Source organism: Chelmon rostratus, chromosome 1, assembly GCF_017976325.1.
Source record: "Chelmon rostratus isolate fCheRos1 chromosome 1, fCheRos1.pri, whole genome shotgun sequence".
Taxonomy (NCBI): domain Eukaryota; kingdom Metazoa; phylum Chordata; class Actinopteri; order Chaetodontiformes; family Chaetodontidae; genus Chelmon; species Chelmon rostratus.
The window spans coordinates 18,305,731-18,449,909 of record NC_055658.1 but is presented as its reverse complement, the minus strand read 5'-3'; the positions used below and the strand labels follow the sequence as shown (position 1 = coordinate 18,449,909).

Sequence of the window (144,179 nt, the reverse complement as noted above, 5' to 3'; positions counted from 1 at the left end):
ATAAGGACCTTTTGTTTGGAAGCTGCATATTACCCATGTATCCTTATTTTGATACCATAACCATTATTTTTGGGATTTCCATACTGTGATAAACGAAATAAACACACTATAAATTTAAACCTTGAAGATGCAAACTGACATGCTTTGATAGACGGGCTCTGCACTGTCACCAGTTTGTACTGTGGCTAGTGCTAGCACTAGCCACAGTACAAACTGGCCTATTTAATCAAGCAATGCTTTCCCCCCAACCGGGTAGTTTCCTTGTTGTAACCTTGTAGTTTCCACCCTTGCATGGTGTGGACACACTGGCCTCTTCATCCCAGTCCACAGCCACCATCAGGCAGCTGGCAGCTGAAAAAATATGAGGCCTATTTAATGAGTTCTTTAAGAGAGTTGGAAGTGGCTGGTGTTCATGCTTCAATGCCCAGAGTTATGAGATAACCATGAAGCAGCAGGGCCTCCACCACAGACTGCAGCTCTGAGATTGGACCATAGCTGAAACTACAGGCGAAGGCTGGACAATGACTGGTTTGTTTGTTTGTGTGGGTACACAAAATCCTGGTCAAAATCAGTTTAAACCAATGTGATCCTTTATATATGTTTGCTATATGTTTAATATATGAGTATAATGAGTATGAGCCTTAAATATTATTCCTAGCGCTTAGTACATTTGATGTTCTTGCTTTTCTTGCATATTTACAATATCTTTCTCTATCTCCGACAGCTGACGATGAAGTGATGGAAAGACAGAGAAGTCGCTTTGAGGCAAGGTAATGACTGCCCCTGATTTAGCTGCTTTGCGCAACCATCCCATATGGGAAAGGAGGGCAGATAGAGGAAGCTATTGGCCCACATCCAACACAAACACAGCCTTGAATCCTTAGCACAGAGCTCGCTGCCAAAAACTGGTTCTCTGTGAAGGCAGAAAAAAGGGGTATAGGAAGGGAGGAGGAGAGGAGACTTGATTAGGAAACCTTAATGGGACTACCCTGTCACATTGCATTGGTGTCTGGGCCACAGTCCAAAGCACTACTGACACTGCACTAAAGTAACAAGGAGAAGGTGAGGATCACCCAGCTGCTTCACTAAGAGACTTCCCAAAATTCAATTCCTCAGTTACACTAGTGCGACAAGTACAGTTAGATTTAGGCAATTAGTCTTTAAAATAATCTACAGGTGAGAAAGCGCTTTACTGTACTAAAGAACTGTTCCCAGTAAGAAGGGCGATGCAACCAGAGAGGCTGTATGTAATTAAACATATTTCTGGTTTCTCTACTTGAAGGCCTTTGCCACAGAGTAGAGTTTGTTAAATAACAAAACGGTATCTTCTTTAAAATACTTCTTTCATTCATTATGCTGCAGAAAGTGTCTTAGTGTGGACTGAAAAACAAACAGGAAGAGTGCATGTAAACTGGAATTTTAACCACTTGAAATATAATGATGGTGCCACACGCTCGAACAATTATAAAGCTATTTAAAGTGTGGCCATGTAGAGCGCTAATTTGGCCACTTTGATTTTCCCTTTCCTGAGTCTAAATGCAGAATGCCGGGCTCCAGTGAACAGTTGAAATGCATGAGGTGCCTGGACTGCCCAGTGCAGGTTCACTGACAGCTGGGAATGATGAAGGCTAAGGTGTGGCCTCACAGCACTGAGCTCTGACGCACCATGCTTCATAAATCAAATAGTCAAGAAAGACACTGTGTTTTTTTTGTTGTTGTTGTTCAGGCTAGGCAACACACGGAACACATTTTACTATAACTACCAGAAATCCATAAAAAGAGCTATTGTTCAAAGATTCTCCACCTTCATATCATGACTACATTGAGTAACAGATGGTTTTTGGCTGGAAAATGCAGTTCACTCTTAAAGCAAACCGTGATACAAGATAAACAAAGTTAAATGGAAAGGGGTGAAAAGAGCGTTACTCAGACCATGGTAATTGCTCATTTGTAACCCAAAGCCTGGCTCCCCTGGTGGGTGCAGTGGAGAGAGTGATGGGGTGTGCTTGCTGGGCCCCAGTGTGATTGGGTGCTCTGAGCCAGTACACCCTCAGTTGGCTTCCATGTATGGTTTGCTTGATTTGAAGAGTGACCTTGAGTGAGACGGCGCTCCTCTTTCGTTCCTGCTCTCCTCCTTAAACCATCTTTCCCCTCCCTCTGTCTAGGGAATGAAAGGTTTGCCAAGCCGCCGTCAACACAAGAGCTTCAGAGGAATTACAAGCTGCCCAAACCAGGGCTGTTTCAATGAATGAGGCTAGTGTCCTCACTCCTACTGTGTCTTTATGCCTTCAATCCTCTGTCATCCTGCTCCAGCACTGTGTTCAACATCAAGGAGCAGGTAAGCAGAGGGACCAGCACGACAATGCCTCTCTGGGATGCTCAGTTGCTTTTGGCAACATACATATCATTTAACAAATTCTGACAAGGATGATTTTTCCTCACATGAACACGGTAAAGTGAATAGCCACAGATTAGATTTCCTTAATGCATAACTCTGTAAGGGAGTGGTTACATCTGGTCAGAGATTGTCCTCTTACCATTCTCCAGACCACTGGCAAAGTTAAGTCTCTGTCAGAAATTTGGGAGGCACAGAGCTCCATGGGCAACAGAGAATGCAAGGGTGAGGGGGAAAGGGTCACAGCTCCACCCAAGCCCCCTGGGAAAGAAGGACGTCAGGCCATCAGAGAACAAGATGTTTCACATTGATTTTCTGCAAGGATTTAACTCGGCTGGAACTGTCATAATCATATGCCAAATACAAAAATGTGTGTGCTTAATACAAAAATCTTCTAGCTGTGAAGCCTGAACATGTTACTTTTGAGTCCTCCAGCCTCAACTGGATAAATCCTTATTCCAATCGAGCCATTCCCTAATAATAGACAATTACTGAATAAAGGGTGCTAAGAAACCAAAGGAAGGGAGTCTTGGAAGTGAGAAAGTGCTACAGCCCACAGTGATACAGTAACACTGAATCCAGTAATGAAATGTACAGATAACCAATTCATGGAATAACCACATAGACATTGGAAAAAATGGCCTCATGATGACAAAATAATCACAAGATGACAAAATAATAATAGGAAAGAGGAATCATCCTGAACAGGCCTAAAATCCCCGTAGATTTACCCCATCATATCTTTTAACATGTACAAACTGCACTAAGCAGAAGGAGCAATTTCCACTGCTTTGGAGCTCTGTCTGGGTTTACATGAGGATTAAGGTTTGGCTGTCGAGTCCGAATTCAATGTGGAGCCTTCTATAACAAACTGAAGTAATTAACAACTCACTTCTAAGGCTAACCCCTTTCATTTAGTGTCCTACGGAGCTGCCTCTTCCCAGGAGTGAAGACCTTAACAAATGGCTTTAATAGGCAGACCTTCATAATGTCAACCCCATAGTCTTGTGGGACAGCTCAGGGCTTTGACCACAGAGCAAATATGAGTAATTTGTATACACGTCTGCTGGGAGCCATAACAACCGCACTGGGAGGAATTACTTTATGTAATTACTTGAGAAAATATCTTGGTAAGACACATGCAAGGCTATGTCATGCAACGCATGAGAAAAACAGAGCAGGAGACGGACAGAGCAAAAGAAAGCAAGAGAGAGATTATGTGATCTATCCCTACGGTGGTTAGGGCGCTCAGTGGAGAGGCTATGAGGCAATCACAAAGGCTCTTCAAATGCACCCAGCAAATTTACTCACATGGAAAATTAAGCAGAGACGGCATTCTGTCCCCCTAAAGACTTTAAGATATATGGCTGCTTTTGTAATTATCATGGGTCAGGTCCTAAATTGAGATATGTTCATATACCAGTGATTTCAGTGTAAATCTTCCTCTGTGTGTGATGATTCTTTCAACAGCAGACTTGCATGTGTGTCTAGCATTCATTTTACACACTCTGTTATCTATGTGTGTGTGCATGCATGCATGCATGCATCTGTGTGTGCATGCAGTGGGTGATATATGAGTTGCGGTAGGATTGAGAGAGCCCTGTCGACAGCTGCTGCCTGCCATTCACACCTGAGAGGACCCATGTCCTGATGAGAATTAATGTACTCTGACATCCTCTGGGACTCTGGCAGCCCCAAGAGGGCCTAATGAAGAAATACAACCTTGCCAAGAGAGAGGGGGCATATCAAAAGGCTCCCTCAGGCCCCAGGAGAGGGCATATAGAGAGGGCATATAGAGAGGGCATGGATAGACGAAGGAGACATAGAACAAGCATATTTGGGAGTGAGTGCAGAAAGGCCGAGATTATTCTTGGGCTTGTATACATTTAGTTCATCTTTTTGTTTTTTTCAGATAGAATGTGAGCCTCAGATGTTCATCATTATGCTGATCCAACTCATCGTGTTAATTAAACATGCATACAGTGTCACCAACACATGCTGGAAATTTCTCACCTGCTCATTAAAAACGTAATAATCAATCATATTTTTTTAGAACTCTTGAGAATGAACCAATTGCCTGCAGGCTGCATTTGCTGACCTCCCCAGTATAGAGAAGGGTTCTAAAGGTCTGCAAGGTTAGAGGACCAGCCTCTTTGGGTCATATGTGTACTAGAAAAGGTCACGTATGGTCTATCTAGAAGGACCTGCATATGGGATTTAAGTATTGGTCATTATGCAAAATCTATTTGGGTCCTGAGTGATGTATCACCCAAGAACCAATTAAAAATCCTTCCTTTAAATTCAGGGTGACTTGTACATCTCTAAATGGACAGATGGTCAAACATAATGGTATATTTGTCCAGCCCAGCTCTCCATAGACCACAAAGTCAGGGCAGGAGGTAAAAACAAGTATTCCAGTCCTTCAGCATCGGCCCTTTCTCTCCCTTAATCCCTCATATGCTCATCACTTTTCTTCACCCACATCCTTCCCTCAATCCGAAACAAGAGCAACACATTCGATTTCCAGTGCTCCACCACTCTTGGCAAAGAGGGTGACTTTCACGAGTGAGGCAGGCAGAGTTTCTAATCTCAGAGGAGACTGTGAAATTCTGAAATAAAGACTCAATATGAAAGTCTGACCACCAGTAAGAGAAAAGAAAAAAAGGCAAGCAGACAGAGAGATGTAGAAACAAGGGCAAACAAGGAGGTGAAGATGAAGATGTCTGCACAGTCCATTCAGTTGTTGACTATAAATGAGACCCAGGGCCTTGGCTCCAGTATAGGGGTGCCTGGGGGTAGCCTGGGGCCAGTATAGTTGAGATGCTCCCAGAGGTTCAGTAGAGGACCAAGGCAGAGAACAGTACACGAGGCCCTCTGCCAAGAGGACCAACAGCCTCTGGATCCCCTTATGATGTTGACTAGCCATCCACAAACCACCAGGAAATGGTGGTAAGAGCTGACCCAGACAGAATTCCAGGCGTGTGACCATGTGACGTCAGTGCAACCAACATCTATCATTAGTACATCCACAAGCTCTACCCGCATGTCCTTCTGTCCATTCTCCAATGTAGGAGAATGCCCTGAGATGAAGCCGATTGGTGCTGTCAAAGTGACCAGATGGCTGTCTTTTTCCTGTTGCGCAACAGCTAATTTGAAATTCACTTCAACTGCTTTTTTAACAGCTGCTCAGTAGTCGCACAGCAACACTCATTGCCAGGATATCCCTGTCTGAATTCGGCTCTGCCACTAATCCCTGAAAATTACAGTGTAACTGCATCCATGGAAAGTCACGGTGGCCACTCAGACCATCCTGTTCACTTACGATGAAAAAGAAATACACACATTTTCACTGAACCTATTTCAGTTCAGATTTCATTTTCTGTTCCCAAGCTACAGACATCCTTTTAAAAAATAAGGTTTCCCATTAAGCCTAGTCTTCATCTGTGATTTTTTTTCAACCAGATCCATTTTAAAACAAACAATTGTCAATCAAAACCCTAAAAAATACTTGCCACATGTGAACGAATAATAAACAAACTTCTGCCATTGAATTACTATTATCAATTACTTTTACTTCTTTGAAACAGTCTAGCCCTTAAAAAATGTCTATCCTCTTTGCCCATCAATGCATTTGTCAAAAGCTTAAAATCTGTTAACGTGCATGGTAGAGGAGTGACGTAGAAGAGAGAGGAGGTACTTTCTTCTTAGGCTCCAATGTTTGGACAGAAATTACTCTTTCATCCTCCATTAAAATTTCCCACACAGTTCTGCCAAAACAATCCCTTCAAAGTCGCCTGTCAAACATGTATGCAGATGAGAAACACTCTTACCAAGTCATCCTGTGGGCAAACATTACTTCCAGCTGAGCAAACATGCCCAGACAGAACAAGCTATACATGACAGAAGGCTCCAGTTTCTGACTCCATATTGGTCAAACATCACACAGCATTAATACATATGCTGGACTGTGTACCCTTTCCGTGTTACAGCTTCCAGCCTCATACTACTGTAGTTATACTTTATAAACAAGTTTTTACTAAATGGTTCAGTTAATGGTAAAAAAAAGTAATCTTGTAGTGAAGTTGAAAACTAGATTGATGAGCTATAGATTTCAGTATTAGTTTTATATTAAAAAAAATCATTTGCACATAACTAAGCTAGACCTTAGAGTTAGTGCAAACAGTCTGGGTCTCAAGCTCATCTATGACATATAAGTAACCATTCCTCCCACAGTGCTTTATAGCAAGGGTGGCCTTCCAACTCCCTCCCCAACTACTTACATCCCACAAATGGATAGATTTTTACAGCATAAAATATTACAAAAATGAACAGAAGCACTACTTCATATAATAAATAGCAAACATTTAATGAGAGTGGCTATTGTTTAGGCTGAATCAAATTAATCACAAGACAAAACGCATCAAGATCTGTGTGGCTCCCCCTCCTGTAAGCCACACAGGAAATCCTGTATCTTACTGGTAGACAAATGGAAAGCTAGTAGACTGGTGGAGAGCGAGTTGAGGCTACATTCACGTGCAGTTCTGTATACTGTTTCCAGATGGTTCTTTATCACACTCTAGCTATTGTTGAAATTGCTCATCTATTGTTTGTGTTTTTGCCATTTTCTTTGTTTTTACTTTCTATGCATGGATATACGTAGTAGCAGCTAATTGCAGCTTATTATGATTTATGCACTGGTCTCTGCATGGATGTGGAAGGTGGGAAGTTCATAAAAGAGGGGTTTTTTCAGCTCAGTTCTCTCTCTCTCTGTCTCTTGCTCTCATTAAAAGAGAAAGTCAACAAAGCTTAATCAAGGTTTGGTCTTAATTGGCTTAAGTGCGGGCTTATGGAATAGTCAATGATCCTCTAGACACCAGTTTGATGTGATCATTTTGCAGCTGCAGGTCAAGTGAACTCTGACCCCACATCCCTACAAGATAATAGTGAGAGCAGACCCTTGGCCTCTCTCTGTACCAAACCTCTCATATTGGTCACAATGGCCATGTACAATATCCACTGTGACCAATAACTGACGATATATTTCAAGCCTCTCTTATTTATTGAAATGCACCATTTTAATGAGTGAGTGAGTGTGTGTGTGTGTGTGAGAGAGAGAGAGAGAGGGTGAGAGTGAGTGAGAGAGAGAGTAAGAGAGAGAGATGCATTTTTTTCTAGAAAGAAACAACATTAAAAACTATGATTATAACTGCAACATGGTACAAATGACCAAAGCAAAGGTCTGAACCTAGGCTGACAGAGAACTTGCACCCTTTTCCCCTTAAGAAGCAAACCCGCAGTAATAGATTTTTTGGATCAACTCTGTTGTCGAGCTGTATGACTGAAAGGTAAAAACAGACCTAAGGCTGATTCAGTTTTATCTTATCTTATCTTATCATTAGAGGACCTTTTAAACATTAGCCTTAGAAACTTATCAGTCATTAATCAATAACCTGAGCAAAGTCTGCGGGCAGTTTAGCACAGGTTACCTCTGAAATCCCCTACAGAGGGTTCAGCAAAGATTCAGGTTGAATCTTCAGTAATCACTGATAAACAGTGAGAAGTATTACTTTTTGAAAGAGTTGTTTCATTGGACCTCCAACCAAAGCTTAAAAAAAGAGGCCAGATTCTCTGAATTCAACTACATTAAAGTGGCTCTATAAATCTTTGGACCCTCCTTGTTATGTCATATAGGAATACAAAAGCAGCTAATACAGCAATCTACTGTCGCTGTCTAAACAAGTGTGGTACACAACATTCTCATCCTATGGAACTTTACACAGATTGCTGCAATTGGAAGGAGGGCGAGAAACTGAAGCACATCCCAACTCTATAAAATATGCACTCTTTCCTGCAGATAATATGTAAGGAATAAATGCACGATGTGTTTGTAACATTCGAAAATGAAGCGAAGTCTATGTAATTGGCTGTCATATCAATTTATCAATTTGTCTCACTTGGAGGAAAAGAATACAGTTTAATGTCAGTAGTTTTATTACCCCTGGTGAGGACAGCAGTCCAGTTATGGTGTAGATTCTTTTTAATAGGAAGAAGGCTGAATCTAACTATGAAGACGTTTTGGGATTCTGAATAAGAATCTGTGGAGTGGTGCTTGCAATCGTGAGAGTGGGTGTAGGAGAGTTATGGCTTTAGCTAGCCTGTAGTTTATGTGCACTCTGGGTAAAATGCAGAGCACTTTGAGAACATTTATCATAAAACACAGGGAAGGGACCGGGATGTAAAATGGCTGCTCTGCTCAGCCTCAGTATCTGCGATCTGATATAAACTCTCCAGATAAATAATGCATGACTGCACTGTTGAAAAAATGTCAGAGTGCCTCTTATTTCTTGCTCTGACAATTATAATGCTTTGTAAGGTTTTTGTTTTCCTCTTTTTTCATTTGGGAAAACTGTACTTCTCTTTTATTGTACTTAGAGCCAGACAATGTGGTTTTGCTTGTCCCAACGTTAAGTTTACTATACCTAAGAACCTTATCATGAACATAACATAACATTGCACATACTCTTTTCTACACATTGGTATAATGTGTTTACGGAAATGTAACACAAGAGACTGAGGAGATGGACAGAGTAGCAGCACTCAGATAAAGCTCAAATGGGGGATAGATAAACACTTATAACATGGCAAACTTTATTTAATATTTCATGCACTTAGGAAAGTACCATTATGTTCCCTTGTAAAACCCACTGACTACTAATTACTCTTAATATTGCCCTAACTAAATCTATAGAGGTTTTTAGACCAGAGGAACTTCTTCATAGTCCCTTCAACTTTGTTCCTAAAAAGGGAAGAAATGATGATAAATCAATTAGGAAATCCCTACCAACAGATGGAATTACAGATGCAATCAATTGTCATTATCTTTTAATCTGCCAAATGTCTTCAATGAACTGATTATTTGTTTAAATGTTAAATGTTACTCTTCCCTATCCTCCACACCTTTTCTTGTGTATTTTCCAAAAGACATAAATACAACCTACATCTGCACTCTCTATGGGACACAGGCAGTGGGAACTCCATGCGCATTGGCAGCATTTAGCAGGTGACAAATGGAGTTTCCCAGGCTGAACCAGCCCAGAAGGCTCACTCAGATGGGTTGATGAATGTAGACGTGAGCCCTGACAGGCAGGTTTATTTTTATTACGTATGTCATGGTACCTTTGCTTCCCCAGCAAACATACATACATATAATGTGCTATACCAGGAGGAGGAAGTGGTCTTGAATCACACTGAAGACTGTGCAGAGATGCCATTACAACTTTTGTTGGTTACAAACATCAAGCTTTTAGAAAATGTTCCATAATATGCCTTCCATATCAAAATGTTGCCAAGAATAGAGAATAAGTCAAATAAAATAGCCAATTTATATTCTATTTCCTCAAAGACAACATTGAGGGATAAAAAAAAGCTAGAAATAAAATACATAGATTAATATACAAATAGGTGGTAGATATAAAAAATATATTACGGTGGTGGTCTGAAAGCCCCCTGTCAGAGAGAGACAAAATAAAATCTTCTGTGTACCCAACTACTGACAGAATGCCAAGATTACACAGGGCAATGTACAAGCAGTGGCAAAAGAACATCCACCATCATTTCGTTCTCTCTCTCCCAACGAGAGAAACACATGATGGCAGGGAAAAACACTGTTTCTTTATTTGGCTGCACACAAAGTACTTTATCTATTTGACAGAAGATGTGAAATCACAGAAAAGGAGAGTGGAGAAAGGAGGGAAATATTCTTTTCAAGAAAATGATTCATGGGCTCGAGGCTGTGCAACTCATGAGTCAACAATGTACTGTGGGTGTCTTTGGGGGTGTGTTCAGCGAGGGTGTGTATCAATAGGTAATAAATCTCCGAGCATTCCCAGGATGAGGACAGCCTCACAGGTGTCTCACTCTTAACACAGCAGCTTCAGCAGTACACACAGGTCATGGAAATACTGTGACTAAGTGTAGCCCACAAGTCAGTTTGAAACATTCCTGTTCATATGTGGTGTGTAGTGACACCAACCTAAAATCACGAGAAATAAATATTCACTGGAAAGGTAAAACAATAAAGAGAGGAAAGAGAGAAGTAAGTGCACAACTATCAATGGCACTGAATGGAAATCAGGGATACACACTTGCTTTCACTCCGTCTCATGTCAAGCTTCACCACAGACCTCAATCAAATTAAGAGCAGCCAAGCTGAGAGCCACTCTTTTCTACTCATGAGCAAAAAGAGACACCATGACCTGTTTAATGGTAATAAAATGGTCTTTAATGGGACTGGCATGAGACAGATTTAATGTAGTGACTTAATGCTGAGGTCTCGCACCTCTTCCTGAGGCACCAGGGATAGCTACCATTCTATGATCAAAACCCCCTGCCGCCTGATGGGCGAGCTGCAGACCCTGTATAATCAAGGTCAGCATGGGCCTCTGGATACCGTTATGCAGTTGAGGAACACAACCAACAATTATTTATGTTGTTTGGCCTACAAAGTGTCACAAAAAAGCAAAAGTTTTTTTCTCAGAGAAAAGGTCAAGAAAAACAAATACATGCTTTTACAACCTTTAAAAAATGTCTGATGGGGATCTTCAAAAAATGGCTTAAACAGTTCATTGGCTATTAATAAAGCTACTGTTGATCTACTAACCAATTAATAAGATTGTTTAATCTAAGTGGGATTTCTTTGGCACTACCCAGCTATTTAAATTCCCTAGTCCACCATTACAATCTGTTTTTACTCCAAGAATTACCAGTATTAGCTCCAAGCAGAGCACTTACTCTAAAAGCGCAATCATTAAATGCTGTAACCTCAGGTCAGATGTCTGACTATATGGTGAACTAAAGAAAATACACGTGCAAAATATGAGAAGCTTTCTTCCGCCTGACCCACAATAACCTACAGAGTGGGTTCCGTGAGCCATTTCTTCCAGTTCCATTTTGAGGAAACACATTTGCATATCAGCAAACTCAGTACCTTGAGAACAAATGATTACAAATTAGAATTTCTCGGTGTGTGACATCTCTAAAATCATCTTTCTGTTGTGTCATTTCTGTTATGTTCTGCCAGAAGAGGCTTTAGTCTCCAGTTCATCTGGAGTTCAAATGGAGCATCAGGGATTGTTCACCCTGTCGGTGTCCGTGAGGTGTCTTGTAAGGAGCAGCCAGGGAGGAATCCTTTCAATTAGAGTGATTTATGAGAGACCTTATTGAGCTTATTATGCATGGGCCAGGACTGGGTGTGTTCTGCTCTGTACAGAGGGCCATTTACGTGTTGATTACATGAGGAAGAATTGGAAGCTTCATAAATATTCCTTATAGTATCAAATCTCATTCTGACTGTCATCAATCTACAATAACTTGCACTCCATTAGTCATAATGAACTTCATCTATGCAACAATTTCCTCTCCATTTTCCATTGTATGCCACCAACAACAAAACTGACAAAAAAAGATGCTTTTTAAACAGTTGTCCTAGTTTTTGTTGTATAACAAAAGACTGAACATTTGAAACTCTGCTTCTTTAAGATTTGCAAATAATGCATATTTTTGCAGTTTCACACACTGCCTACCTTCTCCAAGGATAGCCTAATGGTGGCACTAATAATGTAATCTTAGAGTGTATCTGTGCTGCAAAGTAAGCTTTTAAATCTCAAACAATTATGTAGGCCTCATTATGCAATTCAGCAAAGACATTTAACTGTAATGCTCCAACTTTGTAAAGATAAAAAAAATCTTTCCAGCATAGTTAAAAAGGTATAAACATGTTATTTTCCCCTTGTCTTGCAAAAAATGGGACTGGGGAAAAGTTTAATGACAATTGTGTAATTTCTAAAGTCAGCAGAAAGGAATTATTAACATAAGGAGTACCAACTTGATGGTTTCACTGAAAATCAGTATAGGCCTCTTTTGGCCTAAAGCTTGAGAAAACAAAGTATTATGTGTTTTGGCAAAAATATTTTTGACTATATGTATGTGCCAGTACTGACTAGTAACAGATAATTATACAAGATAACGTAATCCCGAAAGTGACTTGAAAATTTGCTCTAATTTAATCTAGTTAAATCTAATAGAAGTAATATAGTGAGAACTGATGAAGAAGGACACAGGTCTTAATCTCCATTGTTGAACTCAAGGCCCCCTGCAATACAAGAAATTGCCTCTATAAGGAGGATAACCTCGATATGATTGTTATGGGGTGAACTGTGGGACACAGTTCAAAAATGTTATCAAGGCAAGAGGGTTTATGTGTGTGAGGGCAAGGGCAACAATACTGTGATCCCTGGAGCTGTATGGAAGTCCCTCAGTCAATGCTGATGAGAAACACCAAGGGTTGACTCTTCTCTATATTTAATAGAAATTGTTAAGTAGGCATGCAATATCATTAGAGATCAAATAAATCCTATCTGACAGCTTTCATTGAGGTTGCCGTTCAGAGATATGGAATCTGTGCTCTTGTTCTTTCACAATAGAAACATTGGTTCATTTCCTGTCTACACGGGTGAGCTGCCCAATTTTACGCCAGCCTTTGAAGGTAATTTTACATTGCCGAGGCCTCTCTGGTTTCAACTTTGTATGCATTATTTACAGAGAAAAATGGGGGGCAGGGCAGGTCTATTGAAATACTCCTTGCCCCAGGTAATTATCCAGAAGTCTTAGTCCAGCCCCGTTGATGAAATGTGCTCATGTTTATGCACATGAAAGGGATTACACATTCAAACAGTCGGACCGCTATTTCACTTCCTCACAGTGTAATTATAAACGGATTAGACGACATTCAAAATGCAAAGACACCCCTTATTTTGAACCATATCCTGTTCCAAATAACATTGCCTGTATGAATGCATGTGCTTGTCTTATCTTTGGTTATTTCATTTTGTGAAAAAACACAAGGTGTTTTGGAGTGTAGAAAGAGAAAAAACCTAAAATGGTGAGACAATTGTTTCTATTTCAAATCCATGGAGCTTCATGGTGTTAAAGTCATAATGGGCTGCAGGCAATGAGAGGAAAGACATGGTGAATTAATTAGCCTGGCAAATAGAGAGCCGCCCTGTATTGACCCCTCCGTGGTATTGTCCCTCCGCCTCTCTGCCAACCACACAATCAGTAGTGTCGCTAATTAAGAAATACCAGTTCAGATTCTGTCCTTTGTAACTGGCATCAGACAAACCCTTGAATAAAAAGTGGAAACGGTGTACTCTCACACTGAGTGACTGAATATGAGCACAGGCTAACTTATAAAAACACTTTATATTGACTGTTTGTACATTGGAGTTAACGTTTTACTGTTTTAGTTTTGTATTTTGTAGTCTATTTTGGAGTCAATTGTGACTACACAGGAAGCATTTCTCCATGAAAGTATGCACAAAAGAAATTATTTTATACATACATGCACACACACGCATCTATAATAACATCACCAGTGGAGCAAAGGGTGATAATAAAAGCTGGTAATCCATTTGGTGCTTACACATCCATATATAGTTCAAAGGTGACACTAAAGCTGGAGTTGGAACAGTCTCTGACAGAGAACTGAGTCTGCCTATATGTTGATTGTATTTTTCTACCTATTCTAATAGTTCGGCTTAGATTTGGAGTAGAATATAAAATCTTGTCAGATATCAAAAACTTCAGTCTATAGTTTATTATGTATCCTATACTACATATACTACATTTTTTTTAAATTGTATGTATTTTTTCTACTGATCATATCACATGTTTAAGTCTCTGTCTGATGACAAAAATGAAAGAATACCACAGACCATCTTCACCACACCTTAACACCTGTTTTCCTGTGACACATTAAACACACAAATGGTTGGGTGAATGACACTAAAGACAAAATAAATGCAAGTTCTACTGAACCTTTAGTGCACATACAGTGCCACCAGAAGTTTCATTGCTGTTGGTGTGCATTAGGCCAAAGCATCAGTTCTATGTTTCTTTTTCCTTTAATCAGGAAGAAGTCCCACTGCACAATGCTGTAATGCTGGCAGACGGGCAATATTACAGCTAAGGGAGCACTCTGGCACATTAGAGAGGTGGAGGTTGAGAGAGCAGGCCCTAGTCATTCCTACAATAAGGAAGAGTCACACCAGAGACAGAAACAATAACGGCACTTCCTCTACAATGGTGGCCCTATGCACCCAAATGCAGAAAAATGACAGGAGGTGACGTTCCCTGCTGCATTACTTTTGAGTTACGGAGGTGATTTGCAATTCAAAGAGTCTGAGGAGTGCTGACCACAACACTAACGCCTCCACGGGCCCACTGAGGCAAATAAGACCTGGGGCAATTTGCAGCCCTTTTTGCTGGGAAACACACTTTTAGGCCAAGTCATGTAAAATAAAAATATGATAAATACCAAAACTAATGAGGCCAAATTTTGTTTTCTGAACTAAAAATAGAGGCGGGTGCTAGGAGTTAACTTGTCAAGGCTACCTTTTCTGAAACAACTTTGATAGAGTTGGCCTTGACAATGTTGCAAAGTAGCTTACATGTTCTACTTGTAAATTAATACTTTGCATATCTGCTTAACCGGTGAAATTACCAGTAAAGTCTTACTTACGAAAACTGTATACAATGTTTGAATTTACATTTGTTTGAAGCAAGTGGAATTCAGAAAGTTAACTTGTGATGAAGCATTTCCGTGTAGAAAGAATAAAAACCTGTTATTTGAAAAGTATTTCAATTATGACTGCCACAACCTAAAACATTCTTACCTGAACTATTAATCACAGTGTGTCACTTCTGTGATGCCATATGGAGAAGCAGCATGTGAAGAGCACCAAACTTGCTGATCCTCTGTAACTGGGCCCAATTAATCCTGCCGGCTGCATCTTCCACATCAGGTCTGTAGTGTGCTATGCTCCAGCCAGAGAGAAATACGAGTACTGTATTTCTCCCAGCAACCTGTCCAGTCAGAAACAGGAGAACTCAAAGCACCTGTGATTAATGATGGAGAGTTAAACTACTATAGATGATTTAAGATGACATGGGAAAAGGAGGGGCAAGGGATTTAGCCTGAGGTTTAGGACCATAGGTGGGATAGGTGAAACTGACACATTAAATTCCATCACCTTCATTGAACCACTGATAAGAATGAGTGATAAAAAAAAAATCAGCTGAATAAAATTGTAACCCCATTCTTACTACAACTGCACATTAGGCCATCTACATTTGAGGCAAATGACAGTTCCAACCACCATGCCTGATAGTATGTGAACAAAATAAGTATTTTTTTAATACAATCTTCAACAGGACATGTAACTAAAAAAGATGAATATGGCTACATTTAAGAACCTCTGCGTGATCTGTGTGACATGGCTAACATGCTAATGTTAACCAGGTATAATAGTTGCCATCTTAGTTTGGTATGTTAGCATGCTAATATTTGCTACTTAGAAATAAATACAAGTTACAGGTGAAGCTGATAGGAATTGGTGTTGGGCGACATGGTAAAATTTTCCAACCAGCCACCGCCAGCCCAACAACCAGTGATTGCCATTATATTAGTGCAGATTATACGCATTCGAAAAAGTTTCCATGTTCCATAGACATAGACAGTACAAAGTCAATTTTACTTGTACTGGTATACTATTGTACTTATGTGTACATTCTCTCATGTGACTACTTGCACAACCAACTGATTGATAGATTGATTGACCTCTGCAATGTGAGAAGGCAAAAGCCACTTTCTCATGCAAAACAATCAATCAGTACTGCAAGGAGAATCTATGGCTACTAATCAGTTACTGATAGGCTCAAGGTGAAGAGCCTTATTTTTGGTGGATGTAGATGCTAACATAGGAGCTGCTGTAGGTCGACAATACCAGCGAGTTTGTGTCTCCAACAAAAATTGGGCGTAGTTACACTAGAGATGCAACCACAGGGGTGTTTCAACAAGTTTGGATTAAAAAATAAACTAACACTTAACACAGTGTAAGGCTTATTGCAGACGGTGGTTGTTTTAAGTGACATAGGGTGCACAAGCCTAATGAAATCTGTGTAATTTTCCCCTGCACAGTCCTTTTTTCTTGCATTATTATCTGTAACTAAACTAAAATTTTAATTAAAGCCAAGCCTCATTTTATATCATTTAGTCATTGTAGTCAGAGGCCTGTAATACTAATACAGGGCTATGCTATGGGAGTATTGTGAAAATTCACGATGAGAAAATTGGAAGGCAAAAGCTGGCATCAGCTGGCAAGATGATCAAATCCCTTTCAGCCATTTGCCAGCCAAACCAGTTTGGCCTGTAACAATGTTTCTGAGGAAAATCAACATCAGCTGCATTATAAAGACTTCTTCCAATGCAAAATCTATGTTGTTGTCCAACAGGTGTAGAATCACAAGGCACAAATCTATTCCAACCCAACTATCCTTCAAGGACGTACAATATAATGACGTCCCATTTTCAGTCAAATTCATATTTGTGGAGATATAAAATAATTGTATTTGTCAGCAAAATGTCAAAGGGCCATTTTGCCATTTTATAACAGAGGTCAATTATTCACACAGTACCTCAAGCAGATGCTGTCAACCTGACTTTAAATTGTTTTACTTACTGTCAGTGACTAAAAAGGTTGCACTATGTTATTCCTAGCTTTGTTTACATGTATATAATAATTAATCCACTGTCAATACTGCAAAAGTTGTTGTGAGGTTTCAAGGTGGCAAACAATGTGATGGTGAACCACAAAAGCTTGTACCAAATAATTACAAAGTGTGCTTCCACCCATCAAAATCTCAACGTTAGAGCTTAATTTTAGTGACATTATCACAGACAACCTTTAAAATGTAAATTTTAAAAACAAACATTAATCCATCGTAACATTTTAGTGGAGATGACAAGAAAGCCACCAACTATTTTGCTTGTGCTTGTGCTTGTGCTTGTGTGTGTGTGTGTGTGTGTGTGTGTGTGTGGTGGGAAAAGAGCACATGCATATAGACTTTTCAAGCACATAAGAGATTTAAAGGATTAAACAGAGAAATACACAGAACAGGAAAAGAAACCTGTTTTGAGAGTGAAAAGACAACTTGAAAGTGCCTAGAAGCTTAAAATAAGCAACGAACTGAGCAATGAACCACATGACTGTAGATAATTATCACAACATGTATAGCATTCAGCAACTCAGCATCTCATTATAGTCCAGCACATATTTTGTTTAAAGTCACTTTGATTGTGTTTGACTTGAGCAATAACTGAGCCTGCTGGACCAGAGTCTATCTGTGTTTGCCTATAACTCAAACCAACGCAGTGCACACTCAATGCAGCATCTGGCTTTCACATTAGATTTGAGGCCGATTTTTCAGGAGCCTCTGAAATGTGTTGGAATTAAATTAAAACATGCGTTCTGCCTGGGCAAACTGGACATTTTCCAAGAGCGCATTTCACACACCATAAACACTACAGAAATCTTTAAACATATAACCTAAAAGGGCACTGCTGAGCCTTTAAGATTTGTTGGGCAGCATGCATTTAAAAATCTCCCAAAAATAACAAGCTGTTTTGCATTTGAAAGAAAAAAGGAGGCACTAAATCCTTCTGAATTTATGGTTCTTGAAATCAAAAGTTTTCTTTTTTTCCTCTTGTGTTTCACGTCTTAATATTTCACATTGACTTCAGAATACCTGGTGTTGTGGGGGAGGTAACAGTGTAGATGCATGGGAATATATTACTGTAAATAATGACTGCAAAGATTACAATCAACGGGGATTAAACAAATGTATATACAGTATATTAACATGAAAGTTAGTGAGGTATAACTGTAAAATGACTGTTAAAGGAATCATCTCACTCCTGTCCCTACTATCTAAAATTTATGATGTGAAAATAGTCATAATCTTCCCTTTCAATTAACACCACAGCTTATGTGATGTCACACACACATTATTACACTTTTGCAGCTTGTTTATGCTCTACAATTCAATCAAATTAGTTGAAGTAAGGAGGAGAAAGAAAACAAGATCAGCTTCACAGCTTCCACAATACCACTGTTGATGTTCAAAGTGGATGCAGCTTTAAACTACAAAGGGATGGTATTTCTCAAGCATTGTTCTCAATACAGGACTCAGACCACTTAGAAATCCTTTTAGCCCTCCCCGAGTGCAATATTTTACAAGCTATCAAACTAAGGTTCACATATGGTGTGGCCTCTGCAAAATCCTAAAAACAAACTGTTACTAAGACCTTAAATCTGTCAAATAACTACCATCTGTACGAAAGGTGATTTACAGTAAAACTAATGTCTCGTTAGCAGCTTTAGCAAAACTACTGCACGATATGGAAACAGATATGATTATATAACATAATATAATAACAAATCTGGTTTAAGAAAGCAGGGGGGACAGAGACCCTATTCAGAATCTCGACCTCTTCTTATTATTCCTCTCCAAATCTAATCCTGTCATACAATAAACGACATAAATGCTTCTAAAAGGATTATGGCCAGTGAAAATATGCCGGTGAGAAGAGGGATAGAGATATGAGGGAGAGAGAGGGAGAGGGAAGGAGGGAGAGAGATAAGTGGGGTACCTTTACCACTTTCAAACACTCAAAAGAAAGCATGAATAGAGGGTCAAGACTTGTGAAGACTACAAGTTTCCCAAACTGCGGATCAGGGCTAATTCCTCCTGGCCCATGGTTGAGATCCTGGTTGTGGCTTCAAACAGCAGTACGTTTATTTAATGGGTCTCTGGAACATTCCTCAAGTCTCCGCTGAAGCCGAACAATAAGATGTCTGGTGACCAAATGACCTTTGTCCTCCATTTTCAAATTCAGCGTCCATAAAATGTTCAATAATTAATAAATCTGAGTGTTGCCATTACATAACCTGTTCTCCAAATGGTTTTAAAATTTCTTGATTCCAATAACTGCCAATTTGTATGTAAACTGTTGATTATGTTTCCATTTACCATTAGCACTGGTGCCACACTGGTTTTACCATGTTTGCCTTGGCCTTAAACCTGCTTCTCCCCACAATGTTATAAGCCTCAGTGGAGGGATCTAGATCTGCTGACATCCACGAATACAGGGCAGCAGTCATATTTACACAAACTGGCACAGAGAAGGAAAGGATGACTTACAGCAGAGAGCTATGCAGAAGAGTGAGTGAATAAAAAAGATAGAAAGGACAACCATAATTGTGTCCATCACTTTGCATTAGAAAAAAAAATACTGCAGTAAATGCACATATTAACATCCACACAAGCTTTCCTTCTAATGGACTATTGCTCTGTGATAAACGGTCCCGTGCCTCCTCAGGACCACCTACCCAGCAGGAAAATCAGGTCATGCACCTGGAAATGGTCAGAGCCACAAACACTAACAAACGGTTTGTGATTAAGGTTGGCTATTACTCAGGACCTCAGCCCACACCAGACCCAGACGGAGGTGGAGATAGGGAGCACTGTGAGCTGGGAGAGGAGGGATGGACTACATACATTATCAGGGCGGAGGAATTATTAATCTAAGCAAAGAGCCAAATTCAACAGCACACTAAGACCAGAGAATACACACACACACACACACACCCACGCGCACACACGCACACACACACATAGGGTACTAGCATACACACAGGTGTTGGGACACACACCCAGACTGACACCATGAAATATTTCATTGGTAGAATTGCAGTGAACCTCAGTGGTATACATGTTTGTACCTCTGGCTTCTTGGTGAACACAGGCAACCCCTTTTTTTTTCTTTTTTTTTTTTTAACATGACATAATGTGGATATTTTCATGATACATCCATTACAGGAAATTTGCTTTTTAATGTCACTGTCCCTGGCACTGTCAACTCAGGATTTGCTGCTTTACTCTATTTTATCATTTTCAATTGAATGTTGGTCAGACTAAACAAGGAATTTTGAAGATGTCTCCTTGTTTTGGGCAATTTCTACTATCAGAAATTTTACAGCCAAAACCATTAATCAGTGAAAAAAGGAGATTATTCAACAATGATAATAATCACAGTTGCAGCACTAGATATCTTATAATTGAAAAATAAACCTCAAAGATGACGGATGGTACATACTTCACTGGAAATTAGAATAAAAATTATGATGAAAACTCAAATACAACACTTACATAAAATAAATTTGGTAAACTTGAATTGGAAAAAATAAAGGTCAAATAAACATACAAAATATGAACAAGCATACTGATAAATCTGTGAAAATCCAATATTGGACTTGCCTAAAAGAATCTAGACTTTTCATCTAGACTAGAGACCATAATGCTCACTGAGGTTCCATCTTTCCCACAGACAAAGACAATCAAAACATATAATTCCTTGCCCGGGCACCAGGCCTCTGCCTGGCCTGACTGACATCGTTTGTGAATGACCCCAGAATGTGTCTGCCAAGAGGAGAAAATCTTGGATGTGTGAAACAGCTACTTGACTTGTGGCCATTTACACAGGTTATAGTTAATTCCTTAGACCTCCACCAGTAATGATCACAAAAATGAAAAAATTAGGCAAACATAACACTCTGGTCATTCCTGTCAGTTGCACAAAGATTCATATCATCAACATTCAAGGTCTTGTGTAGTGTTTTCAGTATGGGTTATGTTCTGCAGGACATTATTAATCTAGAGGACTTATCAGGATCTGGAGAAGGAAGCACTGCCTTTAAGTTTCTGGACAGCAGACAAACATCCTCCCAGTTGTTTGTACTGTAGATCACATTATGCTCAACAACGCCCTCCAACAAACCTGCCGTCTACTAACACCTCCTACTGTGACACATTAATTATAACTTCCTGTATACAGCCTATCCCAGGCCATGAATACGTAATGCCCCAGAATGAGTCATATTCACATAGCAGACACCCAGCAGTGAATAAATACAACCTATCCATCACACACTGCCCAATGAAAAATTACTGAAAGCCCACAGAGGCAGGCAGGAGGCTGGGTCTCGCCAACAGGAAGAGTGGAAATTATTATATTTTATCTCTGAAAAAGTGAAATTCAACAGCCATCACAATTTCCCAATTACACAGTCTACACTAAAAAAGATGTTCAAACCTGAGAACTGATATACCCAATGAAGATACATGTCAGAATCAGAGCAGGTGACAAGCAGGTGTTCCTTTAAATTCTAGCATATCATTTCAGTCCAAACAAGGTTCTAACACGGGGTGTAACTTGATTTGTCTAATTCCTGAAAGCCATCGCTGTCCTTCCTTAGGATGGTGAAAAATGCAGCGGAAACTGGCAGGTCATCTGTCTCTGTTGTCCCAGTGGGTGGTGTTGGCTACAGGTTGACTAATGGTCCTGTTGAAATGCTTCAGATGTCTGAGTAATGACAAGCTATAAAACCTAAGATGACTATAAAGTCAACTAATCTGAAATCTACTGGCTGTTTTCCAGTGATGAGAGCTGCTAAAGTTTTGGACTATGGAAATCACAATCATCACAATATGAAAGCTAAGGTTAGAGGCTTGGTTCTTACTTAGTGGCCCATTTATCATGGAAAAAAAAGTCTTAAAAATTAAACTAACTGCAAGTACGCATAACAAGTTCAAGGTATAATTACGTTCCAACAGGCTGTTTCATCTTGGATACCCGATTTGATTAAGGTCCAATGCAACAAATCTCATATCGAACCTTTTATCTCTCCTATTTTATGGAGAAATTATTTCTAGAGAAATTATCCATCTGATTGATCCATGTTTAACACAGTGTCTGTCAAACATTTTAAGCTAGGCATTAGGCTTGTCAAAATTGGCCAAAAACTATGTTTGAATATATATATATATAAAAAACATAGTTTGAATCATTTGAATGTATTTTTGTTTTGGTATTTTCTTTTTCACTGTCACTTTTCTCGTGCGTTTAACACAGCTGCTGCATTTTTCCAGATTCTAATATTCATTTTCACAATCGAATGTATGGATTTATTTGACAATTAATTTGAATTTAGAATATTCATCAACAGCCCTACTAGGCATACAGTGTACAATTTCAGGAATAATGTTTAATTCCAACTCCTACTGTACAAGTGATTAGTCTGCAATGTAAAAGCCAAATCTCACAATTTATAGGCTCTTGCTTGCGTACATGTGAATTAGAAAATAAAATGGTCTGTCAGGCCCTACAGACCATTCTGGCAACTGACCTGATCGTAAATAAAGATTTGTTTGAAAGCTCTTAGGCAGGTAGAACTTTGTTTGCTAGCATAGGTCTGTGAAGCGCACACACTCACTCACTCACACGCACACGCACACACACACACACACGCACACGCACACGCACACGCACACGCACACGCACACGCACACACACACACACACACACACACACACACACACACACACACTTTTCAGCAGCACCAACAAATTAACAAGCTAGCAAGCTAAATCAGAACAAAAAACATTACAGGACAGCTGAAGATCAGCAGCTATTTGCTGCCATCATTTCTTTTGTTCATATCAGTTGCAAAAGGAGGAGAAGGAAACAGTCACACCACATGTTGGTGCCACAGCTCTACCAACCTGGCCTCCATATTATCCCACATGGCACGTTGTGTTGCCATGGCACTTTTGGACACTCTGCTTGCTACTTCACACAGGCACAGTGAGAAAAAAGCACTTACCACCTGATTCAACTGAACAAGAGCCTGACAACAGCCAACCAAAATTTCTTACGACAGAAATTTGTCAGAATGCCTTATAATGTGCTGGAAGCAGTTAGCCGGACTGCAATCGGTTCTCGCTATGCCATGTACACTGCCCGGCTAACAACCCCTGATGAAGCTGAAATTCAGTCCAACTCTAAAGTGAGTCAGCTCAAAAAGAGCGTCACCACAGTGATTCAGTGTTTGCCCACCTTAATTCATATCAAATAAATATTTTGAGCTCATTAACCGTATAGTTCTGAATCATCCAGTATTTAGATAAATATGAGCCAATATTTCATATCCTCTGCTGCTCATCTCAGGTTGGAGCTACAGGTTATAAAAATTAATTAGGCTAATTTAATGAATGTTCTGACATAACAACAGATGATCACAGATCTAAACTGAATCCATGAGTTGTAGTTATTAATAACTTTAGTTATCTGCAAATAAGAAAAAAGCTAAACTTAATTAAATTCAATAAGGGATTCAAAAGGATTCTGATTTGACAAAGGGAGTTGACACTTGATTCAGATTTGACAAAACGTTACCAAATCCCAAACCTTGCTGATGGTGGCAGCTTTTCCCAAGTTCTTTGTATTCCACTGTAGGAAAAACTTACTATTACTGGTCCTTCCATTTGCTTCCTAACATCTTAGCATGGAAAGTAAAAGGAAAGGAATGACTGAAGTGACAAATTACAAAAGAAAAGCAAAACAGCAGAGGAATGACAGAAGGAGGCCAGAAAGATCTATCCTGTGTCCAAACATCCACTGCCCATCCCGCCTTCCCTACCCACTTACGCCACCCTCCCCCCGAAGCCCTGCCCCCCCTTCTGTTATTGCTCCTTCTGCTCCTCGTGTCTGTTAAGTCAGCATGACATTTTATGATGCCTGGATATTAAAAAGCAGTTTCTATTATGTGTGAGAGGGAAGTGGAAACAGCCATGCTCATGCTAGGTAATTAGGGGAAGCAGGCGAGGGGATATTTATGAATGCAGGGGAAGGCTAGGGGGAGACCAGGGGAATTGGTGTGTAATGTCCTGCTGTCAGTAACAGTTTTCTCTTTAACTCTATACAGAACACTGTTAAGGGTGGATATCGTTTTGAATCTCATTTATGATCATGATACCTCTGAATCATTTGTTTTATTTGCCCTTCGCGATGCATCCAACTGAACAATGCCAATTGCAGCCATGATGAAAGAAGCGCTAAGAAAATATCCAAGCAAGAATCCAGCTATCTGACATCTCTGCGCTCAAGCTCCGACTGAACACATAACCTCTCAAATGAAAGATGGATTAGTACTTGCCATCTTTCTACATTGGTACTTTCTAAAGAGAAAGCACACATTCTATATTGTGATTGCTAGACGTTTCTTGACTGGAAATTACATAAAATATAGCCAACAGCAAGTAGGATATTAGTTTGGATGTTTTGTTTTGAATGAATCAAAACCAAACCAAAACTTCAAAACTTTGATGGCACTGACTGAAACTGCATCAATACTAACGTGTATCAAAAAGCCTTGCAATTTGGTACAAAATATTGATACCCAAGGAGTAAATCTCATCAGCGTCAGTGAGACAATAAACATGATTGTAGCGAGATAGAACATTAATAATAATGCTGGTGATTGGCTGTCTAACATTACACGTTGTAGAGGCATGCAGAAAAAAAGTTCAGTCAGAGACAGGGTCCTTCTGCACAGATTGCTAACTAAACTTGTGCTGATTACTAGCTAGCCCTGCAGCTAACCTGTATCTTCTCATCAGTGAGTCTGCATTGTCCATCTGGATGGAAGGCCAAGGGCATCCTCTACACTGCTGGGATGAATAACCTGATCAAAAGGATTTCTTGTAATTTAATTTCAACCATTGTGTTATATGGTTGGTTATACTGGTCACGATTCTGCAAAATGACTTCCTAAGCTTAATTTTTCAATACAATGTTTAGCTTTTAATTGTTGTTGTTGTTGTACACAGATTGTTATATTCATGCTGACTGATTGCTCATTGTATTCATATTTTTATTAATTTTATTTCTATCTCTCAATTTGATTCGAAGTACCTAAGCTTATATTCTTTTTTGTTGTAATCGTTATTCATATTACTCTTAAAACCTATTGTGTTACGTTGCAATGTAAAGAACTTTGCAATGCTGGTTTTAATAAATACTATGTAAGACCTATTACCAAAACACATTGCCATTTTAAAAAGAAAATAAAAACTTCATCTTGTAATATCCTCTCTTTTGAAATTTTCCTTTTTGATTTTTTTAACAGAGATTGCATGGCGCCAGTAGCAACATTTTCACAGATCGCCTCAGCAGATATACTATAAAACCACTCTGCATTCATCTCTTCTAATGTGGTCAACATATCCGTTTCTGATATTCGCTGGAGAACTTTGATCAGCTTACTCACCACAAACCGTGAAAAGCCTTTTTTATAGAAACCAAAATTATAATAATAAGTTCACTTAACCTGACTTGAAAGCAAATATACTCTGTTCAACAGCTACACAGGAAAATGGTTCCTTTGAGTCTGAGGGAAATAATTGTTGATCAATGTTTAGTTTTTCAGTTTTGCTCAGTGGCCCATGTATGGATCAAACACAAACACACACACACACACACACACACACACACACACACACACACACACACACAGTGTGAATTGCATCCATTACACTGTACGATCAGGGTTGTGGCTTTTGGCCCTGTGCAGCTGTACTGTATCGTGCCTTTCTCTGTTGAAAAACATTAAACAATATTTCCAGCTGGCCCCTCCAGGCCCCCAGCTCAATAACAGTTTGTGGCTGTGAGAGAAGTGAGTGGAGGTGGTTCAGACACCTCAGGGCCTTAGGGGCTGTTCTGGGCTCTCCCTGGAACCACAAACCAGCACAGGTCACACACAAGTTTGTTGCTTTTCGTTTTCTCCACAGCTCTGGGACAAAATGAAGCCTTAACCTCGTAATCTACCCAACGTGTCCCCCGGTAGCACTTCTGGATTCAGAGCTGGGAAATTACACTTCAGGCCTGAGAGGTGAGAAGGGAGAGATGTGATTTTGAGCATAGCCGATGAGAGATGGCAGCTTAGATCAAGGAACCACAAGACTGGGGTAAATTTTTCAGTTTTCATGACTATACTTACAAACACGATATTCTTTATAGCTTGAATAATTGAAGTGAGCAGCTACATGGTGAAATATAGAAGATAAGAACTGTTTATTTCTATATGATTGATGGTTTTGGTTTTGAAAGGTAGGGCAGGATATAATGTGACAGCAGTCTCTCTGCCACCTGTCACAGTGTGGCTTTAGAGGAAACATGCTTCTCCCCAGAGCTGGCTCAGGCCATCCAGCCCACTCTGTCTGCTGCACAATCAGCCCTCTGTTCGTGACTCAGGGTGGGTCCTGCTCCCTCCACCCACATTACTGTGAAAACAACCCAATCTCAAACACACTCTCACTCTGGCATACCCATGTGTAAATACACACATACACACTCCTGGACCCACTTCTAAACCCATTGCCCACCACGGTGCAGCAGGACCTATGGGAAACCTAAACCCGTTCCTGCCACTTACCATTATACTCTTGCATGTCCGCTTCATTGAAAACACATGTCTGCATGTGTGCTTCACGCATAGATGCATGTAAATGTGGGCCTGCCAAGGTAATCGTATTGTAACTTTGGGTGTGACTGTGCATACAGACTTGAAACCCTAACAACATTGGCAGGATACACTATTCCTGCTATTTCATGCTCTCACTCCCAGCCTTGATCTTTGCCCAGCACTCGAGTCCACCACTCTCCACACTGAGAATGTATTAATGTAGCAACTACACTCATAACCTCCTTTAACACAGGCATATCGTAACAGAATTGTGTCAGGTCAGTCTCATGTCTGGATAGTGATATTAAAGATCAGAAAACAACGTTAAACAGAAATTGATTGCGCCAAACACAGACTTTTTACGTAGCTTGCAGATAGCGTGTGTGACATCTATAGGTTCACCTTTGGCATCTGGGTAAAACCAGATGTTTCATTTTAATCTATGCAGCTGTATGCACATACTCCATGCAGGCTTTTCAACAATACGAATGTAAACACGAGGTTGATGGCCAATAAAAAGACACCGAATAAATATATTTACATTTGGCAACCTAGGTGGGGAAGAATGTGCTGCTATCTGGACAGCTATAGACACCATGCAAAAGCGTGGGAGATGTTATGTTTTAGGTCTCAGACCTTAATTAGCTTGTTAAGGATATGGCTTGATCACAATCAGTGTTAGGAAAGACCAGGTGGTGCAAATGTTAAAGTTTTGTACAAACCAACTCCTAAAATCTGGTTCCAACAATCACTAGCCTATAAGCAGCTGCAGGAGAAAGCGAGAAAATAGCAAAGCGTTTTCAGGTGGCCGTCAAGTTGAGGTCTGGAAGGCCAATAAAACTGCTCATAGGATTTCTAGAAAGGCAAATCAAAACCCCTGTTTGACTGTTCAGGAAGATTTAGCAGACTCTAGAGTGGTGGTGCACTTGTGTACTGTGCAGCAACACAAATATGACCTTCATGGAAGACTCATCAAAAGAAAACCTTTCCTTCATCGTCGCCACAAAATTCAGCATCGGAAGTATGCAAAGGAACATCTAAACAAGTCTGATGACTTTTGAAAATAAGTCCTGTGCACTGATGTAATTAAAACAGAACTTTTTGTCCAGAATGAACAGTGCAGAATTTCATGAAAAGAACACCTCTCGAACTGTCAAGCACTGGGGTGGATCGATCATGCTTTGGGCTTGTGTTGCAGCCAGTGGCAAGGGGAACATCTCACTGGTATTCACAGAACCAGATTAGGTTCTGTTCGACTATTCTGTGAAACCCAAATGAGAAGCGGGGGCGAGCAAACAATGCAAAAGAAGTCTAAAAATCCTTCACTAATGCAGCCAATAGGAAAACAAACAGCAACACTCTTCTGCTTCATATTATAACTTATCATCTTGACATTGTGACATTCCTCTCTCGCACACCAGGTGCCAAATTTCATGTAAGCATGTGGCTCTTTCCGTAAATGTCCAGTAATGATGGACAACAGCATAAATGACAGCTATGTCTGAATTACAAAAAGCCAATCACACAGCAGACAGATGAAGACAGCAATTTTGCATAGTCCACGTTTGAAATGGACTATAGAGCCAGAGAGCTTGTCGACAGAATAGAAAAGAACTGTATCACTGTCCTCTCAGGTAGTCACATGATTCATTGTCCTACTTGCCAACAACTTAGCACCTCAGCCATGATATATGGCAACAGGGACAAATCATCTTGTGTGAAAATCCTCCCGCACTCCCATTGTATGTGATGACACAGGAGGATCCTCTGAATGTATAATGATGAAAATTTCCTGCCACTGTGACAAGGCTAAGTCTTTGCTTCAGCGTAAGAGACCCCTGAGCCAACATATGGTTCAGTGTATTGCAGCCGACATTGACATATTACAATTCATGTTGGAGTGGGGCTCACATCAAGAGGAGGCTCGTCCAAACCACTTACTCTATAGATCATCTGAGACAGAGAGCTCTCCTTCAGTCTGTACACGCTCCTAAAGTGGTCCCATTCAGACAGAAATGAAAATAGAGAGAAAGCGTGCTACGTCTTTGGAGTAGAGTGCATTTATGTGTGTGGTATGAAACTCATACAGACATAGGAGCATAAGGGTGGGCCAATATGTCTTACATGGACCACACACACACACAAAAATAATCAAGCACACATACATACATATCAAGACATGCACTAACATTCACACATGCATAAACACACGCACATGTGCACGCATGCACACACGCATACAAACACATACCCTCACTTCGAGCCATTTTAACACCCAAACAACACAGACTGACAACCACAGGCCAAGAAACACAGGTCTACACTGTTGCCATATCCCCTTCCAGCGACACAGAGAGCAAACGAGCCTCAACATTTTCCATGGCTGGGTGCGCTACTTAAACGCTCTCAGAAGCAATGTCTCTTTGATGAGCTGTGGTAAGTGATATAATAATCACATTGCTGCACGTTTGCCAGAACACTTGCCCATATTGCCCCACCAGCTCAATGCCCTTAGGGGAGACTCAGCCAAATAAACAGATCCTATTTCTAAAGGCAGAGACTGGTAATGAAGAAGCATGCCTGGCCAGATCAACCTCCTCCCCATTACTTCCACCACTCTCCCACTAAAGTGTTCCCCCCTGTTAACATTTCTGACTCACAACAGCGTTATCGTTGCTGCTGGAGGCAGAAGTGAAGTTTATACTGCCCTCGACCAAGGCCGTCCATCTCTGATGAGAGCACACTGAAGGGCTTTGTGTCACTGGAGCATTTCAGACAGAGGGGCAGACAGATGGATAGACAGACAGAGGAGTGAACATAAATTGGACAAGCTCTCACTGGCAAACACACACACACAAACACACACACAATACAATACAATAGAATTGATCATTTCTGCCACCAATACATCACATGCCCCATAACTCACTATGAAAGGCAACCACGCCATGAAAGGCAGTGATACACTGGCTTAATTTTGAGACAATAAAGTAGATGGCCAATTTTGTAAAATAAAAAAAAATCCTCCAACCTGTGTTTTTCATTATGGTTTTGTTCCTTACAAACGATTTTATCGACACCAATTTTGTCCCAACTGACACTACCCATACCTGCTGGAAACAATATCCGCTCTCATCCTCCCCAAAACTGAGAGATGTCTTTTTGCCCTTGCGGAGTATAAAAGACACATTTCCACAGCGCACCCCACACACAGAGACCACAATGATAGGTGCTACAATGATTTGGCCAGTCTTTCACAAAACAGCTTTCTCATCTCAACTGCATAAACTGAGAATGAAGCGGTTGTATTTGTTTCTACTGCAGAGGGCATTACTGGCCATGAGGAAACTATAGGCTCAAACATGGAATGAACACACACACACACACACACACACACACACACACACACACACACACACACACACACAGAGTGACTCACCCCCCTTTGATAAGGGGACTGGAAACACTTGGTAATATATGATAATTAAAAAAAAACATGACTTTACAACTATTTTAGTTTTAGGAGTATTTTTGGAAAGAGGGGCCCAGAAAAACTTAAGCCACAGGGCTCACACTAAGGCAAACTGTTCTTTTAGATTAACTAGCTCAATTAATGATGAAACTAACACTTTACCTGGGTGAGAGGGCTGATCACATGTAGCTATAGCCCATGTAGTTACATCATTTTTTCAAGCATGTGTTTCACAAAGTGGTGAACCTCGCCCCATCCTTGCTTGTGTTTTTGTTTTAAGAATGCCCCTTTCATACCCAATTATGACAATATTATCTGCTACCAATGAACCTGTTTACACTGTGAAAATGATAAGTTTTCTTCCTTTTTTCTGCCATGTTTTTGTGGGTAGAAAATGCGTTCGTATCCTCATCTTTGCAGCGCTCACGAGCTCATCTCAGCAAAGCTGGTTTGTCATGCGCACTAGACTGACCTCCGACCCATACTACGTCAGAGTTCGTATATTAAACTTTTTTTATGAGATACATTTTTTTTATGTTTTTATGTATTCGTTTTTAAATTTACATCACTGTAAATGTAATTCAAAAAGAATAGCAACACAATTAAATAAAATTTTAGACAGAGCTAATTCGTGATTAGTGCTATTTTTAGAACTGGCTTACGGGTGACTGATGTGGATGCTGCGGGCGACCTGGTGACCCCTGGTCTATAGAGTCAGTAATAGAGTAATAGAGTCTCGCTTTGGGACTATGTGGCCTGTTCAGGTGAGTTTGCATTGTAAGATACAGAGTTGGCTTGTTTTTTTTTTGTTCTTTTTTTTGGTAGTTTTCCTGTTTTGTTTGCTTCTTGAAGGAAATGTTAGGGTTTGTTGCTTCTTGAAGGAAATGCTAGAAGAGTCTGTTAAATCTAGTCTGTGGATTAGGCCTCCACCTTCAGCACCCTCTAAACTTTCTACCCCCTACCTGAACAAGGGTCTGTATCCAATCCCTGCTTTCATCTTTGACTCTACCTCCCTACTTTCTACCCCCGCCTAGTTCACCGCCTAGCCTCCTGGAGGTGTAGTGGGAAGGGAGGTATCCACCTGATGACCCCCAGAGACGTGTTCAGAATCACTGCTCTTTGGCATGTATAGAGGCAGATTAGGGGTCCAAGGTTCTTCACTGAGAATGAATCCTCTTTTTGAGCACAAGTATCTTGTGTTGTGTTCATTGTCCTGAGTTCCTTTTCAGGCTTTAGTTTTTACATATGAGCCTTTGTTCAGGCACTTGGTTTTACATGCAGGCATGTCTTAGTTCATCCATGTGGCAAGGTCCCATCATCATTGTAAAACACATTTCATTCATACTTGACAGAAACTAAATAAAACCCACCAAAACTGCCTTGGTCGTTTCCAGAAAAGCACCACCAAGTCTGGATTTGTTGAACTGAACCATCAATTCACTAAATCAGGAGAGGAGCGAGAGAGAGAGGGTGGACATCAGAAAAGCAGCAGGGGAAAGCAGCGTTTAGACCCAGATTAATTTCACTTCTAACTCAGAAATTGTTTTCACAGGACATTATGACTTAAATATGTCAGACTTCAACAGATTTTCCCAGTAAAAGATGGCACTTACTCAGTAACGGAAACCCTGCTCCTAGTCAGCACTGATGAAGTGACAGGTAGTTCTGATGTAGCTTTCACTTGTGAGAGCTGTCGAGCAATCAGTGGTAGGAGGTAGCTTTCCTGTGCTGGCTTGTTCGACCCTTCACTCATCCTTCTCTTCAAAGTGTTTTTCAAAGCTTTAACAATAGTTGAACTAAGCCAACTGAGCCAAACTCTCTCTTTGAATTCCTCGCCGTCAACCACACTGATTGGCAGCATATACGTCTTAATCATATGGCAAGTCAACTGGGTGATGGCCTCAGACAGCAGAGCACCACACTGTGTGTGTGTGTGTGTAACTTGAAATCAAATTAACCTATAGACAGATATGCATTACCGGTCATTACTCAGTATTGACATTCCTATTGAAAACATTGCTTAAGGATTGCATGGTGCCCTATATACAACATTAATGTCCTTTGCTAGTCACATGTTTAAGCACTGAACTACACTACTTGTGGGGGGGGGTTTAGAGATGGTTACAAAAGTTTATGCTTGTGCAACAATTTTGTGGCCTGTGCTACAAAACTTTTAACCTCTGTAGCCCCAGTGGCATGTGCATGTACAGCCATGGCAGGAAAAGAGGACTGAGAAAAAACTCCAATAAAATACTTGCATAGGCCCCATTTGTACAATATAGAGGGAATAGAACATCATCATAGCTTGCTCTGTATTCTCTTTATTTTTTATGCCCATAAACTAAAGGGGTTGGTGGAACTGCATGCTTGTTCATAGACTCCTAGGTTGTGTGCATATGAGATACCACACAAATAAATATGATTTGGGCCATCAGTTTCAATATTGACATATCCACAAAATCATCCAGCTTTCTTTTTCTTTCTCGCTATCCTTATTTCCTGCCTGGTAATAAGCACCTGAATACATAAAAGATGTTGCTCAAGTCCTTCCTGTTTATATTAATGTTTTATTTAGTGTTTTGTATTATCATAATCAAAGTTCCAATAAAAATAACAAAGTAGAATAAAATATACATATCAAGTGACAGCCTAGTTCTGTAACCTGTCCCGCGCGGAATCTTGATGTTATGTTAACAAACAAATTAGCATTTAAATGAGTCCTGCATTTTATCCTTCAAGGTTATGTTGTTATGGATATTAAATTAGAGTGTGTGGATTTGCTTGTGTGTGCACTGTGCACAGTGTTTGTGTGAGTCTGTGTGTAAGTGCGTATGTATGTGCCTGTGTGTGGTCCGTAAGCTGCCAACCGACAAGTCCCCCAGAGAGGTGTTAGAGCAGGTTTGTTTAGGGTTGGTTTGGGAGAGAAGGTGGTGGAAATTCCAGTGTGTGTGTGGGTTTCGGTCTGCACGTGCTTGAGGGGAAGCAGTCCAGGCTTTTTCTAACTGCAGAAGATTTAATATCCATTTCACCTGATGGACAACATCATCATAGTTGAAATGTTCATCTACGCCAGCCATGTCCAAACTATTCCATAAAGGGCCGTGTGGCTGCAGGTTTTCGTTCCAACCAAGGAGGAGCACACCAGGCCAACCAATCAACATCAAGGGATCCCTTAGTTATCAGCTGAAAAGTGAGATCAGCTGATTAAATGAGTCCAGCCTGGTGCGCTCCTCCTTGGTTGGAACGAAAACCTTCAGCCACACGGCCCTTTATGGAATAGTTTGGACATGCCTGATCTACGCTAATGTGCCTAATGTTTCTTTTCTCTAGGACAAAATCTGCAGATAACACACAGGTACAATGGCTTGTCCATGTGTTCGCTTGCTTTGGATTGTTCTAATTTTGGCTGGGCTCCTAGAGCAGCAGATGAAAGTGTGTGGACTGTTATTGCAGAGGTGCTACACAGTGACTGTTTAAACAGCAAACAGTGCTTAGATACACATTGCACCCGCCAGATGGCTGAACTGCCAGTCTGTAAAGTAAATTCCAAAATACAGACTTTAAACTAGGTCCACTGTGCTGTCGCCATTGGGAAGAATCGAGACTTTGCGAAAACTTGCACTTGACGTGTCAGCACTTGTTGTGGATGCAGCAGGTACTTTCAAAGCCAGGTGTGACAGCTCCCAGTCTGATAAAAGAACTTCTTACAATGAAAGAGGATAAGAGGTCTAGACAATAAGAAACATGCTATTGAACCAGCTAATCTGTCCAGATACATGGTTTCTTCAGAGAAAGTTATAGCTATGTTTCAGGAAGCAGAAACATTAGGTCAGACTTGCCCTGCACATATTTAAATCTGCAGATGATGAGTCCACGCTTAATCTCTACTGCAAACTAATCTCCCCTTTAATATAGTTGATTCACGAACTTGCTCAAAAACATGTTGTTTTTAATCTACCCCTCGCCGGCTCAGCAGCCATAATAAAATTTGGATTAACTTGTAAGCTGGGTGATATGTGGAGGGTTTTTTTCTGATTCTTATGGCAGAGCGTCTCCTTCAGTCTGCAACAGTAAATATGTATGCTAATACAGTAGCTCATAAAGCCTTTAAAAACACCTCCCCATGATATTACAGACAGAAAAGCTCACACATTCAAACACACACAAACACACACACACACTCATGCACACAAATATACACAGTAATGACTTTGCCTGAGGCAGTTTACATCTATAAGCATCAAGTATATTAAGCCTATACCTGTTTTTGCATTAACTCATTCAGTCTTTCTTTCACTCTTTAAGGTAATGTCCAGTTGAAATGTATTTGGAAATTACTGCAGGTGTTAACAAGGGAAACGATTTTGCAACCTATTATATAAATGACTTGTTGAGAGCCTGGGAGAATAATATTGTCTGACTTTGGTTATTGTCAACTGATTTTACCCTCAGCCCATAATTACACAGCTTTGCTTTCACATTGGGTTGTGCTTAATTTTGTAGCAGAAACACAGAAATTGTTGTTCCAGTTTGGATAGAACTGAGCTGATTTTAATTCATTGCTGTTTCTAGGGGTGCATGATAATTATCGGGCCGATAACATATATATTTTTGTCAGCACATCAATGCCTCGCTCTCACGATGAGACCCGAATGGTCTGCAGTGAATGCTGCGTTCAATTGACATTGGCATAATCAGAAAAACTCTTTCTCGCTGGGAAAAATCAAGAATACCACCTCATGCCAGAAAACAACTCGTTAACTCTGTCATAATTTGTTAGTTGCTGACTTGAATTAATATTCGCAGTATTTTTCCACATGTTACACACAAAAAATAGAAACATGAACTCAAATAGACCTTGAATGCAGCATGCGGCACAGCGTGCTTACGAAAACAGAGTTCAGACTTCTTCAAAGCTTCCAAAGAAGACAGTTCACTGGTTATTCATAACAAATGGTCCAAGCGAGTTCCACAAGGAGAGAGAAATAGCACAAGCTTTAATACTTCAAACCTAATCAGCCACCTGAAACATAACCACCGAGTTTGGAAAGCGTATGAGGACGCCCGGCCTGCTAAAGATGCTAACGTTAGGAAGCCAGCTGCCAAGAAGCCACCGGGACTTACACACATCGGCAAGGCTTTCAAAAAAAAAAAGAAAAAAAAAGAAATTTGCCAAAGATGACCCACGGGCTAAGGTTATTGAAGATTTAATCATGGACGTGATGGCGCTTGACTTACTATGGACTTCCCTTTTTCAGTTTGTTTACATAGACAAGTCTAAGTAAGGGATAATGTGTCTTCCTTCAGGATGACAAAGAAGCCCGAAGTGAAGTGTCCCGTCTGGGTTTATTTCTCCATAGGAACCTGCTCACTATACATTATCCCGCTTAGAACATAGCTTGCTACTAAAGCATTCAACAATGTGACACAAAATAGTGATTAAAACATTTTATTGATTTAAAATGAGCCTACTCTCGCCTGTTACCACTCTCACGGCGCAGCGGCTCTGAAAGTAAACACGTACGTTGCGTAGCAACCGCCTGACATTGTGCGTAGGCCGGCAGGCAGGATAACTTTAATTTCTTTTCAGTTATTCAGCAAAATCATGACAAATGAGGAGAAGTGATGGGATATCCCACACCTGAGAGAGACGTAGCTGGCAACAGAGTTTGGTTTACCGCCATTATTTTGTACTGATGGATAAATTTTGATTGAAGATTGATTCTGCTTTCAGCGTCATACATTAAAAGATCTGTCTCCAGTTTTGTCTCCACTAAGCAGTCTTTTAGCAGGCTGATTGTCCATGCTGTGTTTTACTGGGTGTTTTTTTCGTGTCTGTCGGCTTCAATCTGGTCAATCTCTGTGTCCTCAAGTCGCTTGTGCCTTAATATTGCTTTTCCTGTTGGTCCAGCGTTGTTTGTTTACTTTTCCTTTCTTTTTTGCTGGGGACAAGTCATTCTCCAGCCAAGTGTTTTGTCCTCTCCAAACAAATTAGAAGCAATGTCCGGAAAATGCTCCATATTTTGCCACTCAAATCAGCTAGTGATTTGTTATTGAGCTTGGTACACTGCTGAATTTTGGCAATTGACCAATCAGAATTGAGTATTTAAGAGTGCGTCTTCTAACTTGTGTCAGTACATTATGTACTGTGCATTATTTTTTGTTGTCATTGAGGAATGCACTTTTTCAGTTTGTTTAAATAGAAATGTTTGAATCTAACTTGTGTCAGAGCATTAATTTTCTATGTATATTTCTTTTTTGTAAACTTCTGGAATGCACTTTTTCAGTTTGTAATCCTGATGCATGTATTTGCATCAGTTCAAGGGGCCTTTATTTTTATATCAGTAAGTAATGCACCTTATTTAAATTGATGTGAGATATCAAATATGTTTGTTTGATAGCTTTAAGAAAATGTTTGAGAGGCTTGCCAATAGTTTTTTATTGGAAAAATAAATATCTCTTAATTTAAAGAGTCAAAACTGTTTTTGGTTTTGTTCGTAGTATTGATGTCATGATGTTAGGTATATGTGTGTGTTATTGGTTATCGGTATCAGCCTTTAGGAGCTGAAAGTTATCGGTTATCTGTATCGGTTTTAAAAACAGTTATCGTGCGTCCTAATTTATGGAACACTTTACTGTTCCTCAAAGATTCTGGCAATCCTAAAATAATAATTTTCTGTTCATTTGTGTAGCCATGACCTCTTGGAGAGCCGTGCCGTCTACACGGTTTCAAAAGAAGATGGCAAATAATATTACAAATGCAGCAAATAATGTAATTTTTAGGGGTTGAGGGGTTGATATAGCATGCACAGAGCTCCAATGATTAAGGCCACGTGGGTATGGTTACAGTCAGGCCCATTCCTGACTATTATTATTGCCTTATCTAAAACTAGAGCTACACTTCAGATCACCACTTGGACATTCCAAGACACAATGATCCATCACAGGGAATGTCAACCTGGAAGCACTCAGACCCCCAAGCAAACCATTTCCTGAAGCCCTACCTCCACCAATCGCCCAGGCCAGACATTTATTTATTTAGCATTGCTGTCCTGTGCAGTTTGGGCCAATGCAAAAACTAATTTGGGAATTTATGGAGCCTGGTTTCAAACGTTGGGTCTATAATGGAGTGTCTGATATTACCTTGTGGGTTTGTGACAGGAAATAAAGATTTACAAACGGAATGGAATTTGCTTTAAGACATGCCAGTGTTAGGTGGGGTGTTGTTATTCCGTCAGAAAATTCCACCTCCACCCCAGATACACATATCCTGTAAGTCCTCATTCACAGTACATATTAGAGCGAACCTCAAAGGGTTTACATCCTTCCAAATGAAAATATCAAGACAAAAAAACATCAATGCCAAACAAAAAAAAACACTTCAAATCCACAGGACAGAAGCACAAAATGAAAGCAAATTATCTCATGTACCTCAGCTGAAAGGAAATGAACCCATGATCAATGTCAAATGACCAGTCTGTGAACAGTCTGTGTTTTCTGCAGTGAAGGAGGCTCGTCTGTTATCTGTCTTCAGTGGATGATGTATTTTATTTGTACCACAACACTTCTCAAACAAGATGAGGCAATCACGGGGGGAAGAAAGGATCTGAGGATGAATCATCACTTATTTTACACTACAGAAAGCTGTAGTTTATGGGTTGGTCAGCATCTGCTTGGACCTTTCTTTCATTACTGAAATGCACAGGCTACTGTCTATGCTTTGGGAGGCAAGGAAAAGGCAAACTACAGGGACTTAAACTCTCTCTCCTTCCCACTGTTTTATCTCTCCCTCTTTTTGCCCCCCCACTCCCTCTCTCTCATGCACACACAAAGTACAAGGGACTTAAAAGACCTGTTTCAGGTTTTTGAACTCATCATTACCAACTCAAGCCTGGGGATCTGCTCAACCTGACTGCCTTGTTGATAGATTGTAATTGTATGGTCGAAATTGATTGACTGTGCCACACTCAATATAATATGCATTTATTGGAGGTTACAGGTAAAGGGAAAGGCAGTAATGACTTCCCTTCTTGTCCTTTGGCAAATGACCCTGTACAAACACTGACGGACACTTTACCATATTGAGGAGGGAAAGGATACTTTTGCATTTCTCTGTGGATATTCTGCTTACCACGCAAAAGAAGGTTCTGGTTTCCCTTTTAATCAAATTTCAATTATTCCAATGGAGGAGAGGAAACACACTCGTTTTGTGGCGCTTTCTTTCTGTGTTCTTTAAAACCAGTATTTTCCTCCAGCAGCTCCAGGTAATTAATCATCCATACATGTTTTAAAACATCAGCGACTCTCCTCGCTCCGTTCTCTCAGTCAGTACTTTGTCTCTGTTGTCCCAATGTGTGAGTGATTACCACCAAACTAAATATATTACATATTCCAAAGTGTGGAAAATACACATATGGCGTGGTCTTTGAAACAGTGTTTTATTTGAAGCATAAGCGGAAAAGAAAAAAGGAGGCTGAATGGAGTGTGACTTCCAATGTACAGGTGCAGCTAACGAAGTTGTGGAAAAGGAAAGGGGAAATGTACAGTAGCAGGTCAACATTTTTCACTTTTTTAACAAGCCAAGAGTGAGAGAAAAAATACTTTCTTGCCAAAGCTGTGTGCACTAGCCCTTAAATTGCTGGCTGCGAAATATCTTGGCTGTATTCAACCAAAGGTTTTTCGTGGTATGGTATTTCTTGATGTTAGTAGTATTCATTCTGACTTACTTTAAAACTAATTTTAAATCAGTTTTGAACAGGAGACATTCTCTTTCTATTTTGCACAGGCTTGGCCCTCTCACATTCTCTACACACTCGCTTGCTCACCCACTCCTGTGGAGTGGCACACTGAAATCTGGCCAATCAGGATCAAAACAGCAATCCCTCTCAGCTGTTTTACGTTCATTCTACTCTCACCCAAATGATTCACTGTTGACAAGACAAGGTTGGCCCTCTCTCTACTCTGCAAAGACCCTGCTGCCGGTCTCACACTTGGTTGGTTTTGGCAGCAGGCAGTCATAGGTAATGTGGTGGTTGGATTAAACCAGATTTGCACATCACAATGAGTGAGGTGTCCATCTAAATGTAGTTTTATTGCAAAAAATCAGCAAAAGAAAATGTAAAATAAATGTGCATTTTCATCCATTACCGTTGTATTATCTCCAGTGCAGTGCCATTAACCTTCCACCACCTTGGTTGCGCTCTCTTCCACCTTGGCGGAAGAAACGAGCACAACCACATCACTTAATTAAAATTCTGTCAAACCTCAAATAATTTCCTCATCTGTCCACAGGTCTGGTGGTTCATCTTGTGCTATTCTAAGTCCCTTCAGTGGAGCAGAATCTGCATTTTCTATCTCAAACAAGTATAAAAATGCTACGTGATATTTAGCATTTTTACTAATTTCAGGTGTTTCCAGTCTGGTGCATGGAAACACACTTGCTGACTTGTGAACTGGTCCACTATAAAGCTGTGCCTACCAGCATTTGAATGTCAGTGTCTCTACTCAAGCTGGTAAGCTGGCAAACGTTACCATAACTATGGATGCACCAATCCACTTTTTTCAGTTCCGATCTGATACCAGTGCCTAATTAATAAGCTGTGTACCTCACTGTGTTGAAGACACTGGGACAATTTCTTATTTGACAGGCAAAACCAGTCTTGACTTTAACACTGCTTTCCTGACTTTGTGAAAAATAAAAATAAATACATTAGAAATTTACTGAATGGTTATTTATTATTATAAATAATAAACAATTGTGCACCATCAACTTGGCAAAAAAATGAACTCTTCAAAATTAACTGAATTACAATTCAAGTACCTTTTATATGCAGCAAGAAATTGATCAGGAATTAAATTCCAGTATAAAACAATGCAACTGCATCAAATGAGAACAAAATGTAAGCATGCCAGGGAGCCTTGGAGTTGTGTGATGGCATCCCCTGACCATTGTGGGGCACTTTAGGATTGTGGATTGTGACATTTTAATTTGCTTGAATATTACTGTGTTGTTAAAAAAGTTTTAAAAAGTTTGAGCAGTGCGTATGAACAGCCATGAAATACATCAGTAATGCTGCCAAATCCAAGTGCAAATTCAATATGTTTTCCCTTATGTTGGGAATGTCTATATATTGTTGAAATGGTGGTAGAACATCACCCACTTTGCAACTACAATAATTCCCCAAGACTAACACTGGAGCCCCACAATACTAAGCCAATATACCATTCCCGCCCTTGGCTACCAGCTCTGCTGCTGCCTTGGTGTTTTTGTAGTATTTTGATCCTGTTGCACTCCTCTACATAACATGACGCAAAGCTAGACCAGACCCACGACATTATTACTGGGGGGATGACAACAACAGTAGGAAATTCCCAGGGGACTATTAGTAATGGCCTTCATTTCCCATAAAGCCTAGTGATGGACTGAGTAATTTAAGTTTGCTGTTTAATGTTCCACAATGCATGTTACTTTTTGTTCGTGAAGAATGAGAATGATTGCAGAATAGAGCTGCAATGATAAAATAATCAATGAGTCACTCACAATAAAATGAAACTGCAGCAACTATCGATTCTCATTTTACAGGCAAAAATGCCAAAAATGTCATGGTTCTTGGTACTAAAATGTGAGAACTGCTGCTTTTAGTGATCTTACATTGTACTACATTGAATATCTATGGGTTCTGGAGTATTGTTCAAACAAAACAAGATATTTTATTACCAAACGATAAATTGATTAATAAAGGAAATAATCAGCAGATTACTTGATGTCAAAAAGTCAATCATTGGTCCTATTGCAAAATAGATGAATAACATTCAAATGGTTCACAAAGGAAAGAAAAAACGTCCTTAGTTAGGTCAGTTTTTTATTTTTATTTTATTTTATTTTTTATATGATTTTTTTGATTGTCAAAATTTTGAATGTGTTTCATATCTTACAGAACTGGATATTAAGCGGATAAACAGCTGTCAAAGTTACACAGCTTTGGAAAAAAAACAGGCTGAATCTTAACATTGAATATATAAATTTGGCAGGGAACAACTGAGGTTGCATAGTCATTAATGCATAATGCATGGTTACTAGAAATTTCATTATAACCTGTAATTATACAAATTTTACCACCTCGCTGTATCTTATATTCACATGCTGAATGCAGCTATTACTTACAGCTGTATATCACCAAAGGTATAGTCATTGTTTTGAAAGGGCCATCAACCTGTTATTACACACACACACGCAGTGACAATTGCGCACACACACTACAAGCATTCATCTTTTGTGTGCATCGCATGAAGGTGGACACACGGGATAGTAAAAGTCATGGGATGACAGGTTTACACCAGAGGTTATGTTAAACCTCATGAGGGCTCACCAAAGCTATGTTCCGTTTATAGGATAGAAATAGCTTCCACAGCAGATTGTACGACATGCGCACACACAAGTGCAGGAACATGGCTCCCTCTCGATGACACTCAAATACTTCGCCCACAAGTTCCTGTGTCTAACGACACTGCCATAATTCTTCTGTTTCATCAAGCAAGGTTGTGAAGCAGAGTGTATCTAAATCAAGCTTCTAAAAGCTGCATATGCGTCTGAGATGTTTCCTGGGTTATCTGACAAAGACAGAGGACATAATGAGAGATAGATCAGTTTCACCTCCATCTACCTCTCCTCTTCCTCCCATTGCTAAGTCCTCCCATCTCTCTGCTTTTCCATTCTGAGATACAGCCCCTATGCCCAGGTCTATCTTAGTGCACAGCCGGATCATACCGGGCCAATCTTCCCCCTAGAAATAGAGGGGGGCCGGAAAAAGACTCCAGTTTGCTGACGTCACCTTATCGAGAGCAGGGGACACAGGGGAGAGGTAGCTAGTAGATTACCGGTCTCTAAAAATAAAATCGAAAAAGGCTTCTGTTCTGCAACCTCCCTTATTCCATCACTCTCTCTGTATGTTTTTTTGTTGACTGTTTTTTCTCCATGTACCATATCTCCATAGTGTGATACATTCAGTATACACACTGTTAAATGTATGTCGACTTTATGATAAAGTCTAGTACTTGACCATGATCCTTGTTTAATAATATACTTGCACACACATATAGGTGTGGCCTAGTTGCACATTATTGTCTTAAGCCTCGGCCTCTGGCTCTGTTTTACTAGTCTCAGAGGACAGCAGGCATTGAGTACTAATTGGTTCCAGAGCGAACCATAACACGGACTCCACCAACGACTGTCCGCCTTCATCACCACAGGACCGTAACGAGTGTTTTGCAAACAACACAGAGAGGCTGATAAGAGGCCAGGTGGGTAATTGATGTGGCTACTAAGTGGCTAATTTGCATTCTTTACGCACATCAAACTAAGCAGAGGGAGAGATAGGGGTAAATGAGATGGGGTTGGGGGAAATTACAGTCATAAATGGCAACATGAAATCAAAATTTTGTCTAAAGTGCCAAGATTTCCTGGAGAAGACTCACGTAGACTCAAGTGCATTCAGGCAGGGCAATATGGCAAAAAATCACAAGAATTTTTTCCTTGTTAGTGGACTGACACATATCACAGTACAAAATCAAGCCAGGATTTCTGTTAAGCTTCAAGATTTCCTTAAACTCAAAACTTCCTTGTAAGGATTACAACCAAAAATGACAGTATAAATTAAATTGAAATCCTGCAGTGTCAAATGCTTAAAGACCATGAGCTCATATCTGCGATATTTTTCATCTCCTAGCTCAACGGTATTGGCAAATCTCTAATCTCTACACATTTATACCATGGTATGGTGTATACCGTCATACCACCCACTGAACCGTGGCCACTGAACCATCCCATCCAGCCCGCAACTCCATTCCAAAATTGCCAGGATCGGAGAGAAAATATTGTGTGGTCACTATTAAAGCAACTGAACTATCACCATTTATTACTCTATTTACATTCCAAAATGAGGACAAACTCGCTGCACTGTTTAACATTTAGTGCTTCACATTTCTTTTTTTTTACATTACTTTTCCTCATGCCCTTGCTTGGCATTTGGGTTTTATTTCAAAGTCTCAACAACAAGCTTTAAACTAGACTTGTCAGTACAATGAAAGGAGAAAAACCAACTGCCGTAACTGAAAATAGCATGGTAAATACTAAACTGGTATCTAGGGATGCACGATAATTATCGGTCCGATAAATATCGGGCCAATAACAGGAAATTATGACGTCATTCCGATAAGTCCGATATCATCACGAATAGCCCCGATAATATACATGTTTTTGTCAGCACGGCAATGCCTCGCTCCCACGATGAGACCAGAACGGACTGCAGTGAATGCTTCGTTCAAGTGACGTTGGCATAATCAGAAAAACTCCTCACTGGGAAAAATCATGAATACCCCCATGCCAGAAAACAACTCGTTAACTCTGTCATAATTTTGCTAGTTGCTGACTTGAATTAATATTCGCAGTATTTTTTCACATGTTACACACAAAAATAGAAACATGAACTTAAATAGGCCGAAAGAACGACTGGCAAACGAGGGAACGGGGGAATGTACGTTACACCTTGAATGCAGCATGCGGTACAGCGTGCTTATGAGTTCAGACTTCTTCAAAGTTTCCGAAGGAGACAGTTCACTGGTTATTCGTAACAACTGTTCCAAGCAAGTTCCACTAGGAGCGAGAAATGGCACAAGCTTTAATACCTGATCAGTCACCTGAAACGTAACCACCGCTTTGACGGAGTTTGGAAAGCGTATGAGGCCGCCCGGCCTGCTAAAGACGCTAACGTTAGCAAGCCAGCCGCAAAGAAGCCACCGGGAATTACGCGTCGGCGAGGCTTTCGATAAGTCCAAGAAATTTGCCAAAGATGACCCACGGGCCAAGGTTATTGAAGATTTAATCATGGACATGATGGTGCTTGACTTACTATGTACTGCCCTTCTTCAGTTTGTTTACATAGGTAAGTCTAAGTAAGGGATCATGTATCTTCCTTCAGGATGACATAGAAGCCCGACGCGACGCTTCTCCGTAGGAAACTGCTCACTATACGTTATCCCGCTTAGAACACGGCTTACTACTAAAGCATTCAATAGTGTGACACAAAATTCTGATTAAAACATATTTTATTGATTTAAAATGAGCCTACGCTCACCTGTCACCACTCTCACTGCGCAGTAAAACTACTACTACTCTTTACTCTGAAAGTAAACACGTACGTTGTGTAGCAACCGCCTCTCACTGTGCGCCGGCAGGCAGGAAAACTTTCTTTATTTCTTTACAGCTATTCAGCGAAATCATGTCAAATGTGGAGAAGTGACGGGATATCCCAGACCCGAGAGAGACGTAGCTGGAGACAGTTTGGTTTACCGCTATTTTTTCGGACTGATGGATAAAAGTCCCGCATCAGCTGATTTCTGCTTTCAGCGTCAGACATTAAAAAATCTGTCTCCAGTTTTGTCTCCACTTAGCAGTCTTTTAGCAGACTGATCGTCCATGCTGTGTTTCTCTTGGTGTTTTTTACATGTCTTTCGGCTTCAATCTGGTCAATAATTCAATATCGCTCCTCCTGTTGGTCCAGCGTTGTTCTTTACTTTTCTCGTCTTTTTTGCTGGGGACATCGTTCTCCAGCCAAGTGTTTGGTCCTCTCCAAACAAATTAAAATTAATGTACGGAAAATGCTCCATATTATGCCACTCAAATCAGCTGGCGATTTGTTATTGAGCTTGGTACATTAAGGGATTGCCCCTTTAGTCTCTTACTGTTAGGAACGCCGCTGAATTTTCACGATTGACCAATCAGAATTGAGTATTTAAGAGTGCCGTCTTCTAACTTGTGTCAGTACAATATGCACTGTGCATTATCTTTGTTGTCATTGAGGAATGCACTTTTTCAGTTTGTTTAAATAGAAATGTTTGAATCTAACTTGTGCCAGTGCATTAATTTTCTATGTATATTTATTTTTTGTAAACTTCTGGAATACACTTTTTCAGTTTGTAATCCTGATGCATGTATTTGTATCATTTCAAGGGGCCTTTGTTTTTTATATCAGTAAGTAATGCACCTTATTTAAATTGATGTGAGATATCAAATAGGTTTGTTTGATAGGTTTAAGAACATGTTTGAGAGGCTTGCCAGTAGTTTTTTAATTGGAAAAATAAATATCTCTTCATTTAAAGAGTCAAAACTGTTTTTGGTTTTGTTCGTGGTATTGATATCATGATGTTAGGTATATGTGTGTGGTATCGGTTATCGGTTATCGTTATAGGCCTTTAGGAGGTGAAAGTTATCGGTTATCGGTATCGGTTTTAAAAAACAGTTATCGTGCATCCCTACTGGTATCAGACCAAACAGGGGTCACAAATAAAACGCAAAGTAGGATGTAGCAATTTCAAATCACACGGCAGAAATAGGCTGCTCACGCTGCTTAACGAGTGAAATTACATTGCACACCAACTTCACATCAGGCTTGGCAGCTGTCAGACCGGTCTGAGAGTCGGTTCCTTTCGTGTGTTTTAGCGAGTTCATCTTGAAGAACGCAGCCTCGCAGGCTGAACAGAACATGGTGAGCACATACACAGCCAGCGTCTTTAATGTGTGTCCTCGGGACAAGACAAAATGTGCTCAGGCTGTCAGTCCCACAGAGAGCAGAAACTTGTATGCTTCGTGTTGTGGCGCAGATTATATTCTGAGGCAAACAGGTGACGCATTTCGGAAGGGTGGCATGATAAATGCGTACTTTTCAGTCCATTCATCATTAAAGAGTCGATTTTCTGCATCAACTTTTCGTTTCATGGCCTTTGAGAGTGCCACTTTACCTGTGTTAAGAGGCCTTTTCCTTCCACGAACTGACGCTGTATTAGCGTTGAAGCCAATGATTGATCTGATAGCCCCACAACCGAGGCTTTGTTTCAGCTGTGTTTGTTTTTAACACTTTATAAAATTACTTGAATTGAGTTAAGGCAAAATACCACTCCTGGTGGTTGACTGTGGTATAGGTGATAGCAGCCTGACTGATAAAGGCTAAAAATGCCTTCAGTTCTGTAATAAGATAAAAAATATATTTAAACAATAAACATCAAATAATAATGTTTGCCCAAAATTAGACTTAAATTTCATTTTATTTGAGTGATCGGCCCCCAAGGTGTCTGACCAGAAAAATTCTGGCCCTGCGACAAATATAGTTGGTGACCCCTACCTTATGTGCACTTAGAAGAAATGTACACTACCTAAAGCTTATTACAGGTTTTTAATTCCTGTGTTGTGGCACACTTGTATTGATAGTATATAGTTTACCTTCTGTGGTTTACATTTTATCAGTTCTAATCCCAAATCTTTTTATAGATTCTAGTTCCAGTTCTATGATGAAAGCAAAATTCAGAAACTTTTTGAGGAGATTCAGACTGTCATTACTTTTACAAACACAAGGGAATGGCAAGGTTTTGTTGGGATTCTTTTTTGCTTGATGAGTAAGCTCAGGAATAAAATACATTTCCAGATTTCGAACAAACCATTGATGCAGCACACATGTGAAGCACACATGTCCCACATTCCCATGGTCCACATCAACACACACCGGGGTATACCCTGTGACACATCCTAATACCACACACAGACAGGGTCTGAAATTAACAACTGCCAAGTACCAAATGCAAGTAGATTTTCCATTTGGCAAGTAAAATCTTGTTACTTGTTATATTTTCCTCTCATGTAACACTCAGAGAGAGAAGCACAAATGCTGTTACTGGGAATCTGACAAATCGTTATCAATTCACTGCTTCCTGACTGATCATCCCCCAGCCCAACAATGAAATCCACATGGACATCGTGGACAAGGAGTGATTCTTTCCCATGAAAGAACACAAGACAGCTGTGCTACTACCATACTTTACCTGACTGCCTGCTGGTTGCAATGATGAACTGTTGTACAGTGACGACAGCGAGAGAAGAAATGATGACTGGTGACATTTAGGTTTGTTCTGAGATAAGTAGATATGATGAAGGCATTGCTAAGACTTTTCCTTGTACAACTGTTGTTGCACGTTGTATTTGTGCTAATTGGCAAAAAATATAGGGTATGAGGTGCTGTGGGAGAAACCCATAAACCTAATTTACAGATGCTATTACTATTATATCACGCAGCTCAGTGTAAACTGTGAGCAAGAACAACTCTCTCAGGAATCCTGAAGTCTCTTTCCTGACAGGTGATACAGGACCAAATTAATAGACTCTGCAAAACACTACGCATGATTCAACAGGCATTTGGGCACATGACTGAATGGTCTATGATCCCAAATATAGTGTGTGTGTGAATTTTGGTTAAGGCACTAATTAGCATGTCTATCATTCTGTTTAGGATCTCTTGTTTCACCACAGACAGCTTAACATTTGGGGCATCCGAATCTATCCTACTCTCACCGTCCCCAGGGGATATAAAGTTAATTTGTGACATCAACACAAGAGTATACTATTGATACACATGCCTGCCCCCCCTCTTTTTATATGTGCAGTCTTCTCAACCTGTTCCCTGGCATGGCTCCGAACTGCCTTGCTCTCCCTTAGGAACACATCTGCTGCTTTAATGCTCCACCAGAGTTTATAAAGGTCTCAGCACAGGCCAGAGCTGCACCTGCAGACCCATCCAAAAAAGAGGAACAGCACTTGTATTGCACAAGGAATTCATGACGTAAATATCTCGTCTGCCTTAACTCTAAAATCAAACAAAACTCAATCATGTGTTCAAATAGTGTTCAATGATAGGCACCAACAGTGGAAATACAGGGGAAGAATTCACTGAGATGGTAAGACAGATAGCAGGAAAAATTAGAAGAAAGTCAAAAAAGGCACAGATAAATGATGTGGAGTAATAGAAAAGGAGAGAGAGGAAGCAGTATCTTGCTGTCAATTCATCTTCCAGTATAAAGAATCACTGAGACCACCTGCGCCAGATGCTGGCCAGGATCATTAGGCGGGTGGCTAAAGGAGGTATGCTTACCTAAAGAGGAGAGCTGTGTACCAAGCCCACCTGCCCAGGGATAAGAATCTCCCTGGGACTCTTAAACTGAAAGGAAGAGAGTGCTGAGCCTCTCAACCAGATGAAGCTAAATAAAACCAAGGCTATTTATCAGTGTAGCAGCCCCTCGACCTGTCACTCCTCACCCTGCGTCCTCTCCATTCAACCATTCATTGACAGCAGCGCTATCAACCCACACAAAGCAAATCAGATGCATGAATCAGGCCGGGCAGTACGGCTGAAGTAAGCCAAAAAATACTTCTCCAGCTGGCCGAGAGGACAAATTAATATACAGAGTTGGGCGCCACTCGAGAGTTGCCATTTGACTTTCATTGCACTTTGATTGCAAGGAACCACACAAACTTTAAAAGCTCTGCCTGGCTGTTGCTCTCTGTCAAGGGAATTCCCATTGTGGCAAACATTTGTGTCATTGAATGCCTGACCAAACACTTCAGAATGATGTGGCAACACACCATTATCCAATTAATACTCCTTCCAAGAAAAGTCCCTGGATTCATTTAGGATGAAATCGACCATCGAAAATCACAAATACCATCTAAAACATGTTGTCTGGTCAAAGGTAGCCGCTGGTGAGTCCCCTGCCCCTCCATGTCCACCTTCAAACCTCATCCTTCCAATACTGAGGTAATTTTTACACTCCATTCATCATGTGAGGAGTTAACAGCTAAATCCTTGTCAGAGCTGAAAGAGTGATTCCTGCTGCTACAGTGTATCACTGACACTGCTCCCCTGTGGCAGATTTTCCAACACACTCACAAAGTGGGAGACAGATTATTTTCACCAGACCTACCCTCTCCAGGGGGCAATCTGTCTGTGTTACTGTGGCGTTAGTCACAGGGATAAAGGTACTATGCTCTACTACAGTGTGCAGAATTTCTCCCCTTTTCCAATGTGGTATTAAAGCAAAAGTGCTTCTGCATGATATGTTAAAGTAAATGAATGACTGTGGTGTGTACAAGTAACTGCCTCCCTTCTTTACCATTATAACTGTGTTGTACTGAAAAGAGAATGTGGGGGAAAGTTAGAAACTAGCATAATGGGACATTTTAAAACAGACAAAATTGTCTCATTATGATGCATTATATAGACTCCTCAGAGCTACAGTCTCAGAGGTTTGGTAATTTTGGACACATGTGTATTGTTTAATCATTACCACTCTCCCTCCTCCACTCTACACTGAAGTGCTGAAGCAGGTGAATTACACCTTGGAACTTCACTATACTCAAAGTTTATCTGTTCATTGTGCTAGTAGGCCAAATTCAAACCACTACCCCCTCACTAACCTTTAATGATCAGCTACTGCCCTTAAAAATAGATGTACCTTGCAGTACCAACCCCACTGTATGTGTTTGTTTTCTGAGGCATCATATAATGAGCTCTAATCCTGGATATTGATACGTCTCCTCGCTTTTCTACAGGCATAATAAGAAACGGCAGCAGTGGTAGGCAAACCATTCAGTGCAATAGCCATGTCTAATGGGTCCATAATGCAGGGTTGAATGGCTCTATCTGCTGGGGAGAGACAGCCCTCTCAGCAGCCCCTCAGGCCATCGCCTCAGGACCATTTAAGAGGAAATTCTCAAGTGTTTCATAATTTCCATTTATAAATGCCTTGTTTTGATCACTGAGCTATAGCATAATGTCTTTAGCAGTTAGCTGGCTGTTCGACAACCCAGATCATCAGCTTTGTTCATCCTTAACATGATTCCTGCTTATATCAGAAAAATAGACTGTTATTTTGTAATTCATGTTATCTTGTCACGACTAGTGACAGTAGTAGTTAAGTACAAAACGACTTAAGAGAGACAATGTAGACCGACAGAACCGAAAAAACTCCCTACTGTGAAGCAATGTTGCATCTATAGTGCACCTTAAACTCAAACAGTCTAAAATAAACATAGGAAATGGCTCCTTTATTTCATTTTATTTTATTCCTTTATTCCTGTGTGCTGGTCTCTGAGGAGCGCTGGCATCGATTGCTGATTTAATGAAAGCGTCTGTTCCTCTCCTCCATTCCTCACTCCTCCTCCTGGTCACTCTGCTTAAAATGCCTCCGTTAATCAAATTTCTGTTAAAAGCCGTAAATAGAATCAAAGGTCTGGTGCCAAAACACACTCTCCTTTACCCTAGTCTTCACTCCCTCTGCCCCATTTCTACGATTGTCTCATTTGGTGTAGCGAGTTTCCCTTATAAGGTACAAGTTAGGTGCAATGGGCAGCCCTTCATTCAGAGCGTCAAACAGTTCTTTCCCAACAGATGAATAACCAAACAGAGAAGTAGCCTCTTCTGTAGCATAACACAATGTTGGTGAGAGAAACAATTACTCAATTGATCGATCAGTCAGTCATCAGAAAATTAACTGGCAACTCTTTTGACAGCACAAAATGTCAAACACTCTGAGTTCCACTTTGTCAAATGTGATGATTTGCTGCTTCTTCTGTCACATATGTTAACAAACTGAGTATCTGTAGGTTCTGGACTTAGTCGAACAAATCAAGCAATCTGATGACAAACGGATGAAAATAATCAGCACACTGATCAATAATGAATAGTCATTTTGCTGCCAGTTGGCGGCAATGTTGAGAGGGGAATATTTTTGCCTGATTCAAATCTTAAGAACTCCTCCTGCTCTTTTTATTTTAGCACTTGACTGCTTAGACTGCTATCCAAGTGCTTTACTAAGAATGGGATACAATCCTAATTAGTGTTTATCCTGAAAACACTCATGAACACTGGAATTAACGACTATTCATTGCAAAGTACAGGATACTCCTAAGGGGAGGCTTTTTAACATGTTATGTGGTGCAAATTCATTTTTATGCCCAATTCTATTTGTTCATTCTCGTTTACATGTGGAAGTAATCCCCAGAGAAAACCCTCCCAGTTTAGCAGGGGTCTTTTACTCAAAAATAAAAAAGAATGGACTGTCAACAGCCCTATACAGAAGAAATTAAAGTCTCAACCTTGCCATTAGCGCACAATTTGTGTTGGGCCTATCCAAAGCAGAATAACTACTGTGAAATGAAAACACAAACTGAGAAAGTAAAAACACAACCTGCTATATTGTCCCTACTAATATCACTGTCGGGTTTTGAACATCACTGTTGAGTCTTTAAATATTTACTTATGAAAGGCAATATGAAAGGGGATCAGAGTCTTGGTTGGCTAAGGATTCATGGTGGTGGGTCCTGGGGGCCCTTTCACTAATCTGCCTTGCAGATATTTAACGGATAAATAAACATTTAATCACATAGGGAAGAAAACATTTGGTGCAATCTCTGGGACGAATATTTTAAACATGTTGCAGTGACCATAAAAAATGTCCACACTTGCTAGTTATATAAAATAATGCTATTTTCTGAAGGCCCTTATGCGAAAGGAACACTTTTTACACAAGACTGCATAAAAATACCTGTGGAGCAAATTCTATAATAATTGTTTAAATGTATCAACAAAAAAATTCATAAGAGTACATTATAGGGCTAAAACAAAACATGCTGCTCTACTACAACTATACTTACTACTAATACTATGGACTTCTAACAGGATTTATAAAACGGAAAGGTGAATTCCGGCAATCTGATTTGTTGTTAACTGTGATATAATGAGCATATATCACGCCTACCATTCTAAAAAGCCTTATCACAGCAGATCACTCCGCTTCGGGGAAGCAACAATGTTTCCATGACAACAATCAACTGTTACAGTAGCTACACAGCAAAAAGTAGCCGGCATTGATCTTCATTTTTTGACGGCGTTAACAACATTTGAACATGTTCGCTGTCAACTTTGATCTCCGGGGAGGACAATGGATGCATGGATTGAAGAGTGACAACATGCGGAGCTGACGTAGTTGCTGCGGTGTTTTGACAACGTTAACAAATAGACTAAGGTTAACTTTCACCACCAGATAGGGTTAACAAGGGTAGAGTTGATTGAGCAGTGACTTTCTCCAGAAAAAAAGGCGAGGAATAGACGACAAGCAGAGCTGACGAACGGAGAGGTGGGACTATTTTTTTCACAGAGGGGCTATTTTATTTGATAATATGTAATTCTATTTAATTAAAAACTACATGAAAATTATTGTGTATTCTTCTTCCATATTGCCATTATTGGTAACCATTTTATAAAAGCAATACATCACTCCAGTCCGTGATATGTGCTCATTATATCACAGCTGAGGGGCATTCTTCGGCCTTCTTCGCGAAGCCTGTCGTGATGTATTGCTTAAAGGATAACTTTCGTTTTTTACAACCTGGACCTTATTTGTAGCATTAAATACAACCATTTACTCACCCAGACAACTTTGGTGGCATTTGGAGTCGTTTTGAAGAAATTAGCCCCAGAGGAGCGGCGCGTATATCCGTATAATGCGAGTACTCGGGGCATCCATGCGCAGCGTCCATATAACTCTTAATCTGCACCAAAACGTTCATATTCCAATATTTTGTTATGATATGCTGGTGCTAATCCCCCCAGAGCCAGCGGTCGGCTAGTTTAGCAGTAGTTTGGCACAGCTATGGTTCGTTATTGCGTGTTCATAGCCGACCACCGCAGAGTCAGCCGTGTTGTAGCTGGCTGCCCGCAGCGCGCTGCGTTCGGTAATGACATCATCCACGTCAGAGGTAGTTGTCTAGAGACGCTAGATGTCGATAACATGCCACCACCGGTTCAGAGGGGAATAGCACCAGCATATCATAACAAAATATTGGAATATGAACGAGTTTCACCGCAGATTATGCATTATATAGAGGCTGCTCTTTTACAGTGCCCCCTACCAACACATCATCAAAATCTGTGGATAGACCTCGAAAGAGCAGTGCACGCAAGACTGCCCAAGAATTTCACAGAACTAGAATACTAGAATAAAGCAAGAATGGGTGAAAATCCCCCAAACAAGAACAGAAAGAAGACAAAAAACAAACATGTTTACAAGCTGTGATACTGGCAAAGGAAGTGCTGACCATGCAGGGTGCCCAAACTTTTGCTTCCGGCCTTTTTCTTTTTATGTCACTATGAAACTGTAAATGATGGCGATGCAAAAGTAATCTTGCTTAAAATTATGAAGAAATTTGTCATTTTTAACTAAATGCTTTTTGGAAATTAGGTCATCTTTTACTAGCTTAGCTATTGACAGTAAAATAAATTATGAACAGGGGTGTACTAACCTTTTCATGCACTGTATATGTTAGATGTTTCGTTTTTATGGGCACTATTTGGAGTGGAAATGGTGGATACATGTTTTTTTGCACATATGAATCACCTATACATCTGGCCCCAGGTGTTTGGAAGAGTCAGATGTTCAATTGAATGTTATGTGTATATTATGATTGTATGATTTTTGTGATGTTTATGATTTGATTATGCAGTTTGGCATAAAAAAACAGTCCTTCAGCTTACAAATCCTGATTAGTTATTGTATATGCTAAAGGATCATTTAAGATGAGAGACTTTACTTTTCTTTCCAGTAGATAAGCAGCACTTAGACTGCCACAAGCGCTAATCATCACATTGTTCCTGATGAATAGCCAGCCAAAATGATTATGCACTCTACAAAAACTCTTAATTAGCAAAATCTCTTCCTCAATCAAGTATCTAAATTACATTTGTACAGCTCAGTGATTACTGACCAAAAGGAGGATTCTTGAGCTGTAAAGAATACGCTAGCCCATAAATGGTCCCATCGAATGGGTGACCACTCACTGAATGAATCATGTCCTAATAATTAAATTGTATGGCATACCAAGAGTGTTAACTTTAGTGGATGCACATTGAGCGGTTCTGACTTCTCAATAGGCTTTTAAAGAAATTAAGTGATGGGCTTGGACAATAATTTCTCTTTTCTGGTTCATTGATTGTTCTCGTTTTTGGCTCCTCTAGGCCCATTTTGCTCCTCTACTGGTGTCTTGTCGTGTCCGTTAAGCTGTTTGTTTCACTAGCGTCCACTCTGTCTCACACTTCCTGTTTATTGTGAAACCCTGACTCTCCTCTCGTTTCAGAACCCCGCCCTAATTGTCTCCACCTGTTCCTTGTTACCTCATTTTTATATATACACACACACACACACACACACACACACACACACATAAGGACTCTTGTCTTATCCCTGTAACCTCAGTCAAGTCAAGGGAGTAAAGAGATGCATGAGAGTGAGCCGTCACAGTTGTTAATTGTTGTTAGTCATTAAAATGACTACCTTGAATTTTAATCTTGTAGGATTTCTTCCTTTTCTGAGACAGGTTAGTGTTTGTTATTCACTCAACTTCTGTAATTGTTCAAGGAAAATAATGGATAACTACAGTAAATTAAAATAAGTATTTCTGTGGTTATGTGTTGACATTTAGCAATAATTGTTTATGTTTATAATGCAATGTAAAGATATATTATCACACAATTTTACTGAATGTTCTTATCATTTACAACCATTATAGGTCTGATTAAATTTACAGTGACAACTATCAGGCTAACAATATTTAACATCACATTCATTAAATCAAAATCTGAATATATGAATATGCCTATACGTCAAATTCTGGGGATTTTCACTCTTAATTTTTATGATATATCTGATGTCATGAGCAGCACTTCTTCTTCCCACTAATGCCTGTGTTTAATCTTTAAAGTGATGGGCTCCTCCAAAGAATTGTTACTTCATGCTAGAAATCTTAAAACACTATTGCCACAGGTTTATACAAACTGTAATACCCTCTTCATAGAAGCTGAAAACAGAAACAAGCAGCTGTTATGGTATCTAAAATGTTTAATTATGTAAGCCAGTCAAAATAGCCCAGATGAATTTGTGGCTTTTCGAACATTTGTTTAACACACTGAGACTGTCAAAACAGGAAAATTAGTCACATCACAGAAAGCTTTTTTTTTTTCATTACATGTTCATTTATCTTTTCTTTTTTTGACCTCAGAGGACTAACAATTTGCTGCAATCCGTTAGCATTCAGCTATTAATCTAGTGGTTGCTGAACAGCCTGCAGGATTGTTGTGATTTAAGAGCCATAACAGCGTCTTCTCTCTCTGTTCAAGCACCTGCATTCCATTTGTTTCAGTTTTTCTAAAACATTGTAAGCAAACTGTCAGCATGTCATAATATTAGGCCAATAAACAAAGTCAATTAGTGTCTGCCTTCCATCCCTTTTGCATTTAGTCCCGTCGTTGTCGTTGAAACTTTAGAACAACCGTTACTGCCTTTCTATGACATTTTTTAGCTATCCAAAGGGGTTTGATATCAAGCATCTTCCTGATCAATAAGTAGAACTGTAGGGTACTGCCATTTATCACCTCCAAAACTGCCTACCTGCCTCTCCTAAAGAGTGATAGATCTCCCACACAGTCTCTAACCTAAAATTACTCATAAAGACTGATTAGGGCCAAATCAGAACCTTCCTCTTCTGTATCCTGTACATATCATCAAAAACAGGCTTCCTGAAGTCAAGTAGCCATATGATAGACGAGCATTTCCAAGCACGAGGCCAGGGTATTGTGTGTGCCATGAAGCTTATTTTATAGGGTCCATGATAGATGTTGTTTAGAGCAATTTAAGCGGCCCTTATGCTGGTGTCAGCATCTGACCCCTCCACAGTGATAAAGCTATCAGAAAGAGAGAGTAGAACCAGGAGTGAAATATGGAGGGAGGGACACATGTGCCAGATAAACTTCTGCATACTGGGCACAGGCCCAGCACTGGGAGGGGAAAGCCTTCAGTCTTATCTGCATAAAACTTGAGGAATGGTTTGCTGCCTGTCTGACTTTGTGCCCCGCCCTGATTGTCTCCACCTGTTCCTTGTTACCTCATGTGTATATAGTCTGCGTCTCCCCTTGTCCTGTGCCAGATTGTCTTGTTACCTTGGTGTTTCATGTCAGTCCAGCATTTCTACCTTGTCATCCTAGCAAAGCTTGAGAGCCCTTTTGATTTCCTAGTTTTTGAGAAAACCTTACCCTTAGCATCTTTTGTTTGTTTTGTGAACCCTGCACCTTTTGTTCTCCATTTTTGTATTGAGAATCTTTTTGTAATCATTAAACCAGCCTTGAGCCTTTTTCCACCTTGGCCTGTTTCTGAGTCGTGCATTTGAGTCCAGTACCTCGTGCCTGAGCGCTTGTGTCATCTACTTAAGATATGTATTCAAGGACTCTTGTCTTATCCCTGTAACCTCAGACAAGTCAAGGGAGTAAAGAGATGCATGAGGCTGAGCCGTCACAGTTGTGACTTTTCAAATGTGGTCATTAAAATGACTACAATTAAACACAACACAATTAAAAATCTGAATTAAAAAAAGAGCAATGCACAGTGATTAAAAAGGTGGCCCTGATAAAAGTTGCAAAAGGGGTTCAAATAACGAGTTTTAAGAAGTGATTTAAAAGATAAAACTGACTTGGCTAGTCTGAGATGCTTCATGGCATCATCCGGCAAGTTGTTGAAGCAACCACAGAGCACTGCAATTCATAGCATGCAGTGTCTAAAATTTTAGTTGGTGCTGAAAAAAAGGATGAAAGAAAGCTGTGGCAATTGTGTTTAAGTACTTAACTGCTTCTCCTTTGCGTGGAAAAAACAGTTAAGTGTCAAGGCCACCGGTGCTGCAACTGCTGGCTGTGCGAATAAACGGGCCAAAATCAACAGACAAACTACAAAAAAAAAAAAAAAAACACTGGCATTACCCGTCCATTTCAAATCACACAGCATCTTTGCCTCATGTCTGTCCCTCTGCACCCTTCCTTCAACTCTTCCACCACCACCACCCAAGGAGGTGCATCTCACTGTTTGAAAACTCAAGAGCTGGGTAATCAACATACCTCACTGCAGAACAGCCATAATCTACATGTGGCTCTGTTATCAGTGATTGCCATACAACATATTAAAAATGCTATAAAACTGTCACATCCATATAGATGTCAACAGCTGTCTAACAACTTCCTCCCTCCTTGAGTTGGTCTTACAGATGTGCAAAGAGCAGGCCTGGCATTTAGGTGATGTGTTTTATGATTGATTTATTTTTATTTCTTTCAAGGCTGCAATGGCACAGGTGATTGCATCATCAAGTCATTTTGTGTGCTATACAGACCACCTGACATATCATTATGTGTAGCTGTGATATCACTATCAGTAGCTTATAGCCTAAAGCTGGTGCACAGACAACCTATTATAGCTTATTACGTTTAATCAGACCCACCTTTATAACCCATTATCACTAGCTAGACCAATTTGCCTGCTTTCTCGAACTTGTAGACCTTTTGCTTTGCTGATAAACTCGACTGTTTACCACCCTCGAACCACAGTCCAAGTTGTCACATTGCATCAAAAGCTCTGTCAGTCAAAATTAGTGAAAATTTATGTTAATCTCAGTGAGTGTACTCATTTTAATTCAGTCACCCCTCTTATTAATCTACCAATTACAACATAATTAAGAAGTAATTATCAATACAAACCTCAGCTAGATTTAAAAAAGTAGTTATGTCCAATATCCAAACTACATTCCAACCAGCTTGAAATGAGTTTAAGGACAGTGAACAGTGACCAATGAAGAGATTTAGAGTTGTACATCAGGTAAGGGAAAGTGCTGGCAAAAAAAATATCCTTCACCATAGAGGTTTATCTTTTAGGAAGGTACAAACCCAATGGGACATTAACCCCAACTCCCCTCTCTTCTCCAAGCTCTATAATACAGACACTGCCCCAAATGAGTAGTTTGTGCTGTCATGTGAAATTGAGACCTATTGGTTGTAATCAGGAAATGCGACAGGCCTGTCCCCTCCAAGAGTAGGTCACCTCTACTCCCCCGCCCTCTTCCTGTTCTGGTCCGTTCAGCCTTCACGAGCCCCATGTTTTATTCCCCATTTCTGTCCACACACATTGGCCCTGTCATTTTTCACCCTGCTGACTGATTACTGGTTACACTGTTCAGCCAATCTCCACTTACAGCTCCTTGTCTTCCCTGGCTTTATGACATTATTATATGTCTTTATCACTGCCATCAATACTCCTGGACCCATAGTGAGATGTTTCAACACACAATACAGGCTGGGCATAAACATCATAAGCTTAGCCCACAAATCTTGAACACACACCACACTACAGTACATAGTGTTAGTTGGACAGAGACCTGAAACAATCAAAGTTTAACCAAGTTAATGTATTCAGAAATGATCAACATTATTACACTTCCATTTATAAAGTAGTAGTTACTTGTCTCAGCCTGGAATATAATATATGGAATATTTTTTTTCTGTCTGGCTGCACAGACTTGACTGTGATAACAGAAGTTCAATAGTTTGACTAACCAAGCATGTGTGAAATTTGTAATGAGATTCATAATCCTTTAACTCAAAATGAAATTCAGTCTGAAATCAATGGAAACAAGGCAGTGGTTCCTATATCACCAAGTCTAATAGATTAAACATGTGGGAGTGGTGAAATTAAGTCACACGTAGGGACAATGGAAAAAGAGGGTGAGATAATAGGTAAGGTAAGGTAAGCACGGAGGAAGACATATCTCTACAATATAATGGGTTGTAAACTACTGTGCTGTGTGTAATAACATGTTTATTTCAAGAACATATTCTGCCTAGTTGAAAATAGGTATTTCTAATTATCCTTACCACTCACTAACCAAAATGACTCCTTTGGGCAAGCAGATTTCAGAGCACAATATGGAGATGGAACATATTCATGTGATCTCCCAGCCAAAACTCTACTCATCTCCTTAATTAACCAAAAAAGCCAAACACCTTGTAGTAAGAAAGAGTGAAAGACAGCAAACATTCACTCCATAACAAAGATAGTTTTAAGTAGATACCATATTGTCGCAATACTGTATCGTCAAATATTACAGATACGTTGAGGTGGTAGTCACAACAGTGCATTGTTGCAGTCTAGTTCAGTTTATTTTGCTTACACAATGACGAACTTTAAGGATGCAACATCCCTGGCTGTTAAAAATGTTCATTTTCAATATTTCTTACAGTTTAGTAAAAATGTCAACATTGTAATTTCTTAATCATTTAAATTACTGCTGCTGAATACTGATTGAGTCATCTGTGCGTGTGAGGGCAGTCCACTGCAACCCTGCAGAATGGTTATTTTAGATTAAATGTACAACTGTTTTTTTTTTTGAGTTTCTTGGCATGTAATTTCAATTCATGTCAATAACAGCAATAGCAAATTTCAGTCTATATATAAACCTCCTCAATGTACTGTTTGTAATGGGAAGACCTCTGGGCAATTACCACACCTCAGCAAGCAGAATAGTAAATGTGTGTCTATTAATTACCATTAAAAATGTTAAATAAAAAATGAGCAACACTTATCTATGTTTTACAGTCATTTTTCTCAAATTCAACTAAAAGTACTTGTGTGTACTGTGTGTGTGTACTATGTGTGCATTAGTGTCAGGTATTTGAGTGCAGTCATGTAAACCTGCCCCTGGTAGGTGTGGGGATGTGTCTGTGTGTGTCTGAGTGTGTTTGTGCACAAGCTTGAACACATACAGTAACTTGATTGAAATTCGGAATTTTAGCATGAGAGAAGCGTAATCTTAGTCTCACAACAGGGCACCTCAATGTCAGGGGAGCACTGCACTGGTGGCAATTACTATTGACATCACACTAATTGTAGCTGAATAATTAATCCTTACTGTTGCGGAGTACAGGGACCTGAAAAGGTGAGCTGAATGAGGCAGAGTTGAATCCTTCCAAAGTAGAATGGTGACTAATTGGATTTAGGATCATTGTGTTTACTGGATAATCACAATATTATCTATTCCAGTTTAGGTCATGTTAAAAGGAGACACGGCAGACAGCATTAGACTATGAAGACCACAGAATAACAATTAACAACAATTATAGTATGAATTCAAATCTACACATACAGTGCTCCTGAAGCTAAATATATATACACAATTACTGGATATGAAAATCTCAATTTATCTCATGAACACAATGTAGTCTGTGTAAGCAAATGAGCAAAGTGTAACTTTAAGTGATTCAATTTGTAGCACCGGTCTGCCCTCTACTGAACACAACATTTAAATGTGGCTTTCCTCTTCCATGGATGCAGAGGGAAGTCTTTTACATTTTAAGATCGGTAATTACATTTTTACTGATTTTGGAAAAAGAATTCACAAGAACTACCACCAAGATAATACAAACATTTTTACATTTATTACAATGAAAAGTAGCTTTGAACACATGTTTTTCCCTTTGTTTACAGATTTGACTTGTTTGGCGTTTGAGAACTAAATGTGAATAGAAAATCATCATGCATATTATTTTTTCTCATGAACCTCGATCAGAAACTTGGTCGATTTTATGGTGCTTGAGATGTTGACATAAAGGCTGACTGATGGATGGAAAGAAATATCACACCCATCATATACATATATATATATATATATATATATATATAAGTAAATGTACTGTTCTGTTTGAAGAGAAATCTATTCCATCAAAGTTGCTGTATGAAGTTTCAAATTCAATAGTGTTACACTTAGTTAAGCAAAGTTAAGTTTTTAAGCATGCTGTATTCGTCATTCTTGCATGAGAAGAATAAGCTTTTGATATCAATACTGATCACACATATACTTTACTGAAAACAAAATATAGCGTTCATTCAGAGGTTATATTTTCATTTTTCATCAGTTCTTTTCAGAAGGCTCCCTGACGCAAGTCATGACGGAGATACAGTGTAATGTGGTTTGAAATGACTGATCATTCACCAGGATATAGTGGAAACAAACTTACTTGAGGTGATTCGAGGTGATTCATCTTGCTTAACAGAGACATGTGATATAGTTCAGTTAATCTATTGTTAATGGTTCTTCATTATCTTCTCATATGAATTCAACATGGTACAACCTAGTGAGGTTTCATTATTAGAGGAAAGTTGACTCATCGGTGCATTTCCTGATGACTCACAATGGTACATACAAGACTAACTTTGAATATAAGTGACATGTACAAATCAGTTTGTGCAAGAGCAAGAGTTAACATTTTAAGGATAAGTAGACCATCTTTCAAATAAAATACAACTGGGAAATGCATGGGTTCATTGTATAGTAGGACAATGTTGCCATCTAGTGAGCAAAACAGCAAAATTCTTCATGACCAATTAGTTCCTATTGAGAGGACCATTTCCCCTGCTATAAAACATTTTCACCAGCTCAAATTTTGAGAAAATGATTTTACAATAATCTTTTAAGTTCTTCTTTATTGATCACTGTAGGGAAATGCATTCTCAGCATTGAAACCATCAGAGTATTAGGAGCAGTGGGCAGCCACTGAACAGTGGTATTTATTTTTTAAATAGTTGGTAACAATGCTTTGTCTCAAACTGAATGATTTAAGTGGCTGCACTTTCTACCAACAAGCTGATGCAAACTTCTGGGCAACGGCAGTATATTCCTCAATGAGATACCATATTAATTCAGTTTAATTTTGTCAAGTCTTCTCAAGTGATTCTGCATTGGCTGAATTGCTCTGCAGATTGCATCAATGGGGAAATTCCAAATTAAGCACTGCAAATATGCTGATGTTAAAAGCTTTAAAATCTAGTGATTTCAAACTGAATATCTGCCAGTTATGGTTAATATGAGATGATATCCACAATGTATGTATACATCTTTGTTACTAAGTGAAGTCTCAGCTTTACATTTAGATATGTGACTAAGATAATAATAACAGTAATGACTTCTTTTAGCCTAACTGACTGAATGATAGTGATACTTATCACTTATCCATCAGAATTGCCTCAATCACATTGAAAAGGACACCAGATAATGCCGTCGGACTATAATTATAGCTTAAATTATATAATTAGTGTCAAGGGCAGATATAGATCACTTGAATGTACAGTTTCCATTTCTACATAAGAGCTTAATTTTAATACTATTCAAATGCAGCTTAGTTTGATGAACGCACGTTATATCACTGTATTTACAATTTTTACTCTCTCACAACACGTTGGAAGGTGGAAGCAGTACTGATAAATGCAAAACTTGGAAAATTCCAAGTTATAAGAGTCAGTCCGTGGTGCTGATTGTGTCAGTAGACAGCACGCAGTGACAGTTTCAATAAACTGTCTAAAATGGTATGGCAATAGTGTAGCTGAATCCAAGAAAAGAAGGCACAATATATTTTCCCAATTTTTAAATTCACTAAGCTTTAATTTACAAAATATATATTTTAGTGCATATTCAACATGTTTTGACAGACCCAACAGAGAGCAGTGACACCACTGAACATATAACTTGTTCTGGTATTTTCTCTGGTTCCCCACTTGTTTGACCTGAGCCACAATTCAGACAATAAATCAATGAAAGCTTAGAGCACTATCTAGAGGACAAACCGTGTTATGACATGTAAACTCGAACATTCTAACGGGTCCAGTAGTTGTGTTTTAGGTGCATGTTACATCGCCAAAAAAAGGCTTCTTTTTTTCTCAAATGAATGCTAGTCTTGTACATAATGTAAACTGAAAAACTAATAGACAACAAATTAGGTGATAATATAGAACATGTCCCGAAATCAATTCGGGTGATTTAGTGCTTTGAGGGTGCATATTCCCAAGCAAAGTTACAATTACAAATTACCACAAATGGTACACTGTGAACCAGAAGTTGTCTGCCCCCTGATAGTCTGGGGCCCAGCCTTGAACATAATGTTTTAATAGTGCGCTACCTCTGTCTGAAGAAAATGTTTGTGTAGTCTAAAGGGGATGTGTTGATGAGGGCTATTTTTCCTGCATCAGCAACATAGATGAGTGAGAAAAGGTCTTGCAAGAAGGAATACATGATACGAAATATATTATTGATAACTACCAGTATTTTTTTAATTATAAACTTAGTTTTTGCTGACCTGCAGCTTTGCCAGACATCCAGACACTCACTTGTACAAAATACTGCCTTTGCCTGTTTTAAGGGGTAATAAAAGCTTTAATGGTAACGTGGCTCTGACAGCCATTTAACGCATTTGTTTCTCTATCATGAGTTAGCTTATTCTAGCTTCTGATTACAATTCATTTATCGTCTACACTGTTCTCCAAAACACACACACACACACACACACACACACACACACACACACACACACACATACATACATACATATTAAAATATTTGTATGAACTGAAGTGTCTAGCAACAGCAGCTGAAAAAATAGCAAAATGCGAAAAAATGTAGCTACAAAGTACTGCAGCAATTACACATATTTATTCAGTCACTTAATGTAAATAAACATGCATAATTCAGGAAATATCACACTCAAAAGCCAAAATTTCAAAACACATAAACCAACGTTGAGCTGATTTCAAAAGGTGTCAGTGAATTCATCAGATAAATCTAATTCAAATAAGCCATCTGGGTTTATAACACTAATACCGAATACTGCAACCATAAAAAAATAGAAACAGTGTCGACACACCTTTGATATCTACAAGCATAATCTATATTTGTAAAACAACAAATTTAAAAAGCTTAACCAAAATCAATAAAAGCAAGAAATACACTTCATTAAAGTTTGCAGAAAAGCAAACATATACTCCAGCTTCTCCAATGGCCACTTCCTTGAAGAGCTGTGGACCAACACAGACACTCCAAACATGTAATGCTGTTAGCCAAGACAAAATTCATACTGTTTGCCACAATAAATTTAAAAAGTGCCCTTCTTTCCATTCATTTCATTCCAAATCCCTCAGTCTACCACCTCTATCACACCTGAATTACACTAACTGGCAACTTCAACTCCACGCTAAACATGATTCTATCACCAGCTAGCAAAGCCTTGAGAGTGCAAAACCTTCGCACTGCGCGTCAAACCAACCACAAACATAATCAACGGCAGCAGTCTTACCTTTCGCCGCTTGTCCAGACTTGAAATGGTACATTCAAGTGTGTGTCCTACCGGTCGTAAGCTGGTTGAACGCGCAAGTTAATTCCTTAAGTCCGCTCAGTGGCTGTTGCTAGCATGGCTAACATTAGCGAGCCTCAACGTTAGCTCCAGAGTCACAGTAGTTGTATGCGTCGGTATTCACACGGTCCGGAGAAAGTGTCTTTTTACCACCCCCCTCAGAATTATTGGATCTATTTCTCCGTTTGCTTTCTCTTCATTTACATCTCTGTTTTAATCACATAGCCTGTGTCCACCATTAGCAATCCGCGGCATCCAAACTTCAGTTTTCAAGAACTGTCTCCACGCTCCGTATTCCGCGTGCGCGGAGCAGCGGCACCCTGTGGCGGGAAAGTAGAAGTGTGTCATGTAGTGCTCCTAATGGACCTTTTCTTACAGCAGACATTTAGACATATCATGACAGGACAATAACAATTAGTAACATTAATAATGTCGACAGTCCTTTAAGGTTTTCCATATTCAGCCCTGCGATTATGTATACTTTCTTGCTTGCATGTCTTACTTGTACTCTTGCTGTTGCTATTGCTTTCAGCTGTTCTTTTTCCTGGCATTGCAAGTCAAAAATGGCTGCTATGAAGAAGGTCTGTTAAGAAGAAACTATAAGAAATCTAAATTACACTGGGCATTTTGCTATGTGCAAATATTATTTTTAACTAAAATATCTAGGTAAATTAAACATTACATACCGTACATACAACTAACTTTGGCATTAATTCTGTAATGAGCACCACTTTCATCAGGATGAATGCAGATCTTCAGATGTGGTTTATTGATGGCTGTGAGGTTTCTAGTACCACATAATTTCTTACATACATTATTATAATTATAAAAACCCCAAAAAGTTAAATTAGCAATGTGAATAGTTATCTTTCATTTTCTCTATAAATTGTTGGAATAAAATACTGTCAAATTAAAACTGTAGCAGTGGCCATGCTGATCTGTCCTTGTCTCAATCAATTTATATGATCTTGTAAATTTCATAAAATCCCCTTTCAGGTGCATTTCTCTTTATTGTTGCATGAGGCTCCAGTATATTCTCCTCAGCTGTCCTTTATTAGCTCCACAGCAGCAGGTGACGTGGCTGGCTGGTAAATGATGGTGGGAATTCGAGTGACTGTGCCACTGACTGATGTTCCTTCTGTTTATCTGAGGGGGATGGCCGGGTATTATCACCTATGTTGTCACCTTCACCCAGGGTAGCTGCTGCTAATACCCAGTTACTGTTAGGCCTGACTTGCCATTAATGTAGTTGCACTGATTCTGACTTTGTCCAGGATACTCCCATTGTGGCTCCAGATGATCACACTGTCAAGATGAAAATCCAGTCACAACTATTAACTGTCTTTTTTGTTTTTGTGGCTTGTTGGTGTATTTGAAATACATGTTAACACAATTTTCAGGGAAAATGTAATGCATAAGCCCCCCATAGCTACCCTATAATTTGGTACCTTCAAATGGATTTCTGATACCCATGTCCACAAAAGGTGTCCTAACTCTGTTTATGTGATACTGCTGTGTTGGTGTTGTTCCTACAACATCAAAATTGAAGTTGCTACAGGACCATCTGTCATGGTCTGTGCCGTGCACACCTGTATTATGTTGATTCTCCTTTGTGTTGTCATAGTCTTTTTGTCACGTCCTGTTTTATTTTGAAGATTCATGTTATGTTTCTTCTTTTGCTTTACTTCCTGTGTTTTCCCGCCTTTGTGATTGTTTGATTTGTTTCACCTGTGCATCATTAGTTGTCCTCCCTTGTGTATTTAAGTCTGTGTCTTCCCCTCACTCTTTGTCAGGTCGTTGTCTGTGAATCCATGCCATGCCCTATTCCTTGTAAGTGTTTGTTGTGTGTTGTCTTAGTCTTTTGCCAAGCCCCGTTCCTAGTAAGTGTTTTTCTAGTGTTGTCTTATGTCTATGCGCCATGCCACATTTCTTGTGTTTGTCCAGTGTATCCCATTGTTGTCTTCGTTCCCTGTGTTAAGCCCATCTACCTGTGTGAGTGTTTTCCTTAGTTCCCTGAGTTTTGGATTATGGTTTCCCTTAGTTAATTTGACTCAGCTCCCCATTGTATCTGCATTTGGGTTCAACCCCTGTTCCCCTGAGACCCCACACTTCTTGACATCATCGTTGCAACTGGCCAAAAAGTGACAAAATTGCATTGGGAGCAAATTATGGTGGATGAATGGGTCAAGCACAGGACTATGTGAGACTGGGGTTTGTGTCCTGTTTGGAACTTACTGTAATATTGTTGCCTTATTTTTAGACTTGGTGAGGTTTAGCAACAAAACAATGTGGTTAGATGTAGGAAAAGATCATGGTTTGGGTTAAAATAGACCCTTTCACAACATTTACCATGTCTTAGAAAGGCTAACTTCTCCCATGTGCATATTTTTCAGGGTTTTTTTCCCCAGAGTCCCAAAGCTGTCAAAACAGCATGACTGGTCAGTTTTTGCAATGATGGTCCCGGCACAACATAATAATGATGTTGTAGGAACAACATCAACATGGCAATATCAGACTGTGCTCCTATCTCAGAGTAACAGCACTGGGCTCTTCTGCTGTTTTGACATTGTGGCCAGAGTCAGAACTGGAAGTCACATGATGCACTGACACATGGACAAACTTGTTTGCCATAAACATGTACTGCAAAAAATAACCACTGTAAAACTGACACATCCCCTCCATTCAATTTATTAGCTGAGTACCCACTTATTCTTTTACGGGCTGGAGCCAATCCCAGCTGACACTGGACAAGAGGTGGGGTACACCCTGGACGTGTTGCCAGTCAGTCACAGGGTGGACACAAAGACAGACAATTATTCATGTTCACATTGACACTTATAGGCAATTTAGTGTCGCCAGTTAAACCTGCATGCATCTTTTGACTGTGGGAGGAAGCCAGAAAAAACACATGCAGTGCCCTCGCCTCTTTTGGTTTCAAACCACAACCTTCTTGCAGTGAGGCAACAGTGCCAACTACTGCACCACTGTGCTACCCTCATTTATAAATGATTATGAATCATAACTATTTGCTTCATATGTTTTTAAAGGCCAGGAACACCCAGGGTACACCCACACAGTTTATTTCACAAGGTTTATTCCACTTTTATCCATAGCTGCAGGAACAAGTTTTCAGTATGGGGAATGAGGGTGTTGAACTTTCAGACGCTCTTTCTTGTGAGCTGTTCTGGTGCACTGTGTCAAGATATGTGCAAGGGTAGGTTGTAAGCATAAACTGTGGGAGATTCCATACCAAGGGGGCTACAGCATTCCACAAGTTGTAAATGAAAGAGCGTCCTATCAAGCTCTTTATCATCAGCCACTATCATTGTCCTTGGACTCCTGACAGTCTTACTAATCAGTGTCACTGTAATAGTCAACCTGTCAAGCTTCACATTATAGCAGTTTAAAATAACAGTGCTAGATTTGCCACTTGAAATTCAGAGTTTTTACTTGAAGGGGTCTCAAGCCTTTTAACTTTTACTAAGTGCATCAACTGCAGCAGGGGATCTTTCTCCTATGTAACCTCACAAAATAATGTAGTTGGCTAATGCCACCCTGTGCTAGCCCCTAGCTTTGGAAATAACAGCATAATTTAGTCCATACTTCATTGGAGTTATTCACTGTATTAAAAATAGCATACACTGCTACAATGTAATTAGCACTGAGGGAGTGATATGAACAGCATGGTGATCTGAAAATACTGAGCATTCTTGGTAAGGACAGGTTCTTAAGACATGAATGCAGCACTTTAAGACCACGATGCAACATTTAAAAACAATGTTCTATTTAAATAAGAAGCACTACTTGGAGGGGTTACAGAAAATCATGCAAATAACAGGTCTGCCCAAACCTCTTCAGACCTTATTCTGTTGTTTTTATTCTATTTCATAACTCTACTGTCTTTATTCCATTTTGTAATTTTACTCTGTATATTATGTTTTTATGTTTGTAAAGCACTTTGTAAGCTGTTAGCCTACATCTAACAAAAGTAGATCATGGTAAGGTGAGACAACCAATTATTGATAGAGCTGTAAAGGTAGTGGATGGAGAAAAGGACTGCATTCTCTTTTTAACTTCTCACTTTTGCCCTACATATGAGTAGGAAGTAAGCTTTTTTGACATTTACAGGTAATATGTTGGCGGAATCTATGTGACCATTTCATAACATTGGGTCCCATGATCCACAAAGCTTACGGCGTGTTGCTTGCTGAAGAGGCTTGGTTTGTCTGGTGGATTGAGCAGCATGCAGCTGGTGATGGCAACATGCTAGATGGCAGCATAGTGTTAGCTGTTGTTAGCAAGCATGCTGTTAGCTGATGATGGTAATTAGTGATGTAGACATGAATATAACTTGTTGCGTAGGGCTGTGTTGAGTCTGTGGGTGCAGGTAAAGAGGGGGGTGGTTTTTGGATGTCTGAACACACTGCTGAGCTCACTCAGTGCCGTGGGCCAAATTCAGGAAAACACCAGCCGGATGCCTTGCTGATGCCCCTGTCGGTGTGCCTTCACTATTGCACTCACACACAACATCATATTGAAACTATGTTCTTTTCTTTGGTAAGTAAGGTCATACGTCATGTTTTGACATAGGAGGGCTTACTACCTAGTTGCCTAGACTAGTGCAGCTAGACAAGCAGACATGATAACAGGCCATGGCACTCAAATGAAACTGGCTATAAAAGCTAGTTGGGCCAGCCACAGTGATTTAGCCTAAGCAGATACAATGTAGATATAAGGCAGGGGATGAGGCAGGGGAATGTCATTTTAATTCTAAGTTATAATTTACCTTTACCTTTACAATTGCTTTACATTTAAGGGGTAACTTCTGTAGTCTTTGTCATCTGAATTCAAATGTCAATTGACATTGTCACATTGACAGAAGACAGGAGTTTAATTGGCTGCTGATCAATGATTCACATGAAGTCAGCTCTCATCAACTGGCAGTGTTTCTTATGGCTGGACTGGAGGCTGAGTTTGCCAGGATGACATTTACACATGCTACATGGCCAATCGTAATAAAAGATCTGGCCTGAAACAGCATATACATTTGCTCTTCATGGGGACTGAGGTATGTTTAAGTTTGCAGTGCTAGGTATGTAACTTTACATATATGGGAGAATGGCGGAGAAGCCAGGAGCAGCACTTTGATGAGCTAGAGAAATCACAATAAAGCAGGAACTGGTTCAGTTCATGTTTCTGAGTGAAAATGCTCAGTATAATGCTGTCACTGTGACTGGCCTTTTGTGATTGTAGGGCGATGGTGATAAAATCAACATTACATACTAACAGCTGAGCGGACACACCCAAGAATGAGTTTTAGGTGACTGGACAGTTTGCTCAGTAAACACGGAGAATCACTACCTGGAGAGGATGGTTTGCAACATGGGAGGTAAACCACAGGAGTCCAGATGTCGTCCTCGCCAGCTATGGGAATTCGAGAAGGGAACATGTGAGAGACAAGCAACTGCAGCAGTGTGAAGCACTACAGTGACAGCAAGGAGCACAGAGCTTGTCTGAGGCCACAGTGGCAGTAAGCCAACAAAGTTATTTAGAGTTTGTCAAAACAGCACTATTAGTGTTTAGATGCACTGAGGATGTTTCTTTCTAAAGATGTAAGTTGTGAAGAAATGAGACATGCAATCATATGTATTGCAGTGTACAAGAAACATAAATTATTTTTGAAGTTTTCTTGTTTCTTGTAAATAAACCAAATTTTGTTCACATTCCATGTCTCTAAATAAAATAAAAGTGTGTGCATCCCTGAGGCCTGTTGAATCACAAAACCTAAGTAAACCTTTTCTGTAATTTCAAATGTGTTGACCGAACCATTGTAAGTTTGACTCATTTAAACAGTATCATAAGTAAACAAGTGCTCTTTTCATAATCATCGCATTGAATTTTATTTGTAAAAATGTCCTTAAGTCTCTACAAACAATAAAAAGTAAATGTATCACACATGATGAAGTATGACGGATTATTCATGAAGATTCTCCTTTCTGAAACAGAAATTTAAAGTATTAGGATTCTTGTTACCGCTGTAAGGGGTGAACATGTTGTTTGGGTATTATAAGATAAATCTCCCATTAACACTCTACCATTACAAAAGTGGTCAGCTGTGAATTAAATGATGAAAAATGACAGCCAAGCCACAATCCCACCGGTCACGACAGAAAATAGCAACTGATTCATCAAATGGCATCTCTGTGACTATAGGAGTGTATGAATGGTGCAGTCAGGAGAGAGCAGGCAGAAACAGGTGTCAACCAGACACATATCTAACAAAATGCTGCATTTCATCCATATTGTGAAACGTGATCTGGACTTCAATTCAAATTGTTGTGTTCTTCTATGATAAATATCTTCTTTTCCCAACAGAGAAAGTCTGTAAGTGTCTCCTGATCTACAGCCAACTGATACAGTCAACACTTCCTGTTTTGACATTTCCTCATCCTGATTTTTATTTATAAAACAGGACAAACATGCTGTATTTTCTGTGGTGAAAACATGACAGAATGGATTTAAATTGCCTGAAACTGCATGAGCTCGCCTTTCACAGCTGTTGAAAAAACATTTTGCATACTGCCTGTGTGACTCCATTAAGGAAAGTCCTATGATCCTTTTTCCTCCATTTCCCTCCTCAACTTAATAACACACAAGTCTACGGTAGCTTTCAGGGAAAGACTACATGAAGTGGACTGTAACAGATGCCTCACTTGCCACAATAAATGGTGTCACAAGATCCCAGGAAGCCTTTTTGCATTCACACAAACAGACAAGTTTGACCTCAATATTTGTGAGGACCGTGACATAATGCATTCCTTACTCTCCATAGCCTCTAATCCCAACCTTTACCATCTCAACTAAAAGCCTAAAGCCGACCTCTTCTCTATCCCTAAAACCAAACCAGACTGTGTTTTCAATGACTTGTAGAATATATGGACTGATTAAACTTTGTGGTACGACAGACTTTAGGTAAACGATCTACTGAAGTGAAATTTCATAATGTACATCCACAAGTGTCTTAGCAAGAGTGAGCTTTTGAAATACCTTATATTGCGAGTATAATATCCAGAGGAAGTGGGCAGTTATTTCCAGCATCTCAGACAAGACCATCAATTCTTGCTGATAATGTTAATATATTCTAAAGCATGTCCTTTGGTTCATCAACTTCAACAACTTACTTAGGCCCGTAAAATGAACCTTGAACTTCCAACATTTCTGAAAATGGAAATTGAGCGAACATCTGTTATTATGCTAAAAGCCATTGGATGCAGTGTTTCAAATCTCTCTAACCAAACTCTATTCACATTCATATTAAATGAAGGTCAAAATGAAGTAACAGTTAGCATAGTCTGTTCAGTGTTTTCAATGAAAATGAGGTGCTCAAATTTTCTTCAGCATTTGTTTTACAGATGAGGTATTTCTTTCTATTGAAGCAGCATGGTGAGATATTTCAATGTTGTATAACACACACAGGAACAGTTATGCTCCAAATGTAGCGTGGCCTGTTGCACATCATCTGCACTGAGCTCCTTTCTGCAGAGGCTCCTATCAACAATGTGAAACAGGCAGAATTTGTTTTCATATTCATGTTCCTAGGCACAGAGTTTAATATCGGAATACCTTGTTATGTTGTATAGCTTCTTAGAAAAGTGATTTTTAACTACATTTTAAGTTCAGCTTTAAGTGAGTGGTGGTGACAATGGGTTCCTTAGTATAATACTTTTATAGAGAAGAATGAATGAAAGAAAGTTAATAAAAGTAAGGATGCTTGTTAATGGCTTTCCACACTTTGTGCATACTTCAGTTGATCGTTGTAAATTATTTCTATATTGTGCTTGGCATAAAAAAGCACTCAGTATACATCATAAAAAGGCATCTGCAGTGGGCACCAAATGAACATTCACATTTGCATTAATTGTCACACTGTTAGTTAATCTTCACAGATGAAGCACTTTCATCTTGAGCCACATCATTTCAAAGGCACAAATAATCAAGAAGTCATGATGAGATACTGATCCATGTGGTGCGTCACCATGTGGACTTTTACCACAGAGCTGTGGAGCTCATCCTTTTGTGGCCATGAGCAGACCAGTGAGTCTGTTTGTTGAATGAAATCATTTTATTTGGTGCAACAGGGTGATTGTATAACAAAAATCATATATATATATATATATATATATATATATATATATATTTGTTTTTTTTTCAATTGTGTACTCTTGCCATAACTTTGTTTCTTTTAATAATGCATACATTTTACCATGCAAATATTGTCAAAATCATGTCAATTTTACACTGAGGGGGTGCACAGATCATCAACAAGCACAGTTTAGCAGCTTCCACTAAGTCATCATTCGTTATAAATAGTTCCGGTTCTTGTTCTGGGTGTTTCCTAATGACTCTAAATGAAGATCAAGTCATGTCGTCCCTTAATAGTGAAATGGACAGGTAGAGCGGGTGATAGGACAGGAACTGTCTCCGCTGGTGCGTCTGAGCATGAGACATTTAGCCTATCATCTCCCGTTGAGTAGTTGGATTGCGAGCAGAGCTCGGAGGAGCAGGGCGCATGCAGACCATCAGGCTGTGCCTTCCTAGCCGGGGACTAATTTTCAGTCCTCCACTTGGGTCTGGGTAAACAGCACCGCCCCGATGGTTGTTTGTTTTAAGTGTGGAACGATCCATCGGAGAGCGCCGGGCTCGATTGACACTGTCTGCTGATCTGCTACTGCGGATTGCTCAGAATAACAAGGCTGCTCGCTAATTCCCGTCTATCGGGGCTTTCGCCGAAACACCGAGAGAGTAGGGTCCAAAAAAAGCCAACAAGGCAGGCAAGACCGCCGCGCCGCCGGAGTCCGCACCCCAGAATGGCTTCGGGAGACCTTTACGAGGTAGGAGAAAACCACGTCCAAAGAAAATGCTCTGTAATATTGACGAATAATGGAATTAGGAAGTAAAGGGGAGGGCGTCGCGTATGTAAAAAGCGGTGTACTAAGCCCTTTAACAGGCGAAACTAACCTTTCTCAAGCTTTGCGAAGACAAGGTTGGTTAATTTATGCTTATACTTTATGTCGCTTCTGATATACTTTGACATAATTCTTCACGAGTCTAGTAAATAGACAAGATGTCATTTACGGGCTCAACTCCTCAGCTTGTCGCCGAGTTGAAAGTCGTGGTAAAGTGACAGCAGCGCGGAGCGGACGGACATGGTGAATAGCTACAGACGGAGTGATGGTCCTGAAGGTGCGCATACACGCCAAAAGATATGTAGTCATCACAGCCTTTACAGCGGTGTGACTGTGTCTCGGGCTGTTCGGCACACAAGATGAGACACCGGTTTATTTTTGTCGAGCGGTGTAAACAAGTCTGTGTGAGCTCCTTTCGTGGTCGATGTGTGAATTTTTGAAATTATGACTCCCGACGGTGCAAAAGTTGCCCAAATCGGTAGCAGGAAGGTCACGCCGCCCTCGTGCGCAACATCACTCTGGAAGCGGTGCCAGAATTTGCATGAAGCCTGGTTCGTGCATCAGCTTTACTGAAGCGACCACTTACTGTCATTAGTCTTTGTTGTGCGGACATGGTGTCATATGTTTCAGTTCATGGTGGTGACAGAGAGAGATGGGGAGGGGGTTTTCAGTGTCTGATCACTTCCAAGGACAAACTAATGTAGTTGGACGTAACAACTTTCCAGTTTGTTTAAGTAAAGCACGCGTTTTAAACATGCCACAGCAACATGTCTATCTGAAAAGAAAGTTGGGGATCCTCGCGTGTGTTCTTGTAGATAACATTATCTCTGGCAGCACTGACAAACAATGTCTGATGAGTCAAGCAGGATCAGCTAGAAGACAATAGAATAAATAAGTGAGAATGAGTTGGTAATAGCATTTTCACGAGCTGTTTTTTTTTTTTTTTTTTTACAGTTTGGCCCACTAACTAATAATTTTATATTAGTGCGCTTTATCCCAGAAACACATTTAATTTGGAATATGGCAGCACAGTGCTGCCAAAAACAGGATCCGTGGAGTCCATATTAGTATATCTGTCCTTCCCCACACCCATCCCCTTCTGTTAATGGTTCTGGCTATTGTCAGTTTAATTTTCTTCCTTTCTTTGGCTTTTACAATATATTACAATGTAGATTTTAACAGCATAATTTCTCCATCATTAATAGTGTTTCTTTCAATTGGGTTATGGTTAGCAAAACCTGTCCATTTTGTGCTGCGTTCAGGTCATGCCGTTTAGTAATTGTGTGCATCAGAGTGGGAAATACCACTCACGTCAGCCACTGGCTTGGAATGCGTCGTTTTGTGACTGCAGCATTACATCAGTAAAGCAGTAGTGAGCAATATTGTACTTTTGTTTTAAAGTTTGGCTGCTAGATTAAGAATGCAGTTGCAAGGCAGTTGGTGCGATGTGAAATGTGTCTCATGTGGCAACCTGTACCAACAGGTTACTGGTTTATCGTGATTTATCACCCACAAAATATAATTAATTTTTCTGACAAAGTGTTGGCAGACGTGGCCCTTTGTTTTCCTACTGACATGACAAAAGCTCCATGTGTGACTGTTTTTTTTAGAGTGGCCAAAATTGAGAAGCTGACCAGAGCTTGCTTGTGCTACACAGCTTTTATTCAAAAATGACCAAAATAAACATTTAATATATGCAGAATAGGGTCAGCTGTCGGGGTTTATGGGTTTAAGTAATCATTTTGAGGAGTCTTTGCATGTTTGGCGTGCCGGCATCAATAAACTAGCTAATAATGTTATGGAGAAGGGGTTTGTTTGATGATAATGTACAGGAGATTGTTTGAAAAGAGGAGGCCGTTTTATCAGTTCAGTGTCATTCTGTATTGGTGTAGTTATGTTTTGGAAATTGATGAGTAGGACTGTCATGACGGTGTTGTATTAAGTGAGAGAGAAGAACTCAAGAGATATAGTATCTGTGTGAGCACGCTCTTGAATGTTCTTTTTTTATATGTATAGAAAAACCCAAACAAGGTGACTCTAAGCACATTTATACAAGAGGGAGTCACTCATTTCACACGAATCCAGCAAACCTGATGAGCTGAGAATAAGCCTGGATATTTTTCAATGAAGAAGAACATCTTGACATCACTCACAGGTTCCTGAAAAGATATGAAGTGTGGGTTTTGGTCATTAGCCACCTTTAGAGCTCCAGAGATTAAAAATAAATAAATAAAAAAATCTGTATCTTGAAAAAAGATGTTGGGGAGTGAATGAGATGGGGCCTGGGCTGAAAGGCTTTGAGATGAGCAGTCAGTGACCTGCTCAATGTCCAGCAATGTTGAAAAGAATTAAATATTTGACCTGTAATGAACTGTGTGAATGTCTGACTATTCAGTCTAAAAGTGCAGCAGGCTGTGCCTTGTGCTCCAGAGAGGGTGTTCGTAAAATGCACTGTCACTCTTATCTATTGCATGCTTTATTGATCAGTAAAGTAGGCCATTGATCTCTTCCGTAGTGGAAAATGGAGTAAACTGGCGAGTTATATTGAACAGATATGATGGCATCAAACCACCTGAGAAGTAATGTGTGAAAGCATATTTTGCAAACTCATGGATAAAGTCCTGTGTCCTGCCCCCTTTGTCAAATGCAGTGAAGCACTGCTCAGAGATGCTCACTGCTTTATTTACTGAACAAATTCAGCACTTGAACATAGATGCACACATTAGAAGAACATTATTGTCTATAGAGCATAACTTCTTGTTTAAAAATTGTATAGATGTATTGCAAGAGTGAGATTTCCTATTCTCTTCAACACTTTTTTGTTGATTTATTTACAGCCAACATCAGACATCTATTAGAGGAACTTTATCTTAACGTCAGTGGTATATCTAGGAGTTTTCTAAATCAGGGGCCACAAAGGGACCCAGTATTATGCTGGAGGTTTGGGGTTCTCCCCCAGGAAATAATGTAGTATGAAACACTTTATTTCTTGCATTCTGGTGACTTTTTATGCATGAAAATAAGCACAATACCTACCTAACAGCAAATCAACTTGGGACAGGATTGTCTTTGAAAAGACGAATGCTAAATTCCAAAATATTAGTTGGCCTGACCAGAACCAGTAGCCTCACTAGAATTCACCAGAAAAGAGGACAAACTAACAATTAGATAACATTTAATATTACTATATTAAATGATCAACAATTAATAAAATTGTGGACACCAGAGCAGATGCAACAAGCGTTACTAGGCCACAGAAATTAAATAACTGCCAATTTAACAGCAGAATAAAACATCACCAAAGCACAGAGATGTTGATGTGTAAACAATATAAACCCCACAGTGCAGCAGCCACAAACACACAAATTAAAACAAAGAGAGCTGCATAGTTTTTGCACACTGCATAGCGTGCACACAACGGCTCATTGCTAAGCAACCGAGCAGTGGTTGTTGATGTTCCTCCCTGTAGTTGTTGTAGGCTACTCATCTGTCTGAAAGTCATCCTCTGAGCCTTGTGCACCGCAAAGTTGTCCACAATCTGTCTTTGGTTCAACTTCTTTACTTGACCATTCTCAGTGCGAGTATAACCAGTCCTCCCAGCCTGTCTTTCCCAGTATAACGAGTCCTTCCAGCCTGTCTGTCCCAATATAACGAGTTCTTTCAGCCAGTCTGTCCTACTATAACCATTCCTCCCGGCCAGTCTGCCCCACTGTAACCAGTCCTCCCAGTCTGTCTGTCCCAGTACAACCAGTCATCCCAGCCTGTCTGTCCTACTGTAATGAGTCCTCCAGCCTGTCTGTCCCACTATAACCAGTCCTCCCAGCCTGTCTGTCCTACTATAATAAGTCCTCCCAGCCTGTCTGTCCCAGTACAACCAGTCCTCCCAGCCTGTCTGTCCTACTGTAACGAGTCCACTCAGCCTGTCTGTCCGACTATAATAAGTCCTCCCAGCCTGTCTGTCCCAGTACAACCAGTCCTCCCAGCCTGTCTGTCCCAGTACAACCAGTCCTCCCAGCCTGTCTGTCCCACTATAACAAATCCTCCCAGCCTGTCTGTCCCACTATAATGAGTGTTCATTGCATTAACTTGCTGTCAGACAGATCTCTCTGATGAGAACTGAAGCCATTAATCTCTCTCCAAAGCCACGGTCCAAACCAGATTCCTTTGACAAAAACAGTCATTTTACCTTGCAGAACACAGGAGCGGCAGGTCTGCTTTGATCAGTTTGTGTTATTGTGTGACTTCTGTGAATCATACCTAACCCTTTTAAACATTGAGTCTCTCAATAGCTCAAACTAGGTGATTTGTTTTTGCAGGTTATGCCTTCTCCATAGCACGATTTGTAATTTTGCCACCAGGTCTTGTCCAAAACCAGTGATGTTGGCAGCAGGGTCTGTGTCATAGGAGTGTAGCTCCATTTTCAGTGACCTAAAACTACATTTGTATGTGGATGAAAGGTCAAAGTGCATAGAACAGGGGTGAGGAACCTCTGGCCTCCTAGCCATATACAGCCCATGAGATCTGGCCCACAAGGCAATTCATAAACACAGAGAAATTCTCTAGACAGCAATTGCTTTTTTCAGTAATTAAAAAAAAACCATAAAATTGTAGGCTAATGTGTAGATATCACATCCGTGCTCAATGCAACTATCAAGAAAATTAAAGCAGATGTGAAGTGTCGCACCTTCAAAGAGAAATGGACGAACGGTTATTTTTTTCTTGAAGTAAAAGGCAAGCCAGTATGTCAACAGTTCACGCTCAGAGTGATGAAAAAGGCTAATCTCGAGCATCATTACAGCCAGACACATGCTAAACTGGATGTGCTGCAAGGACAAATGCACTTGGATAAAGTTAATGCTCTTCTGCAGAATTTGGATGTTTAAGAAGCAGCTTTCACAAGACCACATTCTGACAGAGACGGGGTTCTAAAGGCAGGTTTAATGGCAAAACATTATGCGTGCACTGAAACTTGACCTTGACACAGTTATCTCTGCAAAACCAAACCATATTGATGCTGGATCCTGAGGATCCAGTCCTCAGAATGAGGAGACCATGTGGTGAGAGAGCTAATAGCTGAAAATCTAAACCCTCATTCAGAAGGAGAATTTGTGAAGGAGAGCCTTGTTGCTGCTGTGAAGCTGCGAACAATAAACAAAGTAAAACTGTTCCAGAGTGTCAGTTTGCCTGGAATGATTCATAGAGATGAAGAAAAACTTTACATGGAAACTCAGTGATGGCAAGTGTCTGTGTGATTTGCACCTCTCAGAGCTGAACCTCAGGCTCCAGCAGCTTCTCAGTTCTCTGCTTTCAAATATGAAATCATTTGAAGTGAAATTAAAGCTGTGGCAACTGCCACTGGAAAGAGGAAACACTGCATTTTACTACTCTGCAAGAACAAAAGTCTGCTATGACATCTGAATATGCTGCTGAGTGTGAGAACTCCTTCAGGCGTTTGGTGAGAGGATTCAGGACATGAAAAGTAAACAAATAGAACTGAACATATTTGTTACACTTTTTAACGTGGAACCAGTTGATGTGCCTGACAACCTACACCATGAAATCACTGAGCTGCAAAGCAACAACCTACTAACAGTTCTTTGGAAAAAGTCAGTTCTGCTCAAAACTGACTCACCCAAACCTGGAAAACCAGCTACGAGGAGCATCATCATCACGACCATCTGACCATCATTCACCAAAGAGAGGCAGTTTGAGCCATTGAAGAGGTTATTGTGATGTATGTGTTCAATAATTTACTATGACCCTTGAAGGATGTTCTACAAAAATTGAAATGACCCTTGTTGGAAAAAGTCCAGTGCTAATTAGCAAATATTAGCATGCTAACCTGTTAAACTAAGCTGGTGAATGAATATCTGCTAAACATCAGTGTGTTAGCATTCTCTTTATTAGCATGTGAGCATGCTAACAGCAGCATTTTTCTTAAAACTAAGCTGTGACTCCAGATTTACTAAGAAAATTGTGCTGTGCAAATGTGCAGTGTGGCTTTCATTGACTTTGCGGCTGCAATCTGTGTGTGTTCAGTGCCTGATTACCTCAGACAGCAGCTCTTTATGCACTCACCTCTTGGACTGGGACTGTTTCTGCTCTCCAAGATCCACTCGGCGAGTGAAGGAGGGCTCATGGACGCTGTTCAGCAGTGGGATTTCTGTGACATCACTAAGCTCAGAGAAGACACAATAACGTAGTTTTAGTGCGGTGTGTGGTCTGTGGGGGATGTCAAGACAGGTGTGTAATGATGTATACCCTGACATCACTTTTGGGTGTGGTTACAGGTGCACACTTCTACAGAGCACACTTCTGACCACACCCAAAAATGATGTCAGCATGTGCATTACACATGTATCTTGACATCCCTGTCAGACCATTTTGTGCTCTTCTCTCTAAGCTTTGGGTTGGAGGATGCTGAAAAGGAATCTGAGGGAGGATTTGCCCACCTCCACTCTTCCAGCTCATACCTATGCGTTAAGTGTTACTAAACCTCTCTGGTCTGTGTGTGCAGCTTGGCCCTTCTATCTACCTCCTCCACTCTCCTTCTCCTTTTCTGTGCATATGTCTCTGCAATGCTTTTATATGGATAAGTATGACATTGTCTGGGACTGTTAGCATATGAATCTCCTGTTCATTTCAGTGACACCTACAGCTCACCCATCAAAGGCTGTTTATTACTGTTAATGATCTCAAAGCATATGTGAAAAAGACAAGCAGTTCTAGCCACAGCTCTGTTAAACCCTCTGTTAAAACTTTCCAGCCATCTTCCATTTCTGACCAAAACAATAGGCGATGTCAGGTCCCACTGAAGTGAATATGAAAGAGGCAGTACTTGAATATTCACACTAATGTACCTACATATGTACAAGCAGATTCTAATGGTATCCAGCACAATTTTGATCGGTTTCACCTGAAGCTGGATTTCTAGTAGATGCAAGGGCTAGATAACTATGGCGCAGGTATCCATTTATAGTGCAGTGGTAGCGTACTAATGAGTCACTTTCCAATTAATAACTCAAGGAGTGAGTCAGTAATAAAGCAAAGTTACTATCAAGGTGTTCAGTGTCAAAGTTTACAATGGGTTTTGAATATTATTGGGACATCTTTGGATTAGGAAAGGAAACTATTATATGGTTTAGACACCCAAATAAGAAGAAAGGGAAAAAAAACAATCCAATTGCAAGGTTGAGGTTTTTCCTTTAACAAACACTGAAATCAATCTGTTGGTTGTTGTCATCTCAAGGAAAATTCAACATACATAAGAAGAAATAGTGTTGGCAGTGGCAAAGCTATATTAGTGAATTCTTCATTGTTCAGTGGATCCCCAGCTTGGGTGTGTTTATTGTTATTACGTCTTAACACAGAGTTACTTCCTCCTTCCATGTCCATTTTGTTGTCTGTTTCTGGAGCAGCCATTGTTCACCAAACAGGATTAGACACATAGTTCTTTCTGCACTAGCCTTGACAATAGTCTTAAAGTGGCAAGTTAGTGTGTACATTTTGAATTGATAGCAGCCGAAAGACTCAAGGCCAGTCAATGCAGCATTGCAGTTGTATTGCACGCATTATTATCTGTCTGACTACAAAACAGATAATGCCTTCACAGGAGATAATTCTTCCAGTCTAGGGCTTGGTCTGTAACCCCCCAGATCACCTTTCTTCAGGTGAGAGACAGGATTCATAATGGGCCATGATTCACCTTACCCATCTCTGTTTCCAACAGATTGTGTCCTGAAAGACATGCTGCTACCATGCACGCCACCTTAGGCCAACACTAAAGCAGTAACCTTTGGTGTGGTCCAATTTAACTTTAATGACCACAAGCAGAATGTTTACTTAAATGGCAGAGATGGTGGTGATCTTGGGCAGCAAAGAGGAGAAGCTTTGATTATCGTACAAATGGGCACTGGAGACTTCATTATAAACATAAGAAAACAAAAGATGTAAACCTGAATTAATTGTTTATTTGGCTTCTTGAGGTAAGCTCAACAAGCTTTAAACACAAGATATTATCGCTTTAGAAAGTTGTTCTTATGAATGTGTTAGCAAACAGTTGCCTATATACACGTCCTGCACACATGGAGTGACATTAACATTCATGGGGAATCGTGTTTCTGGCCACCTATTGACTCTCCTTTTAGCTCCTTTTTGGTATTCACTGACTCCTTCAGGAAATATCTGGCTCTTACGCTGTCAAATGCCCCACTGTGTCCACCAGCTAGTCACTAACTTTGTCCGTATGTCACATGGTGCTGGACGGATGGGGTACAGTCAGTTTATCTGAGCCTTTTCACTGAAAACAACTGCCTGCTGTGGCCAAAAAACAATGCCATCAGAGTGGTGAAACTGAAACGAAACAGTAAAGTTGCGGCCGTAAAACAACAAACAAACATAATAGTGGTGTAGGTTCAGCACTGGGACTGTCTGGTTAGGTGTCAAGTGAAATGGGTCACCCATTTCACTTGACACCTAGACAGGTTTAGGTTAAGTAAGCCCCAAGTTAAAGTCATTTATTTAAAATATTCATTTGACAGTGAAACCAAAAGTGAACCCAGCCAAATTGTCTATTCCAGCGTGGATCATGCTTTGCATTGTAAAAGCATGGGTGTACACATCTTTGGTTTGTACTATTGGTCAAAATTTGAACAGTATGTAGCAATGCAAGATGAGATGCACTTTTATATTGGGGAGTTTAAATAGTCATATTTGTTATTTACTTAAAAAAATGGTTTCGGTAATTCAACTAAACTGTAGTGATGTTTGAATTCTGTCTCACTGCGAGGTTTCCCTCTTCACGCTGACATGAAGACTACTGAAACTAAATGGTCTTGGGCTTGCTGTAAACATGCTCAATTCATTGATAGTAATAATTTTGCTGTGTATTAAAGGACAATAAATTACAGTATTTTAAATTGAAGTTGGACAATCACGCTGTGATGCTGATGGTTGTTGCATTGAGCTGAATGTTTTCAGGGGTTTTGGTTAAAAAAATGTAATAATTATATAATAAGTTAAAACCTAAGTATAATATAGAATAAAAAGGTATAAAATACCCAACAATAAAGATAAGAACAACTATGATGATGATAATAATAAACATAAGACATGTTGGGAATGAATAAGAGTGTCAGGCAGAGTGTGCATCAATAAAAGGCTTTTTTAAAAAGATAAGTTTTGAGAAATGATTTGAAAGATGTCACTGATTCTGCAGCCTCAGATCCTCAGGTAGGGAGCTCCAGAGCTGAGGGGCTCTGACTGCGAAGGCTTGGCCTCCTTTAGTCTTGAGCCGGGAATCAGGAACATCCAGCAGAACCCTGCCTGAACATCTGAGGCAGTAGTTCAGCAGTATAACTTGGATCTAAACCGTGAAGTGCCTTAAAGGTAAACAGCAAACTGTTGAAATAAATTCTAAAATTGACTAGTAACCAGTAAAGAGAGACTAAAACATGTGTGATATGATCTTGTCTTCTCCTATTTCACCTCTATCCATCTATGTGATCGTTCATTTTAAAAGTCAGTATAGCTGAACTCACTTCACAGCTGCTGTCATAACCTGTATTTATGCAGATTTTGTCAGGTTAGAGACTGTTCCCTGTTGTATAGTGGCTGCCTGTAGTTAGAATTGTATTTTCTGTCCCACTTACCACATGCTGGCTGTGATTCACAGTTTTGTTGTTTGCCATCTGAAAAGAGGATGAAAAAGAGATTTTGCCATCTTTCACTGTGGGTAGACCTCTCCGCAAAAATGCCAGTTTGAGAATTAACGGCTTAATGTAAACATAGTCTTGCTGTTTGTTTCTCATGCCAATGTGTCTGCTGACTGTTTGTCAGAATTTATACACGGCGTGTGATGAACACAGTGTTCGTACTGGTTGGAGTCGGAGGATGGCATGCCCTTACTCTCTGCCAGCTCGTACTTCAGCATCAAGAGTTTCTAAACCTCTCCGGTCTGTGTACACACATCTACCCCACGCTTTCTCTTTCCTTCTCTTCTTTTCTCTGTCTGTGCCTCTCTCAGCGATGCTGTTAAGTGTGACATTGTTTGGGACTGTAAGCAACCTAATCGTCTGTTCTTTTCTGTGACACCCCTGCGGCTCACACATCAAAGGCTGTTTCCTCCTGTTAATGTGTGCAGCACATCTGAGAACATGATGAGCAGTTATCACCACAGCTGCACTAAAGCCTCTGATGGAACCTTCCAAACATTTTCCATCATTCCCAAAACCACAGGTCTTCTAAATGTCCTAAATGTCCTGAGTATTGTTCAACATTCTCTTTCTAAAACTTTTTCTTGTCTTTTCCCATATGCTTAAAGTCAAAGACAAAAGGCTGCATTCAGCGTTTGTCTTCAGAGTAAGTGACTGCTGTAAAATCAGACGAGCCGTAGGTGATGCCTGAGGATGTTACTGCTTTTATAGAGCCTGTCATATGTAAAGGTACACCCATGTAAGGCAGTGATGAGTAACCTGATGCATGAATATCCAACCAAAACCTGAATGTTATACATCTGAGATGTGTCACCGTGGTACAGGTGTTGATTTGTACATTTTGAGTGATGCCGACAGATACAGTGATGTTTTGTTGTTATAATGAGATGAGGCTGTTTGTGGTGGCTGAATTTTGTCGTTTTTACGATATTTAAAAAAAATGGTTAAGGCCTCCTGTTTTCTTCCCCTCACCCTTTCATGCCTCTCTCATTGCACAGCCTGTAGTCAGTGTTTTATTTTGATTGTATTTGTGAAGAGATGTTTTGAGATTTATTTTTATAGAGCCAAACAAACAATAGAATAACCAGATTCAGCTCAAAATCTTTTCTACAAGTTTTCACCCACATCTGGGAAAAAGAAAACCAGCAGAAGTTACCTTAAATTAATGAACATTAAACATTTGAATAGTATAAACTGTCTGTAGTCATTTTGTCTGCCAACATATTTCTCTGTTTAAAACAGGGCCTTCACCTTGAGTTCTACCAGCATCTTCTGAATTGCAAATCAAGTTGAATGCAATCAAATTGAATTGCAAAGTAATGATTCACACTGTTATTATCTGAGTGATTAGTCACACACACACACACACACACATTGTGTGAAGTTTGTAAATGACACAATCATAGTCTTTTCGCAATTGATTGAAAATGACACTGCTCTATTGTTTCTGCAACAACTAAGTTTCATCTTAAAATGCGTATTTTGGTGTTATATAATTTAGGATTTATTCAATTAATGTAATTTCACAAACTATGTTCTTTTCTCCCACTGAACTGGAGATCTTGGGTTCTTTTTCTTCTGTCTGTTCTTACTGAGAAAAAAGAAAGCCAATAAAGTTGGCTAAGAATTTGTCGAACTTCTTCACCTTTTACACTGGGTTTATTAAGCTACTTTACATAATTAAGTGCCTGTGTCGAATAGTAATATCTGCTGATGGTTTATGGTCTCTGCGTGCCTAATACTATATATAACTGTAAAATAAACAGGCTTTTGTAGTTTTGTTTTGACCTTGAAAAAGCTTATATTTAAGTTTTGCTCATGGTTGCCGCTTGCAGCTCATCTCAGCTCCACTCTGGTCTCTTATCTTTCTTCTGCAGGGAATTTGCCCATATCTTAAACTTGACATATGTCACAAAGTGTACTTTTTTAAGATTTGACACTCCCTGGCAATGTGTCAAAATATAATTATTAAAAAATACATCAAAATGTACAGTTAATATAAAATTGAAGATGCTTAGTCAATTCAAATGAAAATCCAAGCAGCAGGTTTTAGTACAGTATATCATATGCAGATGTATGTATGTGGAAATTTTGGCCTGATGGTGCCATCACAGTGATGGGATCTGGTAGGAGCAGGTTTGGTTTTTGACACCAATAACTGCATTAATATCAATAAAACTATCAACATTGATTAATGATAACAGGGCACCACCCTGAGATCAGGAACCAATAACCAACGGTAGATACAGTCTCACATTAGGGCTGTTCACTTAAAATGCCAATGTTTAAAATACCTTTTTACATTTATCAGATGAACAGTGGATGGTTAAATACCAGCACTGGCTGTCACAACCAGCTGCTCCCATAACACATAATTAAAATAAAATAAAAAAAGAAATAAAAACTTTGTTTTTATAGCAACTTTCATACAAGAACTCCAGGTCAAAGTGCTTCACAACAGAAAAGTCACATGCACTAAGTGCTTCACATAGACAAGACAAAGAATGAGCATAAAAACAGCAATAGGAAATGAATGTAAGATGAGATGGAGAATGAAACCCACTTAATAATAATAATAATAATAGAAATAATAAAGAGTATGGATGAAAATAAAGACAATGCATAACATAAGATGGAAAATTAAACCACTGGATGATTGTAATAAAATATAGTTATAAATAGAATACATAGAAAGCATTAAGTCAAGTTAAAATACAACATTTTAAAAGAAGTTAAGCAGTGGCAAAGTGCAAACGTTTCAGACCTGTATCAGGAAAGTTATAGCACAGACAACTGCTCTTTAAATGTACAATAATGTTTATTTAACTTCAGCAATATTGATCAACAATCAATAATCCTTCAGTCACTAAACATCTATTGTCCAACTCCAAAGAAGCACAAGCGTCACATGGGGTTCAAGACTGCAAGGCTTGACAAAGACAGATGAGAAGCACAATGAAGGACATGTTTACAAGATGGCGGGGGGAGCTGCTCTGAGTTGTACTAAAGCTATCTGCACCTTTAAGGTGTGTGTGTGAACGCCTGTAAAGGCATGTGCATGTATGTGTGTGGGTTAGTAAAAGAGGGAAGATTGCTCACAGCGAAGCAAAAGAGAGATCTTAATTCCTGCAGAAAGACACAACAACTGTCTCTTTATCACAGAACCCGACATGAGAACTTAGCTCACAGTTCGTCAGCTGTGGCTCTGGTCTTTTAACAGATAAATGCAGCTTGGTGGCTTTACAGTGGTGGCAGAAAACGAACACAAAACAAAACAAATCCTGATGACGCGGGACAGCAATCACTGCAGTGAGCGAATCGCACTTAAACAAGCAGCAAGTACAATGATCGAGGTATCTCAAACAGCAGCAACAGGACTCGGGGCTCCATTAATTTCACAACAATACAGACCAGTTTATACAGCAGTGAAGCTTACAGTAACAAACTAGCATCAACCTGTCCCTGCCCAGACAGAAGATGCTTCCTGGAGGTCGCTTAGGGAAGGATTACTGTGGTTCCAGAGAGTTAAAAGACTGTTGCCTAGGCTAATTAAAGTGCAAACGTTTGACTGAGAATGGTACACCTCCTGTAGCAACTTCACATCACAATGGAAAGGCGAGGTGGAGCGGGGGGCATTGATTCTTATATCCTTGATGATGTCATGGCTGCGTCACGGAGATTCCCCTTAGTTCTGGTGGGACTCATCCAATGGGAAACCAGGATTTGAACCCGAATCTTACACTCAGGTGTGAGTTGCCATGCCTGACGTGATTTTGCTGCTGGTCCTTTGTTCTTTCTCATGTGGCCTTTGTTTATGCTTTTGGTTTTACCTGCAGGCCTGTCTTTGTTCATCCACATGGTGAGGTCCCAACCACAGCAAGAACAAGGGGGTTCATCCTCTGGGGATCATGAATATTTACAGAAATGTTCAGCGCTGTGGCTGCCAGACCCATAATGCAGATGTGTATGGTGCTAGACCATGAAATACACCCACAACAGGGGCCATGCACTCCCACATGGCCCTGATATTCAGCAGCATATAATCATATGAAGGGCTTCAGACCTTTTGAGTTGTATTAGAATTGAATAGGGCACACATATATTGTGTATTTATGTATTTTAGCAGGCATATAGTTAAAAATTTACCTGTGGCACATTCCTGCCTTTGTGCAGACAATAAGTTGATTATATGTAGACGTACAATTCTCAGCTGTCTGTTAGTTTCACCATCTGCCAGACTGGCATCATTCCAAGCCTTGAGCTTTTTTATAAAACCCAAAGTGATTGCCTCAGTTTTGTAATTGTGTCATAAAATCTGTCACGGCGAATCCGTTCTACCGGAAATGTTAATGTAAAAGGAAACAAAACAAGCTCACTGTTTGTCACTTAAAGGTTCTGTTGATATACATTTTGTTTAATTTCATTAGGTATTAAAAGTTAAAGCCACAGTGCTTAGAATTTGAAAAATTTGACCTTGACACCCTCAGGTCGTAATATTAAAAAGCACACTGCAGCAGACATTTCCACTCAGAAAGCTTCTGCCTGTCAGTATACCTGTGCAGGAGCAAATGGTCCATGATTCTTATTTTTCTATTCTAATTTAGGCTCATAGATAAACAAGTGGGATGCATTCAATATTTTTTGTTTTTAGGGATGATTCAACATACAAAAGCACTGTGAACTTTTGTGCTGATCAGTTTATCAGTGCAGTACATACTGTTTATTTTTCCTCATTTCTTAAACACAGCACTGTTTTGTTTCTAGTTAGTCTATATATTAGATTTGTTTTAGTCATTAAAATACTGTCTAATTGCCCTTCCCTCTGTGTGCTGCCTTCAGGTGGAGCGGATCGTTGACAAGAGGCGGAACAAGAAGGGTAAGTGGGAGTACCTGATAAGGTGGAAAGGTTATGGAAGTAAGGAGGACACATGGGAGCCAGAACACCACCTGCTGCACTGCGAGGAATTCATTGACCAGTTCAACAGCTTGAAACTGCACTCACACAAACGACCCAGAGTTCCAAAAAGTCGCCAGGAGCCCCTCATCACCAGCCACCCACCTGCTACTGAAAACTCCAGAGCTCGGTCTGAGGCCCGAAAGAAGAAAAGGACTTGTGGGCCAGCTGTTGGGGTTAGAGTAGGAGCTGTTCTAGGGATTGGAGGTGGAGGGTCAGGACCCACTCAGAAGCAGAGGAAGGTGGGTGTAGGACCTGGGAAACATGCTTTAGCCATGACGTACAAGGCTCCTCCACTGGGAGAACCTCACTTTGCTCCTCCAGTGAGGGTTCCTCATAATGGACTCCAAAATGGAGAGATGGAGCCTCTCATGTACAGGACAGCAAGGTCACATAGACTGCCTTTGGACAGAGTGGATGGAGAGCTAGGAGACATGGACACCACTGGACAGCAGTTCACCACTGAGCTAGGTAAGAATTTAAGAAACTGAAGAAAATTAAATATAGAGCACAGCCGAAGGTTTTTTTTTTAAAGGTTTTTTTTAAAGCAAATATTTAGATCATAATGTGATAGTTGGAGAGCCAAAGTGAAGCCTGAACTCCTGGGTTCTGTTCCAGAGAGAAGAAACCCTCATTCAAAATTAGACTGACATTTGTAATAAACCAAATGACAGCCTTGGAACAAAACCTTGCTCAACAGTATGTCATGTAGTTCACTCCATGCATTTAGATAAGAATCATGATTTAAAAAAAACAACAATTTAATTTCATAGTTACTCAGTATTTGTTTTTTTAAGATGCCTTTGACAAACACTGTCCCCCATAAGAGCCCATCACAGGTTAAGATGAGACTCTTACTTTTGCTGAGCAATGTCCACAAGTGACAATTCAGGATAATTTGACTCAGTTTCAGAGAAGACTCATAAAGAGAGGTATATGAAGGTCATTCATCTCATTTTATGCATTTGTTACTCAGGTGCGGGCCATTGGCAACAAACCTCACTCCAAACTGAAGTCAAATGTTGGCAGCCCTGTGATTGTTAGTTTAACTTTGAAGACCTTGATTTCAAGTGCTGTAGTGGATGCCAATTTGTCAGTTAATAAGAATATGGAAAGTAGACTTGAGGGATACGTGTCATTTTTTAGAAAACCGATGAAAGAACATGCTCAAATGAGAGATGACAGTACGGGACAGAATGTGGTGGAACAGACGCTCGAACAGTCTCCTGTCTATGAGTCCGTTTTTTTTTTTTTTTTTTTTTTTAGCACAAATCAATAACATGAACAAAAGTTTTTGATAGGATGTCTTATATTTGATTATAAAATATCTGTGAATTGTAAATATATGAGCAGGACATTTTACAGTTAAGAAATAAAGTTGTCACTGGTTTCAGAGTTACAAGATGGCAGTTCAGTCTGATGAACAGGCGAGTGCTCTCTGAACTACTGCTCACACTGTTTCTAACTTACCTCAAGTATGTCATTGGCCAATCTGTATTGCAACTTCTTGTTACTTACCAGCTGACATTTAGGCCCACACTGATATATCTGTGATCAGCTAAAAATGGCTAATGGCTAATATCAACCATGCAGAAATATGGGTTTGGTTAAAATGGAAAATGTACTGGAGTGTGGATCTTTATATGTAAATATTAATAAAACGGGTGCTGATAAGGTCCTGACATACCAGGCAGCTACATATAAAGATATAGATAAAGATTGCTCATCATTATCTGATATGTGTTTTTTATTATTATATTACAATGATGAGTATTTCACGTTACATGATAGATTGCATTGCTTATAAAGATAACTAGAATATGGGATCACTTTAATACTGTCGTGACTTGTGCTGACACACAGCTCTTAAACTCAGACTATGGTTCTTTACTACGGGAGCAGCTGATAACACCTTTGAATTTCACTCGTGGGTCACAGTCCAGGCCTGCACCACTATAGTTAATCATTACATACATTTTAGAAAAGCCATCCTGGCTTGTTGAACAGGATATCCAGATCAGAACAGTTGGGGTTTTTACTGTATTTTGATAACAACACATACATATCAACAGTATTAGCAACAGCATTAGTATAGAGTTTGTCCATAATACCGTTAAAGGAGTGTTTTGTCGTCTGTTGTGGATACTGGAAACACGTACTGTTCTGATTAGATACACAGAAAATTCAAAATGTGTGTATATTGGTATGAATGCTTAGTGCTTGTTGTGTTCTCCTGCTGGTTTTGCTGTTTGTTATTGCAGCTTCCGTATTATTATTTAATGTATTTAACTGATGGTTGCAGTGTACTCATGTATTTTGGGCTACATCACCAGTTCTAGGTTGATACACCATAATGTGAATTTATGGCAAAATTTCCACACACACACACAACTTCCACGTGTGTAGCGGTCAGTTGTTGTGCGGTCTGTCAGTTGTTCACCCATTTCAAAGCACCACAATCTAATTAGTGATTGTGAGACCTCATCTGAGAGCTTCTGTATGTGAGAGCATTCAGGTTACCAACCTAACCTGCCGCGGAGCTATTATGGATCCTAATCTCCTTATCCTCAAAAGACTACCCCACTCACCTCGTTCAGCACCCTCAGCTCAACCTGCTACGCTGGTAGATTGTGGACTGGTGGCAAAATGTGCACACAAGGTCAAGTAATGTGAAAAAAGAACAAAAAAAAGCAAAACAGACCTGCAACCCCAATTCAAGAAAAGATGGGACGCTGTGTAAAATGTGAATGAAATCAGAATTCAATGATCTGCAAACAAACTGTGTTTACGACAGTTTTACGAAGTGTTCCCAAGCCCATGTAGTACCGTCCTTTATACACTCTTGTGAACGACTGAGCCTTTCCAGGATGCTCTTTTCATACCCAATCATGATACTATCACCTGTTACCAATCAACCTGTTTACCTGTGGAATGATCCAAACAGGTGTTTTTGGATCATTCCACATCTTCCCCAGTCTTTTGTTGCTCCTGTCCCAACTTGTTCGAAATGTGTTGCTGCATCAAATTCAGAATAAGCAGATGTTTACAAAAATCAATGAAGCTGATGAGATTTAATTAAATATTAAATATATTGTCTTTGTACTGTTTTCAGTTGAGTATATGTCGATTAGGATTAGCAAGCTATCACATTCTGTTTTATTAATATTTTACAAAGTTGTTTGGAATCAGGGTTACAGGTATTTAACCGTAATTGTATTGTAAGAAAATGAGTGCCACATATTTCCTTGCATAGCAGCAACAAGGTGCTGTTAGCATTCAGGATGCCTGTTTGGTTGACCTTTCTTTATCAAACATTCCTGTCGAGTTTCTCTTTAATTCTGTGATTATGCCACTGCCTATGATACGTCTTTTTTTGAGCATATGAACAAATGAAAACCTGCAGTGTCATGGAAGAGAGTCATTCAATAAGTTGTGGGAGCAAAGACAGGAGGCTTCAAATGGTATCGATTTTACCCCAATGATTGAGATGCTGGCATTACCGTGACAATCAGCTAGCTAAGCACGTCTCATTATCCAGAAATTTAAAGCATAGTTTACTGGGGGGACTAAAAGTGGAGATAAAGAGGAAAGTGAGTGAGGGGACAACTCGCAGCAAAGGGCCCTGTGGTCAGTATTGCACCCAGGCTGCTGCTCAGGACTCTGCCTCAGTACATGGGGCACACAGTCTACCAGGTGAACTGGGCCGCCCCAGGCTTTGTGTTGTCACATCTCAGAAGCTACTCTCAGTGAGACCAAAGCCTCTGCCTCTTGTCTTGGAACCGTTTTGAAGCACTGCTCCCATTAGAAATCCCATCTACCCAGGCTGATCTCTGTTTATGATCTTCCTCTGTAGAATTGAATTAAAGCAGACTCATAATTTGAAAATCGCTGTTAATCAAATTTTGTACTGCAGAGTCAAACTCCAGATGATTCTGTTTGTTAGAGGAACTAACCCCAATTTATTAAGTTTAACTGTAATTTGAATCGTTCTATGTTGGGTCTGCGTTTGAGAAAGCCTGGAGGGATGATATAAATCATATAAATTATTTGAATATTTAATACCAGTTTCTCATCATCATCTTAAATTACCATTATCTAAATTTGTTGGAATATTACCCAGCTGGTTTGCTATTGCTGTTTCTATTGGTGACTGACTTAAAGGTTTAAACACTGGCTGGTTCTATTGCCTCACTGCATTATTCATCCTGAAATCATTCATGGCTTTAAGCACAAACTGAACATCTGAACAAACTGATTTTGACAAATTTTCGAAGTCTCCACTGATACAAAAGTTGAAAGGTTTGTTGTTGTTGTTGTTGTTTTTCAAATATCAGACGCAGCTTTTGTATTATATTTTGTAGTGTTTCAAAAAAGCATCACATTGCTTATTATGTTATGGTGAAAAAAGTGCTTAAGTTCCTGATTAATGTATGACGTATATGTGCATTATAAAGGACTCTGGCATTGCTTAACTCTTTTCTTCTTCTTTAATCCATTCAGATAATGAAAGCACACAACTCAGATTGTGTTACTGAGCTTTCACAGAATCAGAACAGTTTTTGGATTAATGTAGGTCCTCTATAGATCGCAGTGCCCCTATAAGTCAATGTTCTTTGTGTGAAAAGGCCTGAAAATGATGGAAAGTATTGTCGACTACTTTCCAAGAGTGAAAGTGCAGCTCTATGTGTGGGTTTTGAGTAAGAAATATTAATGCAATCAAGAAAAGTTCAAATTCAGTGTATCCTGCAGTGCCAGCTCAGATGTCATGCTTAAAAAATACTGTCAGATATAATGAAAAAATGTCTGCCAGACAGAAGCGAGTGTTATGTGGAAAATACATGCACTGCACCACACTGTGCTTGTGCAAATATCTTACTCCATTCAAAGGTCCTTTTAATGATGAAGAATTTTAATTGTAAATGAAAGATCAAAACCTATTGTGTGTCTAATAAGTTCAGAAGTTCTGATTGTGTTCTAGTATAGAACTTGCATACTGCCATGTGCACCAACATCGTAAGTGCTGAAATTGCTACCCAGGAATATTAATGAAACATGGTGCTACATACTGTGTTCATTACAAACACCATATGTATAAATGATGAAAGAAAGTTATGTCAGATTTGATGCAAAGAAAATGCATTTTTTTTAGGAGCCCTTGGAAAACAAGACTTGTCTGATAGCTAATATATTCTAAAACTTGGATCACCTTATGGTAGAAACTTGCTCACAGTGCTGCAGAGCCAGTGCTGGGGGGAAGGGGAAGCAGTCAGTGAGACATTCCACTCCATTTTCCACATCAGATATGCAAATATATTGTAAACCAAGTCAAATCAAGCTCAGTATAGCTCTTTATCACAAGCCTGTCTCAAAGAAAAACAGAGTGCTTTTATAAAGTCTCCAGTTTGACCAAATTATTTTTTATTATTATTATTGGTCTGGATAATAATTTGGTCTGGATAATAATTACGCTATTTTGAAGTGAAAACGAAGGACAGTGTTTAAATGTGTTTCTCAAAACGTTGCTTGTAAACATCTGTTAATTTTTTTCAAGGCTACTTCCTGGTTCAACTTTGACCTGCATGCACGGTTTTAATGGACATAGTTACTTGGACTGTGCAAAGTTTTTCTGGCCATGATGTTGCTGGTGTTGCTGCATCCCCAGACCTCATCTGTGAAATTGCTCTTAGAAAGTGTCATCAGGACTGATGGCAACCAAGACCCAGATTGAAAAATATGAAGAATTTTACACTCAGCTTTTTTAATTAATAGTTCTGTTATGGAGGTATTTTTATTACCAGTCTATCAGTAGGTTTCTAAAATCTTAAGTAATATGTTAAAGTCCTAGAAGACAGAGTGACCTGTTTTGTCATCCCTTCTCTATGTCAGGCTCTCCTCTGGCCAACGGTAAGATGCATCTGCACAGCTCAGTAAAAAGGAAGTTGGCTGAAGACAAAGGCTACGTGTTCGACAAGCGGCTCAGGTACAACGTGCGACAGAACGAGAGCAACTGTCGATTCCGAGACATCGTGGTCAGGAAGGAGGAAGGCTTCACGCATGTCCTGCTCTCCAGCCAAACGACAGACAACAACGCTCTGACACCAGAGGTGAGGACAAGCATGTACACACCACCTGTTCTACTGCTTATACATATGAGTTGCTGTTCTTATGCCTCAACACTGGTGACGCAGCGGCCGGAGGCATTATGTTTTTGGGTTGTCTGTCGGTCCGTCCCCTTCACATGAATGAGGTACCTGAGGAATGCCTTGAGAAAATTTCTGGACATTTGGCACAAATGTTCACTTGGACTCGAGTTAATTTAAACACAAGATACTTGTGCTCAAAAAGAGGATTCATTCTCAGTGAAGAACCTTGGAGCTCTAATCTGCCTCTATACCTGCCAAAGAGCAGTGATTCCTAACACGTCTCTGGGGGTCATCAGGTTAGGCAGTGAACTCCGGCGTCCCAGAGTCACCCCCCCTAGTGCCAGTTCACACTGCTCCTACACAATCCAAACAGCACCACCACGTTCAACTGACCCAGAGATGCTCCAGGTAGTGGCCAGTACCGATGCTACCATTTAACTATTGCTAATGCTAATGCTAACCGCTAGGAAGAACAGAAGAAGACAATACAGTTCCGATGCTACCATTTAGCTAATGTTACGTGCTAACCGCTACCTGCTAAGAGGAACAGAAGAAGACAATAAAGCTAGATTCACCTATACTGTTAATGTTAATTGCTAGCTACCAATACTAACTGCTAACATACTATCATACTCTCACCGCTTTAGCTCGAAGATTAACTCATTAGTTGGTCAAACGTCACAGTAACCTCACAGAACATGTTTTTGTGACCATTTTTCACATGTGGCCAGATACTGAATTGGAGACACTAATCTTGGGTTTCCACTTTCAAACTGGCTGACTGTATAGATCTTTTGTGCTGCTGGCTTGAAGATTTGTGTGAAGCTTCCACGTTGTACTATCTGTAGCTTCTTTGCAGCAACATCCATATTTGAAGCACTGTTGTCACCACAGACTCATTGGTTCTGCTGATATTGACCTTCAGGTAATTGTTGTTGCACCATCTGATGAAGCTCCTCTAGAAAAATAGACTCTAAGTGAAGACAACATGTTTCTCCCTGGAAATTATTTGCTGGAATCTTACATGTCAATACAGACACTGCATATATTAAATGATTCTGGACAGACATGGATGTATGCAGCTTGACTGGTTGATGGAGGCACATAACCATGAAGTGGTAATTCTAGTTATTCTCATTTACGCATGTCCGTTTAACCCTTATGTTTTTGTGTTTCTCTGGGATGCATCAATGTATCAAGCCGTATGTTTAGTTATGTAAGTTTTTAACTGTGTCCCACCTGACATGGAGCTCTGTTTATGGAAAAATAAATGAGAAAAGTTTTCTCATTAATTGCTGTCGAGATGCCCTAGAGCTGTGCACTAACTCTCCAACTGCTCCAGGGGAGCTTTTCAGGAGATAACTTTAGAAAACTGTGGTTATATTTGACAGCTGCCAGGTGTGAATATGTTTAGCTGCGTGAATCTTATGCAGGGCATTGCTGAAAAAGAGCACATATACTCAGCAAATAAGGTTGAGAAATAGCTCTTGGGCATTGTCCTTAGCACTGACATTGAGTTTCCTTAAAACATGCATCCTATCAAACAAGGTTTCTAGAAGTAGATCAATTAGGGGTGCATATAATCCAGCGTTATGCCATCTGTCGTTATTGCAGCAAAAATCTCAGTTGAACTAGTGAGGAAATTATGCATTATGGGTTCATAAAGGAGAGCACTCTGTAATTATTCTTAAAGAGAACTGGATATGGATGGATTTCTAGTGATTTGCATGGTTTGTTAAAGTTGAAATAAGACTCTGCTTGAGTTTGCAATATTGAAGCTTTCCTGTTTGGTCCAGGTAGTGTCAGATCATTCGGTTCAAACAGGCTATTTGCAAGCAGGTAAAGTGATCATTAACATCAAGGTTGATGGAAAGTTGATGTAAGCCCAGTGATCAAATACCTAAATACTGTCAATTTAACAATATTTCTTAGTTGTGAAAAGCTAGTTTATCTTTACATTTACTGTTTAAAACAGGAGCTACACCAGAATATAATATTTAACAAGCTAAAAAACTAAAAAGAAGGCCAGACTTTCAGCTACTTTTACAAAGTTATCCACATATTTGGATACAAAAGCAGCTAAAAGCACTTCAAATAAAACTATTAATTTTGCTCTTACAATTTTCTGATACTAGCAAAGACTGGTGATCATGCTTGATGAAACTTAGACCTAAAACAACAAAAAGTTTGCAGTAAATGATAAATAAATCAATAAAATGGCTAATTTACGTTAGGCTGAAGACGTGTAAACAGGATCTTGCTATTTTTAGAACCACTTTTGATTACTATTGATGGCGTACCAGCCGAGTCTTCTCTACAGGTATTTTGGGTGCATAATCTATGTCAAGCTGTGCTTACTGGCTCTTGACTTGTTTTCTCACAGTCTCCTCAGCAATTCAATCACCGATCACCAGCTAACTTCACGTCAATCAAATTCCCCTCCCCCCGTAAAATCTACATCTGATGGCAGAACACTGCAGCCTGAATTTAGGAGTTGGGCTGTAATTTATTATGAACTGTCACAGTGATGAACAGGGAGGTACGAGTTCTATCCAGGTCTATAATTGTAACATTGGATCTAACACAATACTTGTTTTAGCATGTATTTATGTGCAGATAAATGCTGCTTTACATGAGACGTTCTCAATGAATATGTTAAAAACAGACAGTTTAACAATGCTGGGACGTCTCCATCTGCAACACTGAATGCGGTTTAATGGCTCTCTTTGGAAAGAAAAGCACCGGCCTGTGATTGGTCGCTTCATTTCCGCACTCCAATCAACGACAAGCTGCTCCATTTGAATTTCATCTGGACGTATTCAGCAACTTGCTTTCACAGTTGAGTAGGTGCTTTCCTCAACTGCACCTCTGAATGTTAATCAGTCTGTTCGCTTGTGCACTCTTTGTATTGGCTTTAGTGAAATTTTGCAACGTTCTGTTTAATTTTGTAAAGGTGTAATTAATGAATTACCTTGTTGCACCAGCAGTTAGTTTTTAATCTGTCAAAATGACAAATGGTTTTGTCCATAAATGCTTTAAAATTTTTGATAGATGATGAAAACTTCATGATTAGCATATCTTTCCATTACATTTGCCGATATTGACCCTGCAGGCCATATGTCATTCAGGTGTATATTTATGATTTATGCCTTTGCTGATTAAGCACGTCATAAAAAATATATAGTTTAGTAAATTCTGAAACATTTTCAGTCTTCATCTATTGTGAGTTGACACACATTTTAAGAAAAAGAAAACAGTTTTTAATGTATTTGTTTTACAGATTCCTCAGATGACCTTTTATATAATAGTGGGTTTAACCACAGATAATGGCATGTATCACAATCATTCACCTCTGGCTTGTAAATCTAAGCAAACAGGATTTTCCTCCTCTCAGACTATAGGATGCATCTTAGATCCTCCACAGAGGGTGGCTCTGGCTTTGATACAGCCCTGTGTGCATGGCAGCCTGTGCTTCATAGGCACTGAAGTGGCCTGAACTGTGTGTGCGTGTGTGTACTTTCATGTGCGACAGTAAGCCCGTAAGCTGTGGGCTTATCAAACAGCTCTGATAGCTCCTCTGTCTCACAGTCTTTGAAGCTACAGGAACAAGAGAGTCTGCGGATGTGCTTACTGAATAGCTTTCTCTGAGAAAATCTTCAAAATATCCCTATACATTTTTCATCCAAACACTCAATGTGGGCTTTAAATAGGAAAGTCCCCTGAGCTGTTACCTGGAACTCTTTCTGTCACCTTTCTACAACCCAGTTTCCCGAAAAGATAGAACGCTGTGTGAAATGCTATGAATGTGATCATTTGCTGATCCTTTTTGGCATATACTCAATTGAAAACAGTACAAAGAAAATATATTTAATATTTTACCTCATCAGCTTCATTGATTTTGTAAATATCTGCTTGTTCTGAATTTGATGCAGCAACATGTTTCAAACAGGAGCAACAAAAGACTGGAAAGCTGGGAAATGCTCCAAAAACACCTGTTTGGAACATTCCACAGGTAAACAGGTTGATTGGTAACAGGTGATAGCATCATGATTGGGTATGAAAGGAGCATCCCAGAAAGGCTTAGCTGTTCACAAGCAAAGATGGAGTGAGGTTCACCACTTTGTGAACACATGATTGTATAAAGGATGTTACTACATGGACTCAGGAACACGTTATGAAACTGTTCAGGGTTGTAATTAAGACAAAATAATCTCAGTCTGCCTTTTTAAGAGCACAAATTTTGACTTGTCATAGTAGGAAATGCTAACATTAGCAAAGGCTCTGTTGTATTCAAGTGTCCCATTAAGCCATGACAGAGTCATTGTGAGCCAGCATGGACAATACCAGGACCCTGAAACTGATGCAGCTCATCCATCTTTCATTTTATTATTTGCGTCTGTGCTTTTTCTACTCTGACATGAGAAAATGACTCCTGTGAAAAAGAGCTTTGGTAAAGCACTTTGAGACACCTGGACTGTGTCTGCAATCATCCCCCACTCACTATGAGTGCACTGTGTTCACCCTCTGCAATTTTATTTGAGTTTAAGCATCTCTATGGCATGTACGCTACTTCTTATTAAACATCTCACCATGTAATGTGTTGCATGTTATAGATGCAAACATTGCATTTGTGCGACTCTGCAGCTGTCAGTGATGATGCAGAGGTCTCACTTTGCTGCTCTCCAGAGGGTTTTTCTACAGGGAGCAGTGAACGAGAGAGCTGTTTCAGATATAGCCTCATAAAAAGCAAGCTATTTCTGTTTTGACAAATCAAAAATTGTCCTACAGAAAAATTGAATAAAGTATACTAATAAAACATAGGATTGATTGACCCCTAGAGGTAGTGGTATCATTTCTGGGGAACTGTTGCAAGTCTCTTTGTTGTGGATACCGCCTTTGTCTACAGATGTACTCGAGGCCTCTGCTCACTGCACGCAAATGTCACTTTGACTGCTCTCTTCTTCCTCTCTGTCTCACAGACTGGAACCGGCATCTGCCCATCTCTGCTTCATGTATCTGAGCAGGATTTTAATTCACCTTCCTAGAATAATGTCGCTCGTGGTTGCACACAGACACACACACACACACACACACACACACACACACACACACACACACACACACACAAACACACACACACACACACACACATGCCACATTCAGTTAAAACTGGGGACGGATTATGTGCTCGGTGAGACATAAAGAATTAAGATCACTTTAAGGTTGAGTGGTTAATATGGGTCAGGCCTGATAATCTGATTAAAATGCAACAATAGTTGTGCAGATTGACTGCAGACAGTGATGTGGCAGTGTGGGTGTTGGGGTGTCCAGACGACTTCTTATCAGAGGGTTTACTAAGAAACGAGATTAATGGGTTAGCAAGGCATATTGAGCCTATAGCCAGAGTTTTCAGTTTTGTTTAACCTGACTAGATCGCTGTGGTAGTTTATGTTGCACACCTAACCTGCTCCAGAGCAGAGCTTTCTTTAATTCTAGAGATTCTTCAAGATACTTATAATACTTATATAATGTATGCAAACTTGCTGAGCCAAATGTTAGTGTCACTGAAACAAGCCATGTTATTACAGCAGTGCAAACTGTATGCATTGCATTGTGGGTTTCTTTGCCACAGCAACGTACGTGCATTCAGTCGCTGATGCAGAAACATTTTTTTCCCCCGTTTGTTTCAGGTAATATTTACTCTTAAAATTTTACTCAGCAGATCATCCATACACTATAAGAATGACGCAGAGTGCACAGAGTGGTGAAATAAATACATCAACATATAAATTGACACCAATAGCAGTTTTCTGCCAAAAACAAGAAACAAAGCAATAAAATAATCAAAATGATTTGCCAACAGAACAGAAACATTTCACCACGATCTTTAAAACAAGTAAAAATAATACAAGCATTTGTCCGGATACAAAGAAATTCTGACTTTGGACTTTTCTGGAAATTCTAGGTTCAAGCATTAAGTTACTTAGAACCAATAAATCCCATAAAAGTAATAAAATCCCAGTAATAAATTATAACAACTTATTGAGATGATTATGGACAAAAAAAATTGAAACAAACAAACAAAAAAAGATATATCCTCTCAGACTAAAACATGTTTATTTTGTCTTGATAAATAAGATATTTCCTATTACTTAGATTTCACTTTTTGCAGTGTTGCTGTAATATTTTTTTGTATCCTTCATAGCTCTCCATTATAACGACCTGTTCTTCTTGACTGAAGTAGGCGACTGCGATCAACTGTCAGTCAACTGATGCAGTAAACACCCCTTTTTATGGGAACAGACATAGAGCCTGAGGAAGAAAACAAAGAAGGTTGATAACAACCATCATAATACCCATCGGCTGACTGGGGTTTTAGGTTTTGTCGTGCCGGTTCATGCAAAGAAAGCCTGGCTATGTCAAACTTGCTTCGTATGTACTCACCAGGTCGGCTGTCTGAAAAGGCCAAACGCTGTCTGTGGATGCTGAATGAATCATTTTTCATCTAGAAGTTTGCATGCACAACTTTTCTCACAACCCCTGTAGTCCCACAGCAGGAGAAGCTTCCATCAACATCCAGTCAAATCAGTTGCCAATGGCAGGCAGGATGTCAAGGAAACAGGCTGCCCAACAAGTTGTCATGCAAACGCCTCACCTGCAGTCTGCCACAGCTCAGAAAGTAACAATAAATAGTTAAAAACAAAAAGAAATGTGTAAAACCAATGCTGTTTTATGATTTGATGGATTTAGCAGCTCTGCTGAGGATAGGACATCTGCTGAAGACATTTTTCTGTTCATGTCCCTGGGGAGCTTGCAGTGACCACAAAACAACTGATTCTGTCATTGCATGAAATAATGCGGTTAAAACTTGACCAAACTGACATTTACTCAACAGATGACTTAATATATGATCCATTGAATACCATTAACAAGCACCAACAAGTTATAACCAGCATTTGCTTTCCATCGGTAGTGTATTTACGTATTATGATGACAGCGTGAGCCTTTGACATTTCTGTTTGTGAATTCAGATGTAGACATTGTAACCTTTCAACCTCCCATTGTGCTCTATGCTTCATGTTGTGTGCAACTGTTAACTGAATGCTAGCTTTAATGAAATGTGTCTTCCATTGAAGTATGCTGCCATTTTAATGTTTTCTTGGTACAATAATTATTCACTCCACTACCGTTGTGGTAAAATAAGATGTATTCAGCCAGAAAACTTGTGCAAAACGATTGTAAGAATCTAATTGTTCTATGCAGAAAGAGACGAGAAGATTGCATTATAATGAAATAAATAATAAATAAATACACATCTCCCCCTTTTCCTCCTCAGATCATGAAGGAAGTGTGTCGAGCTCTGGGTAATGCAGCTGCTGATGACAGCAAATTGTTATTGCTCAGCTCTGTGGGGACTGTTTTCTGCAGTGGCCTGGAGCCGTCGTACCTGATAGGGCGCCTGTCCACTGACCGCAGAAAAGAGAGCAGTCGCATCGCAGACGCCGTACGGTAATGAGAAATCTCTCCGCTATTAAGTCTGACTCTCTTATCACCAACTTGAGAGTTTGTCCTGATCGTTCTGTGACCCCTTCAGGGACTTTGTGTTGGCATTCATCCACTTCAAGAAACCCATCGTGGTGGCAATAAACGGGCCTGCTCTGGGCTTAGGGGCCTCCATCTTGCCCCTGTGTGATGTGGTGTGGGCCAGTGAGAGGGCCTGGTTCCAAACTCCATGTGCAGCCCTTCACCTCACCCCCTCTGGATGCTCCTCCTACACTTTCCCCCAGATCCTGGGTGTAGCTCTGGTGGGTCACAGCAACATCAAGGCCTTTAGCTCATTTCACTTGACATAATTTGATTCTTCCTGCAACCACCTGATTGCCCTGTGTTTACCCAAAGTGCATTGCATGACATATTGAACATACTTCGTGATTCACCCTTGCCTTTCTGTTCTCATTGGCAGGCCAACGAGATGCTGTTCTGTGGCAGAAAACTCACAGCACAGGAAGCATGCAGTCGAGGTCTGGTGTCACAGGTCTTCTGGCCAACCACATTTAACCAGGAAGTGATGCTGCGTGTGAAGGAAATGGCATCGTGCAATGCAGTGGTAGGTCCTGATCTAGACAACGCAGAAGACATAGCGCTGTCTTGAATACAACCAAATGACCCTCTTCCCTTTCTGTGTGTTTTAAAGGTTTTAGAAGAATCCAAATGCCTGGTGCGGAGTATCGTCATGTCAGTCCTGGAGGAAGTCAATGAGAAAGAGTGTCAGATGCTGAAGCAGCTGTGGTGTTCAACCAAAGGACTCGAGGCACTCTTCAGTTACCTGCACAACAAGTCGTATGAGAAGTGATCAAAGGTTCTCTACAGGGGGACTTTCAAACTGAAGGAATAGTTGCATTAAGGGTCTTTGTTTCTTTCTGTCAGTAGAGGGGGTTCTGTGGTGTTCGTTTGCTCACATGTCTACCGACAATTCCCTCATGATCATCTTTTGTAAAGCAACTTTTTTTTACTGGACCCATAACTGTCCAGGTGTTTATTCTGTTGGTATCAAAGAGCAAAGGGCCAAATGTGCTTTGCTTAACTAAACACTGAAGGAGGTTCTGCAGGGAGGTACAGAGCGTCTCTGTGCATACGCTAGACTTCCGTGTTTCTGAAATCACCCGGATGTATGAAATCCTTGTATGTCTGATAGCACATGACAAACTGACAGTAATATATATTAAAATATATTTATTTCAAGTGTGTAAAGGAGTTGCTTTCTGTATATGAGATGCATTTTTCAGACTTTTTTCTTTGGTCGCTTCTTGTTTTGAGATTAAGTGTAAACCAAAGTTTGCATGAGGACACTGTCTCTTGCTCCTTACGTGCACATTCCATCCTCTCTGTTCGGATAGGAGAAAACTGGCCACAAATGCTCGTACATGCTCTCACACATCAGGAAATCAGATTCAACGGCTGCTCAAAACATGATCTTATGAGTTACCGTAAAATATTATAAGACTTGGTGGTTGGTGGTGGTTCAATTCTTTTTTTCTTTTTTCTTTTTTTTTTGGTTCTTTTGTTTTTTTCATCACACAACTCATTTTTCATACTGTACACATCTTTAGCACACATAACAGACATCTCATTTTCCAGTAACTTTGTCATTATTATCATAATCACCAAAAATTTGCGTCCGCTACATGAAATCAAGATTAATGCTCATGTGCTGATGAGACCGTCTGGTGATACTGCTCAAGTAGATCAACTAGCATCCTCATACTGTCAACATCCCATCTGTCTTCAGTTATTTTCACCTGCAATACAACACATTAGGGCAAGAGTTTAATTTAGCTTTTATTTCTACAAATAAAATCTTGTTGAGGTCAAGATTTTTCTCTCATGAGAGACCTAGATGTCTTTTTTCTTTTCAACAAATCAGAAAATAAGTGGAAATGGAGACACTGGTGGTCTCATGTGAATGCTAGCACTAAACACACAGATGTGTCTATTCTTAATCAAATGGCATTTTGGCTTGAATACAAAATGACTTTAGATGATTAAATTAATTGTGGCACATATCACATGGAAGGATTAGCAATGGATTTTATTCCATTTCATTTGAGCTACATACAGTAAGTAGCCTTACATGAAGCGCTGTGGTGGCTCATGGCTTCCAGTTATCAATGCAGATTCCTACTGTGCGAAACATTTCTTCGAAAAGCATCAGACGATCATGTTGATATTACCTGACTGTTCTTTCTCTGCTGTGTATTTTTTCAGAGCACACAAAAGAGACAATAATTGCTCGGTCATCAAGTAACCACATTGTGACTACACTAATTGTCGGTGATCAATGTTGTGGAGATGCGACAGTCGTGTAGCTTCCAGTCGACTTTGTCCTTATCTGCATGTGATGATTTAAGATTTCGAGAAATTTTTATATTGCGATGTGTATTATATTTAGGAATCTATTTTGTTTTACCAAAAAAAAATGTAGGTTTGTGAAAATTGTTTTGTAAAACTCAGAAGATATTTGTCCATTTTTGCAGTTGTACACATGCAGAACAGAATAATATATAGATAATGTAGACTGTTTTGTGTAACTAATTGCATGTAATATACTGTACATATAAATGTGTTGCCTGTCTGAATACCTTGTATTCCAGGGTATGTTTTGTACCAATATTGTAAGTATTGTTAGAAATGGTGCAGTTTATTTTTGTATTTATTTGAGATAACTGTTTGGATGTACAGTGCCATGTGGTGTCCTTTGCTCCAGAAGCACTCAGACTCTCTTAGTCACCCTTTCTAAATTATCCCATAACAACTTGGATGAATTATATGGGTCAGGAAAGCATATAACTTATATATAATTTAAAATCCAAAATATGCTAACACAATCGTCACTTGAATGTTCACCCTCTCAGTTGACATTATTAGATTAAGTATTTTGTTGTAAATTATCAAAGGCATGTCAGATAATTTAATATGTGTTGTGTTTTACTGAGCTTTACAATTACGAAAAGATGATCAATAAAATGACCCTTATTATATTTCACATTTGTCCATTTCAAGCATGTAAGTCTCTGTTAATTCTCCATGAGGTTGTCTCATGATTTGAACAAAACATGAACAAAAACAACAGCATGCTTTCACTTGGGCTCATGAAAAATTAAACCTTTTGTAGCTGCATCTCAGTGCACCTACATTTAAATGTAATGTATCTAAATTTAACTTTACAAATATATAATTGGCTAGAACCTACAAAAATCAGACTTGTTATGTCTTCTCAGGTAGTTTGGCAGGAGTGTGACCATTAGGCTTAAATAATGAGAAGTTGTTAGGATGGTGTTTTTGTTTTGTTTTTTTGTTTTTTTTTTTGATAAAAGGGGTCCCTGCATTCACTTCTTTGACTGTGTTCCTTGGTTAATACTCCCAGTTCCAGGGTCCCAAGATGAGGTGAGAGGGGCCTGTGTGTGATTCAGCACCACTGAATGCAAATCACTCAGGTCCACTGAGTGTTAGTCACACTGATCCTTCATGACAGGCATCTTAATGTCTTTATTTTAATTTGTAAAACATTGCCAGTTCTTTTCAGCGTGTCACCTGAGATAGAATAAGCATTTCTCTACTTTGATAGCATATGTTTGAAGTGTGCTTGATAGTAAGATTTGAAGTAAATCAAATCAGTTGGAACTAAAGAAACTACTCACATTTTTGGTCCATTATTTATTACTTTGATGGCGTTTTCGCCATTTTTTCTGTGGTTTTCTGTCTTTTATAACCACAATATCATATGTGTGTAATTCATCATTCATGTTCTTTCTCCCCACATTGTCTCAAAGCGGTGCCTTACAATTTCTGTCAACAATTTATCCATACATTGTGATTGGTTAGAGAGAGCTGCTACAAATAAAGAAACAGTGCTTTCACAGTCTGTTTTTTGTTTGTTTGTTTGTTTTACATTTCTCAAGCCACTAACTAGGCTTTTGTCAGTAGTTTTCTATGCATTTCCGGTCAGCTAACCTCACCTTACCAATGACCCTCAACACAACTTTGATTTGGACGCAATTATCAAGCAAATATTGACTAAAATCTTTTATCAACAAGTAAAATGCACAATAGTGTAAAAATGCATGTTCACAGTCACCGTCCCTTATTCATGGCTGTGATACTGCAGCCGACTGCTACTGTTAGTTTTTAGTGTTGCATACTTTGCAAGCTGTAACGTCTTTCTACTGATTCTGAGCCCTCAACCACGTCTCATGGCATTCACTCAGCAAACACAGAATGTATGTAATCTATATGTGAACTTTCAGTCACGTGACCACAGGGTCATTGACAAAGAGCCAGTAGACAGCCAGAGAAAACTACATCCAACACCAGAGACCATCCTTAGACAAAGAGAGGGGTTATATGAACACTAGCTAACATGTGACTGAAGGCTCCCATTTAGGTCACATGATGACACCTTCAACAGCTCCAGAATGGAGACTAAGAGATGCAGCTGAAAGCTCTGAATGATTAATAAATCAGCATTTTAATACCACATAGAATTCAATTGAATGCTTGTTTAAATATCATACCAGCAAAAGTATGATGGAAACCAGCACCGACAATATGACCAACAATAACTTATCATTATATCTCATTTTCTGCTATAACAGACACTTGCCTATTATTAAGAGACATGGACTTCCTAACTATTAGTTAGCAGTGGCAACAGTGTTTGCTATACGTTTAAGGACTCCTGTGTGCACAATCTGCTGTCGATACCTGACTGATACTTTGTTTTACAAAGATGACACACTATATCAAAGCAATGGACCTTTAAATAAACATATAATTTCACTTTATTTGAAAGATATTCAACTTGTAACAAATCAATATGATTCCCCATTCAAATAAAGTTTCAAACAACACTGACTTTGTTCAATATGTATGTTGACACCGAGTAACACAGCCACTGGTCATTCTGTTTTGGGTCTTTTCTTTTTTTACATGCATTACTGATACCCTGAAATGGACTCTCCCTGTTTTCATGAATAAATCAGGTACCAGAATATTCCTGTGGTGTCCTGCTAACTAAAACAATGGTTTGATGAAAGGCTTCTGCTACCAGCCACACTAATCTCTTTGATGAAGCTGTTGTGTTCTGAGGGGAAATAAATGACCATCAACAACATTGGTATTTAATCTAACTTACTTGATGATGTTTTATCTTGACCTAAAAAGTCCTGATACCAGTGCATGTTTTGGTCTTCGCACATTCTAAAAAGTAAGAAGTGTGTCAGAAGGTATAACCCTTTTTCTCTCTTTACAGAAAACAACAGTGGAGGCCTGTTACGCAGTGTCATACTTAAGTCAATGTCCCAATATCACTTATAATATCTATCTATATAATATCTGTAAAATGTCTTTCAGAGCTGCTCCTTGGGCCCTCTTTTCAGCTTCATTTTCATCTCTTGTGCATGTTGCTTGCTGTGCTCCCTCTTTTCCAGTCTCTGTTGAATGGTAGGAAACAAGGAAAATGTTAATCAGAAAAGCAAAAATCGAAACAAAACATAAACAAAACAAGACCAAAGGCCAGTAGTCAAAGTGCTTGTTGCATCTTATTAAAAAAAAAATGCCTGACAGACCTCTTTCTTCAGGCACTGACGCATAGCACGGTCCACATCATTACACGTCCCAAAGAACCTCAGGACATTGTGCTGAGGGGGGAAATTAACAAGTTTGACATTGTTTTGTGTTCTGTATATATGTAGCACACAGCAGAACAAGCATTTAGAGTGACGTACCTCCGTGTGGCACTGCCTCAGCTGAGCTATCAGCTCATTACACTCGTCCGTGTGCAGGTGAGGTGACAGGTCAGAGTGCATGCTGAGTTAAGGGTACTGTACCACTGCAGCAATACTGAAAGGCCACAAACAAGAACAGCACTGATTGAGGAGCACTGAGTTGACAGTTACAGTTGAATTGCTGTAAAACATGTCTTAAGGTGGCACCACATTCAAACTGAAATGCAGCTTAGCTTATCTTCAAACACAATTTTGCTTTCTGCTGTACCTAACTTTTTAATTACATAGTGTGCTGAACATCAAATCTAAGGCTGTAACTAATTGTTGTTTTCATTATTTATGTGTATTCAGTCTATGAATTAATAATTTAGTCTATAAAATGTCTAAAAAATGAAACTGCCAATCACAAATTCCCAGAACCCATCTTCAAATTGCTTGTTTTGCTAGTCTGGCTAATAGTCCAAAAGTCAAAGAAACAACAATACAGAGAAAATCAGAATATCCTCACATTTAACAATCTGGAGCCAGTGGATGTTTAACATTTGTGCTTAACAGATGGCTTTAACGATTAATAGATTTTAACTGAAATATTAATTAATGCTCACTGTCAAATGTCAACTCATCATTGTTAGACGTAAGCCAAGGACATGTCCTCTAAAGGATACTAATGCCTCCCCATCCCTCTCCTTCCTGAGCTGTCACAGTGATGGAGTTTGTTTGTTTTTCCAGTGGACACTTACCTGCAGACACAGAGAGGCACCGAGACAAATGTAAAGCATACGACACTGTGATAAATGTACTGTCATGGCTTTGTAAACTACCTGCATCCAGCCCCAATCCTCTGGAACCATGAAAACACTCAAGCTTGGACAAAGGCTTATTACGTTAGCAGAATAGCCAGGTTTGCTAAACCGTTGCGATGCGATGCATAGTGAATATCTAGTAGTTTAATACAAACTATTTGATAACACTTCCGGTTGTATGTAACCGTGATATCCTTACCAGTGCAGAGGCTGTGTCACATGTGCAGTTTTCCAGCAAATCACGGTGAAATGTCACGTTAGCTAACTGCCAGGCCTCGGCTAACGTTAACTGTTAGTAACACAGCATAAAGCCATACAGCCTCTGAAGAAGAGCTGAAGGGTTCGTCTTTCTTCCCACTGAATTACGACGATTACTTAAACGCATCTACACTTTCAGCTCACTTAGCTGGTCTTGCACTGATATCAACGTAACCTACGAAAACAGTCCGGACATGTAGGACATATCTGCCGGCTGTCGTTTGACGACAACGACTTCACTAGCAAAAGTCAACAGCGAATCGGCGTCCGCTTTTTTCTCAATCCACCAATGGAAGGCGTTCTTATCACAAAAAGGTGGGACTTCTCATGACGGGCATTTACAGGTGTTACCAGAGGCTTCCCTCGCAACGTCCGTCCGTCTTTGCTTGTGGATGGATTTAACATTTGGCCAGATGTCCTTTTTGATAGTGGTGATAGTGGTGCTGCGGTGACAGCAGCATGCCGTTAGTATCCGGTCGTATTTTTTGTAGAGTTTGGCAGTAAAATATAATGTAATGTAATCTACTTTAATTTAGAAGGGGCGTGAAGACTGTTAACACAGTTTGTGTGAGTAAAAGCAATATTTTAAATGCACCTCAGGTAAAATATTAAGGGTACAGCATATCTTTTAGAGCAAAAGATTACACTTTTCACTCCTTTACATTTATTTTAAACGTATTGTTACTTGTTTCTTTTCCTTATTTGGATGCATCAACAATGACAACAGGGAGTACAAAGGACTGATAGAGAGCTTTGCCACCTGATGTAACAACAATCACCTGAAGCTCAATATCAGCAAGACCAAAAAGCTGGTGGTGGAATACCAGCCTGAGGAGCAGGAAGACCCTCGCCCCAGCCATCATTCATTCATCACTGAACTGATTGGAGTCAGAGGTGGAGAGAAGGATGAAGAACAAGATCCATTATTGCTACATTTCACTATCAACCATTTTTCATATCCCATACTATATTATAATGTACTACATACTACTAAATTGTGTCAATATGTTAGACTGTCTTACTATATTATATTTCTATATTAATACAAACACCAAGCATCATTACTTAATCATATTATATATTAGAGTGGTGCATACTTTTTATATATACTAGACCTGCTGACTTTGCTGCCATTAATTACACCGCTCTAACTTTGCCTCATAATCTGTCTTTAAATTCTCTTGTATATTTTCTATTTTTGCCTTTATTCTGATTTTAGCATTACATCCCTCTTATTATTTATTGTTTACTTGCTCTGTTTGTCTGTACTTTTTTCTGTGCTTGTGCTGCTCCAACAACCCAATTTCTCCTCTGGAGATCAATGGAGGCTTAGTCTTGTCTTACCTTTTTATCTAACTTCAGAGCTTGTCCTGACAGTTCTGTAGGCTACTCGTAGTATTACTACTCCAAAACACCAGGGGGCGCTAAAAGGAACGCGTCAAATCCTCTAGTAATATCTGATTGGTCGATTCTTGTGTTCCGTTGGAGGCAGTTTGTTTGAAAATGCTGGCAGTACTCCTACTGGCGCCGCCGTGCGTGAATCAACACAAACTAGCTTCCAACACAACAGCTAAGTTAGATATCGATTACTGTCCGAGAAAGAATGGATGATTCTATGAAACGCCTATTGCAGCGACTCATTAGACGGATACCGGCTCATATGCTAAGAACAACGCTGGATAAGTGGGGCCGTTTGAGTGGGGCACAGCAGCGATCTCTCGATTTTACTCAACCAAAATGGGTGTTAACAGAAAAATTATTAGCCATATGCGAGGTATGTTGTACTTTTTTTAATTTGTGTTAAATATACAATGTGAAAAATAGTAATTAACTAACGACCCGTTCTTTGTCAAGATTCCTGTTGAAGTTGGTCGTGAAATCCATAGTTGTACATAAACTTTCCACGTTTAATGTTAGCTTCGCCACTTGAAATGCATCGTCGCTTCTCAATACTCTTCAATCGGAATCGGCTTAATTTGAATGTAGTTGGCGTTGGTGTGGACGTCCTGCCTTTTGACCTCACTTGTTTCTTTACAGGAAAATGGCTGGACAATTAAACACATCACAGAACTTGAGATGACATGTAAGTCAGATGAAACAGTTTTCTCATTTGGACTTAAGCTCAGCTAGCGTTTATTATACCATACCATGCCATCTAATAATGCCTCGTGTGTCACATTGTTTCTCAGATGTCATCGACAATCCAAACCAGGGAATGTGGCATGCCTCACAGCTGATGGACCCTGAGGGTATGTTAGAGCTTGTACCATGGAGGCCCATCTGTTTTACAGCTATTTAAACTGGTAAAAATGGTTGAATTGGTCACAATCTAGCAGATAAAATAATGCAGTCATACGGATATTCGCAAGAGATTTTACATTTAACCCATCTGTAATTACCATTCAATACAGTGTAGTTTCCAAATCTAGGTTTAAACAGGGACATTATACGTATTAAACACATGTAAACATTAGAAAAAATAGTATAGAATTTCCTGTAATCACATAAGGGTCATGCCTGACTACGCTATAAACTGCAAGCACTTCTTTGCCCACAATTGTGATTTTTCGGTTACAAGAAATGTTAATGTTTCACCAAGACATACCTTTGCTATTACCACAGACATAAAGCTATGTACATTTGCACATTATGACAGTTTGATCCCGATAAAAGAAGCTGCAGACATTTAAACTGGGCGATAGAAACAGTTTTTGGCAAGCGATCGTGACACACGTGAGATCAGGCCTTTCTTTCTGGTTGAAAGTTTGGTAACTTTGATCAATCAAATAACCTGCAGGTGTCTGAGTCACCACACGTTTTAAAGTTATATAAAGCAACATTAGCATTTTTTTTTTGCACATATTCTTTATCTGGTAGTTGTGTGTTTGGATGAAATAGATATAAATTAAGTCCTTTTTTGAATGTATGTTCATGATTTTCTCTGTTTTGCAGATGACGCTCACTCTGTAGAGCTGACGCAGTTCAAAGAACAATTTAAAGCTCACCTCAGTGAGCTTGTGAGACCTGTAAGCCATATATTCCTCCTCACATAAGAAACAAAATTGTACTAATTATATAGTTGCATCATTTAAAGGCTTTTATGTGTTAAACATTGTATAATAAAAGCCTGCGTTTCACATTGCATTCAAGGTGTCTGTCAAAATAAAGAAGCACACAGATGAAGCTGTATGGATTCGGATTGCATGGGGAGACCGCTTCTCTGAGCCAAACCACCTGAAACCGACATATGTTGTTCACCATCTTCAAACCCCTTACGTCTTTGTGACCAGCTTGACTTCAAAGCAAAAGCCACTGTTATCCCAAGTAAGGAATGGATTTGATATTTAATCTTTGACATCATTTGTATAGTTTCTCTTTTTTTCTGTCTTTCCTTTCCCCTCTAAGAGAGCAATGTACTTTTTCAGGCCTTGGTTCTGTCCACCAGATATCAAGCTATCAAGGATGCTAACCTCAGTGGACGGAAACTCACTGCCATTAGGGACCTGCTGATGAGGCATTATCAACAGGTAGGCCTGTTGTGATTACAACAGAACAAGAATGTATCCCCACGTTTTCGAATTACCTTAATTTCTAACCACACAAACAATACAAAGCTTTTTCTTCAGTGTTTATAACCTTTGTCACTAAACTGTGCCATTGTGTGCTGGAGAGTTTCTGTTTTTGGAGTAAAATTATGATAGTGACCTTGATTGGTCCAGTTAAGTTTTAACTACCCATAAAACTTTCACGTTTTGTCAGGGAGTAGGAACATTGATTTATATTTTTCCGTTTAATATTGCTAACATAAAACATTTACAATCCTAACAATGAACTGTGGAAAGCTTCACATAATGTTGTCATCCCTACTTACAGTAGATGTTTGTCATTAAAAGGAAGTTCTGTCAAAGGCCACCTGTCCAACATCAAGAAAGTATTTTTGACCGCACCGCAAATCAAGTTTGTGTGACTAGTGTTAACTTATTTTAACCCCCGATGAAGATTTCCTTATGAAAAGCTCAACTGTGGAAGATAGTTGTTTATAATGAGATTGAACTGATGTTTATTAATAATTTTGTTTTGGGCAGATTTTGATTTTGTTTTTGTTTCTAGGTGTTTCCCACAAAGTATCCCAGCCCTCTTAAAGAAAAGAACCAAACTGTCTCAAGTATGTGTGTCAAATCATTTGATATGACAAAAGCTACATTCATTTAGTTTAATATGTTTGGTTGTTTGACTTAATGTATGTTTGACTTTAATGTGTGCTTCTAGTGGAATTCTGCATTTGGATTTAATTTATTTGGCTTTCTTTGTATGTATAGACCCACATGTAGAAAAAGAACAAGCTGGTCCTGCAGTAAACAGACTTCAGATGGCCTGTGAGGCCTTTGGTGATGGGACGTTGCCTCAACTACAGTCTGCAGTTTACAAGGTATGCTGAGGCATGCTTGTGTTTAAAATACTAGGGGTTGATTATCACAGTTAAAGTGACAAAGGGCGTAACTCGCTGTCTCACTATATGAGTACAAAGATGCAAAAGTTCATTATCACTCTGTGCTGTGATAATCTGAATTATGTTTTGTGTTCATCTGTTCTTAGCTGGAGACAAAATTCAGAGACCACACCAACAAGATCATGACAGAGCGGGAGGAGCCCTTCAGATGTGTTGTCAAATTTGCAAGCACCAATCTCCTGGAGTCGCTCAGACACTGTGCATCTACAGGTACCCAGAATTTGTTAGCCACAGACAAAAAAGAACCATATGTGTTGTAGGAAGAAAGGGATATTAACACTGTAATTCAGTAAAACAGGAAACAATTTTGCATGTTTCATAATACACACAATTCCATAAATGACCACAAGAGGGCACATACACAGAGGAACTACCCCCACTGTTGTGTCATCTATCATGAATATGTCATGATCAGTAAATTATATAGTTATTTTCTAAGCAAAGTTTTTTTTGCCCATCTGTCCCATAGACAGTTGTGATTATTTTTTTTTTAAGTTTCGTTTTTTGAAGTCTGTTAAACTAATGTATTTTTATTTTTGACAGGAATTGCCTCCACCCCTGTCACACCTCTGCTCTCATCTATTCCTCTAAAAGGAAAGAATTATTTTGTCATCACAGACAATGGCCCTGGTCCCTCCTCACAAATGCGACAACCACTGACCTGATTGGTGACAGTACCTTGATTTAAAGGACTCACAATGTTGCCTCTTCTAACTTCTGCTATGTCTAGTCCACCCATGCTTTGCTAAACTAATGTATGTAATGTATTAATTTATTTACAATAGATAATTGGCATTTATTATCTTTTGTTGATGAGAATGTTACTGTCATCAAATGTTAGATGTCCAAAATGAAAATAAAAGCAGGATTTTTAAATACTCTTAGATGTTTGTAACGTGTCTTCTTGGTGTCATTACACCCCACACACTAGTTAACATCCTCCATTATTTTTCAGTATTTTTTGCATCAGCTAGAGTCCGACAAAAAGGCTCGGAGAACTGCATAGTGAATGGTCTGCTGGAAGTGAACTTTAGTACATTAGCCCCTCACAAGCTGACATTTACAGGCCTTGGTTTATTTAAACTTTCCTTTCTGTGCACAAACTATTTAAAGGATGAGTTCACAGTTTTCCAAGTTTGTCTTAAAACAGAACTCAAGTCCACACCTACAGCAGGCCCAGAATCCTCTCTGTGTCACTGGCAGGTAGTTGCATTTTATCATGTGTTCCTCCACCTGCTGTCTAGCAGGGCGGGGCCACATTTCTGTACATTGTTGTCATGATGGGTCAGCAGTCGTAAATCTCTTTAAGGATGGTTGAGGGGAGGAAGCGCTTTCTTTTTGTTTTCATCCTTTGTATGTAATTATTTTTACCACAGAGGTTATGATTCTTCCCATCTAGCTAAATAACGACAAATAAAAACTAACTCTTTGCTAGTAATTATTAATAGTAATAATGAAAAAAATAATGTTATAGTCATTTATAAAAATCAGCTATAGTAATGAGAAATAAATCTTCCCTTTTACTATTTAAAAGAATATACAGAACACGCCTACTTAAATGTAAAATGAATATATGAGGAAAAAATAGAGCTACACATCTACACATCTTCATTTACAGATCTGTTTATTTTTCACTGTTTCATCTTTGTTTCACATCATCATAACACGTTAGCAGCATCAGAGTAAAAATGGACAGTGACGTAGCTAAGTAGCGTGCAATATTGAATAAAACTGCAATTTATGATTGCTGCAGGAGTGCCACTAGGTGGCAGTATTATGCCATATAAATTACGGAAAGATAAGCTGCAGCATTTTTGTTTCTTTTTATTTAGCTTAAGGGGCGAGTTCATAACCTCTGTGGCGATAATAATTACATAAAAAGAATGAAAAACAAAAACGAGAAACTGCTTGCTTGCCTCACCAAGGATTTTGAAACAGACTTATGCCTGCTGGCCCATCATGACAACACACTGTGCACAGAAATTTGGCCCTGTTGTGTTTGACAGCGAGTCCGGGAAGGTGTCTCAGCAGGCGCCACAGCCTGCCAGCTCCACAACGAGAATCTCAGTGTCTTTTCATACGTACTTACATTGAAAGAGTTATTGGTTTCTCCTGCTCGTACCGGCAGCGAAGACATCCCTTCGTCACATAACTGCACTATAAGAGATGGGGTACAACCTCTACAGTCCTCCTTTTCTGCTTAAATGAATTCCAAAGTCTAACCAAAGCTAATATGAGGCTCCAGCACTTGAGTTAGCCAAATGAAGAGGGCCTTAAGTTACAGCGTGTGCTGGTTCACAGGTTATCCTTTAGACCTTTGAACCCACCCAAAAGTGAAAACAAAGAACAAAACAGTTTTTTAGCTTATACTCAAATATTTTTTTTATGTTTTTCTTTACAGAAGAATTGTATGGTTATGTAAGAGTTAATTGGGACATGTAGTGAGTGGGGAAATTCTAGCTATGTAATGACGATACTATTTCTGAATAATCTTCAGCACATTTGTACTACAATTTGTTATTACTGATGTGGCTGGCGTATACAGCACATAAATATATCTGAGATAAGCTAATATTGGCTAATGTTTTGGTGAATGGCTTCTTAGAACACTCTATTAGAGATGGCTATGAAATTACTAAAGTCGATATTGTTTCTTTATTTTAGCATCTGCTACAACCCAGAATGTGTATGGTTTGCACAATAAATGCTTCAAATTTCTATGGGAGATGAAATAATATTGTATCAACCAACATTGAGTAAAAGGAAATATTGAATATCTAAATACAGTCTCACTCGAAAATCAGCCACATTGGACAACTAAAGTCTGATTGTAAACCTTAATTTTGCAAAACGAAAGTAGTATGCGTATACCGGATGTGACGTTGCTAAACTGTCCCAAACGTCCTTTTGGTGGAAGGTAGCGAAGCAGCCTTTCAGTCAAAGCTGAGGGACGGTATGTCACTCTTCATTCAATGCTGCTGTGGGGCTCCCTGCCAAACACAGAATGGACTGTCAACACAGAAACATGGCTTCCTCTGCAACGGGCAAGACGAATAACAGAGATAACGCTGTAAACGACGGTCCGAAATGTCACGAAGAGTCTTTGTCGCAGTTACGGGAAATAATAAAACCCACCATAACGGAGCTAACCAAAGAAGTGAGGACGAACATCCTCTGCACCGTGGAAGGATGTGGCAAGATTCTGCCCAACACACCTGCATTGAACATGCATCTTGTTAAGTCACACAGAATAAAGGTAAAGGCTTTCAAAACCTGCTTAATTTTCATACGGTTCAAGGGTGTGCGTAAATGCAATGCTAACTCGGCTAACCCAGGGTCGTGAGAGCACTGTCATAAAACTGGAAAACGCAAGTCATCCATAACAAATTCGTTTTAGCTAACACACAGCAGTGATGCTCAGCAACCACGACGTTAGACTGAGTGTTAGGTAAAAGTTCACGTAGTTTTTATGTCAGCGAAGCTCCGTAACATTTAGCTGGTAACTGTTTAGTTTGCCGTTAGCGAGCTAGCTACACTCGAACTAGCTAGCGTTACTATGTCATCAATTAATGATTGGATCGCACGTGATGATGGTTACTGCATTTTACGATACATATCAAGCTACACCCTTAGGTTTCGCCTGGTGGACTGTCCGTAGTTTTTTCGGAGCATCTCATTCTGACCGTAGTAGTTTAAGGGAGACATCTGTGTATCATTGTGACGTTATGGTAAAGGTCGCTTCACCTTTGCGACCACTTTTGGCTGAGTCTGCTGCACAGTCGACTTCCAATGCTCAGCAGTCAGCAAAGTGGGGGCAACCATAGCATGTGCACTAAAACAAGGCTGCAACTACCTATTTTCATTAACCCGTCAGTTACTTTCTCAATCAATCAACTTGTTGTTTGGTCTATAAAATGTCAGAAAATGGTAATATATATATATATATATATATATATATATATATATATATATAAATAAAAATAAAAAGTCAATCAAAGCTCAAGATGACATCCTCAAATATCTTGTAATGTTTACCTTTATAAGACTGGAATAGGAGACTTTAGAGGGGTTTTTGTTAAAAACACTCAAACCGATGAATTGTTTATCAGAATAGTTGGCGATTGATTTAACAGTTGACAGCTATCAGTGATAAATTTACTAATAGACTTCGGTCCAGAGCTTAACAAAGTATTTTGACTCTGGCTCTTATGTTGTCTCTGCACTGGGAGGCAATAATTCACTGTTTCCCCTCCATGAAAGAAGTTCTATACTGGGAAAGGCTGCCTTTTGTCCTGCAGGAGACTAAGCTCTTTGTCTAGAATAGGTGAATGTGAGAATTTGAATGAGCTCTAAGAGGTAGTCCATGTCCCCCATGGCCCAGCTAGAAGAGTGTTTAAAGGCCCAGTCAGTGGTTCTACCATATAAATTTGGGCTACAAAGTTTGATAATTAGTCTTTTACCTCAATGCCTAAACATTACTAGTGTAAACAGACCTTTAAGAGCTAAAGGAAATGTTGGAAGTTTGTATTTAGTTGTTGTTCACTTTTAATCAGCTACTTTGAGTAACAGCAGATTCAAATCCTGTGTTTTGATTTTTCATCGTGCAGCCACACTTGCATCATGGATTGTGCCTTTAAAGCAGGCATCTCAAACTGATTCCATAAAGGTTCGTGTGGCTGCAGGTTTTTGTTCCAACCTAGGAGGAGCACACCAGGCCAACTAATCAACATCAAGGTATCACTTAGTTATCAGCTGAAGACTGAGATCAGCTGATTAATTGATTCCAGCCTGGTGTGCTCCTCCTTGGTTGGAACGAAAACCTGCAGCCACACGGCCCTTTATGGAATCAGTATGAGATGCCCGCTTTAAAGTTATGTGAAACCTCTGTTAGCACTGGTGAGGATTTTCTGGTTGACATGATGACAAAGTTCTTAAAAGCTAGACTGGCTCACTCTAAGCTTAGTTTGCATTATTCATGGAGTCTGACTGCAGGAATGAGACATCATTTGTTACACTATATATGTTTATCTTATGTCCACTTTCACACCACTATAGCTCTCCTGCATCGTTGCGCAGCAGTAATGTATTTGTTGATCACTCTGTTTCTTACTGGTTATAAAGAGAGATGCATTTCATTTCAACTTCACTCAGCCTTTAACACGTCTAATGTGACTATTTTGGCTAGGCTTTTAACTGTCTTCCTATCCATACCACTTACCACAGCAGCAAGGAGGAGCAGAATTAAACTCTTACTCTGACGTATTGCTATATTGTACAGTCTCCCAGAACAATTGCTATTTAAAAGGCTGTGGACTGACTCTGGTGTGGAAAAGGCAGTGAATCTGGCCACAGCCAGCTGCTGACTGATGACAAGTAATGTCTTGACATGACTCAGACTTTAGCCTACGGCTAGATGATGTAGCTGGAGCCAGCTCCCAACATTCACTGTTAGCAAAATGTGTTGTTATGATAACTCCTTATGATTAGCTGGAGGGTGTTTGTCAGCTTTAACTGTTCTGCTCCCTCCAGTGTTGACATCAGATGGAGGTGACCTTGACCACTGGAAGGCTGCAGTATTAATGACTGTTATGGAGCGTGATGGTTTTGCCTGTTTTCACCATGCAGGGTACATTCATTGTACTTGCTGGTTTCTGTGATACATGTGCTATTCATTGACTTTTACTATAGAATGTGTTAGCAGTTGATTGAAGTCTGCCATGGGACTAAAAGAGGACCAGTGGTACAGAAAGCTTTTAAATCCAGTGTACTGTCAGGCTCATTAATGTCTTTTTTAGTAATGTCGAGTGTACTGCTAATACAGAAACATGACGTCTTGCACAAGGCTATATTTATAATCACATCATAATTACCTACACGGACTAAGGAGAGCAAGACAGTGTGCAACCATTGCTTTTGCATTTGAAATATGAATAAAGAATTAGTATTTTTAATTTTTTTTCATTTTGCATTTTTTATTGAAATTTCTTTTGTATTTTTAATTGCAGTTGACAGTTAATGCCTTTTAGAGCAGTTATTATAAGAAATGTTGTATGTCAAATAAAACTGCAGTCTGTCAGCTAACACTGATTGTCAGTCACAAGCTAAACCTGTTGGACCGCTAACTTAAAACTTTGCTCGATCTCTTGAAATGAATTGTATTTGTGGTGATTTAGGAATTTATGGTATTCTTTAACACTCATTGTAAGCCATGCTGAGTAAAGGTATGTTATAAACACCTAAAATTCAAATGTCTTTCTCCTGTGTCCTCTCTCTTTGTCTTTTGTCGGCATTGTCACCCCTCAGGATGGTATGGTCAATCCCACGGTCAGAAAGGACATGAAAGGCTCTCACAAGCTTTACTGCTGTCCCATTGAGGGTTGTCCCAGAGGGCCAAACAGACCCTTCTCCCAGTTCTCCCTGGTTAAACAAGTAAGCCTTTCCTACAATGACCTGTAATCCTATCCATTCAAACAATGTAGTAAAATTATGTGATCTCATTTCTATGGAATAGATCTTCATGTCTTATTCATCACCAAATGTGTCACAAAAATCCATATTACAGCAATGATGCAATCCTTAGTTTATCTGTACCCAGATACAAAATTTCTGCAGCCACTTATTGGTCAGTACTAAATACTGTTTCCATGATTCATTGGTGCACTTAATAAAAGCCTTAAATCTTTGTTCCCTCCTACAAAGCTTCAGTGTCTGGCTACATAAGCTAACCTAAGTTTGTCCCTTATACAAAATATTTCCCTGAGGGGTTAATTTATGAGCAACAGCCTTTTAAGTTGTCTTCTTCCCTAAGTGTTTAGACTAAGGCCTTCACAGTAGTTACTGTCATAATACAGCACATGTACACTTGTGTTGCCATGGTTATGCTTCACTCACATCATCATCCTTCAACAGTATTTGACAGCATTATTGTCAGTGTTAGCTAGTGTCTCCAAAATGGACAACTAAGAGTATATAAAAAGAAAGCCAAACTGGACAGGAGACGAGAATGTTGTTCTCCTTAAATCATATGGAACATGCAAACACATAATCCAAAGTAAATTTAACCTAGTCATAACATATACGCACTAGCAGAAGATGTGGAAGAAGGAACTGACAAAATCGATGCAAGAAATCTTGCAGTGAAATGACCTGTAGATGAAGTAATATGAACATGTTACTCTGACAGCAATAAAGGAGGTAGCCTTAGCTAGCCTAAGGTAACAAGAGTTAACAAAACTAGTGAGATTTAGTAAAACTAAAGCTAACGTTGATGTATGAGACAGAGTTCTGTTAACATTTGGCTAGCTAACCAGCTACATCAAACCTGTGCTCACTAACAAATTGCCCATGGCTCATAGTGTCCAGTGGGTTTTCCCTGTCCCGAAAAAATGCGTCTTGGTTTCTTCTCCTCCCCTTCAGTCACCATATATTCAGCCAGTCTCATGTTCACAAATTGTTTGAAGACTGGTATGGGTCCTTTAAATTCTTTTTCTGAGGAAAATGCTACTACTAAGGACTAAAACACATAAGGGAATGCTTAAGTAACACTTAGAGATCAAAGGGTTTTCCTTTACAACATCCTCTGCAACCGGGCTCTGAGCTTTTGACAGAACTTCACAGCCTTTGAATGTAAAAAAAAAAAATGTTAAACTCAAAAAATATATCATATTTGATGAAGTGAGTTTAAAGTTATACAGACCAGCCTTCATTTCAAGAAGTGGTTAATGTACTTGACTTGACTTGACTGATCAAACAGAACAGTTGCCTAAAAACTTAAACTGTACATAACTTAAAATATTACAGGGAGACTTTGCGTCTGTATGCGCTGAGTCAGATATTGTTGTGGAAGAAATGAAAAGGCTACGCCCGTTTCTGGTCAAGACTTGAAAACAAGGAGGAATGTTGCCAGAATGTAGCCTCCATCCAACGCGCTTACCAGGTGTGCAATGTTGCATAACCTGAAATTCATTAATATTCATTCAATTTGAAATATTTTCTTTTTGAATTGTTGAAACTGTATCCATCCACCACATGGTTAGACCGATGTGAAAATGTAAAAAAAAGCCATGAACACCGAATTCAGACAAATTAAAACAGAAATCACGGAATTATGAAAAATAAAGGGGAGTCTATAGGAAATGAAAACTAATTTCAGAAGACTCTAATCTGACCCTTGTAGCATCAAGGACTGCAAAACACTGAGCAGAACTGTCCTCGTTTCCCAATTTTGTCTAAATAATACATTGGACTGTAATTGTTTCTGGATCACAAGATAAAAATGATTCCTCTCACTTTGCTTTTGGCTCTTTTTTTCCATGCTGAAGTTTCTAATTTTGTAATTTAAAAGCTCTACATTCTTTACGTTGGTAATGACCATAGGTTAACAAAAGTTTAAAGCAATTGTATGCGACATGCTCTCTGATCTGTTTCATTTTAGCACTTCATGAAGATGCATGCAGAGAAGAAACACAAGTGCTTCAAGTGCAACAATGGCTACAGCACAGAGTGGGACCTAAAGAGGCACATAGAAGACTGTGGGAAGACCTACCACTGTACATGTGGCTGCCCCTATGCTAGTAGGGCTGCACTGCTTTCACATATCTACAGGACAGGCCATGAGATTCCTACAGAACACAGGCATGTACATGCACGAAACTGCGTGATATTGAATGATTTGATACTGAAACTTGTGCTTTAGATTTGACTAAAAATCATTTTGACTGGCTTTCTCTGTGTCTGTTTTGTTTCTTTACAGAATTCCGCCAGTCAAAAAGCGAAAGATGGAGAAACTGTTAAGTGGTTCTGAAAAGGTCAAGACCAGTGAGTTGACCTGTCAGATCATGTCTGTTAGTAAAGAGCAGACAGAGACTACTTTCTCTTCTGATACAACTGTTCATATCCCAGACTCAGTGAATCAGAACTCCAACCCTCGTAAGAACCTCCAGAAGTTGCTCCTACCAAAGCCCAAGATGGCTTTGGTTAGTGTTCCTGTGATGCAGTTAGCCCACCTGCCAGTCCTCCTTCCATCTACAGAGAGTGGAGCTCTGAGGTCTGTAGTGCTGGCAGTGGACAGCCAAGGCTCTGTCAGCACCCTTCACCTCCTGCCACAAGCCACGGGAGCTGTGGTGCCCCAACTTGATGCTAAGAGTATGGTTTTCAAGGATAGCATGCCCACTTCCCGCTCCAGCCAGGGGCCCATCAGCACGGGAGTGCAGGTCAGCCCGGATCCTGGAAACACAGAAGATTCAGCCAGCCTGGCAGGACAACGGGGAAGAAGCACTTCCACCACCATTCAGACGGACAAATCGTACTTGTCAAAAATACCTACAGGAGTCGGGGTTGCGGAGGGAATAGGCTTGTGCCCTGTGGGTGAGTCCTCAGTGTCGTCCTGCTCCCAAACAGACATCAGCGTGAGTGCCCAAGTCCTCCTGCCAGTCAGTGTTGAAACACAGACATTCTCCTCCCGGGCCAAAGCCACATCCTCTATTGGAGCTCAGACAGACAGCCAGTGCATGAGCCAAATTCCCTGCTCCTCCTCATCTGTGCCCCCATACAAAACCAGGCAGACCCAGACACACTTTGCCTTGCCACAATCTGAGGAGAAGGCTCAGGACCAGGCTATGATGTGTTCTGACCTATTTGGCAGTGACTCCCTCAGTGTCTCCACCCAGACAGTTGTGGACATAGATGACACCCTCACTTCTGCAGGAAGCAGTCTATATGAGGACTCAAAGTCAGCGAGTGGTCTGTGTTTTGGAGTGCAGACAGATGAGCTCAACTCAAACAACATGGCAGACAACCAGACCCAAACAATGACTTTGCTAAGTGACCTAGAAAACATTCTGTCTGACAGCATGTCAGGCCACCAGGTGCTCACTGAGGCCTCTACAGGCTGTGGGTCAGGTCTGGGCTCTGTTCAGGAGCAGCACAATGGCATTGACTTTGACTTTGAAGAGTTTCTCAATGCTGTGCACATTCAGACGCAGACAGAGGAGAGTGAGCTGGGAGGACTGGGTGGTGACACGCCGCTGGAGTCTCTGGACATCCAGACCCAGACAGACTTCCTGCTGATGGATGAACTGGACCAAAGCGAGGGAGCAAGTCGAACCCAAGCCAGTGATCTGGAGCTATTCGATACTCAAACCCAGACTGACCTCAATTTCCTGCTGAGCGCCGGAAGCCACATGCCCCTGAGCAGCATCCTGCGACACTCCAGCTTTTCCATGAGCACCGAGTCGTCAGATACAGAAACACAGACAGATCTCCCTTCATTTGCCACAGGCCTCTCTGCTCAGGCCCCTGTCAGTCAGGGCGAGCATGCAAGGCTGCTGAACAGCACAGAGACGCAGACCGTGACCAGCCAGGCAGAAGGCCTCGGACATCTCTTCCTGACGAGCAACGAAACACAAACTGTCATGGATGACTTCTTGTCAGCCGACCTGGCGTGGAATATGGAGTCCCATTTCAGCTCTGTGGAAACCCAGACATGTGAGGAGCTTTGTGCTCTCTTTCAGCACCCTGAGAAACCCAACAGCTGAAGCCGTCTTAGTGAAGCTGCCTAAGCTTTTTGCAGTACAGGTTTCTCATGTCTGCCTCTTGCTGTGAGAGGAATCAGTCTACACTGTCCTCCAGCGGACCACAGTCTTAGCAGTAAGAAGTCTGCGAAAATGTCTTTGAACATTCCACTGGAGACACCATGTCCAGAGCCTTTCCAGGTATATCTCCTGACAGCTCCGCTGCACTTTATTAGCTCAACGGGCATGAAATATCAGCTCCTGTGACAGTTTACATATTTATTTGCACATAAAGTAACATATTGTACGTGTCTTTTCTGAAATGGCAGTTTACTTCTATATTTCAGTGTATAACCACCATGACTGGTTTTCGCTGTTTGGTCTTACTAGCAGTTTAAAAAATAACTCAACATTTCATCAATTTTAGATTTGCGCTTAAAAGGGATGACATCTTCAGCTGTGCGTGACTGTCAAGAAAAGGCTTATAAAATTGTCACTCTGTATGCCAGCTTTCAGACGTGCATAAACAGCATGAACAGCTTCATCTCAGCTGCACAGCAAACAGCACTGCGTGTTTAGTTTACGCATGTTCGTAAATGTGCACGAAGCCTTCGCTCGGTCGGCAGCACAGAAGCATAAAATATCTCTTCTCAGCTTGTGCATTTGACGGCTGCCTCTGCTCATGTTGCCTTGTCAGCGGCAGCAGGAATATAAACCCTGAATTACATCTTGCAAGCTTTGCAGCCAGTGGAAAACTTGACCAGTGAGAACGATCGGCTTTATGTTTTCCAAGATAAAACCCCACAAAGCCTTCAACAGTGAACAAGGCATCGCTCAACACTGTTAAGATGCATCTCTGAAGCATACAGTTACCCATACAGATGTGGCACAATAATAATGAAATGTTTATGTCTTGTCAGTTGTTGCGCACCTTCCATTGAAATGTGTTAGTGAGGTATGATGTTGTGAAAACACTTGTTTGCATCTAGGCCTCTCTATCTAAGCAGTCAGTTCAAGTCAGTAAACAGATTAGGCTGTCATTGTCTTTGACTTATTCATTAGCTGGGTGTAAGTGTATACAGTAGCAGTACTCAGTGCTCGGGTGATCCAGTAATGTTACTGTACAGAAACACGTAGTGGATTAGAGCAGGGTTTAGCATAGAGTTGTTGTATGTATTCACCACCTGATTCTGACTGAAAGGAGTCCTGTTGAATATCTTCTGTTAAAATCATCGGATTTTCCACCATTAACAATCAGACACAACATTTTAATTAATTTTATTTTTCTCTTCTAAGCAACTAAACTTTTAATTATGTTTTCCATTCTACTGTTGCACTGAGTTACCTCATTAAGCAGAGGCACCACATGCAGACTATGCTCTACTAAGGAACCTAGAGCTATAAGCCTTGATTAATTTATTAATTTTGTTACATTGGTGCCTTAAACCAAGTATAAGCTTTAGTTCTGTAACAGACAATTTGCTGCTTTATAATTATTAACATTAACAGAATTCCATTAGCATATGTTTCGGAAAATGAACACTAAAAAATAGTCAGAATCCTTTCGGTCTTTGCTTTGCATGTTTAATCCATCGTGTATTTATGTCTCCATCATGGTTGCATGAACTGTTGGAATGGTCCTGCTCGTTGTCCATAGCTCCTATGGAAAGATTTATGTTCTGTCACATGAAAATAATGCTATGCAGCATTTTTCGAAGAGAATTTATTTGACACCATCGCACTATTTTTACGGACGGATGGTTAATGCTGTTCCGGTTTGGAGATGTTTGCAGAAACTGAAGAATGTACAGAACATGACACTGTGCCCAAGGACTACATGTTCTATTTTTTTGCATCACACTCAAACAGTTTAAGGATAATTTCCCTCGGTTAGTAATGATTTTGACACTCATATTAAATGTCAGCATTTCTTGTATTGAGATTAGTACTTCTAGTTTATGGGTATTGAATTCAGATACAGCATAGCTGCTCCCTGCTGGTTTAGTAGTACAGGGAAATGCCTTGCTTTAAAGACAATTATGTGTAGAAGTCTTGTCAGTCTCAAGTGTCAGTTACAGTGCTTTATTTCCTCTCTGTTGGGAGTGCATGTAGATATTTTCCCAGCACAAAATATTTGTTTTAGCAAAATTTGAGTTACTGTTGCCTATATGTGTAGATCTGATGGTTGCCTTGATTAATTGTTGAAGCTACACTACAGATGCTCTTAATAAACTGCTGGAAAGTGTATATTGTGGTCCTTGTCACTTAAAGAACAATGGTAGTAATATAAAACATTGCACTCAACCAATACATATAAGTGCAAAAATAGTTCTTCTTTTCACTTAAATGCTGTTAAATCGGACATACTGATATCTGGCTTTTGCTGGATGTGGGAACTCTTTACAAGTTGGTTTTAAATAACCCTTTTATTTTACATGCATATGTAGGTAAGAAATTTGTCTAATTAGGTCATCACTGCAGCTCTTTTGTTTGTAGAACATTCCCACTAAGCTGGTTATTTTTGTTTCAGAGGGCGGCTAAACAAAGAGGTAGTAATAAAGCATGGTAACAAGATCCTCCTAGTTGTAAATAATGTTACAGTAATTAGCTGACCTTTGGAGACCCACATGACATGGCACTGATAACCACTGTACCCAGAACCCATCCACAATCACCCCAAATCACCTACTGACTCATATAAGATGAAAGTTGTATATGTTTAAATTTGACAGAGCAGATGCAATAGTTTGGCAACACTTAACGTCATCACGTGAAGTCACAGGATACAGTGCAACACTTACGTTCTAGCAGCTATAGCTTGTGGTTTAAGTTAGAATACTAGAACATGCGAGGCAGGTTTATGAGGTAGATGCACCATTGCTAGGTAATTACAACAGCTGAAAAATCTCTTGCAGGGTTAGTGTTGTCTGAAATATAATGGCAGACTGAACTGACACTAAACACTAAATCAAATGAATAACCTTTGAGTGACTCTCATACACTGAATTTATTCTTCCAACAAACTATTTTGATGGAAATATTTGCATGACACAAAATAAGATCTTAGGTTACCTGGTTGAACCTAAGAGTTTGAATTTACTGCATATCATCAGTCATGTCAAACATTTATTTCACAGCCCTTATACAACTTGACAGCACACATGTTCTTGCTGGGGCGCATTCGGGCTTGTGCACCTGCTGCCTGAGTGAGGCTCTTGCCCATAGTGAAACTAGTGCGGTGTGCTGTGTCACGTTTTGGGATAGACACACTTATAGCAGAGAAAAAATGGGGGTAATGCTGACATGTTTGGTGCTTAGAGGTCAGGCATGCAGAGTAAGTGGGAATATCAGGGTTAGCAACAGGGTCCACTCTTGTTCCTCTCGCCCCGTTCTTCTTATCAAACATAAAACAGTTTTCCTCTGTGGTGTCTCCCTCTGGTGCCTTCTTGCCACTGACTCTCTGAGGGTTCAGGTGTGGCGATTTAATTGGTGGTAAGAATGAAAAGTTTTTAATGGGAACCACTGTATTATTGGACCTATGGCTGTGTTTCGGAGGCTTGGTGGGCCTGTTCTGCAAAGGAGTCTTTCTGAGCATCCCTTCCTCCTCTAGTTTTTCCTCCAGTAAGAGATTTGACGAGTTTTTCTGCATTGCATTGTGGACAGGCAATTCTGAGGCATCTGTCTGCAGAGCAGCCACAGCAGCTATTCTCCAATATCCTGTGTGCTGGTTTAACGGCATGGATTTCTTAAAGCTGTTCGGCACATGAGACTCACAGCGGTGCTCTGGTACGCTGGCTGGCATCGTTGGGTCAACAGACAAGGGGGCCGGAGTGTCAGCCTCCTTATGCTTTGGTTTCCTGTATCTCTTCTGAGTCAAAAGGATGCAGCTCAGGGGAGCAACTCTGGCCCAACCTTGGACCTGTTTTAAAATTAAGTACAACAATAAACATGAAAACAACAGTTTTTATGTGTTTAATGTAAAAACACATTAAAAGAATTATCGTGCCAAATCAAATTTAAAATGAAAGTAAGCTAATATTAGTACCAATATCACACAAAATACCATATAGATGAGAGCTGGTGGTAGTGTAGTTAATCAGAAATAAAATCATACAGTCGATATTTCACTTAAAATGTAGATTAAATCATTTTACCACAGACTCCAAACTGTGACAGAGGACACTTAACCTACTTAGAATCAACATGTGCAATTGATACAACCTACTTAAAGGTAACATTGAACACCATCAGATAAAGGCAGGCAATAGGGAAGATATTCATTCACTTACAGCTTCTTCCCAACCAGAGTAACAATGATACTCATATGGCTCCAGGTCTTTCAAGAAGTCCTCCTCACTAATATCCAAAAGGGCATCAACGTGTCTCCTATCTGGAGTGCTGTAAGGCTGCTCCCCCCCTGCATCCTCCTGTGCTGGGAGCTCCTTGTCTGATCCGTCCACAGCTGTGTGATCCACTTCTTCTGAGGTCGCCATCGTGTAGTCAGCTCATGCACTCATGGTGACTTCTAGAAAAGGGTTTACAAAAAAATGAGTGTATCAAATAAGAGGCAGCTACATTGCTGATTCCTTAAAGTCGGGTCAGACAAACGTTTTGTTTTCAAGCATGGTAGAGAGCTTGAAAACAAACTGGTCCGGACCTCACTCACCGAAAGGACTCAGTCTGAATCCGTGCCGCATTTTAAACGGGTCTGTATCTCTGACTGCAGGCCAGAAAGCACCAGCCGTGGATAGGTTTTATCTCTGTGGTCGACACAGTTTCCCCTAACAGAAGTCAAGTGTTGAAGCGGTGAATGCCTTCACAGGCGAGCTGCAACGCCGTCGTCATAGCAACCCGTAGAGGCCACACGAGAAGCCGTGACGTAGAGGAAAGGGGCGGGGTTACCGCGCCGCCGCTACAGTCCGCTGTGCTCCAGATGAACTATTACATCTCTGTTATGCAATAAGACGCCCCCCACCCCTGTAATCCAGCGAGGCGCACAGCAATAGAATAGAGTACAATGCAATAGGACTGAGATTTATGATAACTGTCAGTGTGATTAACCCTGTCTACTGTCTCATCAGTCAGGGCTTTATCGGAAAACCAAATTCATACAAAATATGTTTAAAGTGTTTTTTTGTTTTTTTTTTCTGTGGGTCATTAACTATGATACTGCCACAGTGTGAAAACGGGGAAGTTAACCGGTTTTTCACTTCAGTAGGAGGAAACCATTTTGGTTAGTTGCTACGTTCAGTTCTGCACGTAGAGCTCCTGTAGACGTCAAACTCTGCCCCCCCAGGTTTATATAAGACGTCGGGGGACAATGTTCGTTCACACGAAACGCATGAAAATGTCGGCGAGTGGTGGTCGCTGCGAAGAGCGAAGTGCTCTCTTTTTATCCTTTTTGCAGTGAGCTGCCAACGGGACTTATTCTTCACACGTCGGGACGTAAAGAGACCCATCTGCAGAGCAAACTCGCACTTTGCTGGTGCACAACCACAGCCTGGCTTATTGGTCCAGAGCTGCGCAGTGTCAGCGTCTGACGCAGCTGGAGCACCTATCCGCGAGGGGGAACGCTGACACCTGACGGCTCCATCTCTTGACACGCCGGTCTTTTCCACCGCGACCACTTCGGCTCTGTGCTGCAGGATCTGCTGCGTTTTATGGAAGAGGAGTCTTCGCATACTGTCCTGGTCATGCTGCCCCCGAAGAACTGCCTGCCGAGGAACTACAGCTGCATTGCCGGACTGTTCGGAAGCCTGGCTGCGGCGAACCCTCGGCTTGAAGATGGGGAAGAATTGGACAGGATGAACGGCACTTGCGAGCCCATCGAGAGCCCAGTGGTGGACGAGAGACCGCGGGGCAGAGAGATCTTCCTCAAGCCTCCACAGAGTCCAAATCTGCGTCGGAGGTGCAAGTCGTTGCCCACACCCACAGAGAGAGCAAAGTTAGAGATCTCCCGCAGCAGAAGTCCGACCAGTCAGAAGAAGGTCCGGTTCGCCGACTCCCTGGGCCTGGAGCTCACTTCAGTGAAGCACTTTGACGATACAGAAGAGCCAGAGGTGCCGGAGCGCATACTGGCAAAACTACCCAAGGGACCCCTCCACCTTAATCATTTGGAAACAAAATTCCCCCGCCCCCCCGCGCAGTCTGTGTTCATGGAGTTGCAGTTCACCAACCCCGGCACACTACCCGGCTTTGAGGAGAAAGTGAGGGAGGTGAAAGTCCTGCTGGAGAGCGTGGAGACGGACGAGTTCAGCCTCTCCGGGTTTGTGCGCGTGTTGAATCTGGCTTTCGAAAAAAGCGTCTCTCTGCGTTATTCCCTAAACAACTGGATAACATTTATGGACAGTTTGGCGTCCTATGTGCCTAGCTCAAGCGACGGCGTCACCGATAAGTTCCGCTTCAAGGTCGTCATGCCCACCTACCTCGACAACGGAGGCACGCTGCAGTTTGCAATTAAATACTGTGTCGGCGGCCAAGAGTTCTGGGACAATAATAACGGGAACAACTACAAAGTGCGGCGTCACCGGTTCAAGATGTCCCCGCCACGGGAATGGGAGAATGGATGGATTCACTTTATCTGAGCTGTGCAGTCTGCGCTGGCACACTGCGTGCGTAACTTGCGCGTAACTGATCCCCGGGTACCTTAGTTCAGACTGTAGCCTGTTAAAGATTATTATTTTCTGCCATTGTCAGAACACACACATGCTGTGACACTGAAAACAATTTCCCACAACGATCAAATATTTTGGTAGCAGAATGAGTGTTGAAGACTACTGTATAAGCCTTTGATAGGTGCCCGGTGCGGGATGCTGTTAGATAATTTGCCTTGATGTCAGGGCTCTGTACAGCTTGGTGCCCTTTGGGAGGGCATGTTCACGTTATGTAATGTAGGAACACGTGCCACAGAAAACGTGCCGGGCAATGCCGACTTCAGGCATCGCTGTTCCTTCCAGGAGATGCTGTGAATGGATTTGGTGGCATGGGGATGTTTAAATGATCTGTTTGCGTTGAACGTGTGCAAACCTACTGGCTTAATGGGAAGCAGAGAGCATCACATTGTAGCTGGTGTGGATGCCAAGCGAACCTAGTATCGTACTCTTGGGGTGGTCTCCTGCAGGCTGGTGGGGCAACACACACACTGAGATGACTGACAGAAATTGCTGCTGGTCATTTCCTCCAAAAAAAAATTCAACGTATAATTTCCCACCGTCATGCCATTGAGAAATGCCTTATTAAAAGCCATGATGTGGGACGTTGTGCGTTGAATGTTGAACAGTATTTTCTTCATTGAGTATACTAAATGCATTAGATGGTTATCATCATAAATTCACATTTTAAAAGGCCTACAGGTTCTGGGAATTAGCTAGTGTCCAAATACCTGTTGGCTTCCAATCCAGGGACACCATCCTCAGTCATAAACCTGCCCTTCTAGACATATATATTTTTTTAACCTACTTAACACCCATTGTACATTTTTTGCTGAATTAATGTAAAAAAGATTAAATGTTTCATCAAACTCAAAAATCAAGGAGGCCTCCCTGAGTTCAAAGTGGAAGTCCCCAAATTACCAGCAGCATGCACATATCCATCAAATCTAAAAGGCTATATTTCAGAAGAATGGGCTTCAACACTCTCTGATAGGACGGTTTTTCCTGAATGAACCCCCCAAACTTGGTGGACAATGCATCTTGTAGCTGTTTGCAAGGTTTACCTCAGACTCTTCTTCTTCAGGCTGATCGTTATAAGACAGATGTTATTTTCACAGTAATTATTTTCTAGCAGATACAAACAGAAAAGTATTATTGTACATTTGAATATTAAAAACACAATGCATATTCATTTCTAATGTTCTTGTTTGCACTGCGTACCTCCGTTTTCCACAGAGCAGTGTTGTCTACAAACAAAGTAGCTATTACACGGACGACTGTGTTTAACCGGCTTCTATCTTAAGTCACCACTGTGCAAGATTAGTGCTGCTCCTTGTGCCCCACAGTTAAGTGGTATGAACCACATTACACACTCACATTTCCATCCTTAAGTTGCAAACTGTTGTCAGACAACTTAATTTCCATACCACAAGCCTTGATTGATGTTACACAACCAGTCTGCCTTTTTCAGACAACCGCCCATGTCACATCTATATGTTTTTTATTTATTCACTGGGGAGTGGTCTTCTGAACCTGCTCTCCATCATTTGTGATCAGTGATTGACGTAGGCAAACAAGTTTACCGAAATGCAAATATCCATCAGGCTTTTTTTTTAGTTGTTTGATATAAACAGTGTTTGTGGGCATGTAGAGAGTTGAGCCTACAGTTCAGTAAGTGGAGGAACAACAGCCAGGGTGCTTTTAATTCCTGTGCTCCAACTGTGATCTGAGCATCACTTTGTCCTTTGTTTACATCACTGTGGCCTCAGAGAGAGGCTTTCCATTTAATGAGGCCATCAGGTTAGGATGTGGATAAAGACTATTCCTGTAACCACTTAGGTTTTGGAGCAGCTCCACTGTGAATCCATCAGTAATGTTCGCGTCTACGTCTGAAATGGTTTGTTTTGAAGCTGAAATGCTCTACATGATGTGAGAATAGAAGTTTTGCTGAAGTCAGAGTTGAGATGATAAATACTTTCACCACGTTCAGCTTTATCATGTACAGAGCTGCTTTTTTCTCACCTGTTTATTTAATTACACTGTGGATATAAAAGGCCTGGCTGTGGCAGAGCTTGCTGTGTGCTGGTGAATCAGTGGCATATTGTCTGCTTTGGTCTGTGTAAACTTTGTTGAAGCGTTCATGCAATGCAATACCAGAAAGCAGTAATTATCCAGGCTGAGGCAACTGATGTGGATACAGAGAGATGCATCAATACCAATCAGTCACTGTTATCACAGATTGTGTTTTTTAGATTTTAACATTTGAATTTGCTCTGTTTCGTCAACACTGTACAGTTCAGGACACAAATGACTGTCTGAATATGTTGCTTTCTCCAAGTTCCATTCCATGTGACTCTTTGGTTTAACTTGCTGATGCTATTGGTGCATCCCTGCCACAGAGAAAATGCTCTGTTTAGATTTTCACCTCAATGTACGCATAACATTTTGCATCAGAACTCACTGATATATAGATGTGTATGTAATTGTGTTAATGTTTCATATTGAATGTCTTCCTATTACTGTTCTATGTTGTGTGTATACTGAAGCATTTTAAAAGCAGAATTGAGAGAGGTGAATGGTAAAGGTTTGTTGTCTGATGACCCTGTGAAGTTGAAAGATAAAATATAAGCCCAAACTGAATGAATTCTAAAGCACACATTGTATAAAATTTTAAAATCAAACCTTACTTCGAGATAATTTAAAATAAGGCTTCATGTTAAACTGGCAATGCCAGTCTCAAAACGATGTTTTATCCGTGAGGTATTGCAGAATTTCCCCTGAAATATGAAATATATACCAACATGTGAGCAGTGTTTCTGAATGAAATGATTACATTGGAAACCCCCTTATGCACGGCTGTGGGTGTGCACTGCCTTATTGAAATGAGTTTACTTTGAGATATGAAGCAAAGCTGGAAGAATGCAAGTGCTTGTTTGCTAAGAAATAATGTGATTGTAGATGGATGAAACCAAACAAAGGCACATATCTGGGCCAGGTCGACACGGTGAGATGCACTTTGGTGTTTGATAACTTTTATCATGAGCGACTTACGATTGTAGCACACCCAGTCAAAGCAGGTCTAATGCACTTTGAGTGAGAACAAGGAAAGAGGCAGGGTTGCAGGTCACTATGTGTACAGTTTGAAAGCTTCTCCTGTGAATAGCTACTAACCAAGGTGTTTTCCATTTGCCCTTCTCTTTTCTCTTACTGTGGAAAGTCTAACTTACATCTGTCTTATTTATAACCATTGTATGGCACTGAGTTGATATAAGTGAGTTTCTTGATTTTGTAAATCCTATGCAACCCCTTTTGTGTTGTAGCATCTGCAGTCATGTGACTGTTCATCTGTGCTGTGTGCTGTCCATGTTTTTCCTCCATTTGCAGTGAATGTTAACCACACTTGCATGTACAGCTGTACTTAATTTTTCTGTTTAGTTTTTAATGTAACCTTTATTTTGTTAAAACAATGGTTAATAAAGGCATTTGTGATGGAAACTAAATACTCTGCCTGTACTTAAGTATCAAAATCACGCACATCTCTATACCACATCTTTTCATTCATTTCTCCCACTGTATTATCTGAACAATTAATAAGAAAATCTGTTGCAAAATATCATAATCAGACCCATCGATCCTAAATTACATCAATCAGATTTGACTCTGCAGTTTCTGCTATGATAATATAAAATACTACTGTGATGCATGTGCAGTGTGTGACTGCAGAGCTGTTCCTGTGTGCTCCCGACATGTCCGACTATCAGGTCAGCTGAGCATCTCATTTGCTAAGGGCTGCAGCTGGTCCCCATTCATAAAGCAGCACACTGCAGTGGGCTGTAGCCATCGCCATTGTACACATGGCTCCAGACATGTCCTTGAATCGATTACATTCTGAAACCACGCCCCCTTCAGTTTATGAAAGGGAGGGGTTAGAGCTTAAAGCAGGAAGAAGTGCAGGAGAGCTGAGCAGAGGCACCAAGCAGAATATAAAAGAGCGGAAAAAAGCAAATGATAAGATGATATGTTTGAAGTGTAACCTAAAGTTAGCAGCTATTTAACTGCAGACAGAGTTAATGCAGCTGTTGGTTTATCTTTACTCTAATCAGCTGTTTTAACAGGCTTAATATGAAGAGCAAGTCTTTCTTTAAAAGATTATCAACCAGAAATTGAATCTGATCATTAAAAAGCATCCACTCACCTTGACATCACATATGGTCATGCATCCTCATGCATACGGTATATCCCCATACCTAACATTCCTAATTTGTTTTATTTCAATCGGACACTTTCTCTTCTGTTTATTTTGTGAAGCACCTTGGTTAATAAATACTAACAATCAGGCCAGCTTTCTGTGTAATGGCACAAGTTATTCTTATAGAGGATATAATAAGCCAACTGGCATGCAGCTGAATAAAGCCACAGTCTCTAGAGTCCATTAACAAAGACAGCTCTTTCATTAAAGGAGCTAAATGGCTGATAATGGCACAGTAATATGATATGTTCTTGACTGATGGAAAGTTAAGTCTGATACTGGAGGTTTTTTATTTGGAAAGCAGAATTAGCTGAGGGTGCTGCATTAAAGCTTTGTCTGCTCATGTAGAAACTATATGTTGTATATGTCGTGTATTGGGGGGGGGCTCTGTGTCAGATTAGGAACATGATCCCGCCTAATCTTCATGTAAACACAAGGCAGCGATGACTGAGCAGTGTTGGCCCAAAGTCACAGGAAGTTGAGTTCAACTTTGCTTACTTGTGTTTGTGTTGAAGGCATCCTCAGAGTTGGTAGCGGCTCTGCATTCAGCATTTCAGCAGCCAGTCAGTGTGAATCCATATGGCCAGTCAATAAAAACCTGCTGGGAGACGGCAATTTAATTCTTTGGTTAGAGCTACTCAGCAGCTTGCTTGAAGTGGAAAATCACATAATTCCCCCGAATTGAGATAAAGAGAGTATAAAAACATCCAATCTGGTGAAGCAGGAAATGAAGACATGCACAGTTTGACTGGACTCCAGCTTGGCACATATGTCTTGTCGGGATTTTATCTCACTATTTGTAAGATACATTTAATATCTAAACACCAACTACTCAATTTACAGCAACACTGACTTTTGGCATGAGTGTGTATCCAATCACATATCAGCAAAGTGCATGGGTCGTGTGCTTGTCTGTGTAAGTGGTGGTAATTATGAAATATTGTCATGCTGTGTAACAACAGCTGCTTATATAACTGCTGTGTTCATGTGATGATGACGTTGTGATTGTTCTCTCCCTCGGGCGTCTGGCATTATGAGACTGCAGCCACACAGCCGTTTTCATGCCACCTGTGCAGCTTCTCCCACCTCATCCAAAGCATGTCCTTCGGCTCTAATAATGTGGCCAAGTCGGTGCACACAAATAGGTTTCATGATTTCAGTTTGAATCATTCATGTGATGCATTCGGGCAAACGCTGTGCCATGAGATGACTCCTGACTCAGCAGCAGTCAGGGCTGCAGTGCAGGGCACAGCCATAACCTCATCTCAGTGAGCACTGGACTTGAATAATTAATTGACTAAATGAGCTTTTACAGCTTTGGAAAATTCATTCTGTTGCTTTGAAGTGTCGTCTCACACAGCTGACCAAGATGGCTTCCTTATTCCTTTGACCACAGCTGTTTCTTTTGCACCCTTGCGTGGCAGGAGTCAAACAGTCTTTGTCAAACAGCCTACTTGCCTTCTCATCCTATTTCCCTCTTTTCTCCTTCTCCCACCAGCTCTTCCTTTCTCAATCTTCTTCTCTTTTTTTTTGCTGTATTTCCCCATCATCTGTAGTTTCATGAAAGCATGTGAACCCAAATGATTCACATTTGAAATGTCCAAAAGCCCTGCATGTGTATATCATGTCCTAAAACCACACATGCATGCACATTTATAACATGTGAAGTACAGTCTCACATGATAAAGTCACATGTACATTTTTATAGTTTTAGAACAGTTGACAAAGACTCATGAAATATAGACGTGATGAAATATTGATGGAGGTGGCAGCCCAAGATATAGCAGGAAGTGCAGCAGACAGAAGAAACTGCAGGTTTGACTTTTGTCCCATTCATGTTTGAGCCTACAGTATTAGTAGGTCAAGCACACTTGCCTAAAGATGCAAAAATCCACCACGTTACTGCTTTGTTAAGTAAGTTACATAAATAAACACACACACACAAAGAGCCCAGAGAGAAAATCATACTACAATGAATTCATCTGTATCTGTGGGAGCCTTTCCGACTTTTGTGTGGAGCTCTCAGAGGAAGTTTCCACTATCTCGAAAATGTTTGTTCATGAGAAAGAAAGATGACTTGTTTATCCACACACCATATTTAGACATGGTGAGGGAACTAAGTTGGGGAGGCTTCTGAGGAAATGCTCTCCCATCAAAACAAAATAATGGCCATGTGCCATGGCTGCATACCACACTGTAGGCAGATAAGCTTCTGTATGAGTTATGACACATATACTTCCAGAAAAACAAAGAACTGACCCATCTATGGTTTCTGCTTTAAGTTTAATTCATGGTGAGGTGATTTAAATTATGTAGACATTTTCTTTATGTTGTGACAATGTTTGGAAACTGCACAAAATCTTGCAATACTTCCACTCTGATATTTTTGTAATACCAAAATCAAATGACAATGTGAAAACAGTGTGACGGTGTGAGAGGGGGCGTTTGTAGTGATGAAGCTACAGAGAATTATCACCTTAATCTGCAGCTCCACTCAGCTTTACAAAGCTTTTAACAAGTTTCCGCTTATTGTTCAGCTGTCCAGCCTAAAACTTCGCTGCTTTTTGAATCAAACCATTCTCATTGCTCTTAAAGCAATGTTGTCAGCCATAGCAGACAGTGTTGTCAGCTAAAAAGCTCTGAAAAGTCACTGTAAACTATCTGCACAGCACCAACCAGACAGACACAGTGAGTGACTAGCTGGTGAACACAGTGCAGCATTTAGCATTTAGCATTTTTGCCAGGTGGCCAGAAACACGACTCCAATTGAATGATAATGTTGCTCCGTAACAGCTGAATGTGCATCAATTCAAAAGGCGGTGCTATGTAACCATAAATGCTGTGTTTCTGTTCTCCCCAAGTGGCCCCCCAAAAATCAGTTATTGCAGGTTTAAGTAAATAAACACTTACCTACATTCTGAAATTTTATGTAGGAGTATGAAAAATGCACTTTTTAAAATGTAAGTCATTAAAATTGTGTTTAGAGTGAATCATTTTAGTGAAGTGGGCCATATTAGATGTATAACACTGTCCATAATGGTCTATTTGTTCACAGTTTACAGTGTGACCTGATGTCAGAGAGGAGGTCAGCTTGTCTCCAGAGAAGATTTCTCAGAAGACTTCTACCCATGTCCTCCTCCCAGGGGGTAAGTTCAAGTGTGAGGAGTGTGTTGTATACACACTTATAATTTACCTTACCATCTTACAGCTCTCATCTTCGGGTTCAGCATTGTTTTATCTTACTAAATGGTTGCGTGGAGCGACCATGGCTGGAACACTGGTGATGCTAGAAGGAAGAACACATTGTGTTCTTTCATGTTGTTATAGAGCACTGTAAAAAAGGAATTTTAAATTCTTGTCATCAGGCATTGTCCTAGAAAAAAAGGACTGGGTCTGAAAATACTTCTCTGCTTTCATTGCTACTGGCTCTCCAACTACCATGGATTAAAATGTTAGAATTAAACATTAAAATGTATTGTCAATTTTGATCTAATTTCACCAAATACTTGCACAGGTCTGTAGCAGATGTTTAAAATGCAAGAGCCGTCATATTGGCCAGGCTGCTCTGCAACAGATGTTATTTCATATGCAGCAAATGGTGTATGTCTGACATTGAAAAAATAAAATGAATTGAAAAACATCCTGAAAAGCAGTAGTTTGGGTGCATTATGCGTGAGACATGAATCTAAAGAGCTGTATGGGCACTCCTCTCCACCATCAATGGCTGATTAGTATGCTGCTGATCTCCCAGGTCTACCAGACCTTATGTAATAAAACACTGTTTGAGTCATTGCACCAGGAAATATTGCTCTGAATGAAACAAAAGGTACAGTATTACATTTCCCTACTCCTTTTGAAGTGTGCATCCCATTCTTTATTTTTCATTCTCCGCTGTTTTCATTTTCTCTTATCGCAGCACTTTATATACGATTCAGTCTCTAGTCTGCTTCTCATCCAATGCATTTGCTGATGCTCTCCAATGAATTAATGTTCTTTGTACATCCTGTTCTTTCCTCTCCTTCTCCCTCCATCCACACTTTTTGCACTTTTCTCCCTCACTTTCTATGTCCTTCTGGACTGTATTGGGTATTCTAATAATGCAATGAGCATTCAGGCCACTGCAGACACAGTAAATTTCTTGCACTGGCATCAGGGAAGAACTCTGGGCCAGAGGCACAGTCATAAATAACCTGCTGATCCAGACTGTTTCCATCCTTTCATCAGCTCTGCATCATGTCTGTCTGACCTAAGATGGATAAACAGAAAGTATTGTGCTGACAAACAGGTGGAAAGACCAACTTGGTAGGTATTTATATAAAAGCACTCATGAGAGGGCATGCATACGCACACTGAAGGACCATGTGGTGAGAGGAGATAATCAGTGGCACATTAAGCATAGTCAGTTCCCAACTGACAGGTCTGCCACTCTAAAAATGACCTGTCTGTCACACCAAGCTGGGTAACTTATTGAGGATGTTGGAAGGATTTCGTCTTCAGTCAATGCAGGTAGCAACACGGCAACACAGAGCCTATAACAGGCACCATGGTGGTTGCAGCGTATTAGGCCAAACATACTCACAGTGGTATCGAAAACTGAGTTAATGTCTACCTGAAGAATGATGAGCTTAGCCTAAGGATGTGTCAGTGATAAAAATATGCATTACATGGCCAAAAGTATGCGGAAGTAGGTGGTAAAGTTGGTGGACACCAAAATATAAACCACATTAATATGCTGCTAAGAACTTCCTGGGAAGGCTTTCCACAAGAATGTGGGTGCAGGAATTTACCCCCATTCACACAAGAGTATTTGTGATGTTGAGTAAATATAAGAATAAGAATAATATGGTGCGCTGCAGCATTAAGATCTCCCTCAGCTGGAGCTAAGGGGCCAAAAACATGAAAAACAGCCTCAGACCAGTGGTGCACATAAGCATGTTGAAAGGGGTGTAAGGTGGTTGGATGTTGGATTTAAGTGAAAGAGGAGCAGGAGCATTGCACTTATTTGATTGGGTAATGTACTCCAGGAACAAGGTGCTTCTGAGATTTTAAGAAGCAGGAAAGTACATAAATGGACAGGAGCCAAGAGGAGGGGCTGAGACGGCGTCATGAATGAAGAAATAGGAAAGAGTGAATGAAATGGCCCCGACTGAAATTTGAAAATGTCTGAGTTGGTTGAGCTGTGTACTGGTTCGTTGTACGTGACATTTTTAAGGTAGTGGCAGTTGCACCTAATGCATGCTGGGAGAGACTGTCGTCCCCTGGGACCTGTGGGCAAAACCATTCAATTAGATTAACGTTCTGGTTAAAAAAAAAGCATAGACAGTGTGTGTGTTTGCACACACGTGTGTGTGTCTTTGTAAATGAAATAGGATGCATCAGAGAGAGAGTGAAAGAGAGAACACACACAGCATGAATGAAGGTCACCCCTAACGATAATCAACAGTGCTAAGAAAGGCTGGATCAGCCTGTTGTCTGTAACAGGAGCCAAAGATGGCAGCCTGTTTGTCACTGTGTGTCCCTCTAAATGCACAGAGGAGTGACTTATCACCCCTCTTTCTCTCCTCACTGTTGTCACCCCTGCTTGGGCGCCATGGACACTTTGTCACAGGAAATGATGTCATTGACTCCCAACCCCACCCTCGTTTCCAAATAAAAACCCTGTCTGGTGTGATGGAGCATGAGTGATTCAGCAAAAACGTGACTGCTGCCAGAACAAATACTTGTTTGCTTGTTAGGCGACGTCTCTTTCTGCAGATGGGTGCTGGAGATTTGATGCATCGGGCACAAAGCGGCAGTCGTGCATGAACATGAAAACACAGCGAGTGTGTATGCATACCCATCTGTTCATGTGTGTATATTTAGGTTGTCCTCTCGATGTCTGTCTGCCTTATGGTAACCTGAATCGTATCATTTTCACCCCGGTGGCTACATCTCCATAAGGCCTGTTGCCTTGAGGTGCAGAGCACTCACAACAGGTCTCATGAAATAATTATGCTGCTGCACTCTCACACACCTCGCTGTGTGTCTGGCTTCTACCCCAAAGCACTCTCTCATGTCTCTCAGACTCGTACAGACAGCGGGTCACATGGAGCGAATGTGTGACTGGATGTGCTGTAGTCTTCCTTTGCCAGTGACCCTTAGCTCAGCTGCTGATGCACATTCCACACTCATGAACACCCGCCCATCCACCCATGCACACGTACAAGTGTGCCTAGGTGTTGTTCGTGCGTAGTTGTGTGTGGCGAGTATCACGGTAGTTCTATCTGGTTTTCATTAGCTTAGACTGGCTAAGTCAATGACATCAAATGAAACGACTTCTAAAGATGTGTTTCTGTATTAAAACATTTTAATAACTTAACATATTTATATGTTCGCAATAAATGCAATAAATTGAATGTGTCATGAATGAACCATCAAGCTAAACACTTTAATTTATTTTTATTTAATTTATTTTTTATTTGATCACATCCTGAACTCCTGTAACATCCCCTGATAGAGCCTCATTATATACGATACAGTACCATATAGTATTGCTTGGGATAAGGCTATTTAAGCAAATGCACCACGTGTAGGAGAAAGAACATCTGTGTGATGAACCAAACTGATGCTCTACATGCATGTGTGCAGTGAGTGTCTCCATATGGTGACTTTTATTCCTGGATTCAGAGCTCACTCTCTGCTGCCCTCTTTTGCACAAATACGTTAAAACAATATGGTCCGTCTACAACCTGTGTTATTTCAAGTGTTGCAGAGGAGCATCAAGGCCCAGGTTTCAGCAGCACATCAGTGAGTCTGTCTTAGGGGGGACAATTCATGATGTGCTCCCACGTAAATCCTTATTGACGAGTGACAGCCTTTTTGTTAACGACTGTCTTTGATCCAACATTGCTGTTGTTATTACAAAAGACACATTTGCTGCTCAACACAACATACCCATCACATAAATAAACACACACACACACACACACACACACACACACACACACACACACAGAGCCAAATCCTTTTAAAAAGGTGTAAATCCTCAGTGTGAGTCAGGTTAATGAACAAGGCTTTGTTGGTACCCATCAGAAGCTCTGTGTTCTCGCTCACAACCCTCTAAATGCGTCTCGTCTGTCCGGATGCTCCACAGGTTAGCAGATTACTGAGAACAAAGCCCAGAATTTGAGCCTGCTGCCAGCAGAGCGATTGCCCCTGTCTCTGGGACCCAGTCATCAGAAAACAGCATCGCCGCCATCTGTCTGGAGGACAGCACTTTCTCTCCTCTCTCACCCTCTCCCTTACCCTCTCCCTCACACTCCATCTTTTCTCAACTGTGTGTGTGTGTGTGTGTGTGTGTGTGTGTGTGTCACAATGATCGTTATCACCATCAAATGCAGGCCAATCACACTCATTCTGTAAGAACTTTGCCATTGCATTTTCAAATTAATACATTTCTTCTTCATTCTTCACGTTCCTGTATATCAAACTATGCACACACACATAAACACAATACATTAACACATAAACACGAGGTGTTCTAATCTCTCCCCTGCTCTCCCTCTCTCTCTCATTTCCTTTCATCTTGGCTGTTGCCATGGTGACCCGCTACTTCATTGGAGGTGAGACCCCGGTCTTCTCAATCTTGTGTCAGGCGAATATATCTGGCGGCACCAGCAGATTGACCGCACTCACTGACCTCTCTTCTTCCAATTTCAAAAAGCAGCTTAGAGGTTAATATGAACAATGAAGTTGGAAAATCTCGGCTAATTCATCGCAGCAGCTGTCAAACACGACTGACACTTCCGTGCCACGAGGAAGCGCTTTTGGCAGGAGATGAGTGGAGGGCTTATGATTTTGGCGACGCTGTGTGAGCGTGTCAGAGAGGATAGAGCGTGGCTCTTAAGTGTCCTCCACTCTGTGTTGTTTCAGCTGGGCAGCCTCTGGGACAGCAGGGAGAGATCTAGGGGGAAGGATTTCAACAACACACATGACAGACAGACAAAGTGATGGACGATGCTCCATCCCCACTGATGCAGACCCTCCAACAGTGTAGGTATCAAACCATGAAGTACTGTATGTTTTAAATACATATGTCCCTCATTCATCACAATTATCATCAGACACTTTTAAAGTGGTGAAACCATGGTCTTATCCAAATTGGGCTGACTGAAAAAAGGCTGAAATATGGCAGCAAGCTGCTAAAGCTGCTGCACTGACCTCCGGGTGCTCCGTCTTTGTGCTGATGTCCTTCAGACGTAGCCCATTGCATGCCTACATTTGGGGCCTAAGCATGTGATAACAGCTTCTTTTGCATTCATGTTTTACTACACACACACGAACAAGAGAGAAACAGTGGCTGTGGTTTGGTATTAATACAGTCTCAGCTCATACAGTAGCAGCATGCCAGTCACGGTTGTTACTGTTCATATTCAATGATTCATGATTCATGTATTTATTCAATGGAAACAAAATGATGATGAGAGTTTGCAGCATTCATGTGATTTTACATTTGGAGGCTCTCTAGCTGAAATGATATGCTTCCAGTTTCCATTACAGTCGAGCTTATTTAGTCATTTCAACAGACCCAATATTGCCATTGTTTCATTGCACAGACTTTTAGTGACTGACACATCAAACAAATTGATGTTGTGTAATTTGTGTAATGAAAGTGGAAAGTATGTAATACATATCTGCAATGGGTGACTGCATACTATTACCCATTGGATTAGACCAGCTGTAGTGCGTGTGTATGTGTGTGTTTGGTTCAGATATCCTGATTCCTCTCCTGAACATCTACGGAGGCTCAAGGCCAGCGTGGGTCTGTTTGTTCAGACATGTTTTTCATCAGACAAAAGAAGTGTGGGTGGCCTGAAACTGATTAGTTAAAAGTAAATCAGAGTTGCTTCTTTGAATTCAGTTGCTTCAGTTTCAGGGGTCCTGAGATTTTCTTACCATGACAAGTCAAATCGTCACCTCATGCCCTGTGACTGCTGCCTGATTCACAGCCATGTTCCTCTGACTGATGTGGAGCTTGATCTATTTTGTGAAATATATTTGTCCGGGGCCATGTGCACCAGCATTGATCTCAACAAAACAATGCTGTCTGCATTCTCTCTGTCTTCGCCATTCTGGAAGCTGGTGTGGAGCAAAGGGCCGTAAATGGTGGAAAAATGAACGAACGAGCCTCTGCGATTTGCAATGTTGAATGTGTAGTTTGGAAAAATTAAACATTAAAACAAGTCCATAACAACACATGATGACATTAGTGTGCCAGGTGAATGTGTTATGAGTAATTATGCTACCTTTATTTTATTCAATTCATGGTTTTCTTTCGGCTAGCATGTAGCAGAACTACAAAACTGTAGTGTAATAGTGCAGCACACATGTACACTGTGGCATGAATCAAGCTTTATTTTTCTTTGCAATAGCAATATTAACTATTAATAATATGTAAATTACAGTGTAGTTTAGTCATATTCAAACTGCATTAAGGGACGAGAGAAGTGCAAACGTTCTTTCACTACATGGTCTGTGTGTGGGGGAACAGTTGATTTTCTCAGCCTCATGATGGCAGCAGAGCGACATGGTTGGGTTCTCCTCACAGAGCATGGGGAGACTTAACAAGGAAATAAATTGTAACCTCATCCTCTGAGCCTTTGAGGAGTCTGGTAAAATTGCTGTATAAAAACACTCACATTGGCTTCCTTTACCCTCTCTGTCTCTGTCTCTGTCTCTCGCCCTCTCTCATTCTCTCTCTCTGCCTTGAGGGGAGGGATTGTAAGGACTGCTCCCTATTAACAAGAGTCTGTGAGAGAGATGTGTTGAAGCGAGGCCAGCTCCGCTCTCAATCTGAAGAATGTGTTGGCATATACAAGGGGCGCCACTCAAATGGAACTTTAATTCATTTACACAAAAACCAGAACAATCGTAAAAACAGACCTCACTGCCGAGAGCTAACAGCTTAGGTAATAAAGGCTGGAACATAACTTCCTTTAACCTGAGAATTAGCCTTTTATAGGGTCTTTATTTCTGTATCTTTCGCCCATTGAATGGGAGGATAGCACGTCCTTCCGTGTGTGTGTACGCCCGCTGTGTATGTGTGTCAGATGGTAGAGG

General features: G+C 40.1%; 6 protein-coding genes across 7 annotated transcripts; 4 read left to right on the top strand and 2 right to left on the bottom strand.

The window, feature by feature from the left end:
- Positions 1-72,758: 72,758 nt before the first annotated feature.
- On the top strand, positions 72,759-105,233 carry LOC121607992 (chromodomain Y-like protein 2). Its single transcript, XM_041939083.1, has 7 exons — positions 72,759-72,932; positions 87,560-88,145; positions 93,561-93,778; positions 101,154-101,326; positions 101,412-101,622; positions 101,781-101,924; positions 102,012-105,233. The coding sequence occupies exons 1-7, from the start codon at positions 72,909-72,911 to the stop codon at positions 102,168-102,170; spliced, it is 1,515 nt and encodes a 504-aa protein (XP_041795017.1). The 5' UTR covers positions 72,759-72,908; the 3' UTR covers positions 102,171-105,233.
- Positions 105,234-106,127: 894 nt separating this feature from the next.
- cmc2 (C-x(9)-C motif containing 2) lies at positions 106,128-108,389 on the bottom strand. The gene is made up of 4 exons (XM_041939095.1): positions 108,103-108,389; positions 107,101-107,215; positions 106,942-107,013; positions 106,128-106,806 (listed from the first exon to the last, which is right to left on the bottom strand). The coding sequence occupies exons 2-4, from the start codon at positions 107,179-107,181 to the stop codon at positions 106,723-106,725; spliced, it is 237 nt and encodes a 78-aa protein (XP_041795029.1). The 5' UTR covers positions 107,182-107,215; positions 108,103-108,389; the 3' UTR covers positions 106,128-106,722.
- Positions 108,390-109,672: 1,283 nt separating this feature from the next.
- cenpn (centromere protein N) lies at positions 109,673-113,534 on the top strand. The gene is made up of 10 exons (XM_041941151.1): positions 109,673-109,935; positions 110,199-110,244; positions 110,351-110,410; positions 111,114-111,187; positions 111,312-111,485; positions 111,587-111,688; positions 112,272-112,326; positions 112,481-112,590; positions 112,758-112,881; positions 113,215-113,534. Exons 1-10 carry the CDS (start codon positions 109,765-109,767, stop codon positions 113,334-113,336), a joined length of 1,038 nt encoding a protein of 345 aa, XP_041797085.1. The 5' UTR covers positions 109,673-109,764; the 3' UTR covers positions 113,337-113,534.
- Positions 113,535-115,633: 2,099 nt separating this feature from the next.
- Positions 115,634-125,415, top strand: atmin (ATM interactor). The gene is made up of 4 exons (XM_041934860.1): positions 115,634-115,927; positions 118,975-119,100; positions 121,106-121,305; positions 121,424-125,415. Exons 1-4 carry the CDS (start codon positions 115,676-115,678, stop codon positions 123,204-123,206), a joined length of 2,361 nt encoding a protein of 786 aa, XP_041790794.1. The 5' UTR covers positions 115,634-115,675; the 3' UTR covers positions 123,207-125,415.
- si:ch73-103b9.2 (uncharacterized protein LOC100150067 homolog) lies at positions 124,906-129,691 on the bottom strand. 2 transcript variants are annotated; one of them, XM_041934882.1, is made up of 3 exons: positions 129,608-129,691; positions 127,472-127,707; positions 124,906-127,101 (listed from the first exon to the last, which is right to left on the bottom strand). In XM_041934882.1, exons 2-3 carry the CDS (start codon positions 127,673-127,675, stop codon positions 126,301-126,303), a joined length of 1,005 nt encoding a protein of 334 aa, XP_041790816.1. In that variant the 5' UTR covers positions 127,676-127,707; positions 129,608-129,691; the 3' UTR covers positions 124,906-126,300. The 2 variants fall into 2 exon arrangements, with proteins under 2 accessions (XP_041790816.1, XP_041790807.1); XM_041934873.1 differs by lacking the exon at positions 129,608-129,691 and adding an exon at positions 127,849-128,320.
- On the top strand, positions 128,464-133,321 carry LOC121605112 (protein phosphatase 1 regulatory subunit 3E). Its single transcript, XM_041934894.1, has one exon. The coding sequence runs from the start codon at positions 128,843-128,845 to the stop codon at positions 129,764-129,766; it is 924 nt and encodes a 307-aa protein (XP_041790828.1). The 5' UTR covers positions 128,464-128,842; the 3' UTR covers positions 129,767-133,321.
- The last annotated feature ends 10,858 nt before the right edge of the window (positions 133,322-144,179 follow it).

Coding starts and splice junctions, on each gene's coding strand:
- LOC121607992 (XM_041939083.1), top strand. CDS start 72,909: ATGGCTTCGGGAGACCTTTACGAG. Junction 72,933..87,559: donor CTTCGGGAGACCTTTACGAG/GTAGGAGAAAAC, acceptor TGCTGCCTTCAG/GTGGAGCGGATCGTTGACAA. Junction 93,779..101,153: donor ACAACGCTCTGACACCAGAG/GTGAGGACAAGC, acceptor TTTCCTCCTCAG/ATCATGAAGGAAGTGTGTCG.
- cmc2 (XM_041939095.1), bottom strand. CDS start 107,181: ATGCACTCTGACCTGTCACCTCACCTGCACACGGACGAGTGTAATGAG. Junction 107,014..107,100: donor TGAGGCAGTGCCACACGGAG/GTACGTCACTCT, acceptor TTCCCCCCTCAG/CACAATGTCCTGAGGTTCTT. Junction 106,807..106,941: donor GTCAGTGCCTGAAGAAAGAG/GTCTGTCAGGCA, acceptor ACCATTCAACAG/AGACTGGAAAAGAGGGAGCA.
- cenpn (XM_041941151.1), top strand. CDS start 109,765: ATGGATGATTCTATGAAACGCCTATTGCAGCGACTCATTAGACGGATA. Junction 109,936..110,198: donor AATTATTAGCCATATGCGAG/GTATGTTGTACT, acceptor GTTTCTTTACAG/GAAAATGGCTGGACAATTAA. Junction 112,591..112,757: donor TACAGTCTGCAGTTTACAAG/GTATGCTGAGGC, acceptor ATCTGTTCTTAG/CTGGAGACAAAATTCAGAGA.
- atmin (XM_041934860.1), top strand. CDS start 115,676: ATGGACTGTCAACACAGAAACATGGCTTCCTCTGCAACGGGCAAGACG. Junction 115,928..118,974: donor TTAAGTCACACAGAATAAAG/GTAAAGGCTTTC, acceptor GTCACCCCTCAG/GATGGTATGGTCAATCCCAC. Junction 119,101..121,105: donor AGTTCTCCCTGGTTAAACAA/GTAAGCCTTTCC, acceptor GTTTCATTTTAG/CACTTCATGAAGATGCATGC.
- si:ch73-103b9.2 (XM_041934882.1), bottom strand. CDS start 127,675: ATGGCGACCTCAGAAGAAGTGGATCACACAGCTGTGGACGGATCAGAC. Junction 127,102..127,471: donor ACTCTGGTTGGGAAGAAGCT/GTAAGTGAATGA, acceptor ATTTTAAAACAG/GTCCAAGGTTGGGCCAGAGT.
- LOC121605112 (XM_041934894.1), top strand. CDS start 128,843: ATGGAAGAGGAGTCTTCGCATACTGTCCTGGTCATGCTGCCCCCGAAG.